The 144,179-nt window shown below is 39.3% G+C and overlaps 1 protein-coding gene and 2 pseudogenes across 2 annotated transcripts; 2 read left to right on the top strand and 1 right to left on the bottom strand.

Annotated features, from left to right (window-relative positions):
* Positions 1 to 53,605: 53,605 nt before the first annotated feature.
* Positions 53,606 to 137,601, bottom strand: LOC138382554 (zinc finger protein 737-like). Of its 2 annotated transcripts, none has more exons than XM_069467015.1 (6): positions 137,569 to 137,601; positions 66,267 to 66,393; positions 65,667 to 65,762; positions 55,369 to 55,674; positions 54,742 to 55,203; positions 53,606 to 54,405 (listed from the first exon to the last, which is right to left on the bottom strand). In XM_069467015.1, the coding sequence occupies exons 1-6, from the start codon at positions 137,596 to 137,598 to the stop codon at positions 53,606 to 53,608; spliced, it is 1,821 nt and encodes a 606-aa protein (XP_069323116.1). In that variant the 5' UTR covers positions 137,599 to 137,601. The 2 variants fall into 2 exon arrangements, with proteins under 2 accessions (XP_069323116.1, XP_069323114.1); XM_069467013.1 differs by lacking the exon at positions 137,569 to 137,601 and adding an exon at positions 55,237 to 55,240 and having other exon boundaries at positions 53,606 to 54,237; positions 54,742 to 55,056; positions 55,397 to 55,674; positions 66,267 to 66,378.
* Positions 68,351 to 69,445, top strand: LOC138382553 (ubiA prenyltransferase domain-containing protein 1 pseudogene; annotated as a pseudogene).
* LOC138382552 (ubiquitin-like protein ATG12 pseudogene) lies at positions 78,761 to 79,483 on the top strand (annotated as a pseudogene).
* Positions 137,602 to 144,179: the final 6,578 nt, after the last annotated feature.

Here is a 144,179-nt window from a genome sequence, read left to right as displayed (position 1 = left end):
TAGGACCATGGTAGGTGGCAAGGATGTGACATGACAGAAGGATGGTTTAAAACTGGAGCAAAACTTTTCTTGACATTTCTCTCTAAAATTACATGGGGGCCTTATTTTTAATAACAAATTGTAGCTAAGCCACAAACAAGTATTTTTTAAAACAGTATTAAGTTTATAAAATCAATTTTTAGCCATTTAAAAAAAATTCTGAGAGATAAAAGAGATTGAAAACCAAGCCATCAAGGCTTTCATGGAACAAGAATGACCTTATGTGGTAAAACCTTGCTGTTTACATAGTAGTAGACCCCAAATATTCTATTCTTTGGTAATAGAGATTTTAGGTGGGCATAGGGCCAACTAGGTTCAGGGGACGTAGGCACACTTTTTGTACGAAGAGCCAGATAGCAAATATTTTAGGCTAGCAGGCCAGATGATCTCTGTTGCAACTACTTAACTCTGCATGAAAGCAGCCACAGAAAATATGTGAATACCTGGGTATGGCTGTGTTCCAGGAAAATTTTGTCCACCAAAACAGGCAATGGGCCAGAGTTTGCTGACGTTTGACCTAGCTGAGGATCTGGGGCTGCCCAAGATTCCACCAAGTCTGTTAGAAATAACATCTCCTGTGAGGCCGGGGGTTTAGTAAAACCTCATAGTAAATATTCCCTTTCAAACCTCATCCATCCTGCTTCTGACCTCGGAGCAGCACGCGTTTCCTTCTGCACACACAGCACGTGGTTTCAGTGAACAGGTAAACGCCAGTCTCCCCTCTGTATCACCAGGGATGCAGGCTGCACGTGCTCAGTACATTTTGAACACTGTCTCCTGGGACTTTTGCTTTGCATTTTGCTGTTCCAATTAAGAAATCTATTCTTGCTATTTAGATATGTCCAGATTTGTTAACATCATTATAAGTCACCCAAAAACAAAAAGCCAATACTACAATATTTCTAGTCAAAATTATGAATTTATGAAAAAAGTAATGCTCCGCAGTAAAAACTTCACTACTTAGACTACATGTCAACATTTTTACTTAGTTTTCAATATAATTTTATCATAAGAACATTTAATACTAAAATACCTTTACTATAAAATGATTCACTCCATGGTGAATTACATTATAAGACAAAAAATTCCATATGAATTCTATAGGGAGGTACGATGCATCAAAATATGTTTTTAAATAAAAAAATATGTTTTTATCTGTGTCCCCAGAATCAAAGGTAATGGGACAGTACAGGATTTTACTAGAGAAGATGTTCAGTAATAAAGGGTAGGTAAATAAATAATGCTCCAACTATTTGGTGGTACAGCAAGGAGTTACTAGAAGGCACGAGGTAGAGCAGTGTGCACTGGCCTGGAAAGACACCCTGGAGCGCTCTCCAGGGGTGAAGTACTGTACCATTATCTCACTGCTTTATGTTACAAACAGCACATATAGAGTGAGCCTCATTTTTGTAAAATACACAAAATGTTATATTTACATGCATACAAAAGGTTTAAGAATAAGCAATACCAAAACATTAATAGAAGTTAGCTCTGGGTATTCTGAGTATAACGAATGATTTTTCTGTGCTTTCTAAATCTTTTACATCAACACGTTGATATTATTATCAGAAAAACCCAAACAATAAAAAGTGTTTAAAATAGCTACTGGAAAGAGGAAAGATCTGTTGCTCAGAGGTTTCTCCACATCACATTGCCAATTCTTTCCCTGTCCTCACCCTCAGCAGGAGGGAGAGGCAGAGATCACTATACAGAGCACCTTTGCCCAGCAAATTAGCAAAGCTGCTAAAGTCAGAACAGAAAACGCTGCATGAAAGGTTGAGTAATAATGAAATTGAAAAATAGATATTAGTATCTTATACCGTGTTATTAATACCACCATCAGCTATCTTAGATACACTGTTACATAAAGGCAAGGTAGTAAAAATACTTTTTAGTCTATCTGGTAGGAATATCCCTTTGAAATGACTTGAAGAAATCATGTTCTTCCAAAATGTTTCAGAGGAGAAGAACAAAGCAGAGCATCAGCTACAAATGATTTTATCTACGTAACCAATGTAAGGCAATTCTTTATGTAGAAAAGCTAACATATTTCATAGCTAAGCAGGAACTTCTCAGTTTCCAGGGAAACTAATATAAAATTATCTGAAATAAAATATCAAACATAAACTTTCAATGTGTCCATACTTTATATTTGGTGTCCTGTGTTTCTATGGAAAGTTAAGAATAATAGGGAAATGCTAAAATTGTGGTTTCTCTTATCATTTTACTGAATGCCACAAAATTAAATTTTAAAACACACATTGAATGAAAATTTAACTGTCATTCTCAGAAACATAAAATGGTAAACTCCGTGCTCACGAACTATTCTTTTCAAGTTTCCTGATTAAACGCTCTTCATCATTCTGTGCTTAACGTCTGGTGTCTTATTTGCCTTCTTGTCAGCTTCTCCTAATATTCTTCTGTCCAGGGCATTCTTCACAGTCAGCAGAACAAACTCTTTAAAACTTATTAGCCCCTTTATTTGACTGATAAATTTAGGCCATTTTGTTACCTCTACTTTTATTCTCATCCACTGAAATGAACATACAGAAACAAGATGAAACCAGACACGGTGGCCCACACCGATAGTCACAGCTGCTCAGGAGTCCGAGATGGGAGCTTGAGCCCAGGCCAGGAGTCTGGGGCCAGCCTGGGAACAGTGAGACCCCATCTCTTTAAAAGAAGAGACAGAGAGGCAAATGATGCCAGTGAGTTGTTTAAAATAAACTTTGAAAAGAACAAACCAAACCAGGAGTAAGTTCTAAGGGACAGGTATACTTTTTGGGTAAAATATAAGATGCATCCCTCCGTTTTTTAAGTTCTTTAAGAACCAGATTTGGCACATGTACCACATCCATGTCAGTCTGAGGACTTAGAACCTCGTTCCCACTCAGCAGCAGACTTACATAGTCATTTCCGATCTCTGAGCCCCTGTTTCTCCTTCAGCAATACAGGGAAAATGTACATAGGCCTTATTTGTATTTGGAAAGGCCAAATGAGATATACATGAAATGTGTTGCAAATTCTGAAGAATAACATAAAGAGACTATTTTGAGCTCCCATCCTATGCTACCCATCCACTAACTGGTTTGTAAAATCACTGGGAGGCTTGTCTTACACCACCAAGCAGAGCGGAAGTTCTCACAAGCATTTGCATGCTTGTGCATAAAGGTACAATTAATTCACATCTTTGTTCATTCTTTCACAATTTTTGAATATTCCCAAAAATGAATACAGTACTTTTCAGTGACAAAGGCACATCCATCATGTCATGAGGCTTAATTATTCCAACTTTTAAATAGATTGAGGCCAATGAAGTTTAAGTACAAGAGCTGTAAGACATTTTCTCTATGGTAATAGAACCACTGGCATTTAAATGAAACAAATGAGCTAACCACATTTAAACGTCTTTATCATACAATGTTTTCTACTTCAAAATACTCATTTTTATTAAAGAACCACCTTGTTAGCATGATTAATTTTTACCTAGATTCATCCCTTTCCAAAATTCTAGAAGTAAAAACTCAAAGGTTTCCGCTCCCCCAGACCCTGCCCTGGTTTGAAGTCTGAAGAGCTTTAACCTCAACATTCTTACCTTCCCAGGGGATTCCGCTGGGGGGTGTTGGAGGGGGAGCCATGGCAACAAGCAGTGTGGCACAGGCAGGGTCTGGCATTTTAACTCCCAAACCTTCCCACCACCTCTCCTTTGCAGGAGGAACATGAAGTCTGTTATATAACAGAGGAAGGCTGAAGACATATCTGTTTCAAAGTGGGAATTATGAAGTAATCAGAACTCCACGGTAAACTACTTTGTTTAAAAATAAACAAAGCAAAACAAAATTTCTGCAGCCCTGGCAGTAATATTCACACCTTTCACAGTTATTTTAAACACCCCCCACAATTTTCTTTCTTCATGTTCAAATTACAGTTGAAAGGAATAAAGCAGCCTGTTAAGAACACCATACAGGCAGTCCTATGGCAACCTCTATTTTGAATTTAAGTAAGAAATTCTCAAACATTTGGGTCTCAACTGTCCCAAGTATCAGATACTTAATGAGTGCGAGGAAGGAAAAACGAGGCCCTTACCCGACTCCTTCACTTTGGTTCCATCTGGACGGGGAAGGACCCAGGATGGGATGGGAACTCCGAAGCCAGCACACGTGAGTTTTCATTCAGAAATGGGAGGGGATACACCAAAAACATCTTTATCAAGTCCCATGGGATGATGAATAGAGCTACAAAAATAAAAGGCCTCAGGGAGGGTCCCATGCGGAGTTGGGGAAATGGGAAGAGGCGGCAAGAACTGGGTATTTGGGCAGGAGGGAGGGGAAGAAACAGGCCGAGTGGCAGGGAAAGAATCAGGGGTGGGGCTGTGCGGCAGAGCCAGGCTTCACCCCGGGTGCCCAGCCTCGGGAGAATGGGTCCGGGCAGGAAGGAGCCCGAGGGTGTGGATGCCTCCTGGGGGACCCTGGGGGTCGCAAAGGCCAGAAGTGTGCCTCTCAGGCATCTCCTGGGCACTGATGTGCTGCAGGTGGTGGCCCTCACCAGCTCCAAAATCCAGCTAGGCAGTCTTCATGGCAGTGGGTGCCAGCGCCACTGCTGCTGGGTCCCCCCCACCGCCTGGTAGAGCTCACAGTCCAGCTGGGCTGGATGGGGGCGCCGGCCCAGCTTGGGGCTGGCACTGGGAGACACACACCAGCTCCGCGTGTTCCCCACGGGGCGCCTCGGCTGCTGTCCGGGGCTGCCCGCGCGCTCGCTCCCTCCCCAGCTCCACCGCGCTCAGCAGCCGCTGCTCGCCCGCTGCTCGCCCGCTGCTCGCCCGCTGCTCGCCCGCTGCTCGCCCGCTGCTCGCCCGCTGCTCGCCTGCTGTCCCTGCACCCTGCCCTGGGCTGGGCTCCAGCCTCGCCACGGCCCGCTCCCGCCGGCCGCTGCCGCCTCTGAGCTGACACGGGTTTGAGGGTGGGGACCAGCTGGGCTTATTTAAAAGGGATGGAGACCCAACAAACTCTGAGGGGCACCGCCAGGGCCAGGAAAAAGCATGGTCAGAGCTCCCCCTCCTTCCGCTGCAGCCTCCATACTGAAGGCTGCTTGCTCTGGCCGCTCCTTGCCAACTAGTGTCCTGTGGTCGCCTGGATACAAGGAAAACCTCACACCCAGAGTTCCCTCTACAAGCCCACTTCAGAGCCCAGGCATGTGACTCACCATGTCCCACCATTCCCTGCCCCGCCCCACCCCAGGGCTGCCCGGACCCTAGGCAGTGAGTACCAGGCTCTGGTTCTCATTCATCACTGGCTGTCAGGACCTCTCTCCTGTGGGAAGTGCAGTGGCCATTTGTTCCTTGCAGCCATCGTCGCCAATGGGCTCTATAGAATACCTCTGTTAGTAAAGAGCCGGTTCAGTTAGCGAATTGGTTTTTTCCCTAGTCTAACACGTTTTCTTTGCTCATCAAACTTAGTTACACCCGGAGCTCAAACCGTGAAAGCCAGTATTTCACAAATGAGACCCAGATCAATGAAGCAATTTGCTCCAGGTTACAAAGCCAGCTATGCAGGTATTACGCTTTTGGCGTTCACAGTGCTGCCTTTAATACGTGACTCCATTTCTGGTACAGTTTCTGGCTTCTCTTCTGGAGAATTTCATCTTTTTAGAGGTTAGAGAAAGGAACTAGGGAGCCACTACCATGAATTAAATTCCTTTATAGAAGAATTGGGACAAAACATCAGTAACCTTGGGAGAAAGCAACTGGAGTTTTGAGCACCAGGGAGGGCCAATCTGCCAGAATCAAAAGTATAACCCAGACGTTAGGAAGATGGGTTCAAACCCAATTTAAAGAAAGGAGGAGCTTGGTTCTGCTACATTCTGAAAGGACAACCTAAGATGGCTGGGATTCTCTTTTTCAATTTTCCAGGCACACAGCGCAGTGGAAACCAATGACAGAGAAAAGGGAAAAATACGTACAGACACCTTTTCACATTGCTTGGCAGATAAAACACAGAGTGGAAATGAGGAAGAATGACTCAATGGTGGCACGGAACCCGAAAAAAGACAAATGTCCAAAATCATGCAAAATACTGCATATAGTTAAAAAGCCTTTTTAAATTATTCTAGGAAAAGGAAGAGAGAGGAACAAGGAAAGGATACGCTTTAGTTCTAGGGTTGAAAAGCAAACAACTGAGGACACCAGCATTTCTCAAACTGTCCGTATTCTACCAAAGCTCCGTGAACCAGCAAGTTCATTAAAAACAGCACCCAATGCTCTTTTCCCTCGTTTTAACTCTGTAATTGAGAGAAGAGTAGTAAGGGTTTGGAAGGCAGAGGTGGGTGTCAGCGGCTGCACAGTTGTCCTTGGGGGAACCTGCCTTTAGACAAAGACAGGCCCCAGCCCGCGCCTGCCCTGCTGCCTCCCCAGATGGCGACTGGGTGTGACTCCCACCCGAGGCCGCTCCCTGAGTTTCTTTTCCACGCCCGGCCAAGGCAGCTGTAATATTAATATAAAACATGAAGTGACGCCGGCTGCGGTGAGGCCCAGGCAGCAGGCATCCCTGGCCCATGCCCCTCCACTGTCCCTCTGGGCAGCTCCACCCAGGACAGGACAGCCCAGCGCAGGGTGGCGCTGGGCGGCTGCTGTCGTCTAGGTCCCACGCCCAGGGGCGCCCACCCGCGCGCCTCCCACGCGGCAGCTGCAGTGAGCACAGGGCCCCTCCTCTGGCAAGTCACCTTCCTCCAGAAGGAGCCACCGGCTTGGCCTGTGCAGCCACCAGCTGCCCCATGCGCCCACACGCGACCCCCGCGCAGTCTTGCCACTCTCGGCCAATGGGATCACCAGACCTGTGCCTGCCTCCCGCCCCTCTCGGCCAAGGGGATACTTGGGCCAATTGGGACCATTAGAAATTTGCAATTTGCCCCTGTTACTGGCTGAGGGAGGAGAAGGGAGGGGAGACGTTGGGTGCAGGCGACATCAAGACTGGCGCTCACAGCCATGCGCTGGTGGCAGGGCATGTTTGCTTGGTGCAGTTTAACGCTGCTTGCACAATAAACGCTCACAGGTATATGTAATGTGTGGCCTATTTATTTACTGGTGGGTCTCAGCAGATCGGCTTGCCCTAGTTCTGAAAAAATGAGGAGATAAAACTGGAAAGCGGCCGATGCAGATGAGGGCCATCTTTTAATGTAGCCATGATTTATGTAACCCCTAGAGGCCAGTCGGGAAGGGGTGCTGGTGAGAGTTCAGTGGCTTTCCTGGGGTGAAGACAGTAAAGGTGCGAGAAAGACACCATCTCAGCAACGGGAAGCACTTAGAGTCGTCTAAGAGCCACTACAAGAACCTCCCTTGTGGGATGTCTTGGAAAATTAAACGTAAAATAAAACTGATTTAAGCACAATAAAGATGGCATTTAGGTTTTGATCTAGTGGAGGCACTGAAGGAGTGGATGGGTCTTTCCTATCCCCCCCCCGCCCCCCGCCACAACTCCCACCCCGCCAAGATGCCAGACCAGAGGCGGGACAAAGAAGCCAGGAAACTGCCCCGGAGTCTGGGTGGCATGGGACACTGGCTGCATAGACAACAGGGACTCAGAACACCCGGGGGCGGGGCGGGGACCAAAGAGTCACCCTTCGGAGGCCAAGGACGCTCCAGTTTCCTTCGCTGGACGTAGGAGGTGATCTGGCCACTTCAACGCCTCCAGCAGGCAAGGGGACACCCAGAACCTGGGAGAGGACACCCAGGTCCCAGGCTGCCAAGAAGCAGAGCTCCTGACCCGTATTCCCATGGCCCCACCTGAAGCCTGACATCAGGGCCAGGGCAGGGGCATCTCGTTGCCGGGCAAGACGAGCAATGGTTGGAGACGGTCCCAGGGTGGGGGCGAGTAGGGCGAGCCAGGCGGTCCTGGGAGATGAGGAGGAAGGGGCGGGGTGTGATCTGCCCAGTCTTTTGTTTGAAAAGGAGTTTTGAATGCCAGGGCGGATCTGTGTGACCAGGACAGCCTAGACGTGGGGACAGAGCGCTGGTCCCCGGCGCGGGGACGTGTTGGCCACAGCGGACCCTCCTGCTCGGAAACCCAGGCCCTCTTGGTCCTGGCCCGCGCCTCCGCCCTTGCTCCAGCTGCATCTCCGCCGCAGCCCGGGACTTGAACCTGGACCGGTGCTCAGGCTGAGCGCCACTGACTGCAGCCTTTTGGTATCGCCTTCCCTGCCCCAGCCCCTGGCACAGGGCAAGTAAACCCCGCACCCGTGTCGCCCCCGCGCACCCATGAATCTAAATGACCCTGGCCGGCCTCAGTGCGGCGCGCCAAGTACCCGCCGCCCCCTCCCTGTGACTGCACAGTGCGCTGCGCTGCGCTGCTCTGCCAGGGTCCGTCTCCCCGGGCAACGGCAGGACGCCAAGCGATGGGGGACTAGGGGTGGGGCGCCCCTAGGCAACGGCCGCTGTCATTAGAACAGCGACTTGCGCATGCGTGGTTGTAAGGCCGGCTTGGGAAACTGAAAAATTCAATGTGTTGGTGTGGAAAGTGCGCTTATGTGCGGGAAGGGCCCCACTCCCGCTGCTCCCGAGCGCCCCTACTGGTCACCTTCCCTCTCGGGAAACTGAAAAATTGAATGTGTTGATGTGAAAAGTCTCTCCTGGTGGCACTATGGAGAGCCCTGCACTTGCCCCTGTCTTTGTAAGTGCCCATGCTTGCCTTTTGTCAGACGTGGCGTTCATTTTCCTTGGTGACTACTACCAGGAATAAAATTGCTGGGTCACACGGTAGGCATATATTTACCACCAGTTTCCTAGTTGGGGATAAGGGAGTTGGTGTTGTCATTGTCATTTGGGGCACTCTGGTGGATGTATGTGGGTATCTCCCTGTGCTTTGAATTTGCATTCCCTGACGACTGATGATGTTGAGCCCCTTTTCACGTGTTACTGGCCATTTGGAGCTCTTGTTTTATGGAATGCCTCTTCCAGATCTATCGGCCATTATTAAATTGGGTTGTGGGTCTTACTTATAGGAATTCTTTGTATATTCTGCATACCAGTTCTTTATCAGATACAGGCATTATACATCTAGCTGGCCTCATCAGGCACTTAATGATTCCTTTTGATAATCAGAACTTCTTAATTTTAGTGAAGTCTAATTGTCAATCTTTTCTTATATGTTTAGTGCATTTTGTGTCCTATTTAAGAAATCTTTGCCTATTTCATTGTCCAAAGACAATATCCTCTTGTCTTTTAGAATTTTTACTATTTCACATTTAGGTGCACACCCTGCTGGGGTTTTGGGTGTTGTGTCTGGAGTGAGGTAGGGGCCAGTGGGTCACTGTACACTCCACTGCTCCCTCCCCCATGAATATCCAGTGGACTCAGCCTCTGCCTGGAAATGTCACCTTTGTGGACAGTCAGGTATAGGTTTATTTTGGGGTTCTCCATTATGTTCTGTTAATATTTCTGCCCATCCATATTCTATTCCATGCTGTCTAAATTCCAGTACCTTTACAGTATGTCTTACTACCTAAAGTCCTCCGATTTTGTTCTTCTTCAAGATTGTTTAGGTTTTCTTGGACTTTTGCTCTGTCATATAAACTTTAGAATCAAATTGTTAATTTACAAACATGTACAGATCCTGCTGGGAATTTAGTTGTGCTTATATGCAATCTCTAGACCATTTTTTTCATTGTTATTGTTAATCTTAACAATATCAAATCCTCTAAACCATAAACATTTAGTTTTCCTTTAATTCTTCTCAGCAATGTTTGGTACATTTCACTGTATAGGTATACAAGACTTCTTCTGTTAGATTTAATCCTAGATATTTGTTTTTTTTTAATGTTGCTGTAGATGATATTTTTGAGTTTCATTTTCTAATTCTTTATTATATATAGAAATACAATTTATTTTAGTGTACTGACTTAGTATTGGGTGACCTTACCAAATGCTTATGCTGATTCAAATAGCTTGTGGATTCATTTAGGTTTCCTACATGCACAGTCATCATCTACAAATCTTTTCAATCTTTATACCTTTGTTTTCTGTTTCATGCACTATTGCCTTGAATAGTACTTTCAGTACAATGTTGAATGAAAATAGTATAATACACATCTTTGTATTGTTCTCAGATTCAAGAGGAAAGTGTTCAATATTTTGCCATGAGGTATGATGTTGCTATAGGTTTCAAAGGAAGTTCTCTTTTACTGCCACCTTCTTTTTTTTTTTTTTTTTTTTTTTTTGAGACAGAGTCTCACTCTGTTGCCCAGGCTAGAGTGAGTGCCGTGGCGTCAGCCTAGCTCACAGCAACCTCAAACTCCTGAGCTCAAGCGATCCTCCTGTCTCAGCCTCCCGAGTAGCTGGGACTACAGGCATGCACCACCATGCCCGGCTAATTTTTTTTTCTATATATATTTTTAGCTGTCCATATAATTTCTTTCTATTTTTAGTAGAGATGGGGTCTCGCTCTTGCTCAGGCTGGTCTCGAACTCCTGAGCTCAAACGATCCGCCCACCTCGGCCTCCCAGAGTGCTAGGATTACAGGCGTGAGCCACCGCGCCCGGCCTACTGCCACCTTCTAACATGCCTAAACCCTCTGTGTCCTTCACATATGACCTGTGTGGCTCACCTTGCTATTTCTCCACTGTCTCCATGAGTCTCTTTCTTGGAGACTGTAGTTAACTCCAGGAGGTGACGCTGACTCTAAGACTCAGACTGTAGACAAGCCGGCGAGCACTTGGTCCAGAAACTGCCCAAGGCACACAATGGAGAAAGGAGTTTCTACACCAACCTACAGGTGAGGAACTGTTGTGTTGTCTGTTTTGTGTTATCTCAAACCATCCCATATCTTGCTGCAATTTCTATTTCCATTTTGTTTCTCTCATTCTATTAAAGTATTTGGGGGTGTATGTTAGAGTGTATGTGATTGATTAGTATCACAAAGTACGTAAAATACGAATAATTATAATGTCTCCTACAAGATGGATGCGCAAATATTTTTTGCTAACAGAAAAGTGTAAACAAAAATGGAGAAAATGGAGAAATCTGGTCATTACTTGGCTGTTTATTTTTGGCACAACACGGGAGAAAAAATTATACTGAATATCCAATATTTCCCATCAAAACAGTGGTGACTGTCCTATTTGGGAGTGACAGGGCAGTGCAGAGAAGGCAGGAGGGAAGGATGGGAGGAAGCTGGACCCTCGCACGCGTACTTTCCACGCTGCTGGGGGTGGGCAGACTGCCCGAGCGGCCCTCAGGGCAGCCCCGCGAGGAAAGGGGGGAAGGTGCGTGGGCGCCGCTGTGGGCGCCGGTGCTGATGGAGCTGGTGCGCAGCGGAGCCTCCGAGCCAGGCGAGGGCGCCAGCCCGTCGGGCGCTCTGCGCCAGAAGCCGCGTGGTCAGCTCTTGCCTGAGCGCTGCTAATCGGAGGGTCCCTGCGCTGACCAGGCTGCTGGCGGGCAGCGACAGGTGCGTGAGCCGCATTGGGGGCCGAGGGACGCCAACGCGGGCGTCGCATGGTGCTACTGCTGCTGCGCCTGGAACCAGAGCGCCTAACGTGAGATGAGAGAGGTGGGTGCCGGCCGTGCAGCGACAGCGACAGCAAGTGCTTGGCCGGGCCCGGGGGGCACCATTGCTCCTGCCGAGGCCCTACAGGCCAGCCATAGGGCGCTGATGGCAATGAGTAGCCATTGCATTTGACTTTCTTATTTTACTATTTTTTTTTTTTTTAGTTTTAATGTATTGTGTAGTTCAGTGAAATGTTATCTTTTAAAACGAGAGAAATCTGAAAAGATTCAGAAGAATTTAGTTGTAATTCTCTGTTTTGAAATTTGGAGATACTTTAGTATGTTTATAATATTTTAAAACCATTTAAAGTTGTCATTGTAAGGCCGGTGGCAGGCACCCCTCCCTTCCCTAATGAAAAAAGAAGAAGCCCTTCCTATTCCTCAATACCCAACCCTAAAGCTGAAACAAATAAATTCCTCACTCCTCCCACCAAAACCTTCCCTCAGGAGAAACTCTCATCCCCCAGCCCTAAAAAACGTATATAAGCCCACCCAGACTTCTGGGCAGGGCAACTTCTCTGGTTTCACTCCGTGGGTCCCGTGAAGCTCCCCCGGGGCCCTCTCTTGGGACTCCTTACCCCCACCTGGGAGCGCGCCAATAAAGCCTCTTTACTTATCCCTTTCAACGCTGCTTGTCTTTCTTTCTCTGGTGCCGGCCACTCCAAAAAACCTTACAGTTATAAATCATGTTTTCAATATTTTAAATTAATTAGCTTTTAGAAGATGCCTTTAAAAAATTTTATTCTCTTATACTTATTACTAATGCAGAATTTTGTTGTTATTGTTACAAAAAATCCCATCTGTACGTATATCTTTCTGCCACTTATGAACTTTCTGTAGTGTCAATGATTACATCACCGGAATGGGAGGTTGAAATATTCTGCATGATTTTAAATACTTCCCTAAAATAAATTGTGTTTTAGTGTCTTATATGTTTAACAAACTAAAAAGTATGAAGTATCTGTATATTTCTTTGGATGACATTAATAATGATGAGAAACTAATACTTTCCAAAGTATTTAGAACATAGCATTTCCTTACTATAAATATACTTGTATATCTTCTAGATTTTGTTTTCATAATGTTTTATTGAAAGTTTCAAATTTCAATTTTCTTCTTAAAACATGTGTTCCCAAATATGACAAGTTCATTTTTATTTTGTTGAAATTTACTAGTAAATGGTGTCCAAATTTAGTAGGGATAGTGCCTCATTGTGCTCATCTTTCTTTAAATGAAGACAAAAAGAATGAAATCAGAATGGGCTGAAAATAAAAAGGAACAATAATGGTGATGACAATTGTTCTTCTGTGGCTCAGGAGGGCATCAGACCCTCAAGAATACTTAACAGTAAGAAACCTCTTTCTCTGGACATTAGAAAAATATTTAAAGCATTCATGTTAAAAGTCTGAACTGTATGCACTTAGGGTGGATAATGTCAGAAAAGAGGGACATCAACTGATTGTAATCAAGTGTCCATGGAGAACAGAAGCTATTCCAATTTACAACTTGGAAATGTCCAACCAAATTCAATATTTTTATATTTTATTATATATGACTTTCATTTTTTGTTCACAGTGATGCACAGGGGCGTGATGGTAAAAGAACTTACAAGTCTTTAGGAAAAAAGAGTATATACTTTGCTTCTTTGTTTTGGACACACACACACACACACACACAGCCAAAAGCATTTTTATTATAGCATTTCCCCAAATTGGTAGCACAGGAATTGAGATCAAGTCATCAAGTCTCTCCATTGTTTCTCTGTCCCACATTTTTACAGTGACAGTTTTCCTGCCTGTGCTTTCCCCCAGGGAAGCTAATTATAAATCTTCCTCTCAGAAACATTGTGTTGTCTCCATTACTTTTCAACATAGTATTGGAAGTTCTTGCGAGAGCTATCAGGCAAGAGAGCAGAATCAAGGGAGTCCAAATAGGGAAGGAAGAGATCAAACTCTCACTTTTTGCTGATGATATGATGTTATATCTGGAAAACCCCCAGGATTCAACCAAGAGACTCCTGGAATTGATTAACGAATACAGCAAAGTCTCAGGCTACAAAATTAATATACACAAATCAGAGGCATTTATATATGCCAATAACAGTCAATCGGAAAACCAAATTAAAGACTCAATACCCTTCAAAATAGCAACAAAGAAAATAAAATATCTAGGTATATACCTAACTAAAGAGGTAAAGGACCTCTATAAGGAAAACTATGAAACACTGAGAAAAGAAATAGCAGAACTTGCAAATAGATGGAAAAATATACCATGCTCGTGGATCGGAAGAATCAACATTGTTAAAATGTCTATACTACCCAAAGTGATCTACAGATTCAATGCAATCCCTATTAAATTACCAACATCATTCTTTACAGACATAGAGAAAATAATTATACACTTTGTATGGAATCAGAGAAGACCCCGTATAGCAAAAGCAATTTTAAGCAACAAAAACAAAATGGGAAGTATTAATTTGCCAGACCTCAAACTATACTACAAGGCCGTGGTTCTTAAAACAGCCTGGTATTGGCACAAGTGCAGGGACACAGACCAGTGGAACACAACAGAAAATCCAAATGTAGAACCATCCTCATATAGTCACCTAATTTTTGACAAATCGGGAAAGAATATACTCTGGGGACAAGAATCCCTATTCAACAAATGGTGCTGGGAGAATTGGTTAGCCACTTGTAGAAGACTGAAACAGGACCCACAGCTTTCACCTCTCACAAAAATCAAATCACGGTGGATAACAGACTTAAACCTTAGGCGTGATACAATCAGAATTCTAGAAGAAAATGTAGGAAAGACTCTTACAGACATTGGCCTAGGCAAAGAATTTATGAAGAAGAACCCCAAGGCAATCACAGCAGCAACAAAAATAAATGAATGGGACATGATTAAATTAAAAAGCTTCTGCACAGCCAAAGAAACAGTCCAGAGAATAAACAGACCACCTACAGAATGGGAAAAACTTTTTGCATACTACACATCAGATAAAGGACTGATAACAAGAATCTATTTAGAACTCAGGAAAATCATCAAGAAAAAATCAAGCAACCCTATCAAAAAGTGGGCAAAGGACATGAATAGAAATTTTTCAAAAGAAGATATAAAAATGGCTAACAAACATATGAAAAAGTGTTCAACATCTCTAATCATCAGGGAAATGCAAATCAAAACCACAATGAGATATCACTTAACCCCAGTGAGAATGGCCTTTATCAAAAAACCCCAAAACAACACATGTTGGCGTGGGTGTGGAGAGACAGGAACACTAATACACTGCTGGTGGGACTGCAAACTAGTGCAACCCCTGTGGAAAGCATTATGGAGGTATCTTAAACAGATTCAAGTAGACCTGCCATTTGACCCAGCAATCCCATTACTGGGCATATACCCAAAGGAAAAAAGGTCATTCTGTAACAAAGGCACGTGTACCCAAATGTTTATAGCAGCACAATTCACAATAGCAAAGATGTGGAAACAACCCAAATGCCCATCAATACATGATTGGATTAGTAAACTGTGGTATATGTATACCATGGAATATTACTCAGCTATAAGGAATGATGAAGATACGACATCTCTATGGTTCTCCTGGAGAGAGTTGGAACCCATTATATTAAGTGAAGTATCCCAAGAATGGAAAAACAAGCATCACATGTACTCACCAGAAAATTGGTTTCCCTGATCATCACCTAAATACAAATCTGGGAACGACACCAATTGCATATCAGACTGAGGTGGGGGGTGGGGGAGGGGATGGGGGTATGCCTACACAATGAGTGCATTGCGCACCGTTTGGGGAGTAGTAACACTTGAAGGTGCTGAGTCGGGAAAGGGGGGGTGGGGAAAAAAATATGAAACTATTGTTTTTAACTTGCACTGTTCATTTAATAATTTATCATGAATATTTCCCATATTATTTCATATCATTGTACAAGAAATAATGTATACATTATGAGGACATACTGTATCTAACAAGATATACTGTTAGACTCTTTGATTCTGTAAAATTAAAAAAAAAAAAAAAAAGAAACATTGTGGCTCCACTTGCAGCTTACACTCTGTTAACTTTCTAAAGAATAGTCGATGTATTGCAGTCATTCAGTGGTATCTGATGTGCAGCATATTTATCCTTATGCCATTTATGTGTTTCATAATGATCTTTCCATGGAACTAATCTGGGTGAGAAATAAGTTTTCCTTCTCTGAAGTTGCCAGCTGTTTTCCAGTTTGCCAGCTATTGCCACTGACTGAAGCAAGTAACCCTCCCTCACCTTGTCACCTGCAATGATCCTAATCACTTTATGCTCTCAATGAGCCCTCATAGGTCTTACAATGCTGCTCAGTACCTGTGGTGAAATTAGTGATGAAAATGACTCTATATTTATTAGCATAGTAAAAAAATTTAAGAATCATATAGATTATATTCAGTCAACACAGGGCAGAGTATAAAGATCACTATTCAAATGATATCACTTATAAAATAGCGCTATTCTAAAAATTAGATATTGTGATGCAGAAGAGTAAATAGATTTACCAAACTTCATTTTTCTTCAAAAGAACATATTCTCTAATGCAAAACAGCTCCTGGGTTTCTGTAAATGGCTTTTTGAGTTCACTCCTATTTTTCCCCTCCCCCGATCTATGCCCAGGTACATTATGATTAGTCCTTTTTTACTGGTTCATGTGACGGTGTTATTTTTCATTACTCATGATTGTGCATGTGCTTTGGGACTTGCAACATTGAAAGGAGCCTAGGGTGAATGCCGGTATGAAAATGAACTTGTTCTGTGTCATATGTTCAATGAGGGTTCTCAGAGGATTCACCTTCAGCTCCAGGAGGCCACGGTTGTCACTTCTTATGAGTGCCGAGATGTGCTTTAGGATTTTAACTTTTCAATGTATCAGATAGTACTCAGTTATTAGCATCCTGGCCAATCTATTGGCCACCTCTGTAAATTTTTGTAAAATTTTGTTTCTCCCTAGTGGGTACCATATTATTGCAAATTGCATGATTTTTCCTGTTGGGTTTCCCAGATTCATTAAATTCATACATAGGACACAAAGTTTAAAATGCTGACCAACAACAAATGACTTTTTTGCACACACATGTATGTTTTTGACAACTATCAATTGTTTGATTCTGTGAGTTGAGATATATTTCCAAAAGATATAAAAATACTTATACTTTAGTTGTCAACATTATTCCATTGAAATAATATATATAGTTAATGAATAACTGTACATTCCTTATACAGTTATTATATTAGTACATATATTAGTAGCTTATGCCCAAATATTTTTTAACTGATAATTCCTTAACATACGAGACTATGATTCCTAAAATGTGGAGACCACTATACCTTTAAGAGAGTATTATTTGGATGCTTCTCATGGGTCCAACTTGACAGCAGAACAAAGAAATGGACAGAGGATGCAGATGTACGTTGGTGGCGACTATCAGTTGTTTGCTTCTGGTAGTTAAGACAATGATGTCCCTTTATTAGATTAAGCTTTTGGAGAAAGATGATCAACTATAAGATGTGTCCTTTACAAACTCTTACATGCCAGCTGGTTTTAGAGCAATTGTCTACATCAGCCATTAATTTCTGAGTATGAGCCAGAAATACTAATTATCAACATATCTACATTGCCTTATATATTTACATGCATGTGATGACATACACAGGAGAGACTTTAGAATATAACTGGACATTCATCTCAGAAAAGAATCTAAGTGAATGTGCTGTTTTTAATTTTTTCTGTCATAAAGCTGAATTGTTCTAAGCACTGAATTAAACTAGTGATGCCTGAATCTAAGACAAATAACATGAGATAGTAACTCCACAATAATTAAGTGAAATTTTACAAAGTGTTCTGGTGTAGGAGATATCCTGAAAAAATCAGTGGGATTATCTTGGTTATTGGAGATGTCAGTAATTTTCAAGATATAGGAGAATATCCTTGTGGCAAGTGAAGTCTCAGGAAAAGAATCGTGACTGTTTTGATGCAACTTCACAGTTGTCATAAAGTCATTAAAAGTCGTGTTTACCCTTTTGTTAATTGGAAAGTTGTATATTGGCTAGTCTGTTTAAGATGAAGAGTTCACTTAGGGTTTTCGGGGACGTAAACGAAACTGGGACTAAACTCAGAGAGAACCATGACCATTTTTAGGTGATACAGGATTTAGATAAGCACATAATGGCCCCCAAAGTTGGCGTGTCCTAATTCCCATATATTGGGAATGTAATAGACTTCATGGCAAAAGGAATATAAAGTTGAAGGTGAGATCAAGGTTGCTAAACAGCTGATTAAAAATAGAAAGATTATTCTGAATTCTCAGAATGTGTCCCGTGTAATCACAAGGGTCCAAAACTGTGAAAACGTGATAAATAGAAAGTGTCAGATTGGTGAGATGTGAGAAAGACCCAAGTGGATGTTATATTTTCATTGGTTTGATCAATTTTATATGCCTATCAATGTTTTGGAAGTTAAATATAAAATGAGGGAATAAAGAACAACAAAGATATGATTTCTAAAAGGGGAGGCCCAGGTACAATAAAAGTATAGATAGTGTGCATCCCACAAGGGCATAATTGTGCATATGTTGGTGTTTTCCATATACACGTTTAGTGTGGCAAATGATGCAGAGGCTAGATTTTCAGAATTTATATGAGATAGTCGATGTAAATCAAGACTAAGTGGATAAAATAAGAAACAATAATTATGGTGATAATTTGACTATTTAAGAAAGAACATTGATGATGTAAGGTTTATTGTTTCTTCCAGATATACAAAAGATGTTTCCTCTGTGCCATTAAGATGAACATTCTTTCTACTCATGTTATTAAAAGTGACTTTTTTTTTCCAAGCTTGGGTTGGAGTCTCAGCCAACACCTTCCTCCTTCTCTTCTATAGCTTCACATTTCTTCTGGATCAAAGGCCTAGCCCACTAACCTGATCATCTCTCACTTGGTCCTCGTACACACAGTGATGCTCCTCACTGCAGGGGATTTTTGTCTACAGACCTCTTGGAGTCTCTGGATTTTTGGAACGACTTCAAGTGTAAGGTGCTTTTCTACATGAGCAGGGTGATGACGGCCTCTCCATCTGCACCACCTGCCTCCTGATCATGCTCCAGGCCATCACCACCAGCCCCAGCACCGCCCAGATGGCAAAGTTCAAACACAAGTTCACAAATTATGTTATCCATATTTTCTTCTTTTTATGGCCCCTCATTTTGCCTTTTAGTAGTAACCTGATATTTTACACTGTGGCTTCTTTCAACATGACCCAGACCAATGTGCTGATTCTTGGTAAATACTTTCACCCATGAACTCCATCATCAGAGATCTGTTTTTCACTCTGACAACATCCAGTGATGTTCCTTTGTAGGATTCATGCTGTTCGCAAGTTCATACACGGTGATTCACTTGTTCAGGCATCAGGCGGGATCCCAGCACCTTCACAGCACCGGATTCTCCCTGAGAGCCTCTCCTGAGAAAAAGCCACCCAGATCATCCTGCTTGTGGTGAGTTTCTTTGTGGTCATGTACTGGACAAACCTTAGCATTACATCCTTTCAACCCTGTTGTGGGTGTTCAGAAGCTTGTGGTCAATGTCTGTGCCACTGTTTGCTCTTTGACACAAATGAGTTCTGATAAAAGAATAATTAATAACCTGCAAAATATGCAACAGAAGTTTCAACAGTGTTTAACTTGTTAGGGATAAAAAGTTGTCTGAAAAATAGATTTTTCTGTCATTAGTTATGTTATCCAAGCAGCATATAATTTGTTACCTAATTTAAGTAAAATATATTGAATCACACTTTTTTAATCAAAATACTTCTGAAGTTGATGCTGCCAAGGACAATGTAGCTCCACTAGTTTAACATCCATTATGATTTAATATTCTCACATCAAACCTCTTAACCCTTTCATCTTTATTTGACCTTCATAAGGGGGAATATTTCTGTCTTCTTAAAGTATACTTTGAGAAGCTCCTATTGGTAATCAAATCTTTCAGTGTTTTTCTTCTATTTCTTCTTAGCTAAGAATTGATTCTAGTTTGAATTTCTCTCAGCACCATTAATAAATATTTCTCTGTTTTCTGGCTCTATACAAGCTGTGGAAACTTCCTTCTCATCTTTGTAGATTACATTTTTTTTACTCTCTCACTTTTTTTTTAAAGTGTTTACCTTCTGTTTGGTGTTAGATGCAGCTTGACTATTGCTTTTAATAATTTTTCTTTGCTTTTCTCTTTTTTATGTATTGTACTTCTGAATTTGATGATTCAGAACCTTTTGTTCTTTTTATATATTTTAGTGAACCAAGTACATGTGCTTCTTTTCTTCTCATTGTAGTCTTCATATACGTATTACTAAATTTGTATTTTCTATTACTTTGTCTCCCTTGGACATGGTGCCCAAAATTACAGTTTCCTAGCCCTCTCCTTACATCAGTCTTATTTAATGTTTTACCCAAATGTTATCTATTAAGTAGATTTATTACATTTTCAATAGTTTTCATTTGATTTGCTGTTTCCAAACACAGCTTGTCAAGCTTATAGTTTCTTGTGCTAGCCACATTGTTTTGGTTTCCCATTTTCCCCATTGTATTGACTTAAACATTTTAAACATAATTCTTATATCTGAAACTTAGGCGATGTGAAATTTCTTCTAACTCTCATCGTAGTATCTTATTCCTTGAGTACAACATAATTTATAATTTGGCTATCACATATAAGAGACAGCATACTTGGGACATCTACAGCCACTTTTAAAAAAAATGTATTCCATTATCCTGTAGCCCGTTGGACAATCCATATGGATTTGATGTCTTTGGGATCAGCTGTGTCTGAATAGAGCACGTGCTTCTTAGTTGATTGCTCTTCTAGATTATGCCTTTGATTTACTTCTACTCCTGGGAAGTTCTCACATTTTCCTTTCACCTCTACTCAGCATTTTATGGATTCTTGTATTTTTCTGAGGATTTTAGCCTTGTGCATTAAAAGTGTTTAGAATGTATAATATTTTCCCCAAAACACAAATATGAACACTGTCCACATGAAGAAAATATTTCACACAATATTTTTTGTAGCATCAACAGCATCTCATAATAAATGCCAAGTTTCTTCATTGGAAACACTCCCCCTCAATATGCCATATGGCAATTATAAGTTGTAAAATGTGATTATTTAAAAATGTACTAGACATTTAATTTTATGTTTTGCCCAAATACCTGAAATGACAATACTAGACTACAGAGAATAGTACTTATATATGGTCAGAATTTCTGTTGTCTTGTAAAATGAAGCTAATATTTCTAGAATTATTTACCTAAATTCACATATTTTAGTTCCAATCACCATGTTGCCTAAATTAGCACTTCCCTGACCCAGTAAGAATGATCTCAGTTTGGATTTTCCATTTAATGCTGAAATCCATTTAAAATATCTTAGAAGACATCTGTATGTGATGTGGTATTACTGGTTGGTTATACTTTAATTGATAGTTTCTGTTGTCATTATACAGTGTTCACAATATATAAGCAGTTGTATTTTTGTTATGAATTTAATAAAAATTTTAGGCTTAAAATGTGTCCATTTAAAATACTTTTGTCTATTATTTGAAAAGAATGCATATTAGCTGTTTTCTGGTCAAAATGGTGCCCATTTATTTCTATGACTAATTAGTCAAACAGTCTAATAAAATTACTTAATACTTTAGGTTAATTTATTTACCGTATAACAAAACATTTGATTTGTATGATGCTTTTAATGTCACCTCATATGACTGAAAATATGTCAATTTGTCATTTCCAATGAATCTCTGAATTATTTGTTTTTGCACTCTAGGTATTTTATCTATAAATGTATCATGGCTTGGTATAGTACCTAATACACTATATGTGCTAAGTAAATACTAACCACCTTGAGTCATCAAATGATCTTTTATAAATACCATTCAATTATAATATTTTGTATTTGTCATGACAAATTATGTTTCTGTCTTATCTAAATACTGATGAAAAGAGGAGGTTATCTCTGTCAGAGCCCTCTTCATAAAACCCAATGTCAAATTATGGTTTTACTAATATCTTTTATATTCAATAACTTATTTGTCACACACAGTAAATATGACTATTAGGTATAGTAATTGTAGTCACAATGTCCAGTCTACAAAAGAGGAAATTTTGGGTCTGTCATTGATTAGGGTAAAACCTCATTGCATATTATTATTCCAGATTTTCTCAGGTCAAATTTCCAGAAAACCTGTTACCATGGAATACTACATATTAGAAATAAATATCTTTATAGGTACAAATTTTGAAAGAAAACTGAAGAAATAGCTTATACAAATAGTCATATATATATAAATAAATATGGTCCTGCCCTGCATAACAAAGTTTTGGTCAACGATGGACTGCATATACTAGAGTGCTTCCATGAGATTGTAATGAAGCTGAAAACTTTCTAGTGCATGTTAAGATTGAAGCACAGGGAACGACACCAATTGGACATCAGACTGAGGTGGGGGTGGGGGAGGGGATGGGGGTATGCCTACACAATGAGTGCATTGCGCACCGTTTGGGGAGTGGTAACACTTGAAGGTGCTGACTCGGGACGGGGGGGTGGGGAAAAAAATATGAAACTGTTGTTTTTAACTTGCACTGTCCATTTAATAATTTATCATGAATATTTCCCATATTATTTCATATCATTGTACAAGAAATAATGTATACATTATGAGGACACACTGTATCTAACAAGATATACTGTTAGACTCTTTGATTCTGTAAAATTAAATTGAAAAAAAAAGAAATTAGAGAAAAAAAAAAGATTGAAGCACAATGCATTATCCATGTATTTATGGTGATGCTGGTGTAAACAAACCTGTGTTGCCAGTGAGATAAAACTATGGTACATACAATTATATATAATACATAATACTTGATAATATCATAAGTGACTATGCTATTGGTTTATATATTTAGTGTACAACTTTTAGTCCTATATGTTGATTCATGGCAAGTGACCTATACAGGTATACCATTTTCTTATCTTGCATACTGTATTTTACTGTAACTTTTCTATGCTTAGATATTTAACCATAGATGCACATTTAGATACACAAATACCATTGTGTTATGATTCCCTACAATATTTTTTTTTCCAGTTTATTTTGGTTTCTCGTATTCTTTTTTTTTTTTTATTTCATCTTATTGTTATGGGGGATACAGAATTGCAGATTACATACGTTGCCCATGTACCGCCTTTCCCCCCAAGTCAGAGCTCCAGGCGTGTCTGTTCCCCAGATAGTGCGCGTTGCACCCGTCATGTAGGTATATATCCCCCTCTTCCCCACCCCCCTTCCAGAGTCAGCACCTTGAAGCGTTACCATTCCCCAAACGGTACGCAATGCACTCATTGTGTAGGCATACACCCATCCTCTCCCCCACCCCCCACCTCAGTCTGATATCCGATTGGTGTCATTGCCAGATGTGTATTTAGGTGATGATCAGGGAAACCAATTTTCTGGTGAGTACACGTGATGCTTGTTTTTCCATTGTTGGGATACTTCACTTAATATAATGGGCTCCAACTCTCTCGAGGAGAACCATAGAGATGTCGTATCTTCATTATTTCTTATAGCTGAGTAATATTCCATGGTATATATATACCACAGCTTACTAATCCAATCATGTATTGATGGGCATTTGGGTTGTTTCCACATCTTTGCTATTGTGAATTGTGCTGCTATAAACATTCGGGTACATGTGTCTTTGTTACAGAATGACCTTTTTTCCTTAGGGTATATGCCCCATAATGGGATTGCTGGATTGAATGCCAGGTCTACTTGAATCTGTTTAAGATACCTCCATAATGCTTTCCACAGGGGTTGCACTAGTTTGCAGTCCCACCAGCAGTGTATGAGTGTTCCTGTCTGTCCACATCCACGCCAACATGTGTTGTTTTGGTTTTTTTTGATAAAGGCCATTCTCACTGGGATTAAGTGATATCTCATTGTGGTTTTGATTTGCATTTCTCTGATAATTAGGGATGTTGAGCATTTTTTCATATGTTTGTTCACCATTCTTATATCATCTTTTGAGAAGTTTCTATTCATGACATTTGCCCACTTTTTGATAGGGTTGTTTGATTTTTTCTTGCTGATTTTCCTGAGTTCTAAATAGATTCTTGTTATCAGTCCTTTATCTGATGTGTAGTATGCAAAAAGTTTTTCCCATTCTGTAGGTGGTCTGTTTATTCTCTGGACTGTTTCTTTGGCTGTGCAGAAGCTTTTTAATTTGATCAGGTCCCATTCATTTATTTTTGTTGCTGCTGTGATTGCCTTGGGGGTCTTCTTCATAAATTCTTTGCCTAGGCCAATGTCTGTAAGAGTCTTTCCTACATTTTCTTCTAGAATTCTGATTGTATCACGCCTAAGGTTTAAGTCTGTTATCCACCGTGATTTGATTTTTGTGAGAGGTGAAAGCTGTGGGTCCTGTTTCAGTCTTCTACAAGTGGCTATCCATTTCTCCCAGCACCATTTATTGAATAGGGATTCTTGTCCCCAGAGTATATTCTTTCCTGCTTTCTCAAAAATTAGGTGACTATATGAGGATGGTTCTACATTTGGATTTTCTGTTGTGTTCCACTGGTCTGTGTCCCTGTACTTGTGCCAGTACCAGGCTGTTTTAAGAACCACGGCCTTGTAGTATAGTTTGAGGTCTGGCAAATTAATACCTCCCATTTTGTTTTTGTTGCTTAAAATTGCTTTTGCTATACGGGGTCTTCTCTGATTCCATACAAAGTGTATAATTATTTTCTCTACGTCTGTGAAGAATGATGTTGGTAATTTAATAGGGATTGCATTGAATCTGTAGATCACTTTGGGTAGTATAGACATTTTAACAATGTTGATTCTTCCGATCCACGAGCATGGTATATTTTTCCATCTATTTGCAAGTTCTGCTATTTCTTTTCTCAGTGTTTCATAGTTTTCCTTATAGAGGTCCTTTACCTCTTTAGTTAGGTATATACCTAGATATTTTATTTTCTTTGTTGCTATTTTGAAGGGTATTGAGTCTTTAATTTGGTTTTCTGATTGACTGTTATTGGCATATATAAATGCCTCTGATTTGTGTATATTAATTTTGTAGCCTGAGACTTTGCTATATTCGTTAATCAATTCCAGGAGTCTCATGGTTGAATCCTGGGGGTTTTCCAGATATAACATCATATCATCAGCAAAAAGTGAGAGTTTGATCTCTTCCTTCCCTATTTGGACTCCCTTGATTCTGCTCTCTTGCCTGATAGCTCTCGCAAGGACTTCCAATACTATGTTGAAAAGTAATGGGGACAGTGGGTAGCCCTGTCTGGTTTCAGTTCTAAGTGGGAGTGCTTTCAATTTTTCCCCGTTCAGAATGATGTTGGCTGTGGTTTGTCATATATGGCTCGTATCATTTTTAGGTAGGTTCCATCTACGCCTGTTTTGTTAAGCGTTTTTATCATAAAAGGGTGTTGAATTTTGTCAAATGCTTTTTCTGCATCTAATGAGAGTATCATATGGTTTTTTGTTTTTGCTTCTATTTATGTGGTGAATTACATTTATAGATTTATGTATGTTGAACCACCCCTGCATCTCTGGGATGAAGCCCACTTGGTTGTGGTGGATTATTTTTTTGATAAGTACTTGGATTCAATTTGCTAGTATTTTATTGACAATTTTTGCATCTATATTCATGAGAGAAATTGGTCTGTAGTTCTCTATTTTTGTTGCGTCCTTTCCAGGTTTTGGTATCAATGTTATATTGGCTTGGTAGAACGTGTTGGGGAGAATTCCATCCTTCTCAATATTGGAGAATAGTTTATGTAGGATGGGCACCAGTTCTTCTTTGTATGTATGGTAAAATTCAGGTGTGAACCCATCTGGACCAGGGCTTTTCTTTTTGGGAAGGTTTTTTATTGCTGTTTCGATTTCAGTTCTTGATATTGGTCTATTCAGGTACTCTATTTCTTCCTGGTTGAGCCTGGGAAGACTATGTGTTTCTAAAAATTTGTCCATTTCCTCCGCATTCTCCAGTTTGTGTGCATAAAGATTTTTATAGAATTCATAGATGATATCTTGTATCTCTATAGCATCGGTTGTGATTTCTCCTTTCATGTTCCTAATGGAGGTTATTAGAGATTTTACTTTTGTGCTCTTGGTTAGTCTAGCCAGAGGTGTGTCTATTTTGTTTATCTTTTCGAGGAACCAACTTTTTGTTTTATTAATTTCCCTTATAGTTTCTTTGTTGTCCTTTTCATTTAATTCTGATTTGATCTTAGTAATTTCTCGCCTTCTGCTGGGTTTGGGATCGTTCTGTTCTTCTTTCTCCAGCTCTTTGAGTCTATTCATTAGGTTGTCTATTTGCAGGTTTTCTGTCTTTTTGATATAGGCATTTATACATATGAATTTTCCTCTCAGGACTGCTTTAGCTGTGTCCCATAGATTTTAATAAGTTGTATCTCCATTGTGATTTAATTCAAAGAAATTTTTGATTTCCATCTTGATTTCTTCTTTTATAGGAAATTAAGATTGCCACACCAGCTTTCTTTTGGTTACCATTTGCTTTAAATATCGATTTCCATCCTTTTATTTTCAGTCTAAATGCATCTTTGCAGGTTAGGTGAGTTTCTTGAAGACAGCAGATACTTGGATTGTGTTTTTCTCATCCATTGGGCCAGTCTATGTCTCTTGAGTGCAGAATTCAAGCCATTCACATTTATTGAGAGAACTGATAAGTGGGACAGATTTCTGTTCATCTTGTTGGGTAGAACTTCATTGCTATGTTTTCTCTCTTGAGCCATTGTGGTATCTGGAATTTGATCTTTAGCTCTTGAGTAGTTTTACATTCATGGGTCTTTCTTGTGCTGATCCGTGTGTAACTCTCTTTTGAGTACTTCTTGGAGGGCTGGTCTTGTCTTGGTGCATTCCCTCAGTCCTTGTTGATCTGAGAATGTCTTAATTTCTCCTTCATATAGAAAACTTAGCTTAGCTGGGTCCAAGATTCTAGGCTGGGCATAATTCTGTTTCAGAAGAGTGAGAATGGGGTCCCAACCTCTTCTTGCTTGTAAGGTTTCAGCTGAGAAATCTGGCATAATTCTGATGGGTTTTCCTTTGTAAGTTACTTGTTTCTTTCTCCTTACAGCTCGGAGAAGGGACTCTTTAGTGGATATTTTGCTCAGCCCGATGACTACGTGGCGTGGTGTTTTCCTATTTGCTATGAATCTCCCAGGGGTCCTTTGAGCTTCTTGAATCTGTATGTCTAGAGTATTGGCAAGGCCTGGAAAATTTTCCTCGATTATGTCTTCAAATAGCTTGTCCAACCCTTGCTTATTATCTTCTTCACCCTCAGGAATGCCAATAACTCTCAAGTTAGGTTTCTTCACATAATCCCACATTTCTTGAAGACTCAGATCATTTCTCTTACTTCTTTGATCTATCTCTGTGACTGACTTATTTAGTTGGAAAGAGTTATCTTCAATTTCTGAGATTCTTTCCTCTGTTTGATCTACCCTGCTCTTGAGACTTTCCAAGTGTTTTTTTAGCTCTCTGAGTGAATTCTTCATTTCTAGGAGTTCAGTTTGGTTTTTGTTCAATATTTCAGTTTCTTTAGTGAATTTTTCCTCCAAATCCTGTATTTTTTTTGTGGTTTCTTTGTGTTGGTTATCCATTGATTCTTGTATATTATTCAGCTTGTTTATGATCCATAATTGGAATTCTTCCTGTGACATGTTGGTGTTTTGAGTCTGGTTTGTGTCAAATGGTTGAGAGCTGGTATTTCTCTTTGGGGGTGAGCTTTCCGTTTGATTCTTTGTGCTCCCTGTGTTTTTTTGCGGGGCCCTTCCCATCTATATTTATCGTTGGATCTTTTCTTATAGATTTAGTCTGGTTAACAGCACTCTTTGTGCTCTATTCTTAGGCTGTGAAGCAGTCTAGGTATGTTGCTTCTTTTGGCAAGAGGGGGAGACTGTTGTGTATTGTTTAGAGATTTTTCTATTTCAGTAGGGGGACTGCTTCTGATGGGTCCAACCCTAGAGGATTGGAGTGATCCAAGACCGCTTTGGTGAGTTAGGACACTGTGTTGTGGTCTTTCAGAAGGCAGGCAGGGTCCACACTAGTGGTAGACCGAAATTCTCTTTGTTTGTTTGTTTGTTTGTTTCCCTTTGGTTCTTCCTCTATAGGGGTAGTTTTTGTCTCTACCCACAGGAAAGATACTAGCTATGGGGAGTGGACTGTGCCCTCGCTCGCTCAGCTCCCCAGTTGCTGCAGCTCCCATGGGCAAAAGTCTGCCTTGGCCTAATGTCCCCAGGGATCAGGCTCCACACTCTCGCTTCTGGAGAAGTATTCAGTGTTTACACATGGGTGGGGCCCCTATATAAGGTCCGTGGACCAGGGGAGGGGGCCGTCCAGGGAGCCTCTTGGCACCCTATTGCTCCGCAGTGACTTGGCTATGGGCCCCAAGATGGTGATTGCGTGCCCGCAGATCGCCGGCACTGGGGGTGACTGCTCAGGTTTTGGTATGTACCAGAGCCAGGGGCCTGGCCCGTTCCAAAGCTCACCATGGCTCCGCAGTTAGAAGGTAAAAAGAGAGAAGAAAGAAAAAAAAAAAGAGAAGAAAAGAAAAGAAGAGGAAAGAAAGAAAAGAAAGAGAAAAGAAAAAAAGAAGGAAAAAATATATATATATAAAAAAAGAAAAAAAATACAAAAAACCAAACCAAAAACACCAAAAACACAAAAAAGAACAAAAACAAAACTACACAACACCACACCACACCGCAAAATGAAAAGATACACAAATCTGAAGTATATAGTTTGGCGACTCATCTTTTTGTTTTTACGCCTAAGCGCAGCTCCGCCCCTTCACGCCCGCTTGGCTGGGTCCCGAACGGTTTCACAGTCGATTTCAAGATGGTGCCTGCGCGCCCGCAGAGCTCTGAGGGTAGTGGGGATCTAGCTTCCATGTTCAAAAGGCGCGGGAGCCAGAGTCCTGGAGGGCAAAGGTGCCCGCTGAGGCTATTTGGCTCATGAGCCGCCACAAGAAAAACCAGAAAAAATACACCAAGAATAAAATATATAGTTCGGCGAGCCTATTTTTTTTTTTTTTTTTTTTACGCCTTAGCACAGCTCCGCCCCTTCACGCCAAGTGCGGCCCAGGCGGAGAGTCCCCCAGGGTCCAAGCTGATCCCCCTTTATTGTCTCCTGCCCAGCGTGCTCATGTATATCCCTCGCTCCTGGCATTGGTTCAGAGACCAGCGGAGGGCGCTGGGCAGAAAGAGCCACTCTGCGCTTTATGGCTCCTGAGCGGTTTTGCCTTCACTTTCAAGATGGTGCCTGCAGAGCTCCGGGGCTGGAGGGGACTGGCTCCCCAGCAGGCAGAGACCGCCACTGGCGGGGGGCTGGCAAGCAAGGATACTCACCGGGAGCCACCGGCTGGAGAACCGCCAAAAAAGGCAGCATGGAGGCACAACGTTATTCGCTGTTCGGGGATCCTTTGTGTTTTTCCACCCTGGTGCAGGTCCATCCCTCCTCGCCAAGAGCTGTCTCAGCTGAGAGCCCCCTGTTCTAAGCTATTTTCCCGAAAAAGCCTCCTGTCTGCAATGCCCCATGTCTCCCTCGGTGATTCTGCACTGGCCTGAGGCAGGTCTCTAATCAATTGGGATTGGAGGTCAGTGAGGAGAGCAAGCCGCTTTCCCAAGAGGCTGCCCCCACCCCACCTGGGGGTGGGGGCAGCCGACCCGCGCTCCGCTGGCTACTGTCTGTCCTGCGTTCTGCAGAATCCCGTGATCCTAATTTTCGTTCACCTCAGACCTCACTCGCTCTGTTTGTCCCACGTTGATTTTCCATGGATTCACACCGCTGTTCCTGTGTGGGAGCGGTCCTCTAGCGTTGTGGCAGGTCTGGATAAATGACTTCCTCACCGGGAGCACGGATCCAGGCAGTCATCACCACTCCGCCATCTTTCTCTCCTCCGATTCCCTACAATATTAAGTACCATAACATGTTGTACAGGTTTGTAGCCTAGGAGCAATAGGTCATACCATATAGCCTAGGTGTAAAGCAGGCTATACCTTCTAGGTTTGTGAAAGTACATTCTGTGATGTTCACACAATGACAAAATCACCTAACAGTGCATTTCCCAGAACAAATCTCCATTGTTAAATGATGTCTAGGGCTTAAATGATAAGTTTTATCAACATCTAATAAAAATTATGCCAATTCTTCACAGTAACTTCTAAAAATAAAAGTAACACATTCCAATGCATTCTATGAGGCCACCATTACCATGATACCAAAAGCAGGAAAGAAATCAAAAGCAAAGAAGAGTATAGACAAAAATCCTTTAAGAATACAGACAAAGAAATCCTTAGAAGATACTAGCAAACTTCACAAGGAGCATATAAATATGGCTATATGACCTAGTGAGATTTTATTTAAAAAAATGCAATGTTGGCTTAATATCCAAAAGTTAATTGAAATAATACACAATATTACTTTATTCAGGTGAAAAAAGATATCATTTCAATAGACACAGGAAAACATTTGACAAATCCGACACCCACTGTGATAAAATTCCCAGCACACTACTCATTTTTGGAAAATTCTGAGTCTTGCCAGAAGTAATCTATGAAAACCTACAGTTAACATTATACGTAATAGTGAAAGACCTGTAAGTCTAGGAACAAGAAAAGAATCTCCATTTTCACTACTCTATTCAGCATTGTACTGGAGAAAATAGCCAGGGAAATTACATTAGAAAGTGAAATAACATCCTCCAGATTGAAAAAAAGAAGTAGAACTACCTTTCATTGCAAACAACATAATCTTCTATATAAAAATTTGGAAGGAACTTACTAAAAACTCACTAGAAGTAATAAATAAATCCACCCATGTCACAAGATACAAGATCAATACATATTATACTAGCAATTAACAATCCGAAAATTGAATTAAAACTACTCTAGTCACAATGGCATCACAAATAAAGAAATATTCAGGAATAAATTGAACAAAAGAAGTGTAAGAACTTTACACTGGTTTTTTAAATGCTAAAAGAAATTTCAAAATAAATGAATAAATGGAAAGACATCTAATGTTATATGTTAACAAAACTTAATATTGTTAAGAACAGAAAACTCCATAAATTGATCTACACAGTCAATGCAGTCCCTGCAAATTTTTTTAAATTGAACTGCCACTTTATCTTTACCATTAAGATGATGGTATTATTTCTTTTCAAGTCACATGGTGTATTTCTGAGTCCATTCTTGAGCTATTCCATCGTAATTTCTCCTATCCTTTCTGCAGATCTTCGAAATCTCAGGAACCAAAGGATCATGGGGGTTGGGGTCGTACAACATGGAAACAGCTGGATGATGACACTTGGGAAAGGGTCAGTGCCGGCGACCACTCAGATCTAAGGAAATGCAGACAGCCACTTCCATTTCTGTTAATGTCGAAGGGTGAACTCGGGTGGTGAATGCGATCTTGGGTGGTTTGAAGGCCTAATCCAGTGGCAACTGGATCGTCAGGAAGAAGACCCCTCTTTGGTAGGGGCTGTGGTTGGGCCCCATAGGGTAGCCTCCCTGTGGAGCATATCGTCCCCCACTGGCCCTACTGATCCCTGGGCCGGGGGTCGCGGGCCGGGTCGAGGAGCTCCTTGTTGACGTGCTTTACCGCTGTCCAGAGCTGGGGACTCCACTGCCCCCAGGCCGCGTTGCCGCTGCTGCTGCAGCGCTAGTTCTGGGCAGCCTGGCCGGGCCGCCTGCATCCAGTTGCCAGCGGCCTGCGGGGTCGGGGGTGCACTTCAAATTGTCAACTGCATTTTTTATGGAAATCAACAAGCTTACCCTAAATCTATATTTGTGTGCAAAGGAAACCAGAAACCACAAAACAATCTTTAAAAGGAGTAACTGTAATTAAAGCACATAGTAGTAGAACGAGGATAAATGCAGGTAGACCAATGAGGAGGTTTAAAAGTTCGTTAACAAACACAAGCATTTTGAGAAAGGGGTCAAGAAATTTGAAAGGAAAGAAAAGTGTTTTGAACAAATGATGCTGGTAAAATTGGATATGGAGATGCAAAAGTGTAACTGTGGACCCCAAATTTAAAACATATTGATAAAAATATTCAAAAAGATCGTATATCTAAATGCCCAAACTAAAATATTCCTAGGAAGAATAGTATTTTATTGTGATCTTGAATTAGGCAAAGATTTTATACATTTTACACCAAAAGAATAATGAAGAGAAAATTTGATGAATTGTCCATCAAATTTAAAATTTTTTGTCTTCAAACATTGTGAAAATATAAGTAAATAAATGGGAAACTACTCCAGCTGCCGCCTTGCTATCAGATTTCTTGCCTCAAGAATAGAGTAAACGCTGCTAAAAACACCCAGCCCTGTAGTAATTTGTCGTGGCAACCCTATCAAACTGATGTGATCTATTAGGACACAGACACAGTGTCCCTTGCAGCATAGCTGAGATGGGAAGAGAATTGAATCATGTCAGGGTCCACCAGCATTGAAAGGCTAAAATGCTGCGAGAAATGGCCTCCCTGGTGGAATACTATGAACACAAGTGAGACCACAGCTTTCAATATGGCAGCACTAAGAGGATGTGTTCTGTGAGACGGCAAGTTGCAGATGAATGTTAGAATAGTTTAAACCCCTCAAATATTTTAAAACATAAACCATCCTAGTAAGAGTGATATTTGTTTGTTTTATAGAATTGGAGGTCTGGAAGGGCAGTGGAGCTGACAGCTTCGTGGGATACCTGTGGCAAGTAGTTAAAACTATAAAACAATAGTCAAATGCAAAGACACTCATGGTCTAGTGTAAAGTGAAAGAAATGCAGACATTTCCTCTGATCTTCCTACAAGTATATGCACGTGAATTTTGTACCTAACCAAGATGCCACTGGGGACTAACGGAGGCCAGGATTCTTTGGGAGGTGACTGTGAGTCACTCAAGTAAAAAAGTCCTAGGACAGAACCCAGGGAGTTCCCGTATTTGGCTCTGGATCCTAGGCCCTCCCTGGTCATGTCGAGTTCCAGGCTGTGAAAACCGTTCTGTGCCCACTCTCACCCCAGCGCAGTACTGGCCATGGTTGGTGGCGTGGTACCCTTATCCGTTACCCAAGGAGATGGAGTAGTTGGACCCACACACCTCCTCGTTGATCTCCTGCATTGAGCCTTGCGAAAAAGGTGCCTGGCAGCTGGGTCAAGAGGTCTCAGTGGTCTTTTTAGAAATTCTGTATCCTGGATCAGGCACAGAGAAGAATCTCCAGAGACCTCCAGCCAGGGAGGAAACCAAATGGTGTATCAAGGTCTCAGAATTAACATGAGTAGACAAGCTTGATCCCCAACACTCAACTTTCCATTCTGCCATCATGACCTAGGGTATGAACATGACACACCCACCAGCGTTCCAACACCTGACAGCCTGATTCTGCACAGGAATCCCTCTCATCCCTGTTCCTCCCACACACATATATTAATAGGGAGGGGTGTGAGGCTCTCCAGGTGGAATCACAAGTGAGGCCTGACCTGGATGGACCTGCCCTGGGGTACCTTGTGTTACCTTTGGGTGTCTCTTGTCAACTGGTCTGAAGCGTGGGGGTGAGAAGCTTGAGGGCTGAGTCAATGTCTGCATCATTCAGAAAGGCTCTCACTGCAGGCCTCAGAGGCAAGAGCCTCAGACAGTTGGGACACAGGAGGAGGACATCTTACTCTCTTAAGAGTATCCTGTCAAGTGAGTTGTATAGAGGGCTGTCTCTAGAATGTGGGTGCCTGGTTATCAGAGCTCTAAGTTCTCTTGGGGTTAATCACCAAGCAGGTGAGGTCACTTCTTCAAAGTTCCATCATGTGGGCCCTTTTCAAAGGGCCCTCTGGGCTGCTGACTGCTCACCCTCCTCCCGCATGTCAGCTGCTGTCTTATACCCGGTTATGCAAACACAGCCTCCCTCAGCACCCCAGGAAGACCTGGCTACAGTCAGGGCCACAGGTTTGAGGAGACAGAACTGGGTCAGAGCCTCCTTGTTCTTACCAGTTCTGCGAGCCCAGATATGTCATTGTGCCTCTAATGGCCTCCTCAGTCTTTCAACCTGCACAGTGGGAATAATGCTTACCATCTAGCTCCAAGGGAATTCATCTGGTGCATATGAGATAATACTTATAATTCTTGTAAGTGTGTGTTACATGTAGCTAAAGCATAAGCTTAGAGATGGAAGAATTATGATCAGTGGGATGTAGCCTAGAATAAAACTCAAACTGACATGGGTTCTGTCAGTTGGATCTTGGGGAAATCACTCCCTCTCTTGGTCTCATTTACCAAGACCCACCATGGGAGAGTTCGAATTAAATAAAATTCAGATATTGTTGTCTTGTGATAATAAACCTTCCAGTGCCTTCCCATTATATTTAGAATCCAGCTCATGTGCCTTACCTTTGTGTCTGTGGTGGGAGCCCCATGATGGCGCACAATGATCCCCACCTCCAAATATCCCCAACCTTGTGTAACCAATAAGGGTTAGTGACTCACTTTTAGTCAATAGCATGCAAACTAAAGATATGGAATGTCACCTCACAGATCGAATTACTAAATGACTGTGATTTGCCACTTGCTTTCTCTCTCAGGTGTCTTCTCTCCCTCTCTCTCTGTCTCTCTCTCCTGTACCTTCCTCTGGGGAAGCAAGCTTGAATGTTTTGAGATTCCCTATTTATGGGCCTGTGTGACAAAGAATGGAGGGAGGGCACAGGCCAAGAGACAGAAAGGAACTCAGGCCCTCATTCCAAACTGAATGATGCCAGCAACTAACCAGATTGAGCTTAGAAGCTGATCCTCCACTGCCCAAGCCTCAGTTGGGGAAACAGCCCCAGCCTTCTGAGAGACCCTGAGGCAGAGGCACCCAGGTAAGCCATGCCAGGATTCTCGGGCCACAGAAATTGCGGCATAATACATGTTTGGAGTTTTAAGAAACTAAATTTGGAGCTAATGTCTTCAGAGAGCAGTAATGACACAGTGCACCAGGCCCCAGAATCTGACCCTGTCTTCCCCCCACCCTCCCATTATCTCCTCTAAGGCTTGCTGAAGCCATAGTTGACACCTGTCTAACCTCCTCTGGCCAAACTCATTTGTGCTCACAAGTTTCCATACCAGGGATACTTTCTCCCTGACACAATGTGCTAGTTAACATTTTCCATAGAGGAAAGGAAACAAATAGAATTTATAGAGATACACAGAAAGGGATTTATTATGAGGATTGGCTTATGCAGTTATAAAGGCCAAAAAGTTCCATATGCCAAATGAAAACTTAAGAACAATTAAGGCAGTGGTCTCTGTCTGAAGGCCTAAGAACATAAAACCAGGAGGGTGAGGGGCAGGGGAAGGTTCAATGGCCAGAGAACCAGGAGCTGTGATGTTCAAAGACAGTAGAAGATTGATACGCCAACTTCAGAAGTGTCGGTGATAATTTACCTTTCCTCTACTTTTTTTTTTTTTTTTGCCAGTCAAATTTAGCAGTGCAGGGGTTGCTGTATACCAACTTTGGTGACATTAATGTTAATAACTTCTGATAACCCATACCTTTCTGTTTTATCTGTGCTCTCAACAGATTTAGTGGAGACTGCTTTCATTAGTGAGAGCAGAGTCCCTTTCCTCAGTCTCCTGATGCAAATACAATCTCTTTATGAAACTCCCTGTAAGACTCACCCAGAAATGATGTTTTGCCAGCTACGAGGCATCCCTTAGCTCAGTATAAATAAAATTAACAGACAATCAACCACCAGAAGTTTTCCCCTTTTTCAACTTGGAACCCATAAGCATCTTCTTAAACCACACTTAATTTTGAAATAAAAATGACAAGGTCATAATTCTACTTAACATGATGCAACTTGTGTACAACTGAAACTTGCATACAACTTAAAACACACTTAACGTTTGCCCAGAACAACAGGTAAAGTCCTTGAGTGATGTTTTCACATCTCTAGATATCCAGTAACTGACATAATGTGATGTAAAATTAGTCACACTAGAAACTGATACAAAGTCTAAATACATCTTATGAAACATAAGGGAATAAGAGGAAAATACAAAGATATTTGCTTAATACATGTATATAAACAAAAAAGTGTTTATAACAAAATGTGGAAATACTCATGAAAATTACAATCCTCCTTGCCGCAGCTGGTCATATGGTCTTAGCTCGTATTCATAAACTACCTTCTTTCCCTGTCCATTCTGTATTTGCTGTAACTCCAGAAAGGTCCTGAGCTTGTCCTGGGTTTTACCTGCAAAGTTGACCCAAACCTTCATTCTTGAATGGACTGGATCAGTTACAGTACTGCTTGCATTGTGCTGTTAAACTTTTCTCTGACCTTAGTTACAGGGCATAGTGATAGTAGCAGATGCCCTGAGGCTGCACTCTGCAACGTTTTTGGCATCAGGGATCAGTTTCATGGAAGACAGTTTTTCCACAGGCTGGGAGCAGGGGGTTTCAGGATGGTTTCAGGATGATTTGAGCACATTAATTTATTGTGCACTTCATTTCTATTATTATTGCATTGTAATAGATAATGAAATAATCATACAACTCACCATAATGCAACCTCTCTGCTAATGATCATCTGTATTTGCAGCCATTCCCCAGAGCTAACTCAGCTCCACCTCAGATCATCAGGTGTTAGACTCTCATAAGGAGTTTAAAATCATGGCTTCTCTAGCTTATAATTGCTTGTTTTTTTCACATTATATATATATATATTTTTGGATTGACATACACATTTTAAACATTATTCCTATACATCAAATTTGTGTGATACTGAATTTCTTCTGACCCTCATCCTAATAATTTATTTCTTAATGTGCAACATAAATTATAATTTGGTTCTTATATATTGAGAGATTTTTCATTTGGGCTGCCTGCAGTCAGGGTTAAAAGAGTAGATTTTTAAATGTTTATACAACAGAAAATTACAAATATGTGAAGTGATGGATTTGTTATTTAGCTTAATATTTTCCCAATGTAAACGTACACCAAAATATCCCATTGCACCCAATATATACCACTATTTTTTAATTAAAAATAAAATTTTTTCTAAGTTGATGATTTTTCCAATGAATCTTTGAGCTATTCATTTTATATTCTTGTATCTTAAGCCTCTATATATTTAATGGCTTAGAATAGTGCCTAACATATTGTGTGTCCTAAATGCTAACCACACTTATGGTCAAATTATCTCTTGTACATATCATTGTTCAAATACAGTATAATTTTGTATTTTTTCTAATTAAAATATTTTTTCTCATCTAAATGTTTCTAAAAAAAAAAAAAAGAAGAAGCCTTGCCTTCCCTGATTTATAGATTTTGAAATACAATGGCAGTTTCACTAATTCTTTATATATCTTACTTAATAAATGTGAATTTTTTGTGTGTGGGTTTTTTTTATTTCAGAATGTTACTACAGTATAAATGATTAGGTTATATATATTGCCTTTGCCCTTCCTGAGCCAGAGCTACAAGCATGTCCATTCCCCAGACAGTGTGCACCTCACCCATTAGGCATGAATATACCCATTCCCTCCTCCCTGCCCCAACACCCAATGAATGTTACTTATGTGCACATAAGTTTTGATCAATAAGTACCGATTTGATGGTGAGTGAGTACCTGTGGTGCTTGTTTTCCCACGCTTGTGATACCTCACTTAGGAGAGTGGGCTCCAGCTCCATCCAGGACAATACAAGAGGTGCTAGTTCACCACCATCTTTTTGTGGCTGAGTAATACACCATGGTATACATATCCCATATTTTATTAATGCACTCATGTATTGATGGGCACTTGGATTGTTTCCACATCTTTGCAATTGTGAATTGTGCTTTATCAACATTCTGCTCCAGATGTCTTTATTACAGAATGCCTTTTATTCCTTTTGGTTTATGCCCAGTAGTGGGATTGCTGGATCAAATGGTAGTTCTACTTTTAGTTCTTTGAGGTATCTCCATATTACTTTGCATAGAGGTTGTACTAGTTTGCAGTCCCACCAGAAGTGTATGAGTGTTCCTATCTCTCTGCATCCATGCCAACATTGATCGTTTTGGGACTTGATAAAAGCCATTCTCACTGAGATTAAGTGATTAGCTCATTGTGGTTTTGATTTACATTTCCTTGATGATTAGAAATGTTGGCCATTTTTTCATATGGTTCTTGACCATTAGTCTATCTTCTTTTGAAAAGTATCTGTTCATGTTCTTTGCCCACTTTTTAATGGGGTTGTTTGATTTTTTTTTTCTTGCTGATTTTCCTGAGTTCTATATAGATTCTAGTTATCAGCCTTGTATTAGATGTATAGCATGCAAAATATTTTCTCCCATAATGTAGGTTGTCTATTTGCTCTAGTGATAGTTTCTTTGGCTTTGCAGAAGCTTTTAAATTTGATCAATGCCATTTATTTATTTTTGTTGATGCCATGATTGCTTTTGGGGTGTTGTTCATAAATTCTTTGCCTAGATGAATGTCTATAAGAGTTTCTTCAAAGTTTTCTTCTAGAATTCCTGTGGTTTAATTCCTTAGGTTTAAGTGTGTTATCCATCATGAATTGATTTTTCTGAGAGGTTAGAGGTGTGGATCCTGTTTCAGTCTTCTACATGTGGCTAGCCAATATTCCCAGCACCATGTACTGAATAAAGATTCTTTTCCCCAATGTATGTTTTACTCTGCTTTGTCAAAGATCAGAAGGCTATATGAGGATGGTTTTATATCTGGGTTCTCAGTCCTGTTCCATTGGTCTATCTCTCTATTCTTGAGCTAGTATCATGGTGTTTTCATTACTGTAGCCTTGTAGTGTGCCTTGAAGTCTAATAAATTGATGCGTCCCAATTTGTTCTTTTTGCTTAAGGTTGCTTTAGCTATATAGGGTCTTCTCTGGGGTCATACAAACTGTACAATTATTTTTTCTAGATCTGCAAAAAAATGATGTTGGTATTTTATTGGTGATCACATTGAATCTGTAGATTACTTTGTGTAGTAGAGACATTTAAACAATGTTGATTCTGCCAACCCATGAGCATGGTATGGTTTTCCTGCTGTTTACGTCCATTGCTATTACCTTCCTTAGCATTTTATAGTTCTTCCTGTAGAGGTCTTTCACCTACTTAGTTAAATATATTCCTAGGTATTTTATTTTCTTTGTTGCTATTGTGAAAGGTACTAAGTCTTTGATTTGGTTCTCAGTTTGTCTGTTGGTGTATATGAATGCTACTGATGTGCAGATGTTGATTTTGCAATGTGAAATTTTGCTGAACTTAGTTATCTATTCAGTTGTCTCTTGGCAGAATCTTTGGGATTTTCTAGACATTAGCTCACATCATCTGTGAAGAGCAATAATTTGACCTCTTCTACCCCCGTTTGGATGCCCTTGATTTCCTTCTATTGTCTGAATGCTCTGGTGAGGAATTTCAGCACTCTGTTAAGAGAAATGGTGATAAAGGGCAACCTTGGCTCATTCCAGTTCTAAGGAGGAATGCTTTCAATTTTTCCCTGTTTATGGCTTTTAGCATTTTGACGTAAGTCCTGTCTATGCCTATTTTGTTAAGTGTTCTTATCTTAAAAAGGGTGCTGAATTTTATCAAATGCTTTTTCTGTATCTATTGAGAGGATCGTATGGTATTTTTTACTTCTGTTTATATGTGAATTAGATTTATATATTTACATATATTAAACCATCCCTGCATCTCTGGAACGAAGCCCACTTGGGCATGATGGATTTTGTTTTTATAGGGAGCTGAATTTGATTTGATAGGATTTTATCAAGAATTCTTGCATCTATATTCCTAAGGGATATTGACCTGCAGTTTTCTTTTTTTGTTGAGTCCTTTCATGGTTTTGCTATCAGGGTGACGCTGGCTTCATGAAATGTGTTGGGGAAGATTCCTTCCTTCTCAATATTGCGGAATAATTTCTGTAGTATAGGCACCAGTTCTTCCTAGTAGGTCTGGTAGAATTCAGGTGTGAAACCCTCTGGTCCAGGTCATGTTATTTTAGGAAGGGTTTTTCATTGCTGCTTTAATTTCAGTACTTGATATTGGTGTGTTCAGGAATTCTATTTCTTCCTCATTGAGCCTAGGGAGATTGTGTGTGTCTAAGAATTTGTCCATTTCCTCCACATTTTCAAGTTTATGTGCATAGAGATTTTTATAGTATTCAGAAATGACATTTTGTATTGCTATGATATCAGTTGTAATTTCTTCTTTTTGATTTCTGATTGAGTTTATTAGAGTCCTTTCATTTCTGCTTCTGGTTAATCTAGTGAGAGGTGTGTCAATTTTGTTTATCTTTTCAAAGAACCAACTTTTTGTTTCATTAATCTTTCCTATAGTTCTTTTTTATGGACTTCATTTAGTTCTGTTCTGCTCTTGGTTATTGCTTTTCTTCTACTGGGTTTGCGATTGGTTTGCACTTCTTTATGCAGTTCTTTGAGTCGATTCATTAGATTGTTGGTTTGTGATCTTTCAATCTTTTGGATGTAGCTATTTAAGGCTATGAAGTCCTCTCAGGACTGCTTTAGCTGTGCCCAAGAGATTTTGATAATTTGTGTCCTCCTCATCATTTAGTTGAAAGAATCTTTTGATTTCTGTCTTAATCTCCTCCTTGATCCAATAATCATTCAGCAGTAGGTTGTATAGTTTCCATAACTTTCTGTAAAGATGAGTGTTTCTGTTGGAGGTGATTTCTAATTTTATTCCACTATTGTCTTAGAGGATAAATAGTATAATTTCTATTTTTTAAATATTTTGAGACATGTTTTATGGCCTACGATGTGGTCAGTCTTAGAGAGTGTCCTATGAGGTGATGAGAAGAATGTATGCTCAGTGGTTTTTGTGTAGAAAGTTCTGTAAATGTCTGTTAGTCCCATTTGTTCTAGAGTTCTGCTTAAGTACAATGTTTCTTTGTTTATTTTCTGTTTGGAAGATCTCTCCTATTCCATCAGTGGGGTATTAAAGTTTCCAGATATTACAGTGCTGTTATTTATTATTTTGTTTAGATCAAGTAGGTTGTGCTTTATGAATCTGGGCACACCTTTGGGTACATAAATATTTAACACTGTTATGTCTTCATGTTGAATTGTTCCCTTTAGCATTATATAATGATCATCTTTGTCTTTCATTTCTTTTATTGATTTGAAGACTACATTATCTGATATGTTAACTGCTATACCAGCTTTCTTCTGGTTTCCATTTGCATGGAATATTCTTTTGCATTCCATCACCTTGAGCCTGAATGAGTCCTTGTGGGTAGATGTATTTCCTGAAGACAGCAGATATTTGGCTTCTATACATTTATCCATGCAGCCAGTCTATATCTCTTCAGTGGGCAGTTCAAGCCGTTCACATCTATTGAAAGAATTGATAAGTGGGGTGGATTTCTGTTCATCCTGTTCAATAGAACTTTGTTGCTTTCTTTTATGTCATGAGGCACTGTTGTTTCCGACCTTTGACCTTTAGCTTTTAGATGATTTTACACTGGTATCCATTGCTCTGATCCATGTGTAACACAGTTCTGAATAGTTCCTGCAGGGCTAATGTTGTTTTGACAAATTCCCTCATCTGTTTGCTTGTATGAGAAAGTATTTATTTCCCCCTCATATATGAAATTTAGTTTTGCAGCATACAAAATTTTAGGCTGGGGATTATTCTGTTTGAGAAGACTGAGAATGGGGTCCCAGTCTCTTCTAGCTTGTAAAGTCTCAGTTGAGAAATCTGCAATTACACTGATGGGCTTTGCTTTGTAAGTCACTTGCTGCTCTCACCTTATGGCTCATAGGAGGGCTTCTTTCATGTTTATTTTGTCCAGTCTGATGACTACATGTTGTGATGTTTTCCTCTTTGTGATGAATCTCCCAGGAGTCCTTTGAGTTTTTTGTACCTGGATATCTAGATTTCTGGCAAGGGTAAGGCAATTTCCTTCAATTATTCCCTTGAATAGATTATTCAACCCATGTGTATTTTCTTCTTCACCCTCATGAATAGATATGATTCTTATGTTTGGCCTCTTTACATAATCATGTATTTCTCGTAGGCTTTCCTCTTTTGTATTATTTCTCTGTTCTGTCTCTGTGACTGATTTGTGGAATTGAAAGATGTTGTCTTCAAGCTCTAAGATTCTTTCTTATGCTTGATGTAACTTATTCTTAAGGCTTTCCACTGTGTTTTGTAATTCCTTAAATGAGTTTTTCATTTCCAGAAGTTCTGTTTGATTTTTAATATTTCAATTTCATTAGTGAATTTTTTTTTTTTTTTTTTGAGACAGAGTCTCACTCTGTTGCCCAGGCTAGAGTGAGTGCCGTGGCGTCAGCCTAACTCCGAGCAACCTCAAACTCCTGAGCTCAAGGGATCCTCCTGTCTCAGTCTCCCAAGTAGCTGGGACTACAGGCATGCACCACCATGCCCGGCTAATTTTTTCTGTATATATTTTTAGCTGTCCATATAATTTCTTTCTATTTTTAGTAGAGATGGGGTCTTGCTCTTGCTCATGCTGGTCTCGAACTCCTGAGCTCAAACGATCCGCCCACCTCGGCCTCCCAGAGTGCTAGGATTACAGGCGTGAGCCACCGCGCCCGGCCTTCATTAGTGAATTTTTAATTCATTTCCTGCATTTTTTTTTTTTTTTTGTGGTTTCTTTGTGTTGGGTTCCCACTTTCTTGTGCATTTCATTGAGCTACTTACAATCCATGTGCAAAGTTCTTGATCTGTCATTTCAATGTTCTGACTTTGGTTTGGTATTCATTGCTAGAGAACTGATGTCCCCATTTGATTCTTCATACTTCCAGAGTTCTTTTGCTGATTCCTTCTCATCTGGAGCAGCTGTTGCTTCTTACCTTTGTATTTTCTTTTGTATAGATAATGATGTGCCCAGTTTAATATCTGAGCCAGTAGGCAGTGCTTGTGGCAAAGAATTGACCACACCCTGTGTGATGAGTCAGTAAATGTAGTAAAGGGGTATGCAAATTGACCTCCCTGTCAGTAGGTGGTCCTTGCTGGGAGGAACAAGCTTCAGTTTTGTTTTTGGGTCCTGTAACCAGGTCTAGTTTCTCAGGAGAAGCACTCTAATGCCCTAGGTGGTGGATGGGACCATGGATCTTCCAGGTGTGTTCTTATTCTACACCTCATAAATATGAGTTTTAAGTAATAAAGTCATATTCATATTCATTATTCTAACAATGGAGAGAATTTTGAGCCATTTACTGGTTGGGCTAAAGACTCATTCTTTATTTTGATTCCAGAAAATTCCATGTCAAGTGCCTAAAATTTTAATTTTTATGAAATACAACAAAATAGAAATAAATGTATTGATAGCCATAAATTATGAAAGTAAACTAAAGAAATTGATATAAATAGACATATATAATGAAATAGAATATATAGTCATATAATAAAAAGAAAATAATTAAAAATATTTCTATATAGAAAAGTTCAGTATGAAAGTGCTTAAATTGTAAAATCCATGAATATTTAATGAAGAATTAATATTAATTCTTTATTAAAACTTTCAGCAGTAGAAGATGTAACAGTTCCCAATTCCTTGATAAGCCAGCATACCATGATGCTAAGACAAGACAAAAGTATCACAACTAAAGAAGAATATGGGCCAATATTCCATAAATATACAGACACAGAAATCCTCCTAAATACTAGTAAATTGAACTCAGCAACATATAATGATTATATAGTATGACTAAGTAGGATTTTTTCACAAATGCAATGTTAGATTATTATTGAAAATTCAACCAATGTATTGCAAAATATTATTTGAATAAAAAGTAATAATTTAAATAGAGAAAATTTTCACAAGTCCAACACCTATTTATGATAAAATTCCCAGCAAATTACTAGAAGAGAATTTCTGAGACTTGCTAAAATGCATCTACGAAAACCTACAGCTAATATCATTCTTAATAATTAGAGACTAGGTGCTTTACCCATAACTTTGGGAGCAAGAATTTCCTCTTTTAGTACTCTTTTCAACATTGTACTGGAAGTATTAGCCAGAAAATTATACTTGAAATGTAAATAAAATTCTTTAATTAAAAAAGAAAAAACAGAAGAAACTTTCATCACACATTTCATAACACTGTATAAAAATGTGTAAGGAATGTAATTTAAAAAACTCATTAAGCTAAGAAACAAGTTCATTGTCAGAAGCTATAAGATCGGCAAACAAAATTTAATGTACTTTTATATAAAAGAATTCAACAAATGGAAATTAAATTAAGAAAATCATTTTATTAATAATAGTATCAAAAAGAAGCATTTAGAAATAAATTTTTAAAAATAAGTGCAAGTACTTTATATGAAAACAATTATTAAAAATACCAAAAGAAATCAAAGAACTGAATGTATTGAGATATATTCAATGTCCAAGGGTAACAATACTTAATAGTAACATCAAAATACCCAAATAATTGATTTTTGAATTCAATGCAAATTTCCAAATAACTTTTAACTGAAACTGAGAAGCTCCCCCTAAAATTCATATGAAAATAAAATCATATACACACAAGAATTTTGAAAAACTTCTGATATGAATTCCTACAACATTACAATAGTGAAATGTATAGTACTAGCATAAGGATAGATTTATGTAGATCAAAAGAATAGAATTGAATGTCCATTAGTAAACATATTAATTTGTGGTAAAATTGATTTTGTCAAAGATGCCAAATAATTGTAATGGGAAAAAATTCTGCTCAACAAATGATAATGGAAAAATTAAATATCCACATGCAAAAAAATGAAGTTGGACCCCTAATCCAAATCACACACATACAGAAATACTCAAAATGGGTTATATACCTAAATGTAAGACATGAAACTGCAAAATTTTGGGGAAAAATATTAGAGCATTTTTTTGTGATGTTGAGTTTGGGAAAGATTTTTTTAGATATTACACCAAAAGCACAATCAAGAAAAGAAAAAAATAATCAATTATACCTTATCAAATTAAAAATATTATTTGAACATAATAATAAATATTAAAGGAAAAATTCCTTATTGAGAGAAAATGTTTTAAATTATATATCTGTTTAAGGTCTAGTAGAGAGAATCTCTTACAAGTTAGTAATAAAAAAGTTTACCAGTTAAAAATGGACACAGTATTTAAATAGACATATTTCCTAAGGTGTAAAAATTTGCATGTAAAATATGCTCAACCTATTATTCATTAGGGAAATGAAAATCAAACCACAATAATAAAATAATCAACACCCACTAGAATGGTTATACACAGTACAGGAGTGCAGATCATCTTACTAGCATGTGTTTCTTAAAGGGTGGGTGTACCTTACTAAATTTTATTCAACTTCTATTGCCGTTGGCACAGTGTGATGTACATGATCTAACATAAGAAATGCTCCCTGGGTAAATGCATGAATATCTGGAATGCTCAAGTTTGACTCTCTCTGAGTTAGGCTGTTTTTTCACCAGCCCAGCCAGAATTCTGCCTGGCCAGAGTTAAAATGCTTGTGGTTGTCACCTAAGCTGGCAGAGGGTTTCGAATATATATGAGATAAGTGTCTTCTTAGAGAATTTCTCCTAAACAGAGATCCTGTTCAGAATGCTAATAAATGCTCCCTGTGCCAACTTGCACCTCCTGATATTATCAATGATCTCCATTATGAGGTGTTCAGAAGAAGAAAAGGGGCTTTGAGACGCCCTCATTTATTCACCCTGCGCCAGGTGCACTGGTGGGCCCAACATATGGTACTGAAAATGACTAAGTGGTCCCGGATCCCCTTCCAGGAGCCCAGAGTCTGAGGACAGCTGGATTAAAGCAAGGACATTTGAAAGAAAAAAGCAAGTGCTGTATTGAAAATCATGTAGGATGTTGGGAAGGAGGGCTGGGGAGTAACTGTATGCAGAGACCCAAATGCCTCACTAAGGTGATACTTATGCTGTGACCAGAATAACAACAGGTAGCCAGCCCTGCACAAGTCTGGAAACAGTGTGTAAAGGAGAAGCCACCCCTGGTACAGAGACTTACAGGTAGAAGTAACTTTGGGAGACGAGATTAGAAAGGGGCCAGAGGGGCTGGAAGGGGCCTGGGGAATAGAGGAGCAAAGGGAGGGAGGATCCTGGGAGACATGAGGGGAGTGACCTGCTTCTCTCTGACAACACTGCCCCAAGACATAGTACTTTAAACAACTATTTAATATCTCCTAATTCATGTCGACAATAATCTGGGCACAGTATAGGGGGGAGCCTCTGCCTCAAGGTCACTCATGATGCTGGGCTGTGGTCTCAGCTGAAGCTGGATTGGGGGAGGATCAGTTTCCAAGCTAACTCATGTGGGTATTGGCAAGATTCAGAGTAGACACAGATCCTGGGCTCCCCCGTCTGCTGGCCTGGACACTTCCTCAGTTGTCTGCCATGTGGGGCTTACCACAGGGCAGCTCCTAGCATCAGAGCTTGCTTCCTTAGTATGAGGAATACAATAGAAATAGAGAAAGACAAGGACAGACAGAGAGATATTGAGGGAGGCAACAAAGGACAGAGTGAGCGGGAGGTAAATGAAAACTTTTTGGTAATAAAATCTTAGAAGTTACGATAGACTAACTGCCTTCCATAACTTGTATGTTGAAATTTTAACCCCCAACATAATGTATCCAGCCTCCCTTGGGTGTTAATATCTTTTTGATTTTTTGCTAATCTGGTGTCTGTGTCGCAAACAAAATCATTGTTCCTTTCATTTCCAGGTTTCCAAATGATACTTGTGAGTCACCTCTGGGTTGTTTAATACCTACTTGAGTTTTCTCTTCCTAGAGTCATCTGTGCAGATCCTTGGCCATGTGATGGGCTTTTTCTCATGCTGGAGTCTCCTGCCATTTTCCCCATTGCCAGCTTAGGATTATTGTAGCTGTTTCTTAAGGCTCCCTTTACTGCAAAATCAAGGGAACCAATCATGTTGTTTTAAATCAAAATGTTTCTTCTAGAGTGTCTTTTGCTGTGCATTGTACTTATAATGTGAAGAAAATGAGGCTTCCCCAGGTCCTTCCCCTCCATGTCAAAAGCAGATAGAGCCTCAGGTAGCATAGAAGGAATTTCATGCAGCCCTCACTGCACAAGAATCTCTATTATGATCTGTAGGCTGGTGAACAGCTGGCTGCAGACGGGGAGTCAGCCACTCACGTTAGACACTATAAGGAGGTCATGTCCCCAGAATGTGAGACGTGATGCCCTCCTAAAGCCTATGTTTTTCCATCCCTGTAATAAAAATTTTTTTGAGGACTCAGTGAAATAATGGTTTTCATACATACAGGCTATTAATGCAGGTGGGTGCTATTGCTCTACAGCTGAAAGAATATCGGCCGGGCGCAGTGGCTCACGCCTGTAATCCTAGCACTCTGGGAGGCTGAGGCGGGTGGATCGCTCAAGGTCAGGAGTTCGAGACCAGCCTGAGCAAGAGCGAGACCCCGTCTCAACTAAAAATAGAAAGAAATTATCTGGCCAACTAAAATATATATAGAAAAAAAGAAATTAGCCGGGCATAGTGGCACATGCCTGTAGTCCCAGCTACTCGGGAGGCTGAGGCAGTAGGATCACTTAAGCCCAGGAGTTTGAGGTTGCTGTGAGCTAGGCTGATGCCACGGTACTCACTCTAGCCTGAGTAACAAAGCAAGACTCTGTCAAAAAAAAAAAAAAAAAAAAAAAGAATATCATGGATATTCCACGAAGGTATTTTACTGGTGCAGGTCCTTGGGCTCACTATGCAATAGAAATTAGCCAGAGGCTGGAAGAGAGTCACAAGCAAGGCTTTATTGGGGCTTATATTGAACATAAGTGAGGCAGCACAGAGGAAAAGTTCTCTTGCTGACTCCCCAAAGGAAGTTCAGGGAGAGTGTTAAAGAGGCTTAGGTGGGAAAAAGATGGTGTGTGAGGGGGCAAAAGTGAAGATTTCCTTGTGCCTCTGTAGCTCTATTACATGCTTCTTCTTCCATTGTGTGTCCCATTAACATGTTAAATCTCCAACCCTGGGTGTGATTTTTAGCATTCAAATAGGAATAAAATGAGTAACAATCAAGGCAAGTTCAGTGTGGGGGTCCTTTTTGGCTTGAGGTACTTAGATCTGCATATATCTGGTTTCTTTGCAGAGAGGTTCTTCATCTAATGTCAGCATCTTGTTTCAGTAGTCTTGAAAAAAGCATTACCCAAGACACAGATTATTCAGCCTCCCTCCTTATATGGGTATGGGCTGAGTTCTAGTGGCCAGGAGGTCATTTGTCTTTTTGTTTGTTCATTTGTTTTTTGTCTTGTACAGCTAATAAGGCTGGGCCATGCTGCCCCTTGTTGCCTCCCTTGGTCAGAAGTGAGACTAAGGCCTTCCCTATCCTGTCTCAGTATTAATAGGTTAATTATTTTCCATGCTCAGATGCAATTTTACTTTGAAAGCCTAGTGCATTTTTTCACCACGAAAATCTATGTTCTTAACATGCACAAGGCCCTAAAGTGGTGTTCCTGGTTTGCGCTCCAGACTCCGAACCTCTGGTAGCTTGTGGTGCTGTCACTGACCACATATATCTTCTTATCCTCCCTAGTATGAAAATGAGTCTTCCCTGAACCTAGAGGAGGCCAGAATGTGGAATTTCCAGCGAGACACAAAGCAGATACTGGTGGACTCCCTAGCATGCCAGGATTAAACTATCTCCTTTTTCACCACCTTCTGGGGCTCCCACTGGGACTTTTTCACCATCCCACATTTCCTGGAGCAGCTGTTTAGCAGGTGAGAATCTCCCCTCCAAGGTACAGTGGTGATTCTGCCACCTACTGGCTATGTCATTAGGATACCACTGCAACTCTCTGAACCTCAGTTTGTCCGTTCAAAAGTGGGGTGATCAAAACATGAACTTCACAGGGATTTTGTAGTGACTAAATGGACTAAGACATGACAAGCAGGTCCCTAGTGCCTAGCTCTGTGGAAAGGCTTCCAGCCATGATGTGGTTGTTCATTTACATTATTTTTTCTCCCCCTCCCTGAAGCTCTCCACCTCATGTCTCAGTGGTCCATGTTTCTCTGTTTACAAAAGCACAAACAGAGTAAATCTGTTTTTTTGTTTTTGCGTTTGTAAAGTACTTTATTTGTGCAGTCACCTTTCTAGATCCTTGGGGTAATTTAGTAAACAAAGGAAATGAAAATCCCTTAGCCTGAATAGTATTTCGGGAGTAAGACACTCACAACAGACATCATAAGGGAGCCATAGCAACAGAATGTGAGATGTGATGCCCTCAATGATTGCTCTAGGTATAGATGCATCTCCCCAGATTCTGACAAGGATGACAGTTCCAAGGACCAACCATGACATTTCAATAGATGCAAAAAAAGGATTTGACTAAATTCAATATCCCTTCATGATATTATCTCTCAACAAATTAGGAATAGAACAAATTCACCCCAATGCAATGAAGGCCACGTATGACAAACGCACAGCTAACATACTAACAAAAGGGCAATAGTTGTTAGGTTTTCCTCTAAGAGCTTGAACAAGTCAAGGATTTTCTCTCTTGCCATTTCTAGTCAACACAGTAATGGATGTCCAAGACAGAACAATTAATGAAAAAATAAAAACCATCCAGATTGGAAAGGAAGGAGGTAACTTGTCCCTGTTTGCACATCACATAATTTTATATGCAGAAAACCTTAAAGATTTCACCAAAAAACTGTTAGAGCTAATAAACAAATTCAGGAAATCTTCAGGACACAAAATCTACATGTAAAACTCACTAGCACTCATATGCACTAAAAATACACTATCTGTAAAAGAAATCAAGGAAACAATCCCACTACAACAGCTATGAAAAAATAACTTAGAAATAATTTTCACAACAAAGATGAAATATCTCTACCCTGAGAGCTAAATAACATTAAGTAAGAAACAGAAGAAAACACAAATGGAAACATATCCCTGGTCATGGATTAGCAGAAATAATATCATCAAAATGTTTGTATTAGACAAAATCATCTACAGATTCAATGCAATCCCAATCAAAATACCAATGACATACTTCAAAGAAATAAAAATCCTAAAAATGTGTATGATTCCAACAAAGATCCTGAATAATATAAGCAATGGAGTGGGGGAAAAAAGCTAGAGACATCATAGTACTTGGTTTTGAAATATACTACAAACCCATAGTAACCCAAAGAGTATGGTACTGACATAAAATCAGACACATAGGATAATGGAGCAGAATAGGGAACTCAGAGATAAATTTATGCATTTACAGTTAACTGATTTTAGACAAAGGTGAAAAGAAAACACAATGGGGAAGGAACAGTCTCTTCAATAAATTTTGTAGGGAAGTCTTGATTTCCAGACACAGAAAAATGAAATGAGTCTCTCACATCATACCATATACAAAAACTAACTCAAAATTCATTAAAGATTTAAATGTAAGGCCTGAAGCTCTGAAACTACTACAAGAAAATATAGCATGACAGCTTTATGACATTGATCTAGAGAATGGATTTTTGGATTTAACCTCAAAATTCCAGGTACCAAGTAAAAGCAGGCAAATGGGATTACTAACTAAAACATTTCTACACAACACCAGGTAGAAACAACAGAATGATTACACAACTTATAAATGGGAAAAAAGTATGTATAAATTATATACGTGACAAGGGGTAATATAAAAAATATATGAGGAACTCAACTATACAACAAAAATTGAGTAATTATTTCAACATAGGCAATATACCTAAATAGACATTACTCCAAATAAGACATACAAATAGCCAACAGATGTAAGAAAAATTGTTCACCATCAGTAATCATCAGGGAAAAGCAAATCTAAACCACCATATCAACCAGTCAATCTTACAATGACTACCATTAAAGTAGAAAAGATAATAAGTGTTGGTAAAGATGTCAAGAAAGGGGAACACTTGCAAGCTGTTCGTGTGATTGTAAATCAATTCAACCTTATGGAAAAAAGTTGGGAGAATTCTCAAAAGTTAAAAAAAAAAAAACTAAACTACCATGTGATATAGCAATTGCATAATTAAGTATACATCCAAAAATATAAGATTACTATTCTGAAGGAACACCTATAGTCTCACATTAATTGTCGACTTATTTATAATAGCCAAGATACGGAATGGACCTAAGTGTTCATAATGAAATGAATGGATAAACTGTGTGTGTAATATTTATACATATATAATGGCATATTAGACATAAAAATCCTGTCATTTTCCATCAAATGGATGAACCTGGAGAACATGTTAATTGAAATAAGCCAGGCATAGAAATACAAGTATCTGATGATCTCATTCAAATGTGTAATCTAAACAACTTGATCTCATTAAAGTAGAGAGTAGAATGGCATTACCAGAACCTGGAGTTTTTAGGAAGGATGGGAGTTTGGGGAGATAACTGTCAAAAGATACATAATTACACTTAGGAGGAATAACTTCAAGAAAGCTGCTGTACAGCATGGTGATTATAGTTAATGATGACATAATGTATATTTAAAAAAATGCTAAAACACTAGATGTTAAGTGTTCTCACCACAAAAATAACTATGTGAGGCACAATACTAGTTAATTGGCTAGAATTAAGCATTTAATAAATCCTCCTTACCTCATTTAAAGCATCAGAATGCTGCGTTTATAAGCTATAAATTGTCTCAAACTCTCCAAATAAAAAAAATGGACCACATGAAAAAAAATCCTAAGGTCTCATAAGAACTTATAAAGTACTGTGTGAAATGACATGGGGTGTGGAGAACAGTGAGAAAGCTGTGACCATAGAACAGGCAAAGAAGAAGGACTGAGGCGCATGTGTAGCTGGGGGTGAACATAAACACACAGCAACAAACCAGACACAGTTAGAAAATGAAAAGAAGCAGAATACCCCTTTCTAAATTCAGACAGTAACTTTTGTAGCCTCTAAAAAAGTGATCTCTCTGCACATGAAGAATCAATGTCACTTCTTCACCTGGCTGTTTTCAGTCTCTTACCTGGAGCCACAAAATCACTTTAACAGAAATACTCACTGCTAAATATGTAACATCTATTATACACCTAGTGCTGTCATGTTTTTTCTTTCCAGTAAATGTGAAAACAAGCTGATGACTTATGAAGCCTCTTCAGTGTTTATCTAGATTGGCCCAATAGTCTTCAACTCAATTATGTCAATTACAAAAAGTGAAAAAGATAACAACTATAGAGAAGTTAGCTTAAACAAATTTTGCCATTTGAAAAGAAAAAAAATGAAATTTACTCATTAATACAATTTAACTTAGTATACTCACCATGGCATTCATTACATGTTCAAATTATTTTGGGAACCAAATTAAAGTTCATAAAAATTATTTGTATAATCCCTGAGTCATATGAAGAATATTACTTAACTTTTGGAACAATAATTTATTTGATGTAGCATGAGCAACAGGCATTTGAAAACAGAGGATTTACATGGGGAGATTCAGAACAAGGAGCCATAAAATTTTAGAGAAATAAATTCAATTCAAAGCAGAGAATATATATTTCCTTTCAGAAACTATGAGATTTCTAGTTTGGTAGTAGATTATCAACAATTTTTTAAATTACCTGTTTTATTCCAATATTTTTCTTTTCTTCTCAAAATAGGTACACACACAAAAAAAATTACTTCCTCCATCATTCTGCACTTAATGTTTGTCTAGAGAGTCTATATGGAGTTTTCAGGCCGGGGAGGTTGCACATTCAAAGAAAAATGTACAATGAAAATTTGTAAATAGTCATTCATTATTCAGCAATGTATGGCCTTTGATTATACTCCTATATAATCTCATTATAACCATTTTAATGGCCCTTAATAGTTGCAAAAAGAAGAAAAAGAATGAAAATATTACCTAACGAAGCAATATTTTTCAAATTAACTGAAGCTTAAATCCTTTGCAAAAAAGCTCCTTAGTAATGTTATGTTCCACTATGTTACCCAATATTATATTGTTTACATTTGTTATCTGGACTTTGAATAAAGTGGATAAGGTAAATCTCAGTGGAAGTTTAAGACTTCATTCAATACACAACATGTAACACATTAAAAACAAATTTCTTTTATTAAAACAAATTAAGATCACACATAGTCTTAGTAACAGCATTTCAAAATCTACTTTGTTCTATTACTTAACATGCAATTGGTAAAACAATTTACTTCTAAAGTTGAAAATGTCCTCAGAAGATTATATTAAAAACCTACCACACAAATTACTTAAAACAGTGTCATGGCTGGATCACAAAGAGCCTCTCCACTTAGATTTTCTTACTGAATATTACATCTTGGTGTCCTTAATTTTCCTTGCAAGAGGACAAAAATGATGCCTACATAATTTAGAAAGTTCTTTCATAGCTCTGATGAAGCAAAAGTTGGCCGCATCCTTTCACAGAAAGAATAGGAATGAAAGCATATCAGCAAGTGATTTGAGTGTTCAACTACATCAATATTTAATTTTTCAAACATCTAAAATCATTTTAATGCAAAATAGCATAATTTGAGTGTAATTATAACCCTCCAAAATTCAATCTTCTGCTTTTTTTAATTATATATACAAATAAGTTATGTTTTAACTTTGGATTATTCTTCATAAACAACCCTGTGCTTTGATGTATGAAAGTGTTAGTGCCTTGGTGCTTTCTACTGTAAATCCTCTGGTGCTTATTTAGACTTCAGTTATGATTAAACTTTTTCATATTTTTTTGTATCTCTAAAATATCTTTTCATATTAATACTGATGTTTCCTAAGTCATATTTTTTGAACAAATATTTTCCCGCATTTATTTAATTTGTAGGGCTTCTCTCCAGTCCAAATTCTGTGAAGTTCAGTGCAGTTTAAGCAATTGTTAGGGGTTATCTTCCAGTATGAATTCGGTGTACAATAAATTCAGGTATGAATACAGTCATGTATAGTAAGGTAACACCACTGGGTAAAGGCTTTGGCACATCATTCACATTTGTAGGGTTTCTCTCCAGTATGAATTGTCTTATGTGTGGTCAGGGTTGAAGACCGGTTAAAAGCTTTGCCACATTCTTCACATTTGTAGGGTTTCTCTCCAGTATGAATTCTCTTATGTGTGGTAAGGGATGACCACTGGTTAAAAGCTTTCCCACATTCTTCACATCTGTAGGGTTTCTCTCCAGTATGAATTCTCTTATGTTTTATAACTGCTGAACACCACTTAAAGACTTTGCCACATTCTTCACATTTGTAGGGTTTCTCTCCAGTATGAATTCTTTTATGTGTGGTCAGGGTCGAACACTGGTTAAAAGCTTTGCCACATTGTTCACATTTGTAGGGTTTCTCTCCAGTATGAATTCTTTTATGTTTGGTAAGTGTTGAACACCACTTAAAGGCTTTGGCACATTCTTCACATTTGTAGGGTTTCTCTCCAGTATGAATTCTCTTATGTTTGCTAATTGTTGAATACCACTTAAAGGCTTTGCCACATTCTTCACATTTGTAGGGTTTCTCTCCAGTATGAATTCTCTTATGTGTGGTAAGGGATGACCACCGGTTAAAAGCTTTCCCACATTCTTCACATTTGTAGGGTTTCTCTCCAGTATGAATTCTCTTATGTTTGATAACTGTTGAACACCACTTAAAGACTTTGCCACATTCTTCACATTTGTAGGGTTTCTCTCCAGTATGAATTCTCTTATGTGTGGTAAGGGATGACCACCGGTTAAAAGCTTTCCCACATTCTTCACATTTGTAGGGTTTCTCTCCAGTATGAATTCTCTTATGTTTGATAACTGTTGAACACCACTTAAAGACTTTGCCACATTCTTCACATTTGTAGGGTTTCTCTCCAGTATGAATTCTCTTATGTTTGATAAGTGTTGAACACCACTTAAAGGCTTTGGCACATTCTTCACATTTGTAGGGTTTCTCTCCAGTATGAATTGTCCTACGTGTGGTCAGGTTTGAACGGTGGATAGAAGCTTTGCCACATCCTTCATGTTTGTAGAGTTTCTCTTCAGTATGAATTCTCTTATGTTTGGTAAGTATTGAACACCGGTTAAAGGCTTTGCCACATTCTTCACATTTGTAGGGTTTCTTTCCGGTATGAATTCTCTTATGTGTGGTCAGGTTTGAACGCTGGTTAAAAGCTTTGCCACATTCTTCACATTTGTAGGGTTTCTCTCCAGTATGAATTGTCCTATGTGTGGTGAGTTTTGAATGCTGGGTAAAAGCTTTGCCACATTCTTCACATTTGTAGGGTTTCTCTCCAGTATGAATTCTCTTATGTTTGGTCAGGTTTGAACAGTAGGTAAAAGCTTTGCCACATTCTTCACATTTGTAAGGTTTCTCTCCAGTATGAATTCTCTTATGTGTGGTAAGTACTGAACACCGGTTAAAGGCTTTGCCACATTCTTCACATTTGTAGGGTTTCTCTCCAGTATGAATTGTCTCATGTGTCGTCAGAGTTGAACGCTGGATAAAAGCTTTGCCACATTTTTCACATTTGTAAGGTTTCTCTCCAGTATGAATTCTCTTATGTATATTAAGGTATGAAGACCACTTAAAAGCTTTGCCACATTCTTCACATTTGTAGGGGTTCCCTCCACCATGACTTGACTTATGATTAGAATGGCTTGGGCAAGATTTGAAGACTTTGCCACATTCTATATATTTGTAATGTTTTTCTCTAGTATGAATTCTTTTATATTCAGTAAAGTGTGAACATTTATTAATGGCTTTTCCACGTTCTTTACATTTGAAAGTTTTCTCTACAGTATGTCTTATCTTATGTCTATTTCGTTTTGATAATTTTCTCAAGACTTTCAAACATTTATTACATTTGATGACTTTGCAATGGCTAGCTGTTGAAAATTGGTTACATCCATTATGACATTCTTCCTGCTTCTTACACTCACCCGCACTTTCCCAGTCTTTCCTTAAGCTCAAATTATGAAGTCCAGAGCCTTCATAATTTCTCAGTAGCACTTTTTGGAATGAATCTTTCAGGCTTTTCTCTAGCAAATGGTCTTGAGGGTAATGAGAAGACACAGCTGAAAGAAATAAAAATAACAACTTATCCCACTTGTTTTTTTTCCAGCCTTAGGTGAACATCTATTACAAATCTAACATATAAAATTATACCAAGCACATTATCAAGATAGCATAGTAAAGTACCACATGCCCTAATACAGTTACAGCTACATAACATTAATAAAAAATATACTGACCAAATTGCTTCTGTGTGAATTTTAAAACCAATTAAATCTTTGCAGCATCCTGGGAGAGCACAGTGCCAAAAGCCACATAGAAGAGGAAGAGAAGTTTGTTATATTTACCTACCATTGCCCTTCCTAATATTAATATAGCATTGTTTATATGGGTTTAAAAAATCAACTCCTGGATTCTCCCCAAAAAGAGTAAGAGAATTGTGGCATACATACATATGTATATATATATATAAATATATGTACACACACACACACACACATATATATATATATATATGTATTGACTTTTAAGGGCCTTTCCAGAGACTGGTGAGTGCCTCCCATAGCACAGAATGCTGAACATAATTGTGTTGTGCTTTGGAAGGTAGACTGGGTTTGCTGAAAACAAAGGTAAATGACTGTTACGGCAGCAGAGAGACTTCAGTACAAGTGACATACAATAGGTGTAGCAAATGATTACAGGGCCTTAAGAAAAAACATGGAAAAATCACTTTACCTGGAAAATAGACATACAATTCCACAGAATAAAGATCCTGAGAATAGATTTGGGAGGCTCCAAGAATCTGTAGTCCAAGCAATTCATATCAGAATCTCCCAGGACAGAGCCATTTTTTAAAGATTATGACAGATGAATTTTTATTTGATCCCCAAATAACAACTAAAGATCAAAACAAACACAAAGTATCAAGATATCCTAGCCCAATAACACAGACAAAATAAATAATCAGAAATTAACTATAAAGAAATAATGATATATAAATAACCAGAGAAAATTAAAAGGCCCCATCAGAATAGTGCACAATGAGTGAAATGAAATCACAGACAACTAAACGAATAGAGGAAAATTAGAAGAGCAACAAAAAGCATAAAAGAAAACAAACTGTGGAGCTGAAGAACACAAATAGAAATGACTGAGCAATTCTAAAATGTAAGAAAAAAAAAACGAAGAAATCAAGAAGCTCAATACACTTTAACTAGGATAAACAAAAAGACCCAAAACAAGACATTATATGCAAAGCTTTGAAAGTCACAGAAAAGACAATCTGAAAAGGTGCAAGACAAGAGTGATGTGTCATCTATAAGCTTGCTTCTATGAGAGAACCAGTGGATTAATCATCAGAAACTTTGCCCTGCGCCGGGCACGGTGGCTCACGCCTGTAATCCTAGCACTCTGGGAGGCCGAGGCGGGTGGATTGCTCAAGGTCAGGAGTTCGAGACCAGCCTGAGCGAGACCCCGTCTCTACTAAAAACAGAAAGACATTATATGGACACCTAAAAATCTATATAGAAAAAATTAGCCGGGCATAGTGGCGCATGCCTGTAGTCCCAGCTACTCGGGAGGCTGAGGCAGTAGGATCGCTTGAGCCCAGGAGTTTGAGGTTGCTGTGAGCTAAGCTGATGCCACGGCACTCACTCTAGCCTGGGCAACAAAGTGAGACTCTGTCTCAACAAAAAAAAAAAAAAAAAAAAAAAAAAAAAAAAGAAACTTTGCCCTGCAGAAAAAATTGGGTTATATTTTCAGTGCCTAAAAAACAAAAACTGCACAGCAGAAATACTGTATCTAGCAAAACTATCCTCCTAAAAGAAGAAAAAATAAAGATTTATCAACATAACTAGATGCTGAAATAGTCTGTCAGCACTAGGTCTGCCCTACAAGAAGTGCCAAAGGAAGCCCTTTTCACTGAAAATAAAATGATGCTAGAAAACAACACAAAATTATATAACAATAATTAACTGAAGAGGGGAGAGAGCCAGAGGGCCTACAAGAGGCATCACTTGCTGGAGCACCCCAGAGGGAAGAAAGTGTTTTAGATAAAGAAAAAGGAAGAATGGGCACAGCTCATGTGTAGTTTGGAAGAGGTGCTGGAGCCTTCTGGGTACTTCACAGGGGGAAATTGTGAAGCAGAACACGAAAAAGGAAAAGGAAAAAGAAAAAGACGAGAAGAAACCGGTGAGAATCAAACCCAAAGAGGCTCAGATCCCAGTGAAGGAATAAGGGAGCACTGCGTTTCTCCTTCCTACACACCTTTGGGAATCAGTGGGCTACTGAGTTGTATGTGAGCTTTCGCACATTTATGCGCATGGGCACTGCTGCACCCACTGAATCGTGTGGAGAACAGGAGTGGCTCTGGAGCTCCGACGTTTCATGCAGGCTGCCTTCCAAGGAGGGCGACTGGAGGAGCCAGGGTCCTGGCTCTATTCCTGGCTCTCTTCCTCCCTCCCCCACCCACTGCAGCTGGGAGTGCAGCCAACTCTCATCACCTACAGTGTTCTCCACACCTTTACCTCTGGGGACATGTGGTGGCCCCAGGGGTGCCCAGCCTGGGAGTTCCCTGCCTGTGGTACTCTGTGCAGACACAAGCCAGTGAACAAGACACACAGGCTGGATCCTGTGCCCCCACGACTTGAGTGAATTCCTAGGGGGCACAATGAAGAGATTTGAGAGTAACTTGGTAGGCAAGGGAGCCCACATGGGAAGAAATGATGCGAGTGTTCAGTGGGGGTTTGAGCCACAGAAATCTGGTGAAATGCCCGTACCCCCACCGGAAAGTCACGCTGTGAGACTTGAGTGGATCCTCAGGCATAAAGTTCCCAGCCTGTGGTCCCACTGTGGCTGAGTGCAACATGTTTCTGTGGCCGTTTGCAAACAGACACTGGAGGGAGACCAGCGGAGCTCACTCCAAGAGCCAGTTGGTGAACTACAGACAGCCCCTTCCCCATAAGCAGTCTTTTTAGTTTTGATAGATCTTTTTGGCCCCTCTCCCAGTGGCTTTTCCCAGGGCCCTGGGATAGGACTTTGAGCCCTGCCAAGACTTTGAAGAGTCTTCCAGGCTTGCTCAACCTAACCCCACCCAGCCTCACTCTCCCACTCTCCTCTGTTGTGCTGGAGAGGAAGCAATCCCCTGGGGACTGCAGGCCCCTCCCACTGTCTGGGATAGTCAAATGCTTCTCCTAAGGGGCTGAAACCTATTCCAGGCACAAAAGAACCTCTCTATACTTGGCTCTTTCCTGCAAGCCTCAACCACTGACAGGGAGAATGACCATATAGTCCATTACAGCACCTACTGATTCAATCCAACAAGATGTAGCAGACTCTTATAAGCACCACACACCTCAGAGCTTAAGCCAGGGGTCCCAATACAATGCATACTACTGGGAAGAGGAGAAGACAGCAGAATTGAAGTAGCACTGCTTTTTAGGAGAGGAATAAAGGTTGCAGGCAGCTTGAACTGTGAGGAGTCTCCCCCATCCACTGCAGACCTCTGGGCTCATTGGGGAGCTGCTCAGAATCCATGCAGAGACATTGCACACGAGAGCAGAGGATGATGGCATGGAGGCAGAGATAAAGAAATCCTTATACACTGTTGGTGGGACTGCAAATTAGTACAACCTCTATGGCAAACAGTATGGAGATTTCTCAAAGAACTAAAAGCAGACCTATCATTTGATCCTGCAATCCCACTACTAGGTATCAACCCACAGGAAAAGAAGTCTTTCTATCAAAAAGACACCTGCTCTCAAATACTTCTTTCAGCACAATTCACAATAGCAAAGATGTGGAATCAACCCAAGTGTCCATCAATTTATGATTGGATTAATAAAATGTGGTTTATTTATACCATGGAGTACTACTCAGCCATAAAAAAGATCAATTAATGCCTTTGCAATAATTTACATGTAACTTGGGACAATTATCCTAGGGAGGTATCTCAAGATTGGAAAAACAACACATGTACTCATTATTAAATTGGAACTAACTAAGAAGCACACATGTGCACAGAGGAAAGTAAAACTTGGTGGGAATCAAGCAGGGGGTAGGGGGAAGAAGGAGAGAAACAAAAACCTGCCTGAGGGGTACAATGAACAATATTTGGGTGATGGGCACACCTGTAGTGACTCAAGCATTTCAAAAGTGATTCATGTAACCAAAAATATTTGTATCCCCTTAATATTCTGAAATAAAAGAAACCCTGTATGGGAAAGAGATGCAAGCACATCTAAATAAAGTTCTGCAGTATTAGAATAATGGTACAGAAAATGCTTTTAATCATGCTTTAAAGTTTATAAGATAAAAGCACAAAAATGATCAGAAACATCTGTTAGGCTGGGCGCAGTGGCTCACGCCTGTAATCCTAGCACTCTGGGAGGCTGAGGCAGGAGGATCGCTCAAGGTCAGGAGTTCGAGAACAGCTTGAGCGAGAGCGAGACCCTGTCTCTACTAAAAATAGAAAGAAATGATCTGGACAGCTAAAAATATATAGAGAACAAAATTAGCCAGGCAGGGTGGCACATGCCTGTATTCCCAGATGCTTGGGAGGCTGAGGCAGAAGGATTCCTTAAACCCAGGAGTTTGAGGTTGCTGTGAGCTAGGTTGACACCAAAGCACTCTAGTGCAGGCAACAGAGTGAGACTCTGTCTAAAAAAAGAAAAAAGAAAGAGAAAAGAAACATCTGTTAATGGATAAACAGTATAAGAATATACAATTAGAGACATCAATAACATAAATTTTAAGGCAGATGTAATGAAGAAGAATTTTTGTATACAAGTTAAAAAAGAGTTGTTACTTACAAATTTAAAGTATATTGTTGTAACTATAAGAGCTCTTATGTAATCCACATGGTAACCACAATAGAATATCTATAGAGATACATTTTTAAAAAAGAAAGGATCAAAGCAAGTCACTACAAAAATCAATGAGACACAAAGGACAGAAAATGAGGAAAACAAGGACAAAATACCTGCAAGAATCAAAGAAAACAGTTAATAACATGGCAATAGTAAGCCCTTCCCATTCAAACAATTATTTAGATATTTATAGACCAAAATTCCCAATCAAAAGAAAAAAATTGAGTAAAGGGGTTTAAGGAAATTCAAAAAGCAAGATCCAACTATATTCTCTTTATAACAGACTCACATTAGATCTAATGAAAAAAAAATGGACTCAAAGTGGCAGGATGGAAAAACACACTCCATGCAATGGTTAAGCAAATGAGAGCAGGAGAGTCACAATCATATTAGGCAAAATACATTTTGAGTCAAAAGCTGTCCTATTTCATAAAACACTCTACTTTAAGCCAAAAATGTCACGAGACAAAGAAGGACACTAAATAGTAATACAAAGGTTCATTCACTGGAAACCTATAATTTTTATATATATATAATGTTTTTATATTTGGGATCCTAGATCCCAAAGCTCTTATAAAGGCACTTAGAGTGTGAGATATATTTTGTATATAAAACTATTATACACACACATACACATATTATAAATCAGGGTTCCCAAATATATAAATGTATAGGTAAAAAATGTATATAATTTTTTATAGACATATGGCTGATTTGTATTTTAATTAAACCAGACATTGATAAAATGTGTATAGGAAGTTGCAATTTCAACCAAAATTATAACGTGTAGGTAAAACAAAACACACAATAAACTTGTGTCAAAGGACGTAACTTAAAAAAGAAATGCAGTAATATGTTGTTGCAAAACAAGAAATGTTTAGACGTAAAATTTGATATAGAACAAAATAGAAAGTGAGACTGTATAGAGAGAGTGACATTAACAACATGGTGGAATAGGAAGTCTCCTACTTTTCTGTCTCCCCACAGCAACTAAAATTTGGCAGCCATCCATGGACAAAAGTGACTTTATGAAAGCCAGGCACAGTAGCGTCAACATGTAATTCCAGTAGTCAGAGGCTGAGGAAATAGGATCACTTTAGTCCAGCAGTTACAGACCAGCCTGGGTGATATTATGAGACCCCCATCTCAAAATCTAAGTGCTTTTATAAAAGCTTTGAGATCTAGGAAGGAGGTTATAAAATAATAGTAAAGCCCAAGATCAAAGAGGGTCATTTTGAGAAGGCAGGCCCTCATTCAGGTGGTAAACTTGAGAACCCCTGGTCTTGGATGCAGACCAAGAAATGGCTCACTCCACTTGGTACCACTGAGAATTCTGAAGTGACTCTATAAGCAACTTCAGCTCCTCCCAGCCATGGTCTAGGGATGATCCTCCCTCTCCAGAGGCCTGCCGGGAATGTCCATTTGTGTCCATGGAGGCAGGCCTACACACCTTGGCACTCACTTGGTCTCTGAAGCAGCTGTAACTCAGTTCCAGTTCTCTCAGCCACAGTCCATGGCCAGTGCTGCACACCGAGGGACCAACACCATGCCCTGGGGAAAACCTCTCACATATTCAGTGGGAGTCACACCCATACATATACTTGACACCCTCCCCACCATATGCAGACCCAACTGCAACTTCCTGCCCTACAGATCAAAGTCCCGAGGGCAATCCAGTCTGCCCAGGAACTAGAAAGAATTGACAAGTCCAAGTCCCTAGTAACAGACCCACTAAAGGGAAGCATCAAAGCTGACCCAGAAGCAGCCTTGTAAGCCAGCTAGAACCCCTATCCTTTGCAAGTGCAGAGGATAACCCATCAGGCTGTGGACCCAAAAAGGAAAGATCTTTACCTGCTGAAATTGGTTTATGAAACGTGGATAACATATTTGCTCCTTCAAATGCACAGACACAAATGCATGGCTGTACTGTACACACTTTAAATCCTTCTGTTTTATCATAACATTGGAAGTCTTAGGCAAAAATATTGGGAAAAAATTTTTTAAAGCCATCAAATAGAAAAAAAGTCACTATTTATACATGACATGATCTTATTATATAGACAACCCTAAAGAGTACCAAAAAAACCTGTTTAAAGTAAAAAATGCACTGAGTAAATGAGAATATTAAATTAACATGCAAATGTCACTTGTGTTTTCATACAGTAACAAACTAGCCAATAAAAAAGAAAATAATCTCATTTATAGTAGCATCAAAATAATAAACATTTTAGCAATAAATTTAACTAAAAAGGTGAAAGAGATTTACACTGAAAAATATAACTTGGTGATGAAAGACATTGAAGACACAGATAAATGTGAAAATTTCACAGGTTTATATACTAGCAGAATAAATACTGTTAAAGTGCCATATTATGCAATGTCATCTAAAGATTCAATGGACTCCCTATCAAAATTTCAATGGCATTTTTTCACAGTAATAAAAAACACAATCTGAACATTTTTAAAGAACTACAATATATTTTCAGTAGCCAACATAATACTGAGGAAGAAGAACAAAGCTGGAGGCCTCATACTTCTGATTTCAAAATAATTTCAAAACTACAGTAATAAAAACAGACTAGAACATGCATTAAAAAAATGACAAAAAAACCAATGGAACAAAACAGAGAGCCAAGAAAAAAATCCATGCATGCAAAGTCAACTCATCTTTGACAGGGGCACCCAGAGCACACAGTGCAGAAACTATAGTCTCACCAATACTTTAATACTTGATGCTAGAAAACCTGGATATTCACAAGAAAAAAATACAATTACACCATTTCTTGTATACCATACCCCAAATTTAATTCAAAATATAGATTTATATAAAGCACAAATCCTTAAAAATCATAAAAGAAACATATGGAAAACCTCCTTGATAATGACCTTGGCAATGAATTTTTTGGATACAACATCAAACATATGACAACAAAAGTAAATATAAATAAGGTGGACTGCACTAAACTAAAAAAGCTTTTGTACAGCAAAGAAGACAATGAAACAAGAAAACATAAAGGATGGGAGAAAATGGTTGCAAACCATATGTCTGATAAGAGACAAAAACAGTAATAATGATAATAACCCAACTGAAAAATAGGAGAAAGACTGAAAAGATCTTTTCCCAACAAAGACATATAAATGGCCATACGTATATGAAAAGATGCTCAACATGACTAATCATTAGGCACTTAATACCACATCATACATGTTAGCATCGCTAATATCAAAGAGTAGATAACAAATTTTGACAAGCATGTGAAGAAAAAGAAATCGTTTATACTGTTGGTGAGTTGTAAATTGGTGGAGTCATTATGAAAACCTGTATGGAGGTGCCACTCAAAATGAAAAATTAGAATTGCCATACAATCCAGCAATCCCACTTCTGTGTATATAACCAAAGGAAATAAAATCAGTATCTTCCACTGGGTGTGGTTGCTCATGTCTGTATCCTAGCACTCTGAGAGGCTAAAGCGGGACAGGACGATCGTTTGAGCTCAGGAGTTTGAGATCAGCCTGAGCAGGACTAAGACCCCATCTCTACTACAAATAGAAAAAATTAGCTGGCCAACTAAAAATAGAAAAAATTAGCCAGACGTGGTTGTATGTACCTATAGTCCCAGCTACTCGGGAGGCTGAGGCAGGAGGATGGCTTGAGCCAGCAGTTTGAGGTTGCTGTGAGCTAGGCTGAAGCCACAGCACTCTAGCCTGGGCAACAGAGCGAGACTCTAAAAAAAAAAAATAAAAAATAAATCAGTATCTTTAAGAAATATCTGTACTCCTATGTTCTTTGCAATATTATTCACAATTGACAAGATATGAAAACAAGCTGTTCGTAAAATTCTGAATGGATAAAGAAAATATGGTATATACACACACTATATATATGGTCTACTGAATATTATTTAGCCACAAAAAATATTATTCAGCCATTTCATCAACACAGATGGTCCTGAAGGACATTATGCTAATTGAAATAAGCCAGGGACAGAAAGACAAATACTGTGTGATCTCACTTATGTAGGGAAGCTAAAAAGATTGAGGTAGAGAATACAAATGTGGTTTCCAGGGCCTGTGGTGGGGAAAATATACGTTCAAAGGGAACAAACTCTTAGTTATCTGATGAATACACTTTGGAGACTTAATGTATAGCACCATAGCTACAGTTAATAATAACTTGTATCCTGAAATTTGCCAAGACAGTAGACCTTAAGTGTTCTCAATACAAAAAAAAAAAAAGGTGATTGTGAGGTGTTAGGTATATTCATTAACTTGACTTTATCAATCATTTCACAATGTATACAAACATCAAATAATTATATATAACCTTTATTTGTAAAAAAATGTTACACATCCACACACGTGTGTGTGTGTGTCTCTGTGTGTATAAATGAGACAGTTCCAGTGAACTTCAAACTAAGTAAGAGAAAACTATAAAATGACAGTGATTAAAATATAAAGTAAATAGTGGGAGCTTAATATATGCTCAGCAACGTTCTAAGCTTCCCAAAGACATACTATATTTAAGAAATGTAGAAAAAAAATACCTTAAGCTATATTAAAGTTGAGGAATTTGGGCATATAGAGTTTAAATTATTTATCATAGTTGATACAAAAACAGAATTTTCAAGTAAAATAACATTCAATTTCCTATACTTAGAGAGTTCTGATAAATTACCAAGTATGAATTTCCTGTAAAATTACATTGAAAACCTCCATAGGGTAGGAAACCATAAAGCAGAAAACATTCCACAGCTGTTTGTGGTGTCCCTGGGATACCTGAACCAAGTACTAATACCACAACTTCACTCACACGTTTCAGATATGATGCAAAAGGAAAATGAAAAAATTGTTTCACAGAGATTTCCTCAAAAATACACAGATATTACACAGATGTCCTGAAAGGCAATAGCACAGGACTCAGATCCTCCTGTCCCTTGTAAAACACGAACAGAACTTTGGTTCTCACTGTAACCTTCAAGGAAGATCACTGATGGGGAATTAGTGCTTAGGGAACTAAAAAACAAAGACAAGACATGCCCTTATGTGAGACCAACGGAAAGAAACCCAGGCTTCTTAGAAATCATTTTCATTGAAGCACAGCTTCCCAAACCCCATTTTAAGGTCTTGGTCCCTTCTTAAATTCTGGACCTCTCTCACTTGTGCCATCTGCCTCATTCATTCCCACCTACCTGGGTATTTGGCTACTGCAATGTATTTCTTCACCTTCCAAGGTTCCTTTCTTTGCTCCAGACAGGTGATCAGGTCTGGTTTAGAGACAGCAAGACCTATTTTATTAGAAAAAATTCACATGATTCTTACTGAGATTCTCCAATTACCAATCTACTACTGCGCTCACTAGAGAAATGAAAACATATAGAAAATTCTAGAAAAATAATCCCCAAATACTCTTTCCTGACAGAAACTTTGAATACTTAGAAAGCACTTAAAATTTGTGGGTTCTTAGCTCCACTACCCAGTACTATGGAATCAAAAATTGGTGGTGGAAATTGCATTTCAAGGTATGGGTAACAATATTTTATGCCACTACATTTCTGCAATTACTACTAATGTATGTACAATGAAAGATACAGATTTGCAGCTCAAAAAGAGGTGAGATTAACGTCAAAACACTTTGAATATTTCTTTTCTATATCAAAAATCCCCAAGTTTTTCTTGGAAAAAAGGATCAGAAACTCATTCATGCAAAGCAGAAACTCCCAGAAAATAATTTACAAAAAATATGAAATTATTAGTGTGGAATGGGAATGGTGTATTGAAGTTCTGCTCACCTACAGAGACAAAGTTTGTGTAGTTCTCTAACATCACATCCCTATACAAATTCTGCTGAGCAGGGTCCAGGCATTTCCACTCCTCCAGAGAGAATTCTATGGCCACATCCATGAATGTCAACAGTGCCTGGAAGAAAAAATACACATACTCACCAAGGAGCCATGGGCAGAGACAATTTCAGTCCTGGAGAAATAAGAGAGTAAAGAGAACTGGTTCTGACTTATACGAGTGACTGGAATTATCCCATAAGATAATGTTAACAAAAAAGTATTTCCTAATGTATTCTGTAAGTCTGGGGAAAAAGGACAGTATAACATCCACAAAAACAGTGCAGATACTATATTTTTTAGATAATGCAGCATAAAAGTAAGGCCACCCAAACAGCCATGGGCATTTTTGAGTGCTTTATTTACATCATACATGATTAACTTGTATATATTTCTCTGATAGAAAAGTCATAGTGGGTTAGAAGTTACCTCTCAAATTTTAATGTGTACAACAATGAATGGAAGATCTGGTTAAAATGCAGATTTTGATTCAGAAGATATGGGATGAAGCCTGAATCTCTAGCAAGCTCATGAGTGATGCCAACGCTTCCGGCCCAGGAGGATGTTTTCACAAACATCCACCAAGTGGTAGAGCCTCAGTTTATCCCAGTTCATCAGACCAGTAAATAAAGATGAGAGCCTTCCTTTTCCAAAGCAAGCTGTATGAAAGAGAATCTAAGAACAAAGGGGAACTTCCAGATTCAATGTGATGGTTTACACACATCTCTCCAAGGTGTGTATTAATGGAGAAAAATAATTTATAGTGGAAAAATCTGTTAAAGAGCACCTTAACTAAGTGTATAAAATTAACAACTGTAACAGAGCAAATTGGTATCAGGTGCTGATTCACATAGGTGGACACAAGATCATTGCTGTGATGATAGTGGCCAAAAAAAATAAATCATAATTTGAATTTAATCATGAGGAAACATCAATTTTATGCAAACTTCAAGCTACATTTATCTCCCATGTTTTATAATCTCTAATAGTGTATGTAAAGTCTTTTCTTAGCATCCTAGAAAGCAAGTCTTCTCTAATTATTCTTTTTTAAAACTCCGAGTTATTCTAGGCAATCAATGTCAGCACTTTAAGAGTGCATTTACTTCAGCCTGTTATGCACAGAGTTGATGGAGCATCCACATGGAACCTAAACAGTTTCATGTTCCCCTTCCTCACAGATACCCAAGGACCTGACCTTATCCCAAATAAGAATCTTAGGCAGCCACATGATCCCATGTTTGACAGCCACAAAGGGAACACTTTCAATATTGCAGCTCACTAACTTTTTGAGAAGTGTTCATGGCACATAAGAGGCCTGGATGGAGAGAATGAATAGAAAGCTCTGCTATACAGGGAAGATTTTTCAGAGCACCTTGACCATTATAAGAAAAAAGGACAAAAGAATCATTGAAACAAACTCATTAGGCAAGAACATCACAAGAGAAAGAAAGGTTTTCATTCTAAACACATGACACTTCAGGATGACAAGTGAACATGGTTCTGGACCTGGGACCTGTACATAAGAACCAGCCATTTCTTCCTCTTCCTTCTCTGGAATAGTTTCTCAGGTGAGAGGATCTGGACAAATCACATCTGCATTTTGATAAGGTGCCATCAAAGATATCAGCACAGCCCCTTCATCTGCTACGACTACACCCACAGGCAGAGGGACCTTGAAGTGCAAAAATATCCACCCTTCCCTGTCCTTCATCACAGAGTCATGAACATGGAGCTTCTACATGGAGACCAATGAGTGATTTCTCTCCCTTCCTGCCCACAGGTGCCCTTCTCTACCACAGACACCAGCAGTATCTGCTACAGCAGTGGGCACGTGGGCTGGGCTGTGCTGCCCTGCACCCCACAAACCCATGCAGAGAAGACTCTGTGAGGTCCCCGTGCAACAAACGCTGGACTCAACTTTCATAAATATATCTGGGAGCCCTTGTGCTTGACCCTGGACTTATTTTAGCATCACATGGGCACTTAATTAAAACCACATAGGACTTAAGAGTTGACTTCAGCCACGTGCAGAATCCATGGTGGCCTCGCAGGCCCTGGGGGAGAAGATTAACATCCTGGCGGAAGAGACTGTCAAGGTCGGGGAGAGGGATCCGCCGGACAACGACTGTCCTGAGCAGGACAGGCTACCCCAGCGCTCCTGGAGGCAGAAGTGCGCCTCCTACGTGCTGACCTTGAGGCCTTGGAGCTTCAGTGCCTCACTCACCCCCGTGGCCCTGGGCAGTGCCCTTGCATACAGATCTCAGGGCGTCCTGGATCCCAGGCTATTGGTGGGTTGTGCCGTGGCTGTCCTGGCTGTGCACGGGGCCGGCAATTTGGTCAACACTTACTATGACTTTTCCAAGGGCATTGACCACAAAAAGAGTGATGACAGAACCCTGGTAGACCGAATCTTGGAACCCCAGGATGTTGTCCGGTTTGGAGTCTTCCTCTACACCTTAGGCTGTGTCTGTGCCACGTGCCTCTACTCCGTGTCCCCTCTGAAGCTAGAGCACTTGGCTCTCATCTACTTTGGAGGCCTGTCTGGCTCCTTTCTCTACACAGGAGGAATTGGATTCAAGTATGTGGCTCTGGGAGACCTCATCATCCTCATCACTTTTGGCCCGCTGGCTGTGTTGTTCGCCTATGCCGTCCAGGTGGGGTCCCTGGCCATCTTTCCACTGGTCTATGCCATCCCCCTGGCCCTTAGCACCGAGGCCATTCTCCATTCCAACAACACCAGGGACATGCAGTCCGACCGGGAGGCCGGCATCGTCACACTTGCCATCCTCATCGGCCCCACCTTCTCCTACATTCTCTACAACACGCTGCTCTTCCTGCCCTACCTGGTCTTCAGCATCCTGGCCGTGCACTGCACCATCAGCCTGGCCCTGCCCCTGCTCACCATCCCCATGGCTTTTTCCCTCGAGAGACAGTTCCGAAGCCAGGCTTTCAACAAACTGCCCCAGAGGACTGCCAAGCTCAACCTCCTGCTGGGACTCTTCTACGTCTTTGGCATCATTCTGGCACCAGTGGGCAGTCTGCCCAAACTTTAAGGGGACCAGTAGCTCCCCCCACAACATGCCTCCCTTTCTTAGAATATAATAAAGTCAGAGCCTTTGAGAAGGGAAGGGTACTTGGCCGTGAGGGTATTAAGCATGGGTGTGAACTCCTACCTTTTAATAGCTATTATTATGTTCTTAAAGGTAATCTGTTGTTTTTGTTTTTCCATTTTTATGGGGAACTTTGAAACCACTGTGGTATCAGAAGGTGAATTGCACACATGGTCCTGTTTTATTTATAATTTCCACTAGAGGGTGTTGTCAAGTCACTTTACAATGGAGTGGACTGTGCTCCTCCTTGTTGCACACAAAATGTCTTAAGACTGTGTGCAGGAGCTGCCAGGTCTGGCCTTCTATCCTGAAAGAGCCAGAGTAACTAGGTGGAGTCTCGTAGGATGTGGTGATGATTGATGCCGGCCCATGAACACGGGCGGCACCTGTCTCTTTCTCTCAGCGCTGGTGTCCCGAGACATGCTGCCTGAGAGAGAAAGTCCCTCATTAACAGCCTTGTGGCTTCTGGCTTTTGCCTAAATTGTGATTCAGACTTTTTTGTCTTTCATCTCTCCCTTGACTTCATGCAGCAGTTGAGGGAAAGTGTCCAATCATCCTGCAGCAAGACAGTCAAGCCAGGGACTGGGAGGAAGAAAAACCATCCTGGAGGCAGCTGAGAGAATCACTCTCTTTTTGGATAAAAATTAATAGGGTGGCTGTTTTCCCTTTGTGGAATCCACTAGAATGACAGGAAGGACTCCCAGCCCTTTCAGTAACTACCAGGAGCCTGAAATTGTAGAGGCACTGCTGTCCTTGCGGAATACTCCAAGCCACAAGGCTACCTCCCCACCATTGCTTCTCCTAATGCTCCCCCACGCCCACCCTCCATCTCTGTTGTGTTCCCATTTGTGGAACCAGACTATCGGGGCAACAGCTTAGCAACCGAGTTTGGGACAGTTGCCCCTCCTCACAGAGCCACAGGATGGGCTGAGCAGGGACCCGATGAATGTACAAGCCAATGGACAAACAGTCCTGAGCCCTGTTCAGCGAGTGACAGGTCCTGCCAGTGAAGGAACCGTGTCTTCATCCTTGAAGGCAGACATGAATTATGGACCCTGCCTCTCCCGAGGCTTCCGTTGCCTTGTGGACGGATAGTCGAGGGCTTCAGTGAAGTCACACTCGAAGGGAGGGAATCGCAGTGTTGATCACAGCTGCTTTTCATTGCATTGCCTCTGAGTGTATTTTCTGGGCTAGAATTGCTCAGCTGCATTTGGTCCAAGACTGAAAGAGATTAAAACTGTCATCATTGTATTTTATTATAGCCGTTCTGGTAGATATTTCAAGGTCTTGACCTGCAGAAAACAATGCGATAACTGGTTCTTAGTCCTTCAGATCAGGCGAATTATGATTTGGCTCCTTGAGTTAGAATTGGGCAGCTTATTTGGAAATTGCAAAAGTTCCTCTAAAATTCCAGGTGGTTTGTCTACCAGAGAGCCAGAATTCTCAGTGGTCAGAGCCCAAGAAGAAGGGAATGAAGGATGACCCTTCTCTCCTGCCCTTCTTCCCAGCACCATTTTTGTTTCACGCCAGGCTCGTGGCATTTTGGTGCTCACAAGGTTTTGCCTTCAGAAAAGCTCTTCTGACCTCTCCTTGGAGCAGGCCATTGTCACTTAGGGCTCACCCCTGAAGCTGGAGGACCAAGGGCTCCCTGTGTCCATGGACCAGACCCGTCTTTGTGGCTGCTCCCATGGGGGTTGTTAGCCGCTGCACTGTGCCCTGGTGCAGATTTTAATGCATATTTTTATATATAAATATTCCCAAAGGCCAAATTTGGTGCCAGGTTTTATATGCAGGTCATTATAATTTGTATTGTGTCCCTATTATGTTTCTATGAAGGTTTTCTTTAGACTTAATTAAAAAAAGAAAGAAAATGTTAAAAAAAAAAAAAAAAAAAACCACATAGATGCTCCAACCCCAACAAATAGAATCTGCAGGGAGGGCACAGGTGAGGGTGTTTCTTTAAACTGGACACGTGATCCTAATTGGAAACTGGGGCTGAAAACACTTAGCTAAGCACTGCCTCTCAGGCTTTACTGTGCACATAAACCATTTGTTATTCCAGGCCACACTAACTCATAGGATTCTGGGATTACAGGTGTGAGTCACCACCCTAGGCTTCTTCTTACATTTTATAACATACAATAAGCAGTTTAATCAAAACACTTAAGTTTTTCTGCAATTATATTAGAAATAGCTAAATATTTATTCTTAACAAGATAAAAGCAATAAAGACAAATAAAAACAACTCTTCTGTTCATAAATGGCCTTCATGTGCTGACATCAGAACTCACAACATAAGGAAAATGGCCCAAATGAAGCAAAAGTCTGAGCAACTTCCTCGTCTTGACTACATGATGCTGAATTCAACCATTTAACCATTTGCTCTAGACTGGACAGGAGGAACCATGCCTGCTTTATTGTTCCTCTAATGCTCATATGAGATGGGAAGAATTGATTGATCTATCAGTTTGTGTCTCAAGACCTCCTCCTTGTTTATCACTGAAGTACCAGGAAACTGCAGCAACTCCAATCTGGACACCAACACTCTTTCTATGCGAGGAGGAACAAATCCTGGATGACTTATTCCTCTTCCTCTGAAATGGAGGAGAATTATATCCTGTCATCCTGACCCCAGCATGGAAGGACATCCCCAAATGTCCACAAGCCTCCCACATGCTGGTGAGAGGGTCCCCAGTGAGCTTGGGCTGATGTCCCCATGCTGATCCAGGCAGGAGAGAATCAGGCTGACTCTGTGAGGTCAGCAGAGAAAATGGAAATGTCCTGGTAGAGCAGCTGATCCTGGATCCAGGTGTGACACAACCTGTCCTGTATCGGCTAACTTTTAGGTATGAGGAAGGAGAAGAACTCCCTACTCCAGTAACTGTACAGGAAGCTGTAGTTGTAATCGTCACTGTGAATATTTTGTGGCCCTGGCCTCCCACGGCTGAGGTGCTTGTTTACACTTACAGATTTTGCCATTAGATTCTATTTACAACAGGAACCCTTCATACAACTCTGACAGCTCACTGGGCAATATATGAAAACCTTGAAAGACCTCATTTAGCAAAGACTGGCTTCACAAAGTCTATATTGACTTCTCACAATGCAGAAAATGTTTCCTCAGGTTTTCTGTACAAACTCAGTCCCAAGACTGGCCCTGCCTTCTGAATCCCAGGTAGAAGCCAGCCTTATGTGTGGATTACAGGTGGAATCAACCTGGCTCTGTATTCTTGGGTGATACAGAATGATGGGGAACTAGAAGCTGCTCATGGAAGCTGCTCTATCACATCCTTGTGATCATGAGGACCTGGATTCAGAATTTGCAGCTGCAGATTGAGGTCTTGGAGGAATAGGGAAGCAGCTGGTGCCCTCTACATATTCATGAGTATTTGGGAAAGAGGAGGGGAGGGATTTATGATTCTCAGGCCTACTCAATGCACATGTGTCTACCTGGCTGGGTTTGCAAGCCCAACAGACTCTGGATAAATTTCAGGTCTGAAAATGCCAGGGTCATTGACAAACAGCTGGAAGGGATGATTGCTGTCTTGTAACATTATTTTTGTAGAAATCTGGCCAAACTGCTCTAGACAGCAGATTGCAAATAGGCAGAGAGACCATTCTACATCTAGATATTGGAGGCACCATGCACTTTGTTGCACAATTGTGAGTTATTACTGGAAGGCCAAGAAGGAAAGAGCTCTTTAGAGTGAAGCCAGGTGAGCACCTTATATTTTTTTTTTTACCGTGCCTGGTAATTCTGAAAAGTGTTTGGAAAATATAAATAAAAACAAAATTGTTTTGAAGCCCAGAATAACTCTCCACAATGGCAAAACAGAAGGAAAACTTTTGTTATACAATTAAACCAGAATGTCCTGTACATCTCAGGCAATCTGATAAAAGATTCCAAAGACATAAAGAAAAGTCAACATAATTAGTCCTCAAGTAGATTTGTCAGCACCAATTTTCAAAAGTAGTTCACCCAAAATTCACCTAGTAATTGGAAAGACCATGTGTGTTTACTAATGGGCTATATTCAAAGGAAAAAAAAATAAAAACCCTTTCATATCTTCATGACAGAAGACAACTTTGCAACTTGGAGCTAGGTGCCTACTAATGGGAGGTTCCTACTCTAAAAGAAACTGGGATACATGCAGATTTTTTTGACTATTTACATTTCAAAGCAGTGGTTCCTAGATTTTAAAGAAAGACAATCCCCAAGCTAAAAAAAAAAAAAAAATTACAAAAGACCTGTTAGCTCATAAAATAATTTACATATATTTCAAAGTGGCAGAGAAAAAAGTACATACAAAATTAAAAACTTTAAGAAAGAGAAGAGAGTATAATCTCATGTTTTTAAGTTGAAGGATCCAGTTGGTATTTTTCATTTGCATCTGCTCTTACAAAAATCATGTCAAGGGCCACGGCCTTCAATTCATGACTATAATTCCAGAGGGTGCTGAATTCTGGCACCAGAGGAGTAGCCTTAGTCATACTATGTGCACAAGAAAGAAGGTTTGTGGGGAAGAAAAAAATTAGAAGAAAGATGAGTACTATCAGGGACCCATGGGTGGAAGACAGTGCAGAGCTGGTGTAAGGACTGGTTGGTGCTGTAGAAGAAACTAAAAATCTCAGGACAATCCCTCAAGCTCCCTATGCAGAAGCAAAGGTCAGGCTTGGAGGCCGAGTCATGCAACACCTTACAAATGAATGGTTATTGCTAGCATTATGCATCAGCCAGATCATGGAGAGGTAAAAGGTTTCAGGGATATACATGGACTGCCCACACAGATCATTCAAAAAATATTCCTCGTTGGCCTTCCATAAGTAAGGACTCATAAGTTGTAACTTTTCATCTGCACTTTCAGTCTAGCTCCTAAAACTAGAGTCTGTTCAACTCCACACTAATAATGTTGATTACAAGTTTATCTTCCCAAGTGCGTAACAGAAACAAGATCAACCTTTCTTCTACCTATCCAGGGACATCTACATAATTGATTCTTCCTTCACTTCCTTTTTCTCTTCAAACATTCATTTTAGCTTATGTAATATGTAAATTTTCTGGGCCTCACAAGAATGTAACAATTTTGCCTCACTGCCCACACCCCTCCTGCTTTTACTTTCTCTATCCATGTCACCTTTAAATATTGAAGTTCCCAAATCCCCCCTTGGAAAAAGTCAGATTTGTCTGTGGTTTGGTTTTTCCCAAGCACATCCTTATATGTTGGCCCAATAAACCTCTATCAATTAGTATGTTTGCCCCAGTCACTTATGTTGGGCTCTCAGTGCTAAAGATACTAGCTCAGGCTGGGATATGCCCTGGCATTCCTGTGTCCATGCAGGCATGGGATTATAATCAGGCGATCCAGCTGTAAGCCTGGATTGGTGGAGGGCCAGATTTCTGCTGCAGATTTGGAGTCTAGGGGTGGAGCTAAACCAGGACTCCAGTGTGGATATTTGGTGGGAAACTCTAAGAGCAATGGAGCTGTGGTCTCCATTCCGGAGGGAGGAGACTTGCCTGGGAGGGGCGTGGCTCCATCAGTGCCTGCTGCACCACTGCATGAATGGGTGCGAATCACATGGTGGCAGCAAGTTGCAGAGAGGGATCTGACCTCAGGGCTGCTCCTGTGTCCTCAGTCTCTTCTGACCCCAGGAGGAGATGCAGAGTCACGGCACAATACGTGGTGTGACAGCCTATGCGCAGGAGAACAGACTCTCCCTTCCCTGAGAAACCTGACACTTCTCACACCAAATGTGTGGAGTCTGATGAACACCGACCACATTTTCGGCACCAAATGTTTCTCCAAAAGTCAATTCCGACACCACAGATTTCATACAGACTTCATGAGTTCAGGGTTCAGTCCTACCACACTGCACTCACTGCAGATGCCAGTGGCAGCCCCAGAGGCCCATGCACAATTTTGAGCAACTGCCTATCAATAAGATGCTCCTGGAACCCCCTCTGAAGTTTAATAATTTGATAAAACCAGTCAATGAACTCAGCAAACCACATTACTTACATTCATCAATTTGGTAGACTATAAAGTACACCACTCAGAAAAAGCCCAATGGAAGAGATGTATAGGGCAAGGGAAAGTGGCGGGGGAAGATTTGGGGAGGTAATCCTGGTAAATAGTTGTGATGAAAGAAACCACCCACCCTTTGTGTTCTATAATAGCGGCTTACTGCCAAGAAACATCCTTCCCATTACGATAGAGGTTAATCCTCCTTTTTCACCTATCACAAAGCCTGACACAGATTCTTTAAATTTCCATTTATTGCCTCATAAAAAATGAGAACAGTTTTCTTTTCAGTGGTCAGGACAAAATATTTCTTGACCAAACTTTGCTTAAGTTTTTCCCCTTCCCCCCAGGCCCCTAAACATTGACTGATCCTCAGCCTGAGGCAACATGCAAACCCCCTTTGTGCTCCTCCTAAGAACAGGCCGACTTCAGGGTAAAATAGCCTCTAAGCTAGGATGTTACTCTTCCACCATCCATCCTGCCCTTCCCCTCCCACTTTCTTTCTAAATTCATTTGTTCCTCTCGATGAAAAAAAGCCCTTGTCTGTGTAACCTTCATGATGCTTGCAAATTTATACTTGGTGCTTTCCCCTATCGCAATACTTCTTTAAATAATTAAGACTGTATTTTATTGAACAACAAACTGTAATTTCAAATATGTTGTAGTGGACAATGTCTAGACAGAGCCCTAGGACAATAGCAATTACACCCTCAGAAAGCGCATCTCATCACTCACCCCTACCTCCATACCAAACTCCACTCCATCTGCCTGGGGATCAACCCCTAGCTTCCCAGGGCTCTGAAGCTTCTCTCAGTATAAAGGGCTCCTTTCCTGGCTGATGGGAGCAAGCTGGGATATCTGCAGGGGAGGCTCCCTGGGCCCTCAATGACCACCTTCTGGAAGTTCAAGACTGACATTAGCTTAGTCATTGGGCTCAAAACTCTGGTTCCAAGTCAAGGTTATTCACTTAGTTTGGATGAGAAAACATCCAGTGTTTGGATAACTCAAGCCAGGCACGATGGCTCATGCTTGTAATCCTAGCATGACGCCGAGGCAGGAGGATCACTTGAGGCCAGGAGTTTGGGTCCAGCCTTAGTAAGAGTGAGACTGCATCGCTACTAAAAATAGAAAAAATTAGTCAGGCATGGTAGTGTACACCTGTAATCTCAGCTATTCAGGAGGCTGAGGTAGGAGGATCACTGGATCCCAGGAGTTTGAAGTTGTAATCAGCTATGATGACATCACTACACTGTAGCCAGGGTGACAAAGTAAGACTCTGTCTCAAAAAAAAAAAAAATATATACATATATATATATTAATAATCATTCAGCAAAATCCCACAAACTCAGTGTTGATGTTTATAGGAGGTAGGGGAATTGTAAGGCATTTACATTTCATACTTCAACATGAAAAACAAAATTATCTATCCTTGTCAGAAAATAAACATTTCATTTAACTGTTACTTCTATGAAAACAAATCATTTAGTACATAATCATACATGAACATTTCTCAAGAGTTTTCAAGTCCCATTTCACAGGATTTAGCATTAAAGTACAACTTCCATTAGTCAGAACCGAGTTAACTACTCTCCATATTCTCTACCCTCCATAAAAGGAGATCTTTTTGGTGAATCCCTGTAATTAATCAATTTACCTACCACATTTTCTTGTCAAAACGTATTCATTTTTAGACAGTCATAAAGTAAAAGAGACTTTGTCTATTTCTTTTCCATGGTAGCATTCCAAAGCTAAGCCCTGGGACTCCATTTGAAATCACCCATGAAAAAGAACAGATCTAAGAAACTCACTACACTCATACTGGGGGAAAATGGTAAATAAGATTCTTTTATGAAATGGAATATATTTAATTCACTTTTCTGAATTTCACTTTTCTCTTGTCTTTTTAGAAATACTTAATCATTTTCAAGCTCTACAGGTACATTGCATTTTACAATTAATGAAAAACTGAAGCTGAAATAAAGCAACAAAGCTTTTCAAGGCAACAAATTCAAAAAGTGGCACTGGTGACTGGAATACAGAAATGTCTGACTTCAGTGTCAAGAAAGGTCATCACATCCCTGGGAACATCCTCCCACCACCATCTTGCTCACGGAAGTGCTCGATGACCGCCCTTCCAAAAGAAAATGCACTCTGCCTTCTAGCACACATCAAGGGTGTACAGCTTTGCAGGTTTTTTGCACCACCTTGTTGGGGTGGGTTAACCTTGTCCTTTGAAATAGTTTTTCTCCCTTCACAAACTTGAGAGAATTCAGAGGGCAGGAATGATTTGTGAAACTTCCTCTGAATACCAGCATCTGATGGGCTGACCAGTAATGTGTCTCAAAGGCATGAAAACAGAGGCTGGCACAAAAAATTCTTAAAGTCCCAACAGGTTAGCTTTTTAGGTGAAGGGGAACTCCTCTCAACCTCAAGGAAATTCAGCTGCTCCCCTGAGAGGCTCCACCTGTAAGGCTGCTGCTGGTGGGCACCCTTCCCCTCCCTAATGGAAAAAGAAGAAGCCCCTCCTATTCCTCAATCCCTGCTCTAAAGCTGAAACAAAGAAATTCTTCACTCTTTCCAACGAAACCTTCCCTCCAGAGAAACTTCCATCCCCCAGCCCTAAAAAACATATATAAACCCACCCAGACTTCCGGGCGGGGTGGCTTCTCTGGTTCCACTCATGGGACCATGAGGCTCACCTGGGCCCCTCTCTTGGGACCCATAACCCCCACCCAGGAGCACCCCAGTAAAGCCTCTTTACTTATCCCTTTTAACTCTGCTCTTCCTTCTTTCTCTGGCGCCAGCCACTCCGGTCTTAAAACCTTACACCACCCACATACCTCAGGCTGTCCTCTGGGCAGAGATGTCCCAGAGACTGATATTCATGGGACACTCCAGAAAACATGGCTGCTTTGGGCATCTTGGGTCAAGCCCAGACAAGTAAAGCATAAGCGTCCGATGTGCTGAGGACACATCATCCCATACAGTTTCTAGAGAGGAACTTAACCCGAAGACACTCTGGGAAAGTGTGTGTGCCTAAGGAAGATTAAATAAGGGGAGACACAAAGATTTTTTACAGCAGAGTGCCATGAAATTATTGTCTGTTTTCTTCCCATGTGAAATGTTCAGAAATAAAAAACCAATATTTTAAAAGCAACCACCCACTGTCATGTAAAGAAATGACAAGAAAACTAAAATACTCCATCTGTTTGCATTGGGCAATAAAGGAAAAACGGTTGATATTGTAAATTGAATGCGAAGTTGGCATCTGGAAATGTAGCAAAGAGACTTCCGTTCCGGCTTCCCACCAAGCAAGATGGCGGAAGAGCAAGCGTGTGTGGTGCAGCTACCTCCCCCAACTGCCGCTGGCGGCAAAGAACCTACGGAGGTCTCCCCAGAAACAACCACTCCAGAACCCCCTTCTTCTGCTGCAGTCTCCCCGGGGACAGAGGAACCTGCTGGCGACACCAAGAAAAAAATTGACATCCTGTTAAAGGCTGTTGGAGACACCCCTATTATGAAAACAAAGAAATGGGCTGTGGAGCGAACCCGAACCATCCAAGGACTCATTGACTTCATCAAAAAATTCCTTAAACTTGTGGCCTCAGAACAGTTGTTTATTTATGTGAATCAGTCCTTTGCTCCTTCCCCAGACCAGGAAGTTGAAACCCTCTATGAGTGTTTTGGCAGTGATGGTAAACTGGTCCTACATTACTGCAAGTCTCAGGCATGGGGATGAACCACAGAGAACAACTTGCTACTTAAAATGAATTTTCACAGAGGAGACAGCTCTTAAAAGTCGATGCTTGTGGCAAGAGACTTAACAGATATTATCTATTCAGCGTGTGTCTACTGTGACCCATATTTATGCATAAGAAAACATCCATAGTGTGAATGGACTCACAAAAATGTGATTTGTATCAATACACAAATCATCATAAAAGATTGACATTAGAATATACCCATTGCTCCTACCCTTTATTATTATTGCTGCAGATCTGCCTCCAAGGTTAAATAGGAGACTAAGACTGTAAACTTCTTCATTATCAGTTCTCAAAATTACTGAAATTGTTATATAACAAGCACTCCAGTGATTTTTTTTCCCAATGGTAAAATTTAATTTGCCAAAGGGTTCTTATTTCTCTCTCTCTCTCTCTTTTTTTTTTTTTTAAACGTATTCAGGGAACTTCAGTTTGTTTAGGATATGGGAAATTTACATTTATATCCACTGTGTTATCTTGTAAAATCGCATTGACCTGCTGGCTGAATACCTTAAATAGTCCAGTAGAGGGCGACCCAGCTGGCAGAAAGGGTTCAGCAGTTTGGTTTTACATCTTTGCCAGGGGAAAAAGCTTTCCTTGCTAATTTATAGCCAATGTGTAGCCAGGAGAGCAAGCATTTTGGACAAACTGAAAGACTGTTTTAGAGAGTATGCATAGTTTAAATTTAACTATTTTATTGGGAAACAGTTTTATAAATTTTGGACAAAGGAGTCATACAGTTGTATCATTTAATGATTCTTGAGTCCCAGTCATATAACTGTGCTGTTACTGTCACTTATTTATATAGTGTCAAAGCACTCATTGAGTAAACCTGGCAACACTTTGTTTCATAATGCATTTTCCAACTTGAAAGCACTAGATAATTGAAAAACAGCCTTAGATTTTACGCATATTTCATACCATGACCAAAAGAATACCATTTTTAGTGATGCTATTAGACTGGTAAGTGCTTAAAGTGAGATTTAACTTTTTTTTTCTTCATTCTCTATTTTATTTGTAATGCCATATCTTTTAAAAAGTATTCCAATAAGTTGAATGGAATGTCCAAACAGGATCTAAGAAAAAAAAAAAAAAAAAGAAAAGAAATGTAGCAAAGAAACTGAACATTTAGGATTTTACTGTAAGGCGTACAAGAGTTAGGCTGAGGAAACAGGGTGGTGAATTTATGCCCCACTTGCCATACATCTAGAAAATACAGGTAGGCCAGGTGCTGTGGCTCACAATTGTAATCTTAGCACTGTGGGAGGCTTAGGTGGGAGGATAGTTTGAGGTCAGAAGTTCAAGACCAGCTCAAGCAACAAAAAGATCCCACCTCTACCGAAAGTAGAAAAAAAATTTCCCTGGGCATGGTGGGTTTTGCCCATAGTCCCAGCTACTTGGCAGGCTGAGGCAGGAGGATCCCTTTGGCCTGGGAGTTTTTTTTTTGTTTTTTTTTTTTTTGAGACAGAGTCTCACTCTGTTGCCCAGGCTAGAGTGAGTGCCGTGGCGTCAGCCTAGCTCACAGCAACCTCAAACTCCTGGGCTCAAGCGATCCTCCTATCTCAGCCTCCCGAGTAGCTGGGACTACAGGCATGCGTCACCATGCCCGGCTAATTTTTTCTATATATATTTTTAGCTGTTCATATAATTTCTTTCTATTTTTAGTAGAGATGGGATCTCGCTCTTGCTCAGGCTGGTCTCGAACTCCTGAGCTCAAACGATCCGCCCACCTCGGCCTCCCAGAGTGCTAGGATTACAGGCGTGAGCCACCGTGCCCGGCCTGGCCTGGGAGTTTGAGATTGCTGTGAGCTATGATGATGACACTGCACTGCGGCCCCAGCAACAGAGCAAGACTCTGTCTCAAAAAAAAAAAAAAAAAAAAAGAGAGAGAGAAAGGAAAAGAAAATGGAGGGAATACAAGTCCCCCTATGGAGTCCTAAAATAAATAGAAGGCAATTAGACTGCAATAGCTCTAGTGCCCTGCATTCCTACCTCAGCAAACCAAAATGTAACTCAAATTTATTTCCTATAAATTACTAATATAGAGGCCAAAGGAAAACTTTTCTCTTTATTCTCGGAAGGTTCACTGAATATCAAATGACAAAAGGCAAATAGGAGAAAAGGCATATGAATGTATTAATGTGCATTTGGGGACATCACAGAGGGATTACCCCAACCTCCTACTGGGGTTCAGATGCTCAAGTACTATTTTGCATAGGATATGCAGATGGCGAATGCATACCATTCTTTTGAGAAGCAAAAAATGGTTATTAGCAAGAATGAATGGACCAGGGAGAAAGAAATTAACTTGTAAATTGTTCTTTTTTGCATCTGAATGAATCTGAGAGGCAGGCATTGTGTTGAGGGAAACACCATTCAGGAGTGCTAACATTATATATCTGCATTAGCTAATGAGGCAACAGGATGGCAATAGAAGGCAACTGTATTGACTTTCATAAAAAGCTTTCTTTCTTAGATAAGGAAACTTCAGAGAGTCCTTCACTGCTCTTGGGGTGAGGGCACAAAGCATCAAGGCAAGGTTAGAAGGATGGTGATTTTCCAGCGAATCTCTGAGGCTTTCCAATTTTCAAAAGCACTCAGCATGATTAAACTACATTTTTTCTGAAGAATCATTTCTTGTACTCCAGTATTAGCTTGGAGGAAAACTGTTAGGCTTGTTCCGGGTGGGAACCCGAAATGTATGTATAGGACACAATGTGGTTAATGCAAAACTTAGGCTTGTAAAACAATAGCCACAGGAGTCTGGGAAGTCCCCGGACTCTGTAGATCTAACAGACAGCTGCAGCCAGCATTCCTTCCTCTCCCTCCCTGATAGAGACAAAATTCATCCCTCCCTAGCTCTCCTGGTAAGAGACACACCAGAGCTGAAGGATGGAAGTGCCTTGGGGAGGGGTCCCCGAAATTGATTGTTAAAAAGAAAAATAATGCAGCAGCTGTTCTGGCCCAGGTACTCACTCCCCCCCCCCCCCCCCCGAGAAACCCTCTATAAAACCCAAGACTTTCCTCTCCTTCGGTGGGGACGCTTTTTTGCCTCCACGAGTCTGCACCCAGATGCTCAAAATAAACGGCATTTTGCTATGCCTGAGGCTTCATGTGTCTCTCTTGGCTCCGGACCTAACGTTTGGTGCGGAAACCTGGGAGGGCACATTGGGTGGACACGACTCTGGATCTCTAGCAAGTAAGCCTTGCAACTCAGGAAGCAGTAGGCAGTGGCAGCTCATCCTGGCCTAACTCCTGAATCCTGCCTAGCCCCGAGGCCCTGCGTCATTGGCAAGGTTTCCATGGGTCTTTCCTGAGCCCTGCAGGGGTCCCTCTCTAACTTGTCTCTGATCAGCCAAGGTAAGGTAACTGCCCACCCGGACCCTCTCGAACCAAGCTGAGAGGCAGACACAGGACGGGGACTTGGATCATCCCTTTGCTGATCTTCACACTTCACATTTCATCCTCAGGGAGTAAAAGCTCGCAAACTCGCCCAGGGTTCCTCCTATCTCTGGTGCTGTCGTCCCCAAGAAGTCCCACAGGTCTTCTTCCTTCACCAACATTCAAGTCCACATCCTGGAGACATCCTGCTCCTAGTGAGTAGGACCTCACAAGCTTGTTATTGTCTACTTGTGTTGACTCAAAAGTCCTGTCCATGAGCCGGAGGACTCTCAGCACCTGGGGCCTTCATTGGACACAGGGATGCCTGTCGTGACTCTTTGCTCGAGTTCACGAACTCTGCTCGCTCCCGTGCTATTCCCTCATTCTAGGAGGCCTAGAATTGAGTAGAATCGGCCCGTGTGATCCCTACTCTTTCCAGGAACATGGGCAACTCTCAGTCTACTCCTCTTCTCAGAACACCAGGTCTCACTACAATGTTTGTCACTGCAATAACAAATGGTCCGAGATTCCGTATGTCTACACCTTTTTTACCCTCTACTCTCACTCTGCATGAACTGTAATCTGGCTAAAATCTTCCTGCTACACTCTAGGCCTTGCCCTTCTCCCTCCCCCTCTGCTCTGGACAAACTTGAAACCTCAGATCATGACTCTTGCGATGTCAGCCCTCGCCCATAAAGATATCCCCAACCAGAACTCCCTGAGCCTAACCCTCAACCTGCTGCCTGCCCTCATCTCAGTCCCCCTACTACTTGCTGTCATTCTGTTCAAGTCCTGGGGGCTGGGGCAGAAGGCATCATGCAGGTACGTGTCCCTTTTATTTAACACAATCTTATGATCTGACCTGGCATGACCTCTACACTATTCTTTCCTCTAATCTATCCCCCAAGGAGGAGGAGAGAGTTTGACTTAATGCCCAGGCACAGGGTGATGAAATTCATAGACGTACCCCTGCCCAGTCAGTGGGGACAGTCACCGTCCCTAATACAGGCCCATTACTGAATTATCAAGTAGGAACTCCTGAAGGAACTTTACTCCTCAAAGTAAAGCTCAAAGTAAAGCTCCAAAAAATTAGACAAAGGCCCTCAAATCCCACACAAAACATCTCCTAAATCTGGCCTTCAAAATCTTTAATGACCAAGATGGGGAGAGGCCAAGGAAAAAGAGAGTGGGACTGACAACAGCCCCCAAAACAGAAAAAAGCTTTATAAATCGTGGCTGCCCTGTAAAGGAGCTTTTCCGGAGAGTCACTCAAAAGGCCCCAGGCAAGTAGATGATAGGGCCACACCCTTACATGGGAACTGAGCCCAGCATCTACCAAGACTCTGGGTCCCTAAAGAACAATGTCCCAGGAGATGGGCTCCGCCAGGACTGTGCTCCCTTTGACAAATGAAGGGCACTGGAAAAGCAAGTGCCTGCTACTTAAATTGGGAAGATCACACCTGCATTCTGGACCTGGCTGCCCCTCCCTGAACAGACATCCTGCATAGCCACAGACCCTCTGAAACTGCTTCAATCTGATGGACACATCAGGCTTCTGAACACACTCGACTTTGACACACCTTGGGTAACTCTCTGGCACTGGTAAAAACACTGGAGCCATGTTCTCTGGTCTTCCTGAATTGTCAGGGCCTCTATTTCCCTCTCCTACCCCCACCATGAGAGTAAAACATAAAATACAGCCCCCCTGTGTATTCCACAGCTTCTCCCTCCACTGGGAGATAAAGTATCTGCCCACCCCTTCTGTGCTTCCCAGTTACCGCCACTGGGGAAAGATCTATGGCCTCCTCCGTCTGATTTATGGAAAAGCTTAACTGAAACTTTACATGCAACTTTTGCCTGGGGTGCTCTGAGCTTTGAAACTATAAAACTTTCTGCCTTACTTCACCTAAAATTGTAGGTGAAGTACATTGTGAAATCTTTACCATCCACAGATGGTTGTCGTTTTGCTCTGATTCTTACAACAGTTCATAATCAACTGCAGTCCAAGATTTGCTTCCTTGGAAAATGTCATAGAAGGAACTAAAGTTTTCATGACTTTTTATTTAAAACATTATTAATTCTCATGCTTTGCTTTCCAAAGCCACTGAAGTAGTATTAAGTAAATAGCCAAGTTATCTCCAGGATTGAAACTATTAAATTCCACCCGGCCCAACCTTATTTTTCCTCTCTAGGCCTAAGGGCTATTGCAAAAGAGACAGACATATAAAATTGTAAAAATTGATTTCAAGAGATAAAAATTAGTTGAGTTCGGTTCAGTTCCCTTATCTTCCTCCACCACCTCCACCTGGTGCCTATCTGCCAGCAAGGAAACACACTAGTGACTTCTTAAAGGGACTGGAACACTTACAGCCTAAAGGCTAGGTTTTACTCAAGGATTTCCCAGAACAAATTGGGTCTCCTGCAACTTTTAAATAATTCTCTCACTGTTTCCACCACTATAGCTAAGCTTCTGAAAATCCTGTCCGAGAGTCATCTCTCAGGACTCAAACCTACAGGCCCTCCAGAACCTGCTTCCACCCAGGGTGGGCTCCCCAAAAGTCCAACCCATCGTGGATACCAGGCTCTGATAACATGCTGTGGTATACATAACTCCTTACCATGCTTTGCCTCCCCTTTATACTTCTCATGTCACTCTGTGAATGCCGCCACAGGCCAACTTACATACCAGGCCGGTCAGTCCTTTGCCTGCACTGGAAACTCTAATAATAATAACATACTTTCCATCCCCCACTATGGGGCTCTATGACATCTCTATCTGCCTACAATCCAAAAAACCCCTCTACCTTCTCAAAACTATCAGTTCTTCTCACCATGCGTGATCTTACACTCTTAACTAAGGCCCCTAGTGGCTCCACTTTCAACTCTCACTTTCAAATCATACATTCTCCACTATCTAGGAACATTCAGGCCCTGACCTTTTCTCTCCAGTAAAACCCCATCCTGCCTCTATTCTAAATTCAAGACCACCCACTTTCAACCCCCTCCCTTTTAATAAATGAATTCCATAAAAAGATCTCTATGTCCCTCCTCAGCTCGAAGAAGCTACAGAAGATCTCCGGCCATTTTCCCAACTTCTGAGTTCATTTTACATAAAAATTTAATCTTCACAACAAAAAGGGGGAATGTTAGGATGGCCTTGAAACTCCCAATTTTCTAATGACAGCTGAAAATCAATTCTGAGCTCTCCCTGCTCTTTGCTATCTCTCTCCCAAACAAGCAGGCAACCTGCTGGGACTCCGTTTTCACAAACACCTAAAAGAGCCCAGAAAAGAAATGTAAATCTTTCTCTTTAGATTTCCCCAGCTCACAGCTTTTACAATTTGTTTTACAGCCTCAAGGTGTTCCTGAGAAAAGCTCCAGGACAGACTGCAGGGGGGTGAACTCCAGGCCTTTGTTTCCTGCCCAAAACCTAATCTCAGGGGCAAAGAACACATTCCATGCAATGGGCCTGAGTGCATTTCAAAGATGACCAAATCTCCAGGGACAGAAAAAACAAAAAGTCAGAAAGAAAACAACGCCCACTTTCCAATCTCTCTAATTTTTAGTTTTTACCCTTTTCCCATACCTTACCCTTCCTTTTCTTATATGTATATAACAAAAAGTGTGGAATGTTAGGTTTGTTCCAGGTGGAAACCCCAGAAGTACAGACAGGACAGAATATGGTTAATGTAAAACTGAGGCTTGTAAAACAATAGCCTCAGGAGTCTGGAGAGTTCCAGGAATTTGTAAATATAACACACAGCTGCAGCCAGCATTCCTTCCCCGCCCTCCCTGATAACAGAAGAAGTTCATCCTCCCTAGCTCTCCTGATAAGAGCCACGCCAGAGCTGTAGGATGGATGTGACTGGGGCAGGGGTCCCTGAAAATGTTTGTTAAAAAAAAAAAAAAAAAATTTAATGCAGCAGCTGTTCTTGCCCAGGTACTCACTCCCCACTGAGAAACCCTCTATAAAACTCAAGGCTTTCCTCTCCCTCGGTGTGGATGCTTTTTTGCCTCCACCCATCTGTACCCAGATGCTCAAAATAAACAGCGTTTTGCTACACATGAGGCTTCATGTGTCTCTCTCTCTCCCTCCGCAACCCCCGGACCTAACAGAAACAGAATTTAGTCTTAAACAACAACAAACTGCCAATTATCCTCTGATTACAAAACCACGTGATTTTTGCCTGGATAGTCCAAATAAGTTAAGCACATGAATGTAATCCGTTATTGAACTTGGTGTGCTTCCTCACCACTCCTGATAAAAGGCTTTCCTTCAGGGCACACCCCCGTGGGCTCCTAAACCACAACCCATCCCTAGAGGCCTCATGATTCCTGAACTGCTCTTAGTTCCAATGAAATAAACTACCATTTTATTCCTGCCTCAGTTTACTTTTAACAAGAGTTAGAAGGGGCTGGGAACCCCACAGATGCCGGCTCCTCCCACGCACGACCCCGCACACCAAGGCAGCGGGACCCTCCCCTGATGATTCTCCGGTAGTCACCACACAGTCTGGGGGAGACGAGCAGGTGCAATAGAAGAGCTGCCCAGACAGGGTTCAGGGCCAGTGTGAAGTCACCAAACAGGATGGGACAGGACACCCTGGACCCTGGCTGCCAGGCAGCAACAGCCTGAACAGGGAAATGGGGGTTGAACTGCGTCAGGGGGCCTAGACCGGCCGACTCCAGAACTGCGGCGGGGAGGCCCGGGTCCCACCACAACCGCTTCCACCCCGCCAGGACACGCAGACCTGCGTACTCACCACTTCCCGCCTTCCGGCGTGTCCCCACATCCTCCCTATGGATCTTCAGGTACCTGGAGGTCACAGGGCAACACAGGCTTCAGCAGAGTCACCTGGGCCTCTGGAAGCGGAGAACAAGGAGTCCCAGAGACCAGACCAGGATTGGGAAGCGCTCGCAAAAGCCCCGTAGTAAAGGGCCCATCGCCAGGGCACTGAGACTGTAGAGTCCGCCCCCTCCATTCTCCTGTGCACTCGATTGGACAGTTCTCACTCACTTCAGCGGCCTGATTGGATAGGGCTCCAGGCCCTGTCCTCTGGTTGAGTGACAGGAGATGCAATGACTGGTGGGACTAAAGAAAGTCACAATTCATTTGTTTTGCTTTTTGGGTTTTTTTTTTGTTTTTGTTTTTGTTTTTTTTTTTTTGAGACAGAGCCTTACTCTATACCCCGGGCTAGAGTGCCATGGTGTCAGCCTAGCTCACAGCAACCTCAAACTCTTGGGCTCAAGCGATCCTTCTGCCTCAGCCTCCTAAGTAGCTGGGACTGCAGGCATGTGCCACCATGCCTGGTTAATTTTTCTATATATTTTCAGTTGTCCAGCTAATTTCTTTCTATTTTTAGTAGAGATGGGTCTCACTCTTGCTCAGCCTGGTCTCAAACTCCTGAGCCCAAAAGATCCACCCAACTCAGCCTCCGAGAGTGCAAGGATCATAGGCTGGAGCCACCACTCCTGGCCCCACAATTACTGATTCTTTTTTTTTTTTTTAAACAATAAGTATTTGTTTTATTGACAAACAGTTTAAGTTTTTAACAAGCAAGTCTAATTACAACACCAAGGTTAGATGTTAGCCTGGTTTTCCAATCCATCATTTTACAATTTATTAAGCAAACAAGAAATCACATGGCGCTCGTCCATTCACCTGATGTGATCTTTCATACAGGTACTATTAAGTCACATCTGGAACAGCTGAAAATCTTTTAGTAAAAGCTTTAAAGCTGAGCTCTTAACGGCTGCCATTTTCGTGCAGGTATTTCTTCCAGAACTGGGACTTGACCTCGCCCAGGAGTCATTTACATTTAATCTTATACATAAGATTATGCTCGTTTATTTCAAATACATGTTATTCACAAATGGAAAAAAATGTAATAAAAATTATTTTTAAATTTCACATTTCCTAACCTTGCTGACCTGTGGGGTTTTTTTGAGGAGGCAGTCTGAGCTTTGAAAAGAGTGACAATCTACAGCAGCAAATCAATAGAAATAAAATATGAGCCACACGTGTCCTTTTAAAGTTTCCATTAGATGCATAAATTAAAAGGAAAAAAGGCGACATTGATTGTAACAATTTACTTAACTCAATATATCTAAAGTATTGCCATTTTAGTATGTGATCAATATAAAATTAATAAATATTTGTATAATAAGTCTTCAAAGATCATCTTATTGTAAGCTTCCAGCACATCTCAGTTCAGACCAGCCTATTTTGGGTTCTCAGCAAAACCACATGGCCAATGTTGGCCACATTGAAGTGCAGCTCTGACTTCAATGAGCTCGGGAAGGTGAAGGGCCTGAACCTCCTTTTCTGTCAGAGGTGAGGAAATCGTCCCTTTCTAGCAACATCTCTCCTTAGGCTCAAGAGTGGGAGAGAAGGTAACCCTAGATAGAGCATGGGGCAGCAGGCAGGAAATGTCCACAGCTAGACCACTGCTGACCACTGCTTGCTGGGGACACATTCCCCATCCAGAGATCAAACAGAGATGATAGGACCCCAGAAGGAAGGAACCCCAGGTCTTCAGATACATCTACAATCTTGACCTCCACAGTTAAATGTGGAGGAAATAGATTAAAAGGAAACCTGTTATTTTGCAATTTGGCCTTGACACTAATGGTAAGGCTGTGTGTGTCTATTTCTTCCTGTTGTGTGGAGAACTGTGTCAGTTTAAGCACCAATTGCATGTACACATGTCTACATGCATTTCTATTAACATATAACTCAACACTATCTATTAATAACAAGAAATCCAACTTTAAATAAGAGTAAAAGGAAACCTACTATTTTTCAGGTAACTTGTAATCAACCTGTCATGGAATTCTGGCATCCTGTCTGCACCAGGTGTATATATTAGTTAGGAATTGCTGCATAAAAAACCACCTTAAAACTTATTGGCTCGTGGTTGAGCTGATCAGCAATTTAGGCTGGGCTCAGTTGGGTCATTCTTCAGGCCTTAGCTGGGCTCCTTTAAGCATGTGTGGTCAGCTACTGGTTGATTCATTGGCTCCTGAGGCTGAGCTGGCTGTCACAGTATCTTACCGTCCAGGAGGCTTCCTTAAGCTTGTTCTCATGCAGAGGGTAGGGTTCTAAAAGAAAATCTGAAGCATTCAAGACCTTTTGAACCTAGACTCAAAACTAGCACACTGTCATATTGACAGCTTTCAATTGTCCAGAGCTAATGACATAAGGCCAGATCCAAAGTTTGAGAAACAAATTTCATATTTCAATGGGAGAAGCTGTAAAAGCTCATTGCAAAGGGCATGGATTCAGGGATGGATGAATTGCTGCCATTTCTGCAGTGAGTATCATTATGCATTTTCTTGCCAACAAGATTTATATAACTCTTAAAATTCAAGGAACTACTAAGCAGCTGGGCTGGGACTCAGGCTCAACTCTGCCTGACTGCAAAGCTCATGTACATCTATCTATATAGGCCACACTATTCACGCAGATCCCTAGGCCTTTGAGGTTCTGGAGAGTGACTCTTTTGCAGTAGAAGCAGGATTCCTTTGAGAATGTCCTTCTAGTAGTCTTCACCACTGGAATAATCCCCTCCATAGAATGCTTCTGAAGTGTGCTGGAAGGACCAGGAATAATTTGGGAAAATGGCTGAGCAATGAGATTAGAAAATTAAGGCCCAACAACATAGTAATCATTTCTCATCTTAGGAGAAATTTGAAAACACGTATAATTCACTTGATATGAGTGTAATTTTTTTTTCATCTATTTCTGGTGTTTGTAGGCTACTCATGGTTTTCATCAAAGACTAAACCAAACTGCTGTGCCTGAAACAACCTCTTGCTCTGAAACCAAGTGCTATAAAGATAGATCTGCTGAGAAGATATTTCCTCCTGCTGTAATAGAGCCAAACAGCTGAGCACATTTTGAAGGCATCCTTTGATTTTTAAGGGGCAAATCTGTTTGTCAGGACCCCAAACTCAGGACTGGCCATGGGGAAAATTCGCACAGTCCATAAGGCAATCAAGCACAGCTAATGCATCCTTTGCTCTGAACCAGTGGTTGTCGCTCCTGGCTGCACATTAGAATCACCTGGGTGGGGAGACCTTTTAACCTCTCTCAAATGTAAGTTGAAACAGACCAAATAAATCAGAATTCCTTGACTGGGACCCAGGCAATGGTGTCATTTAAACCTCTCCAGGTGATTACTGTGTGTGGTCAAGCCAAAAAATATACTGATTTGAACTAACATGTTTTGATGAGCAAATTGCAAATGTTTTCTCAAATGAATGTAAAAATGGTTGCCGATGAGTTGTGGCCTTTCATGCGTACCTGCATTACCTACTTACTACATTTTGCAGAATTGACCTCTGCTCCTGGTTTTATCTCTCACTCAACTTAATTCCATGTGTACTGACTGCACACTAGGTTCAGGGCACTGTGCTATGTGCCTCCGCTTCAATGAGCATCATTGTGGGGGGAGGGCTGTGCTGAAAATACATGGCCAAAAAATTAATACTATGCTACTTGCCAAATTGAGGCAAAAATGGAAAGACCTAGAGAGTCATCAAGCATCAGGGCATTAATAGATACTTTGGAATATTAAAATCTATCTGATGATGCCCTGAGTGAACATATTCCACTTTAAAACATAGACCAAAATAGTGCCATTATTCTGAGATACTGTTAGGATTTTTGTACAAATATATAATATTTACATCTCTTATTTATGGAAAACAGAAATAAATGCACAAAGCATCCATTTAAGGCTTGATACATTAATATAAAACAAACACACTCCTGTAACCAAGAAATAGAACCAGTCTCATTCAGGTACCCCAACAATCACTTTCTCCCTCCCACCTAACCAAAGGTAACCAAGATCTTAAGAGCTAATATTGTAGGTCAATTTTGTCTTTTCATACAAGTGTTTTATTACAGAACATTTACACATATACAAAATAAACAAAATAGAATAATTGGTCACCCAGCTTCAACAACTACTGATCCTGTGCCATTTGTTCTTTCTTCTGTACTTCGATTTTTCCACCCTCTTCACTATTTTTTTCTCACTAGTGAGGTAAGATATACATACATTGAAAGGCACAATCTTAACTGTACGTTTTTGGCAAACACACCCATATAATCTTTCACCCATTTTAAGAATATAATATTTTTATCATCCTAGAAAAATCCCTTGTGTTCCTTCCCAGGAAATTTTCTCTTATCCCAGAGGCTGTCTCTGTGCTGATATTTTCGCTGTAGGTTCATTTTAACTGAAATCATACAATATGTATTTTATGTCCAGCTCGTCTCATATGGCAGGTTTATGAGATTCGTCCTGGGTCTGTGCTTCCATAGTTTATTCCTTTCTATTGCTGAGTACTACTCTGTTGTAGGAATGCTCTACAATTTGTTCCTCCATTTTCCTATTGATGGGTGTTTGGATTGTTTCCTGATTTGTGCTATTATGACTAAAATGTCTATAAACATTCTTTTACAAATACTTTTTTATATTCAATGTGATTTCTTTATTAGCACGTAAGTGATGCCTCTGAATTTTCTTAGTGATTGATGTAGGGATTAAAATATTCATCTTTAACATATCACAATATACTTAGATTTAATACTATAAAACTTTAGTAAATAAAAAAATACAAAATCCTTGCTACAGAACAATTTCTTTTACCTCCTATAACAGGTCTGTGACTTTTATCTTTTTAAGCACCTTTTGGCTTTCTGGCTTTGCAAGCTAATCTATGTTTCATCTCCAGCTCTAGAATTATCTACTTTTATAAGAAGCCCTGGTTCATGTTGTTGAAGAATGGTATTTATTTTACTTATTTATTAATTATTTAGATACAGTCTCACGCTGTCACCCAGGCTAGAGTGCAGTGGCATCATTAGAGCTCATTGCAACCTCAAACAGCTGGGCTCAAGAAATCTTGTCTCAGTCTCCCAAGTAGTTGGCATTATAGGCATATTTCATCACACATGTCTAATTTGTCTTTTGTTTATTTACACAGAGATAGGGTCTTGCTATGTTTCTAAGCCTGGTCTCAAACTTCTGGCCTCAGGTGATCCTCCCACCTTGGCCTACAGAATTGCTGGGATTACACATATGAGCCACTGTGGCAGACCTGAAAAATGGTATTTAGAAACAAAGATCTGAGAATGAGGTGTTTTCATTGGTTCTGGGGTGTCAAAACTTCTGAGTCTTCTCAGCAGAGTTTGAAAATATATGTATAAATATAAGCTCATGTATGCCTACATTCTACCTATCTCTCTATCTACTTATGTATGTACCTATCATCTATCTACCTACCTACCTCTCTCTCTCCTTGTCTCTCTCTCTCTCTCTCACTGTAACTATCTATCTCAATATTACAATAGATACAGGTTCATTCTGATATTCCTTACTCCAGTCTAGCACCACAGAATTTATTCTAGCATTCTTCCTTCATTGATTTATAATTTTTTCCCACTAGAGTGAGAAATGAGAAGTAATTATCTGCAGTATATATGCTAACATGTAAAGTGGTTATAGAATTGCTAATACACTTGTAGAAAACAAATTTACCAACTGAAAAAGAGTGTTTTCTGGATATAATGGCTCATGCCTCTAATTCCAGAAACTTAGGAGGCTGCAGGAGGATCCCTTGAGGCCAGGAGTTCAAGAGCAGCCTGGGCAATATAGGGATATCCTGTCTCTAAAAACAATTTTAAAGTAGCTGGGTATGGCGGCACATGCCTGTAGTCCAAGCCACTTGGGAGGCTGAGACAGGAAGATTGCTTGAGTCCAGGAGTTTAAGGCTACAGTGAGGTATAATCACACCACTGCATTCTAGCCTGGGCAATAAAGTGAGACCCTCTCTCTAAACAAATAAATTCACATATACATAAATAAACAGTGTTTATGTACAGTTCTTGAATCTTAAATTATTCAATCAAAACACTGTTTCCCAAAGTTACTTGGGTCAGGACCTTTCATTCCCACCCTTTTCAATGGGGTTAGGTCATACATTTGTAGAACAGTGAGACTCATTTCTCTTATGCTTTCCACCTGAATTCCCCAATATTCTGGGTTTTTTAATTTTACATAGATAAGAGGTACTCTTTGCAGTGTACAGTTTAATGGGTTTTGACAACTGTATAGACCCACATATTCTTCTCCACGGTACCACAAGGAACTGTTTCCTCACCCCCAAAATTCATTTTTGTTCTTTGTAAAAAGCTGCTTCCCTCAACCCATTATTTGGCAACTCTGATTATTTTTCATCCTTATATTTTTGCTGTGTTTTTTTTTTTTTTTTTTTTTTTTTTTTTTTTACAATGCCATATCAGTAGAATTATATAATATTTGGCCTTTTGGATCTGACTTCCTTCACTTACACAGATGCACTTAAGATTCATTCATGTTGGGGTGTGGACTGGTAGTTTGTTCATTTTTGTTGAAAACTAGAATTCTATTGTATGGATGCACCACTTTTTGTTCATTTACTTCCCTGTTGAAAAGCATCTGGTTTAATTCCAGTTTTTTTGCAATTATAAATAAAGTGAATATAAACATCCACAAAAAAGGTTTTTGTATAAACTTTAGTGTTCAATTGCTTCAGTCAATACTAAGGACTGAGATATTTTGGTCAGATGGTAAGTTTAACTTTATAAGAAACTGCAAAACTGTTTTCCTAAGTTACTATATCATTTTGCAGTAGTAGTTCTAGGTATTTGCATTCTCCTTCTCCTTCTTCTTTCTTCTTCTTTTTTTCATTTCTTCTGGGAGGCCAATATTATATAATCAATGTAGAGAAAATGTATAAAATGCCTGGGAATTAACCTGGGATTCTGGACTCCCACTTCTAGGAATCTACTATGAAATTAGAGCATGACAAATATAAAACAACTATTTTCAAGTTTATCCCAAGTGGATTTGTCCATAAATGGACCTGACGTCCATTAATAGGACACAGGTTTAATAATCCTAAGGCACACTTTAATTAGAACACTGAGGTAGGTGTGAAAATGAAGAAGAGAGATCTCTGTGTGCCTGTGGGATGGTCATGGCACGTTGTGTAGTACCACAAATGTGGAGAAAAATGAATACTGATAATGCTTTTTGTGTAAGATATAAACATTTGAATGTTGTGCATATTAAAAATGTAAACTAAAAGGCAAACCCTAAAATTGTAAACAAATTAAAATGAATGAAAATAACTATTTATCATTGGTAATATGACCACACAGAGTAAAGTTTTGTTTTCCTGACTTTAAAGTGTGGTATACTAATGGGATGTGCTTAGTGGAATGTATTCTATTTCCACTAACATTCAAAATGAAATTATGCATAGGTTTTAGAAGCTGATGCAAAATATAAAAATATAGAAAGCTTTGAATGTGCTTTGATCATGTATTGTTACCTAAAATAGAAACTAGTCAAAGTCAACAAAAGACAACTTGAAGTTAATCTCATGTGTCAAAATAGATACACAAATTCTAATCAAATAATATTAAATTAAATCCATAATTTTATGTGTATATGTATTGCACTATTGAAATGCAAATATAATTAAAGATATAAAATTTGTTTTTATATTTAATTACTTTAAGAGATAAAAAGTGATTATTTATTATTGTGAAAACAGCATTGTCTAAGCAGGTTTCTATTTATATAGATACCTTGATGTATTTATATACTGTCTCTATGTATTTCTTATCTATACACCCACAGGATGTGTGAGAAAGGTTGCATTTGAAATAAGTGGGAGTGCCTGAAAAAAGATGCCTTTGAAATGTTTAATAAAAGGTGGGGTATTACATAAATAATGTCCAGAGACTACAGTATCCATTCAGAAAATATCCAACAGGATAAATATTATTGACTCAAATATTTCAGATGATCAAAAAGAACATGTAAGAAAAACTCTACTTAGGATTATTAGCCGACAATAAGAGAGTACATTCATTTGCATGGAGAATGAAAGCTCTTTTTCGAATGGACACAAAAATTTAAAAATATCATTGAAAAAGACTGATAAAACAGATTATCTCAAAAATAAACATCTCTATGCTAGAAAAGTTATGAAACAAGACAGTGGAATTGGAAACTTTTGAATAAAGCATGATTGTAACCCAGGTAGCTGAGGGTGGTGGTGGACCCTCTGTAATTGACATTTCTGTACATAACAACTTTGTTTTTCCTAAGTTGCCCACCGTCATTCCAAACAGGCACTTCTAACTATTACACTAAAACACAAATCTTAATCCAGTTAGGACTATTCTTCAAGAAATAATGTAAATATATATTTAGAGAGGAATAATTTATATTTTGACAGAATTTACAACTACTAGTTGTATGCTTTCAATTTCTCAATGGAGAATTCATGCTACTCAATATTAACACAAGTTATGAAATATAAGTTAAAGTAACTTCTGGGTTTAAAGAAAACATTACTCTATAGTTATCAAGAAATTATTACTTTTTGATACATGAAAATGACTTCAGATAGTTTTTACTGCCTACAATATAAACCCCAAATGTATGTATATATTGTTTTGAAAAAAATGGTTAGAAGAATAAAATCACTAGAATGAGATGAAATTGTGCAAACTGTAACTTAATATGCTTCACAAAATTTCTATATATATTAGGATAAAATTGAGCACTGGTGGCAAAAATTTTGATAACCTATAAAAGTTAGGTTCTAAGTTCCCATGCACTGTGACTCAGTTAAAATGCAGCCTAGAATTCCTAATTGAGAATATTCATGCAAATTATATACTATATACATCTGTTATATTCTTCCACAAACATTTTAATGCCTAAGCCTATGCAATTTAGCATTTTTTCAAAACTTCAAAGATTTTTATCTTTAAAGCCATAATAATTAGATAACATTTGTTATTTCTAGCATTCTCTCCCCTTTTAAAATCTCTAAATAAAAAACCTTTTGTTAAACTATTCAAATTCACATAATAAAAGGGAATTAGCACTATATTTTAAAAATGCCCAGCTACTTCAAAAATTCAAAAGTCCCACACATCCTGTTGGTCATTTTCTACAGTGTGTGAAGTATGGCCATTTCTTTCTCTGTGTAGTAACAAGAGGAGGTATTGTAGAAGTCTTAATACCCAATGTTCCATAAATCTGTAGTTTACCATAGCATATCAGAAATCTAATTTTTACCGAGGTTTTTTTTCTGTGAATTACTTAAGGCATCTGTTTATTCATATTCAGATAATAAAAACTATTTTAGAAGTTAATATTTTATTTGTAAAAGTTTATTTTAAAAGAGAAAACTGAAATATCATATTTTTGGGAATTTTAATATTAGTATCTGACACACAGCTTATCATGTACTGTAATTATCTCAATAGAATTACAGTTATGCCAAATTAAAAAAAAAAAGGATATAATACATTTTATTCCTTTGAAACAACGATGTAAAGTGATTTATATAAAAAGCTTGATTAAATAATTACATTGGAAGGCTGGAGAAGGCAGCAATGTCTGAGTCAGCCTACATTTGTAAAACAACGCGCACACGTGCATTAATGCAACCTTTACTAAGCAGGTACCATGTGCTCACCAGTCCGTTACAGAGCACTGCGCTGGGAAGGCTGGGAAAGTCACATTGTGTGAGTTAATCTTCATAATAGGATCATGGGAGTCAGATACTAGTTTTTCCAAATTCCAAGCAGGATTCAAAAGAAAGACCCAGTCTTTCTATTTTTCTTTTGTTTCCCTATTACTGATTTTAAGAAGAAAATATATAAAATAAAACCTAAATACAGATAGTGTTACCAAAAAGGTTGGAATGTAGTTCAGAGAAATTTTTCACTGTTGTATTAATGTTTAACTCTTTATAACTTGTGGAGCAAGTACTGGATAAGCAGGAATGAAAAACAGATTGCTAGATGGGATATATCTAGAAACATGTCTTAATAAGAAAAAAAGTCCCCAAAATATATATTCCTTTATTCCCAATGACCTGATTTTGTGTTTTAAAAACTTGTGACCACTAGCTTTGGAAAGACAGCAGGGGCAGCCACCCAAAATTCTAATCTCTTCTAGCTAGTTCTGTGAGATGGGATTCCAGGGTACAGCCAAACCTGATAAGGCTCAAAAGAGGGTGGATCTGGGCAGGGCTAAGGCAGGCAGTAGGCCTAAGGCTTCTAATCTCTCTGCTGCTGGTTTGTTTTCCATTCTCTTTCTTGAGCGTGCCCAAGAGCTGTTTAAACTCTATCCTCATGTATTTCATAACATACAATAACAAGACATTTAACCCAAACACAAAAGATTTCCTAGGAAAATTATATTAGAAGCTAAATATTTATTCTTAACAAGGTAAAACCAATAGAAATAATCATAACAACTCTTCTGTCCATGAATTGCCCTTCAGATGGTGACATCAGCACATACAACATAAGTGGCACACATAATGACCAAGTCCCCTGAACACCTCCCTTCTTGGGATTGATCACACAATGCTAAATTCTGCCAATTATACATTTGTTCTAGACTGACAGTTTCTGCACATTAATGACCATGACTGCTTCATCTTGTTCTCTCATGGTCAGATAAAATGAAGGCAATTGATTTATCTATCAGTTTTCATCTCCAGATGTCCTTCTTCTTTTTTGCCCAAGTAACAGGACACTGGAACAACTCTCTTCTGGGCACAAACCAAGGAGATTTCTTCTATGAGGAAACATTCCCTGCATCACTCATTCCTCTTTCTCTGAGGTAAAATCAGGATTAAACTCTGTTCTCAGCCTGAGCCCAGTGTGCACAGGACATCCCCAATGTCTCAAGGACACCCAGGTCCTGATGAGCGGGTCCCTAGTGACACTAGGCTGATACCCCCATAGAGAATAATGACTAAACCTTTCCTGGTGAAGCAGCTGAACCTGGATCAGCTGTGTGCTATTACCTATCCAAGATCCGCTATCTCTGGGGTAAGAGCAAGGACAAGAATACCCTAATACCCAGTACACAGTGTACAGGCAGGTATAGTTGTGGTCATGGATGTTTACATTTTGTGCCCCTGCCTTCCCACTGCTGAGGTGCTAACATGCACCTTACACTTACAGATTCTGCCACCAGATTCTCCTTACACCAGCTGCCCCTCACACAACTGCAACAGAACACTGGAGAAGGTCTGGAGAATTCAGAGAACCCCACTCCAAAAATGAGACTTTAAGATATGTATGTTGATCTCTCTCAATGCAGAAAATGTCTCCCCTGAGTTTTCTGTACATCCTCAGTTCAAAGTCTGGCCCTGTCTGTGAATCCCAGGTGGAGGCCAGATCTTATATGCAGATTCTAGGTGGGATCAACCAGGCTCTGTGTTCTTGGGTGTTACAGTGAGTGGAGGGAAGCTAGAGACAACCCCTCGTGGAAAGGCTCTAACACATCCTGAAGAACCCCAGAACCTGGATGTAAATTTCAAGCTATAAATTTAGGTCCTGAAGAGTGGGGCATTGGCAGGTCCCTTCTGCAAATCCATGAACATTGTGGAAGAAGAGGATGGAGAAGTTGAGATTCTAAGGCTTACTCAATGCACATGTGAAAGCCTGGTTGGTTTTGAGGCCCCATGTACTCTGACTCCACTTTGAATTCTGGAGCTGACAAGAGCATTGAAGGAAGAGCTGAAATGACTAATTGCTGCCCTGTGAAGTTACTTTTAGTAGAAAGCTTTTGTAACTATTCTAAAAGAGATCGTAGATACCAAACAGGCAGAGAGACCATTCTGCCTACAGATTTTGAGGCAGTGTACACTTTGCTGCACAATTATGTGTTATGAGTGGAGGCCCCAGAGGGAAAGACGCCTCTAGAGTGAAGCCTGGTGGGTACCTGATATGTTTCCATCATGTCTGGAAAGTCTGGACAGCTTTTCAGAAATATAATAAATAAGAAAATCATCACCAGCCCCTGAAAACCTGTAAAACCATCCACCATGGTAGAACATGAAAACTGTTTTATTACATCATTAATCCAGAATGTGATGTGCATCACAAGCACTCTGAGAGATTCCAAAAATAAAGAATAGTCACTATAATTAGTCCACACAGAAAACTTGACAGCATCACTTGTCATATATAGTGCATCCTGGATTCACCTGGTAATTGGGTAGGCTATCTCTTTTGGCTATATTGAAGGAAAATTTGAATTGGCTACGTTGAAGGGAAAAATTCACTTCTCTTGTCTTCATGACAAGATGTAGATTTGCAACTTGGATCCAGGGGCCTGCTGAAGATAGGCTCCTACTTTCCTACAAAAACTATTAGATAGAATTCCATCTTCCTCGCTATTTAAATTTGAAAGCAATGACTTCCAGATCCTAGAAAGAGACATCCTTGAGTCAAAAAGAATGGCAAAAGCCCTCCCTGTTTAGCTGTTGCATTTGCTGTTGCCCTAGCCAACTCTAGGAGCATGGTCTTGAAAATATGGACATTTTAACTCCAGGAGGTCCTCGGTGCAAGCACCACAGGGGTGGCCTTGAACACACTGAAAAGTCAAAAAAGAAGGTTTGTGGGGAAAAATATTCAGAACAGAGGTGCTATCAAGGATCTGTGGGTGAGGGATAGTGCAGGGGTAGCGGAAGGACTGGTTTTGGCTACAAATAACAAGCCTTGGTGGAGCTATGTCTTACTCCTCTGTCCATGTAGATGAGATTATGATCATGATCACTTTTTCCAAGCCTAGGCTGGTGGAGGGACCAGATTTATGCTACAGACTCAGTTACTTTAAGGGGGAATTATCCAGGAGTCAGGCATTTGTATTGGTCTTTGGTGAAAATCTCCAGAAGCAAATATGCTGTGGGTGCAATTTCTGAGCTTGAATACTTGTCCTGAAAAGGACATGGCCATGTCGTTACCTAGAGCACAAGTGTATGAGTGAACAGAAATCACATGGTGGCAGTACACAGTGATAGATTTGCCTTCAGAACACATTCCCTCTGTGCCCTGAGAAAACAAAAACATCTCAGAGTTTTCTGAGCTATGTGAGATGTATAAAATTGATCAGGCCCAGAGATGAGTATGTGACTCGAGACAACCCTCTTCCCATGCCTGGGGGCAATTGTTTAGACTAGCTGCCTTACATTATCTTCATGTTCCTGGAATTCGTAATACAAAAAACAAAGTATAGCCAATCAATACCTTGATGAAATTTTAATGTAAATTCTTAATGAGTAACTTAGAAACTTCTTTCCCTTACAATCCCATTTGTAGCTGCTGCTAATAGGAGCTTATTATATTCAGGGCAGCTTGAATTCATGCTCCACACATGAATGCTTTCTTGAAATTATTAAGAGATTCTGACATTTTGATTATTTTAGGTTTACAGGCATCAGTTCTAGATGGAAACAGAAAGACATGCAATCACAGAACAATTTGTGATATGACAGCCCATGTGCAGGAGGACGGAGCCTCCCTTTCCTGAGACGCTCAGAGTCTCCCTTCAGCCCAGGCCCTGCCTGACCCACACTGGTGAGATCTGCAGGCACCCCTGTGTCCCAGGTTCCCCAAGTGCCCCTCACTGGACACACTTAATGGTGGAAACCTGAGCACAATAAACGAGTCTGTTTGTTTCGGGAATCTCTCATGGTATATTATCAGGAATTATTACAGCATGAGCAGGAAGGTGTTTTCATCCCAGCTTTGTTTGAAAATGAACAAATGTGTAACAGTGGAGCCTGGATCAATAATGTGTGGTGGAAATAGATGGAAACCCTTAACAATGATGCCATGATGCATATGTGATGATACACAAAGGATGTCATAATTCATGTAATGTGATAAACAAATTAGAGCAAGATTAAAAATCTGATTCTATTGTTTTTGCTTAGTTTGTGTATGTATGTTTTCTATGAATTGTGGTAAAATATATCCCCTTTAAAGAACATTTTTTCACTTTTGAAAAGTCTATTCCTTAAGGTAAATTTTAAACTACCCATTTTGCTAATATGAGAATATTGAATATTTTAAAGTAACATCTAAAGTGTTTCTTACTCAACACATAATTGTAATTTAATATTTATGTTATAAAGAATGTTTACTTGACTGTTTCAAATTTTGTTATCTAAGATATTTTTAGAAATGATCAGTCCAATAGCATACCCACAATATAATAAACATTTTGGATATTTCAAATAAAATAATGACAGAATTTATATGTTTTGAGCATAATCTTATTATAATACTGGTGAGAATTCACATGGACACAGGTGTCTTAATGACAACACATACAAAGAAACAGACAAGTAGAGCACAACTATGGTTTGCACCAGGCAAGTTAAAGCAAAGATGGAAGTGTGATTAGGGTGATTGGGAGTGTGGTTAAGGACTGTAAGTTTAAGTGAACCCAAGAAGACGTCACGAATGAGGAGGTTTCAGTAATTAATGGAGAGTAACTGAATATTATGGAAAGGGTAATCAGAAAGATGTAAATTTAATATGTTGTAGGATTAAAATGTTGGTGCTCCTACTAAATGAACTATTAATTCCTCCAGTCCAGCAATTGATGTATTCTTATCATTATTGTTATATCATTTAGCTAATTTAGGTGAATTATCTTCACTTCCAAGTCAGGACATTACATTTGTCATATTCTCTACCCCTACGGACAGCTTTTGTTTCTCTGTTTTACCAACTGTTTCTTTTAATCTTTGTAGGTTGATGGTCACTTGAAAACCTGAGAGTCTAGAAAATATGGTCTGCAGATGTGGGGTTGCACCACACATACACCTATCCAAACTTTCTTTCAGCTGCCATTGGAAGGTCTGCAACTTTTTGCTGCCTCTTTGGAGACCTTTCTTAAAGCCATAATGGACTTATTGGTTTTGTTTTCATGCATGTTCATCTGTGTTGGTTTTATTTAGGCATGTCTTTTGTTTAAAATGTTGGTTTACACTTACAATGTGGTGAGACGTTTGGTTTTTAGTTTTTGATTAAAGAAACCATATCTGCAGAAAAAAACAAAAAAGTTCATTAAAAAAATCTCCAAGACAAATAGCTTTAAACAGTGTATTAGAGTCTAGTGATCATACTAGATCTCTGATCAGCACGGGAGCTTTGACCTGCTCCGTTTCTGCCCTGGGCCGGTTCACCGCTCTTTAGGCAACCTGGTGGTCCCCCGCTCCCGGGAGGCCACCATACTGATGCCGAACTTAGTGCGGACACCAGATCGGCATAGCGCACTACAGCCCAGAACTCCTGGACTCAAGCGATCCTCCTGCCTTAGGCTCCCAAGTAGCTGGGACTACAGGCGCACGCCACCGCGTCGGGCCATAGTAGACCTCTAATGCACAAACATACTCCATCTCTCTCATTCCTTCATGGTATAAGTTTCAGAAAGAAAAAGCAAAGAACCATGAATGTTTGGTAATTATTCAGACCTGACTTTTTTTTTTGTGTGTGTGTGACAGAGTCTTATGCTGTCACCCAGGCTAGAGTGAAGTGCAGTGGTGTCATCATAGCTCACTGTAACCTCCAATACCTGGGCTCAAGTGATCCTCCTTCTTCAGCCTCCCAAGTAGCTGAGACTACACGCATATGCCACCACGCCCAGCTAATTTTTCTTTTTTTCGTAGAGACAAGGTCTCACTCATGCTCAGGCTGGTCTTGAACTCCTGGTCTCAAGTGATCCTCCCACCTTTGCCTCCCAAAATGCTAGGATAAGAGGCATGAGCTATCATGCCTGGTCCTGATAAAGTTTTTAAGAGTTCTATAATCAAAAGTTTACTTAATTACAACTGATATTTAGGCTATCTATGTAAACATATATTTATTTGAGGTCTGTTTTCTCTATAAAATTTTCTCAGTCAACTGAATTCTTCTTTTCTTAAACCTCTGCTAACTATATTTGCTCCTTCTGTTTCTCCTCTTCTTGACATGATTTTTGCTGAGAATAATGTAAAACTTTTTTTGTTTTTTTTGAAAAACAAACTCTTCTAAAATGGGGTCCTCCAGGACTTATTCTATTTACTGCCATCTGTCTCTTCTTTCTCTTGCCACCTTTGGCATCACATAAGGGGATATAATAGAAACTTGTAGCAGCATGGGGACCCCTTGAAGAACACAGAATAAAATAGCACATGCTCCTCTTTTGGCAGGGTACACCTGTTTTTCCTCATGGAGCCCAAGAATTGTGGATGAAATGATCATTGCCAGGTCTAAAGCTCTACTTGCTTTTACACTGAACCCTTCATTCTCTTTGGCACTTAGATGCAGACATGCATACCTGTGTAAGTTACATGTGTGTCTACATGCATGTATGTCTATACATGTGTTTGTATATTGTCTGTATGGGCCCAAATTAACTTAAGAATAAATGAATGCTCATAAATTAAATAAATAAGACCAAATATTTTTGAACTTTATATGACTTGAGTAAACTTTTTGATTTATATGATGAGTTTAATATTATTAGTATAATAAAAACAATATCTTCAGAGTAATCACCAAAAAATGCATATGTTCAACAGAAAGGTTATTATTTTTATGATATGTGTCTAACATACAGTAATATAAAAATGATTAATAGAAAGTTTAAGAAAGTTAAGAGATGATAGCTAGATTTGTCTAATATTTCATGAGATTTTTGCTAACATAGTTGTTAAGAATGAATACATAAGATAGATGTAAATGGAATATTATAAGTGAATTTATAACAATAAATTTTTTAAGTTTCTCAAATATGTTTGATAACTATATACTTAGGTCTTTGCTAAGCTAAATGATGGGGAACCATTAAATATCTGAATCATATCTGTATAATGTCTAATACTAGGACATTAATAACTGAGTATGAGTTTATGCTTATATACTTTTGGCTTCTTATTTCTGAAAAACAAAATATATTTAGATATTTCAGTAAATGTGTTCTATCTCACACTGAAAATTTTTCCATTATAATGACTGTTTCTAAAAATTATAAAATGTATACTCATAAATTGTTAGTATGTGATTGATAGTTAAAACTTCTTAGTTCTTAGATATTCACCATTAATTCAGGTTATTCAGACTTAAAATTCTGACTCACATATAGGCAACTAAACCTAAGATAAAGAGATAAAGAGAGAAACAATTTTATATACAATGTATAAAGAAAATAATTTTTTTTGGTGAAAAATGTTATGGGACATGAGGATATGCTTTTTCTTAAAACAAAAGAAATTTTGCCTAGTTTAGAGGTTATTCAAAAGTTGCATTAAAGGATTAAAAGAAAAAAGGTAGATAAACTAAATGATGTAGGAAATTCGAGAAAGAAAGAGAATGAGAAAAATTGTAAGAGGTTACTAAGGTTTTATAAAAATCTTATCTAGTGTGGTCAAACCTGATTGAGATTGGATAGATCTAATTATAAGGTTTTATTAACTTTAGATTTTGTATTAATAATAAACAAGTACAATTGATTTTTTTCTTTTAAATAAAATTTTCATGAAGTATTGATGAGATAAAAGACGACTTTGGTTCACCTGTCCAATAAAGATTGAAAAAAAACACCAAATTTCTCTGTCAATTGCATCTTTAAGTATGACCATTTTAAGTCTTGTCCTATTTCACCTTAGAAAGTTTCTTCTGAGCTTCACTGGAATCAAGAAACCCCTTTTACTTGTCAAATAATTCAATCTATTTGTAATATATGGCCAATTTTTTAGCATTGCCATTGTGTGTACCACCGTAAGTCTTCTGAACTGGTGGAATGCACAAATGAAATAATAAAAAATCAGTTGGCAAAGTTTGCAGAAACATTCCACTTTCCTGGAATAAGGATCTTCTTTTGATATTGCTTAACTTTCCTTCTATCACATTTGGAAACCATCAGCTTTCTCCCTTAAAATAATAAGAGGAAGGCCATGGACCTGGATAAAGTAGTCTACTAACCAGATCTTAAATGTAGTATTCTGTATTATTGCCAAGGCCTTAAAAAGCTTTTCAGTAAAAAAAGAAAAGAAAAAAATCTAAATTAATTAAAGACGATTAACAGTGACCTTCCAGGAGATGCAAAAGTCAATGTTCATGAGGGCCAACTTAAAAATTTTATTAGAGATGGCATTAAATAAAATATTCCCTCCTACCACACTGGAAGAAATTATATCAGGTATTGTTGGCCAGGCCCTGTGCTGCTCAGTTGAAGGACAATGTTCCTTAGGATATTTGGTCACACCACTATCTATAGATAGCTCTGAAGAAAGCCCAACACTGGACTAGTTTCCTCAAACTTTTCTCTAGGCAAGATGGACATTCTTTTGGGTGAAAAATGCTAATTATCTGCCTGGACATGAAGAAACATAGGTCCATGAATTTTATTGCGAGCATGCTTTTACCTTTGTGGTTGAAAATTCACATAAACCCATGATTAGAAATCAACCTTAGCAAAATTTGCTAATGAAACTCCTGCCTCGATCACACCTCAACAAAAAACAACTGATAACAGGCTGAGGTTATACTAGGTAGTCACAACCTTTAGATCATACATTAGCTGAGCAAGGAAGCGTATGCACGGTGGCAAACACCTCTTGTATATACATAAATACTTCCTGTGATGTAGAAACTAATCTAGGAAAAATTAAATAAGATGCCACTTGGTTACAAGTCTCTAAAGAAGAACATGGATTTAGTTTTCTTCATCATGTTTTTTAGTTGGCTCTCTAATGGAATAAGATTGTTGTTGTTCTGGCATACAGATTCTCTTTTTATAATTCTGAATATATTTCTGCTATTCCAATTATTAATGTTATGTGTCTCTCACTGTTTCACTTCTAAGAAAATTAAAATCATGGTATTCAAGGCTAGAGATGATAAAACAAGTGATGACAGGTAGCTAAATCAATGAGTTGGCTGAAGTCTCATGTTTTGCCACTCTGTGATGCCATTCCAATATGGTTTTTAGGCAATCATAAAATTTATCATTGAGAAATCTCTCTCCCTATCACCTAACATAGGACAGGACTATCTTGGAGTAAGCCCTCTTATTGGTGAGGGACACTTTGACACTCAGGCATAAATCATTAGTTCTTTCAAAAGAATTTTGATCTAAATGGGGAAATTAGAAAGAAAATGAACTTTTTCATTTGAAGAATGCAAGCCTCCCACTCCACCCCTTGTCCCTTGAGCTAAGTAATCATCCCTTGAAGCTGCTTGTTATGTCAACTCTAGACTTACTGATACCACAAGTAGTTATAAATTAACAACGCCACATTCTGGACACCAAAACTTATAACCTATATTTCAAAAATAGCCTATCACTAATCAATGTTTGGGTAACCAAATGGGAATTTCTGACAACTTTTCATCAGCCCAATCCTTTTCTCCTGTTTACCTTTAAAAACATGCTTGTAAAAAATGGAGCTCATATCCAAGGTTACTTGGTTCTGAGTCTTCCAAGCAGCTGTATCAAACTTAGCTCAAATAAACTCTTTAAAATCATACTTTGCACCTTAGTATCTTTCTTTTTCTTTTCTTTTTTTTTTTTTCTTTTTGTTGACACAGTCTTGCTCTGTCACCTGGGCTAGAGTGCTGTGGCATCAGCCTAGCTCACAGCAACCTCAAACTCCTGGGCCCAAGTCATCCTCCTGCCTCAGCCTCCCAGAGTGCTAGGATTACAGGCTTGAGCCACCACACCTAGTCTCTTAGTTTCTTTGTTTCAGTGAACGAATGTATAAAGTGATTGCACTTGAGAACAAAACCAAGAATGACATTGTCAAAAATATAAAATAAACTTGAAACCACTCAAGTTCCACATGTAGTACACAAGGTGAGTAAACTGAGTGACCCATAGGCTCACCATCATGTGTACCACACAATGAGGCCAGAAACCATGAAAAAACCTTTTCAGCACAATTTTAATGGCATATTAATGGGAACATTAAGTTAATGAAAAGTCAAAAAGGAAAAACTAAGGAAAAGTCTGCTTCATGATACATAGATGGTTAAGCTACAAAAAACAACAAAATAGTCAGAAGTTTGCTCCCCTCTAGGGAGACACACCAGAACTGCCCGCAGCTTATTTATTCACCTAGATGGTGAGTCCATGGGTGATTATATTACTTTTTAAACTCAGGATGAAACAAACAGCATACTTCAAAACTTATCTCTGCTTCTTCAGACCATACCACTCAATCTACTCATATTTTCAACCAAGAAAATAAAAAGCTTAAGCTGAAATCATGGAATAAAATTCTTAAATACTTAGGCAAACAAAAAATACATGGCAGAAAAATTTTATAAAATGATCCTTATATGGCTGGTGTGAGCAGGCTGGGAAACCTGCAGCGGAGGCTTCTCAGGAAGAACTAAATGGGCCTTTAGTGACCTCCTTTCGCAGATTCAAGACTGGCCATAGGGCTGGCACAGTGACTCATGCCTGTAATCCTAGCATTCTGGGAGGCCGAGGTGGAAGGATTGCTTGAGGTCAGGATTTAGAGGCCAGCCTGAGCAAGATTGAGACCCCATCTCTACCAAAAATAGAAAAAGTTAGCCAGGCAACAAAAAATAGAAAAAATTAGCCAGCTGTGGTTGTGGGCACCTATGGTCCTAGCTAGCTACGGAAGGCTGAGGCAGGAGGATTTCATTAGCCCAGGAGTTAGAGGTTGCTGTGAGCAAGGCTGATGACACAGCATCTAGCCTGGTAACAGAGGGAGACTCCTGTCTTAAAAAAAAAAAAAAAAAAAGGTTGGCCTTAGCTTGGAGTCCCTGGGCTCAGGCCTCAGCTTTTTGGTCAGGGTTATTTAAATAATTTTAAATGAGAAAATACAGTGTTTCAGTAAGCCAGCATAATCACTTAAACTCAGTGTTTATGTTTATAAGATGAAAGGAAATTCTAAGGGGAAAAAAAAAATCTCATATCATAAATGTTTTTCCTCTCCTCTCTCGCACCACAACAATCAACACAGAAGAGTTCTGTGACCAAAGGTGAGAGCACTCTTCCGCATCAACAACTAAGCAATCAATTTTGCAAGAAACAACCCTGGGTCTCAAACTCACTTCAATTCCAGCACTATCTACCTGGAGATGGGGTACAACTTCATGCTCTTGCCAGAATCACCACCTTCTAGGAAACTCTAGATGTTCAGGTATCTGGAAACTTCTCAACCCCCCAACCCTTTTGGGTTTTTATGGAAACTTCATTTCATAGGTATAAATAAGTAAACCACAGGTGATTGGTAATTAACCTAAGACCCTCTCTTCTCCCCAGAGTTTGGGGATGGAAATAAAAATTCCATTCCTCTAGGTATGTGGCTGTGTCCCCTGGCAACCAGCTTCCCAAAGAGTTATTTCTAGGGACTTTCTAGAAATCCCTTATTATAATGACATAAGCTCATTTATGTTACACTTGAGGGCTGTATAAACAAAATAAGTAAAAAATAAAACAAAAACCAACCCCATAATCGCAAGTGTTTCAAAGGGCTTCTTGTAAATAACAAAAGACTGTCTTTCACCTCTACTGATTAGCAGCCACTTCAAAAACCAAGGACACAAGACCAAATAATGTAACAAATGTATTCTTATTGCTCTAGTCACTTAGGAAATAGGAAGGCTTAAAGGAGCTGAGGGCCAGGAATCATGGGAGAAAAAAAATATATATATATCATAATATAACAGAAATTGTAAGGCACTTAAGTGTCCTATCCCAACAGTCCTATCCATTTTAGAAAATAAACAGATCACTTAATTTTTATTTCCATGATAACAAACCATTTAGTAAACAAATTTGAGAGTTGCCAAATGCCACCACACAAGATTTAGCATTAAACTCCAACATCCAGATAGGAGTAAGCAAAACACAGTTATCCACTGTCACAAATTCCCCAGCTTGCAAAAAAGACAGAAATGGATGCTTTGGTCAATGTTTGTCATTCACCAATTTTTCTACCAGACTTGTGGACATGTATTCACTTATTTTCAAACAAAATGGAAGAGAAATTTTTCCTTCATTTTTTTCTTCTCCCAGGTAGCATTCCCAAAACTAAGCCCTAGAATCCCATTCAAAATCACCTCTAAGTAAAGAACAGAAAAACTTACTACACTCAGTTTGGGGAAGAAAAAAATTTATAAAACTTTTTCACAAATGGAATATTATATGTCCAGATTTTTTGTTCCAAAAGTTACATTTTTCTTGCCTGTATGAAAATATTTTCATATCTTTCAAACTCTACTGTTAAAATTCATTTTAAAGTTGGTGAAAAACTCATTTGAAATAAGTGAACAAATCTCAATGTGACAAGCCTCGGGGGGAGCAGTGGTGGTAAGAACATAGATATGTCTGACTCAAGTGCCAAGTCAGGCCTCCTATCCCTCAGGACAGCCTCCCACCCCTATCCTGCTCCCTGAAGTACTGGATGACCACCCTCCCAGGAGACACCACACTGTGCCTCGCTGTGTGCCTGAAATGTGTTCTGCTTTGCACATTCTCGCACTACCTCACTGGGGTATGTTTTCCCTGTCCTTCGGGATGATTTCCCTCCCTTCATAAGTGTGAGAAACTCCAGAGGGCAGGAATCATTTCTTTTTTCCTTAGTACCAGCATCCATTTGGCTGGCCACCAATATGCCTCCAAGAAATGAAAACTGGGGCTGGGGAAGAAAATTGTAAATGTCCCCAAAAGGTAGCTTTTTAAGTGAAGGCACATCAGGATATTCCTCTCAGCCCCAGAACATACAGCTGCTCCCATGAGAGGCTCCACCCTCATATTTCAGGTTTTCAGGGAGATGAACTAGGAGCTGATATTCTCTAAATACTCTAAAAGGCATGGCCACTGTGGGCATCTTTGGTCATTCCTAGACAGTTATATACTCCAACGCCATCAAAACACACAGAGTGGCTGAGGATTCATCACCCTTAAAGTTACCGAAGGGGAAGCTTAGCCTAAATACATTGGGGTAAGGTGTGTGTGCCTAGGGAATATAAAAGGAGGGGCACAAAGATATTTTACAATGAATGTTAACTGAATATTCTGAATTCCCCTCATGTGTAATTTTCATAAAAAGAAAATATTTAAGAAGAGCCACCCACTGCTCTGTGAAAGAAATAATTAACAATTAAGACACTCTGTCTCTCTGAAAACTACAATCAAGAAAAAATAGTGGACAATGAGAATTGGAAAGAGGAAGCTGGCATTTGGGAATGTCAAAAGGAACTGGAAATTTAAGATTTTACTGCAAGCCCTAGAAGAGTTAGGCTGTAGAAACAGGGCGGTGGATTTGAGACCCTACTTGCCATACATTTGGAAAACGCAGTGGAAAACAAGTCCCTCTGTGGAGTGTTAAAATAACTAAATAGGAGCCAGTTAGACAGAAATGACCCATGTGTCCTGGGTTCCTACCTAATAATACCAATGTCTAACTCAAATGTATTTTTTTTTGTAAATTACTAACTTAGAGAAAAACAATATTTTGCCTTAACCAACCAAAAACCACCAATTAACTTCTGATTACAAAACTAGAAGATACCCACCTGGATAGCCCAAATAAGGTGACTACATAATGGTACCCAAGCAATTACTGAATTGGGTTTGCTTCTACATACACCTTATAAAAACCTTTCCTTCTAGCCCTTCCAGAGGACCCCCAAACACAAAGCAAGGCTGGGTGCTCCCCAATTCATAAATCGCTGTTTAATAAATTGTAATGTTTTAACAGCACCTTACATTAAATTGTTGTGGCCCAATTACAGAACGGGGGATGAACACATAAACAGACAGACACACAGAAAAAACACATGGACACACAGGAAGACGGTAAAGACTTCAGTCTGGAAAACTCCAATCGCTTTATTTTTGTACTCCTATTGTGCAGCAGCTACTTCCTGGTATGTGACTATCTTTAGGGTCCTGAGGCGACATGTTCCATTTCTTATGGAAATTGCTCAAGGGAAGGCAAACGTTTGCATCTTAACCTTTGGACCTCATTACCCGCTGCAGGACAATGAGACACACCTTGGCTATTTGCCATAGGAAACAGTTTGTCTATTTCAATAGACCATTGACCTTTAGCTCCAAGAAGCATTCAGCAGTCAATGGGCTGTGTCCCGACCCATTGACTTCTAGCCTCAAGAGGCATTCTGGACCCATTGACCTTTGGACCCAAGAAGCACGTCCAGCTTTGCAGACTCTGAGCTCAAGCCAATTCTTGCTCAGGGAGATCCCTAAAGGTCTGGGTGACAGAGGAAGACCATGTCTCTAAAAAAATAATTCAGATATAACCTTCATGGTCTCTGATCTTTTGAGGAGTGCCTGAGTTTTGAAATGGGAAACAATCTTCTCAGGCAGTAATGCCTACTATTTCTAAAGTAGGAGCCACATGTGTCATTTTAAATTCTCTAGTACCAACATAAAGGAAAAAGAAATACATGGGATTTACTACAAAAACTGAGTTAACTCAATATATCTAAAATATTATTGTTTCAATGTGATCAATATCATATTATTAATGAAGTTTTTGTGGGGGGTACTAAATCTTTCACAGCCACTCTGTATTTTAAGCTTCTGAACAACCCAATTAAGACATCACATTTGGATGCACATGTCTGATTTTTCCACATTGATTTATATTAAGGTTGATCAATGGGTCCAGGGAATGTCTGCCTCTTTTTTCATATAATTGCTTATCGTTACTGATTAGTGTTTTCCTAATTTCACTTATTTCACTGACTCTTGCAAAATAGCAGTTTTCTAATTCTATTATATCCTCTGCATGTAGTAGTTCTCATTCTTCTATTAAGAACTGCATTTTGTCATGAGCTCTTCATTACATTCAAAACTAACTGATCAGGAAAGGAAGGATAAAAGTTTGATTATTTCTTTTACCCATTGTCATAATTATGATAACGTGGCCTAGCAAACAAACCATATAAATGATAATTTTCCTAATACTATTTTTAGAATATTTGATAGGATGTGATACACTGTAGTCTATATTTATTTTTGAGTTCAAATGCTCCCATAGGTGACTGAGGGACCCTACACATTGCTACCTGTGTTTTTGTGCCATGAGACCATATGTTCTGACAGCTTTCTTATTTTCTGGAATGAACACACATGTGCTTCCCTTTAACTGTTATATAATTTGCAAATAGGTATCCCATTTGGCATTTTCCTTTTTACTTGACTTATGTTGCTTCCAACCATACACAATATTCTGGTTTCATACTACACATTTTATCAATCTTTTTGTTGTTGTTGTTCTTTTTGTTAACATTTCTTGGTCTGAGTCACAGGTGAGACTTCTTCTCATAGCTGGAAGAAATATTTACCAATGTTTTCTTCTACTATTTGTGTTTTCAATTTTTTGCCATTTAGATTTCTCGTGTCATTTATCTTACTATTATGTGTAAAGAATAAATCCATTTCCACCTTTTTTTTTTTTAAAGAATATCCATTTCCAATCACCAAGTATCAAGAAAAGTGCCTCCTCTGTAGTTTTTATTGCATAACTTCTTTTATGCACCTTGGTAGATTTTAGAATTTTCTACTGTCGTGGTCTGTTTGCCTATTTTTGTATCAACAACACACTGCTTTAGTTACAGACTATTTTAATGTGTTTTTACTTATGATAAGACCACTCCCATTGTGTTTCTTTTCAGGGATTTTGGCTATTCTTGTATGTTTGTTCTTCCATGTCCACTTTGCAAAATAATTGCTACCTTAAAAAAAATACTGAGCCATGTCAATAAAGTATAATCACATCAAATACAATCTTGAAATTATCTTAACAAATGACTTCTTTATATTACTGAGTTTTTCTATCCAAGAATAAGACATGACATTCCATTTGGTTAAGTCTTCATTCATATATTTCAATAACTTTATTACTTTGCTCATATAGACTCTGTACATTTTTAATTAGATTTGTTCCTAGGTAATTTTATTTTACTTCTTAAAATTTATATTATACTTTTTCATTGTATTCTTCTCACACTGTATTCATAAATGATTAAGAATTAGTCTTAGAAAACATGCAAATAGACAACCTAACGAATAGACTCAAAGAGCTGGAGAAAGAAGAACAGAACGATCCCAAACCCAGCAGAAGGCGAGAAATTACTAAGATCAAATCAGAACTAAATGAAAAGGACAACAAAGAAACTATAAGGGAAATTAATAAAACAAAAAGTTGGTTCTTTGAAAAGATAAACAAAATAGACACACCTCTGGCTAGACTAACCAAGAGCACAAAAGTAAAATCTCTAATAACCTCCATTAGGAACATGAAAGGAGAAATCACAACCGATGCTACAGAGATACAAGATATCATCTATGAATTCTACAAAAATCTTTATGCACACAAACTGGAGAACGCGGAGGAAATGGACAAATTTTTAGAGACACATAGTCTTCCCAGGCTCAACCAGGAAGAAATAGAGTACCTGAACAGACCAATATCAAGAACTGAAATCGAAACAGCAATAAAAAACCTTCCCAAAAAGAAAAGCCCTGGTCCAGATGGGTTCACACCTGAATTTTACCATACATACAAAAAAGAACTGGTGCCCATCCTACATAAACTATTCTCCAATATTGAGAAGGATGGAGTTCTCCCCAACACGTTCTACCAAGCCAATATAACATTAATACCAAAGCCTGGAAAGGACTCAACAAAAATAGAGAACTACAGACCAATTTCCCTCATGAATATAGATGCAAAAATTTTCAATAAAATACTAGCAAATCGAATCCAAGTACTTATCAAAAAAGTAATCCACCACGACCAAGTGGGCTTCATCCCCGAGATGCAGGGGTGGTTCAACATACGTAAATCTATAAATGTAATTCACCACATAAATAGAAGCAAAAACAAAAATCATATGATACTCTCATTAGATGCAGAAAAAGCATTTGACAAAATTCAACACCCTTTTATGATAAAAACGCTTAACAAAATAGGCATTGATGGAACCTACCTAAAATTGATACAAGCCATATATGACAAACCCACAGCCAACATCATAGTGAATGGGGAAAAACTGAAAGCACTCCCACTTAGAACTGGAACCAGACAGGGCTGCCCATTGTCTCCATTACTTTTCAACATAGTATTGGAAGTCCTTGCGAGAGCTATCAGGCAAGAGAGCAGAATCAAGGGAGTCCAAATAGGGAAGGAAGAGATCAAACTCTCACTTTTTGCTGATGATATGATGTTATATCTGGAAAACCCCCAGGATTCAACCAAGAGACTCCTGGAATTGATTAACGAATACAGCAAAGTCTCAGGCTACAAAATTAATATACACAAATCAGAGGCATTTATATATGCCAATAACAGTCAATCGGAAAACCAAATTAAAGACTCAATACCCTTCAAAATAGCAACAAAGAAAATAAAATATCTAGGTATATATCTAACTAAAGAGGTAAAGGACCTCTATAAGGAAAACTATGAAACACTGAGAAAAGAAATAGCAGAACTTGCAAATAGATGGAAAAATATACCATGCTCGTGGATCGGAAGAATCAACATTGTTAAAATGTCTATACTACCCAAAGTGATCTACAGATTCAATGCAATCCCTATTAAATTACCAACATCATTCTTTACAGACATAGAGAAAATAATTATACAATTTGTATGGAATCAAAGAAGACCCCGTATAGCAAAAGCAATTTTAAGCAATAAAAACAAAATGGGAGGTATTAATTTGCCAGACCTCAAACTATACTACAAGGCCGTGGTTCTTAAAACAGCCTGGTATTGGCACAAGTGCAGGGACACAGACCAGTGGAACACAACAGAAAATCCAAATATAGAACCATCCTCATATAGTCACCTAATTTTTGACAAAGCGGGAAAGAATATACTCCGGGGACAAGAATCCCTATTCAACAAATGGTGCTGGGAGAATTGGTTAGCCACTTGCAGAAGACTGAAACAGGACCCACAGCTTTCACCTCTCACAAAAATCAAATCACGGTGGATAACAGACTTAAACCTTAGGCGTGATACAATCAGAATTCTAGAAGAAAATGTAGGAAAGACTCTTACAGACATTGGCCTAGGCAGAGAATTTATGAAGAAGACCCCCAAGGCAATCACAGCAGCAACAAAAATAAATGAATGGGACATGATTAAACTAAAAAGCTTCTGCACAGCCAAAGAAACAGTCCAGAGAATAAACAGATCACCTACAGAATGGGAAAAAATTTTTGCATACTACACATCAGATAAAGGACTGATGACAAGAATCTATTTAGAACTCAGGAAAATCAGCAAGAAAAAATCAAGCAACCCTATCAAAAAGTGGGCAAAGGACATGAATAGAAATTTTTCAAAAGAAGATATAAAAATGGCTAACAAACATATGAAAAAGTGTTCAACATCTCTAATCATCAGGGAAATGCAAATCAAAACCACAATGAGATATCACTTAACCCCAGTGAGAATGGCCTTTATCAAAAAAACCTAAAACAACACATGTTGGCGTGGGTGTGGAGAGACAGGAACACTAATACACTGCTGGTGGGACTGCAAACTAGTGCAATCCCTGTGGAAAGCATTATGGAGGTATCTTAAACAGATTCAAGTAGACCTGCCATTTGACCCAGCAATCCCATTACTGGGCATATACCCAAAGGAAAAAAGGTCATTCTGTAACAAAGGCACGTGTACCCAAATGTTTATAGCAGCACAATTCACAATAGCAAAGATGTGGAAACAACCCAAATGCCCGTCAATACATGATTGGATTAGTAAACTGTGGTATATGTATACCATGGAATATTACTCAGCTATAAGGAATGATGAAGATACGACATCTCTATGGTTCTCCTGGAGAGAGTTGGAACCCATTATATTAAGTGAAGTATCCCAAGAATGGAAAAACAAGCATCACATGTACTCACCAGAAAATTGGTTTCCCTGATCATCACCTAAATACAAATCTGGAAACGGCACCAATTGGACATCAGACTGAGGTGGGGGGTGGGGGAGGGGATGGGGGTATGCCTACACAATGAGTGCATTGCACACCGTTTGGGGAGTGGTAACACTTGAAGGTGCTGACTCGGGAAAGGGGGGGTGGGGAAAAAAATATGAAACTATTGTTTTTAACTTGCACTGTTCACTTAATAATTTATCATGAATATTTCCCATATTATTTCATATCATTGTACAAGAAATAATGTATACATTATGAGGACATACTGTATCTAACAAGATATACTGTTAGACTCTTTGATTCTGTAAAACTAAATTGAAAAAAAAAAAAATGATTAATTTATCATGAAAGATCTCACCACATCCCTCAAACATATTCTGAAATCCTATACTACAGTAAACAATAGCAGAAGCTTGACAAAAAAAAAAAAAAAAAAAAAAAAAGAATTAGTCTTGCTACAGTTTTGTGCATCAATATTACATTGTATTAGTTTACCAAAGTATTTTTTGTATTAGATTTTTCTACAATTCCTTTGTATTTCCAGGTATGTAATCATTTCATCTGCAAATTGAGTCCTACATATTTGTTTCCATTTCTTCTTACACCTTCAATTGCCTTGGATAAAACTCACTGCAAATTTAATAAATACTATAGACAATATTGTACTTTTTAGTATTGTTTCTGAAAATAGTAGTAATCTCCTTCATATTTTCCATGAATATGAAGACTGTTTTGTTAAGTTTGAAATACCTAATTTTAATGGTTTTAAGTAGTACTGTACATTAAAGTCTGCTAAACAGATATTTTTGCATCTATGAATATGATTATGTAACCATTCTGTTTATCTTTATGAAAATGATGAACATTATCAGTGGATTTCCTAATATTGAATTACTCTCAAACTTCATATATAAACTAAATTGTCATTATGTATTGCTTTTAACAATCAATTAGGATTTGTCTGCTAGTATTTTTATTTTACGTATTTCTATGTGTATAGAGATGAGATTTTTCTGTAATAGTGTACTTTGTACAGCATTTGGAAGTTTTGTTTATGAAGGATCCATTTGATTTTCATAATTTATTTAGAAGTTATATTTCCATTGTAATGTCTTCAGTTTGAGTTAGAAGCATTGACTTATATGATATTTAAATATGACTGTAAAATGCTCCTATTAAACCACTTGATCCTGAAACTTTGTGAGAGCCTCTTTTATAAACTTTTCTACTCCTACTCCTTATTCTGTTTACATCTTGAATCTAAACAGGGGTCCATATAGGTAAACAGTATTTTTGTAGAAAATTTCCATATCATCTTTCTCTCAAATCAATGTACATTGATTGGGTTGAGCTAATGATTCTTTAGTGATTTTAGTATAAATTTATGATATCATATTCCATGTTCTATATCCAACCCATTGTAGCATTCTTATTTTTTTTAATATCATCTCATATTTCTTCCTATAACTTAAATAAAGGGACATCTCAGGAACCCAGGAGTTAACAAAGTGTTCAATTTTGGGTAAAATACCTTCTCATGGAAGCACACAATCGAGTGTACAGAACAGGCCTCACTGCCAATACCTCCAGAGTCAGACCTCAGCATTTCCTTCTCTCTTCTACATGAGACCCTGTCTGCCTCCAGGGATCATGGAAAAAGAAAGAACCTCTCACAAATGCTTTAATTGTCTCATTGAAGATGCTCATTGGAAACTGGCAATTATATGGGGGGATTCATTACAAAGATAATTTTTTTTCTCAGAAACAATCTCAGTTCCATTAGTGTGTACTGTCAATTCCACTATAGATAAAATGACAACAGCAGTTCTGTAGAGAGGTGAGGTCACAGAATGGCATGAGTCTAGCTCAGGGTTTTCCTGCCTCCCTTCTACATATACCGTGACTGCGAAAACTGTCACATTACTACCACCACGCTGAAATCAGGAAGGAGTCAGCTGAGAATGTTTCTTTTTTTCTTTTTTTCTTTCTTTTTTTTTTTTTTTTTTTTTGAGACAGAGTCTCACTCTGTCACTCAGCTAGAGTGCAGTGGCATCAGCCTTGCTCCCAGCAACCTCAAATTGCTGGGCTCAAGCGATCCTCCTGCCTTAGTCTCCCAAGTAGCTGGAAGTACAGACACATAATACTATACCTGGCTAGTTTTTTCTGTTTTTAGCAGAGACAGAGTCTCACACTCCTGAGCTCAAGAGATCCTCCCTCCTTGGCCTCCCAGAGTGCTAGGATTATAGGTGTAAGCCACTGAACCTGGCCAGGTGAGTATTTTAGATTTCAGATTGAGAAGCAGAGTTTGTAAGGGAAGGAAACTTATTAGAATTATGGGTAAGTGCACCTGTCTGCAAAACGGATTCTTCTGGATTTCAAACTGGTCCAGTGCCTAATACACTCTGGATGGAAAAATAATTCCTAGGGAAGGGCTGATCTCTTGAAAATAGACTAAGGTCCTACATCTTAGACCCTATACTGATGTCTTATCTTCTCCTAATATCATTCAATACATAGTAACGGAAGTTAATGTTTTATCTTAGTAAATGTAAGCTGATACTTAAATTCTATGATTGTCATTCTGAAATTAATCTTCTCTACTTAAATCATAGACACCATTTTCAGAAAAATTAAAATAAAAATATAAAATCTCCATGCATGTGATTATAATTTAGTGGACCTATGACACAATAATCAATTGCTGTACAGAAACCATGTGTCTTAGTGGCAATGAGTAGAATGTTTCTTTTCCAAAATGCTGGGTGTGTGATGTGCTTAATGGTGACAGTACCTGTTTTTACAGAAAACCTCTGTGCTTTGTTAATTATGATGAAATTATTTTCCATGTAGAAATAATGGAATGCAGAAGTTACATTGTGATACTGGGATTCATAGAGCAGAAAAAACCCAAAGCCTTCAAAACTTTCTGCTTAAAAAAATTTGCAATATCACCTCAAGTCTCACTATGAATCTCTCCAATAATAGTCAAAGCACTTATCCCCATGCCTTATAGATGTCCTTAGTATTTATCTTACATTGATGTATGATTTCATAATACTTACATTATCATTAGCTCTTATAATTCCATTTATTACTAAAAAATCATAATACGACCACAATCAATAATAATTTAGTAGTACCCTACAATGTTTAATCTTTTATTCACAGGTTCAATCCCATTGCATAGCTCACAGCAGTATTCTGCAAAGATATTGGTTGTTGGCACCACTGTAATCTCATTTCTGGATCAAGAAGGCATACATAGGCTGGGCACAGTGGGTCACACCTATAATCCCAGCACTTTGGAAGGCTGAGGTGGGAGCATTGCTTGAGGTCAGGAGTTCAACACAAGTGTGAGAAATAGCAAGATGCTGTCTCAAAAAAAAAAAAAAAAAAAATAGAAAAATTAGCCAGGCATATGCCTCTAGTCTCAGCTACTCAAGAGGCTGAGGCAAGACAATCAATTGAGCCCGGGAGTTTGAGGGTGCAGTGACCTATGGTGATACCACAGCACTCTAGCCTGGGCAATGAAGCAAGACCTGTCTAAAAAAAAAAACCTTGCTGGTGTAGTACTATGAGTATGTATCATTTTTTAACAAACAATCTAGATTTAAATCATGATTCAGGCCACTTACTGGGATGGGAGTTAAAAAAGTAATTTCCAGCTCTTTGCCTAAGGTTCTTTATCAGTCATGAGAACATCAACAGTTTTGCAGAGCTGAATATTCAGTCAGTAACTACATGCAAATGTATAATAATAACTGTTACTCTAAGTGCTGCATGGAGGATAATAAATATGCAAACAAAACCAATAGCTTCTTAAAGCAAATAATAAGTGTTTCTAAGTGTGAACAAATTCCATGTTGAGAATATTGGGCTGCAGTAGCCTTGAAGTAACACCATGGTCATGTTTGCAATGAAGACATAAAAGTGATGAAAAATATACAAAAACGTGCTCAACAACACTAATCAGAAAAAGGCAAATCAAAATTACAATGAGATATCAACTTACATCTCCTAGGATTGCCATTACTAAAAAGTCAAGCAATAATAAGTATTGGCAAGGATGTGGAGAAAAGGGAAGGCTTGCATACTGTTGGTGGGAATGTAAATTCATACAGCTATTTTGGAAAACAGTATAGAGTTCCTTAAAAATTATAATTTAATTTTCCTCAAAATATTATAAAAAATAAAAATATTGTAAAAATATTATAAAAAATAAAATTTTTAAAGATTAAAACTACCATGTGATCCAGCAATCCCATTTCTGGGCATATATCATCAAAAGAAAATAAAATCAGTACCTTGAAAAGACATCTGTATTCCCACGTATCAACTGCAGCATTATTCACAATGGCCAAGGTATGGAAACAAGGGAAGTGTTTTTAATGGATTGGTGAATAAAGAAAATGTGACATAGAAACGAATATTTTTCACCCACAAAAGGGAAAGAAATTCTGGCATTTGCTACAACATGGATGTTAAGTGAAAAAAAATAGGCACAAAAAGACAAATACCACTAACTGAAGCACTAACTCTGTACTTGCCCTACCATGGTTCTTAAGCATATTATAATGTACTGGAAAGTGTTTAACAATCGCCACACCCAGGCTTCGGACAAGACCCAATAAATTAATAAGTCTGAGTCATGGATTCAAACTTCAGTATTTAAGGTGATTTCTGTTTGTAGTGAACCTGAGAACCAATCTACCCCACTTAATAATCATTAATGTGCATAGGATTCATCTGGAAATATTAAAAATCCACACATTTTGATACAATTGGTCTAGGTTTTGCCTGAGAATCTGTATTTCTAAGAAATTACAGATTTGTGGAGCACATTCTCGTACCTATGAGAATAAAATTTGACTGCAGACATAGCAGCCACAGTGGCAGCTGTTGTACTTTCCATGTGACCTGCCTTAGAGGCCATGGGCCATGATCTGGGACTCCCCTAGCCCATGGGCCAGAGCTGCGTCAACCTCGAGAGCGCTGCTAACAACGGATTCCTCCTGGAGAAGGCACCGCTGCTCAAGCCTGCACTTGGCTGCTTCTCAGAGGGTGCTCCCGGCCCAGCCCTCCCAGGACTTCCTCCCGCAAGGGCAGCAGCAAGGCGACAACAGCCCCACGCAGTGTCACAGGTCTCAGAGCGCTGGCGGCAGCTGCAGGTATGCACACGGGCCTGGCCCTGGCCCATGACCAGCCTTCTGGTGCCCTGCAGCTGCTCCCAGCTGGAGGAGACGCCCGAGCAGAACCACCAGAGCCCACCTGATTAATGAAAAGCCTGATAGGTCAGGGGAGCTAAAAATTGAGAAATAGACCAAAGTGCATAAGAATGTCTTAGTCCATTCAGGCTGCCAAAAAAAAAAAAAAAAAACAAAAAAACAAAACCAAAACAAACAAACAAACAAACCACCTTAGCCTGGGAACTGTATAAACAACAGAAATTTGTTGCTCAGAGTTCAGGAGTCTGGTAAGTCCAAGATCAAGGCACCAACACTTGTGGTGTCTGTTGAAGACCCTGTTGCTCTTGCTATGTCCTCACATGGCACAAGGGACAAGGATGCTCCCTTCAATCTCCTTCACAAAGGCACTAATTCTATTATGAGGACAGTCTTGACTTAATCACTTCCTCCAAAGGCCCCCACACTTAATACTACTATCACACTGGGGATTAAGTTTCCACATATGAATTGAGAGGTGGAGGGACACAAATATTCAGCCCATAGCAGAAAGTTCATAAGCAATAAAAACTACAGTAAGGATGGCATTAAAATTTGGGGTGTGGGCATTTGGTTTTCCTATCACAAAGGCAAAAAAAAAAATTGCTTTATTCTTCACAACCGATAACAAAATAAAGGTCCAATGAAAAATGAATCTATACGGAGAAAAAAAAAATCAAGTTTTGACAAGGTTAATTCTAACAGGTTGCACCACGGTTTTTGATGTTTCTGGGGTGCAGGGCCCCAGAATTCCTTCCTATGACATTTTCACTGAAGTTACTCATGCTCATACTTGATTTGGAAGTGAATAAAATGTTTTCTCTGTTTCATTATTTAAGAAATTGAAAATGTAGAAGGCTGATTTATGCATGATCCTCAATTATTCAGTCAGTGCTGCTCTGCTGAGGAAGGGCACAGAATCTCAAACCCACAGAAGCATAATGTTCCCTCAGAAAGGAGACTTCACCCTGAGCCAGACCTTCATCTCTCACTCATGCTCATAAGCTTCACAGGCGTGTACTGCTCTGTGGCCCCACCACACAGGCTCAACTCTGAGAATCTGACTTCAGAATGTGAGTGATGAGCACATGTCCTCTGATCTATAGGGATCCTGCCCTATCTTAATAATCCCTTCCAGGGCTCTGAGATGTTTCCTGGATCCATCTACCAGTACGGATAAACTGGAAAATGTGAGCAGAAGCTTTGATTCCCACTAGGACCTTTGCCCTGCACAACTAGCTTCTCTGGAAGTACAACATTTTAATCTCTCCTGAAAGACCCATCTCTGTGCCAACATAATTGATTTAGTAAAGTGGGAAGAGAAATAAGCAAGAGTCAGTTTAGGCTGGGGACTGGGTCTCGGGTTCCTTTACCTGATTTATGTCTCTAACTTATGCAAATACTGACAAATACAGATTCATCTCTTGGTGGTAGAAAAGCAGAGGAGGAGCCCCAGCTACAGAGGAAGGAGAAAGTGGAATCAGTGCTGCATGGATCCAGCTTAAGCTCTGCCATGGGGTACTAAGTGTCTTTGGAAAAAAGAAATAGCTCTCCATCATCTCAAACAACTGTGGCTTCAGACAGCTGGATACTGGAAGCACGTGTTCTTCACTAGAATTCCATGCCTACATCACAAAGAATTGGAACGGTCTCAAAGGATTCTCTCCCCACAGAGCCAGCAGCTTTGATTCAGCCAGTGGAGCGGGGAATAAAATAACCACCAAAGATAAATCCTAATTTTCCCTTTACAACTGAGATATTTCTCAGTCCAATTTCCTTCCAGAAGATATTGTTTCCATTTAACACGTGGATTTCTGAAGTCTTTGACATAGTTCAAATTGGCCCACCTCAAAATTGGAATACAAAGCTGAGGAGCCCCCAGCCCTTGATGGGTTAGGATTCAGTTTGCCAGGAGCCCTGTAGCAAGCTCACAGCTGGCTTTCAAATCAGTGTAACTAGTAGTGCTAGGGTGCCTATGATTCTAAACCCCAAGGGATTTCTTTAGTGGAAGCTGAATCCCTTTGCCAGAGCCTCCAAATGGCAACATGATTAAGTTTTCCTTGACCACTGAATAAAATTCTCAATGCTAAACTGCCTACATAGTTCCACTAGGCCTTAATCGGAAAGCGGGACTTTGGATTTTCTTGAGTCTTATCAGCTACCCCTGCTGGCAGAGAGATACCATCCCAGACAGAGGCTTATGACTTTGCAGTCAACAGAATGTCATCCACAGAGTGGAAATATTGGCCATCATAGCACAGAGTCACTCATGACAGATCCTGATCTTTCCTCTCTGGCAAATGGCAAGGAAGTTTGTCTTATACTTCTCTACCTGTCCCTCACCTGAATGGAATAATCCACTCTGGGTCTTATGGGATAGGGAAGCAATTTAACAATTTAACAATTCCTACTACAAATTCTGATGAAGAAACAACATAGGACATTGAATTAGCCCAAAGGGCCCTACCTCCATTGTTAGGTGACTTTCCTCCTCTCACTGTGAAACCTGCTCAAAACCTGTCAGTCGAGTTTTGGTGGGTTTTCTTGTTTGTTTCTTTTATTTTGTTTACTTCTCCTCTATGCACACCTGGTCTAAAAAGTTTACACTAACACCAGGACAGGAGAATGCAAGGGACCAGGAGGCTAGCTAGAGTGTATCCAGGAGGTAGGGCTAGGGCAATGGGGAGGGATTATTCTCTTTGAACTTTTCAAAGTTCAAAGCACAGATCCTAAAGTCTGTGCTGTCCTCTTGGCTTCTTTGTACCTTCCAGTATTTGGGGAACATTCAGAATCAGAGGCTTCTATCTGCATCTTTTCAGCCAGGGTTCACCCCACTGTCCTTGGCATTTTCGCCCACCTCTACACCTGCTGCCCCTGCCCAGAGGACCATATAGGATGGTAACTTGGACATTTGTATGCAACAGAATTATATAAGTTTGAGTTGTTTTCTCCCCAAATTTTTCAAATATATCTGATATTTTCCATAAAGTTGTTAAAGTGGGGAATATGTGCAGGGAGGCTCAGTGGGTATAGGGATTGACACCCGGTTAGTAGGCAAAGCCCCCAAAGCCACACTTCCTTTTAGTTTCTAGCAGTCTTTCGAATGGTCTCAGAAAAACCACAGGAACTTAAATATTGTCAATTTATACAAAGTACTATATTAGCTTTGGGTACTTCTTGTTCTTTTTTCTTCCTTACAGGGCAAGAATAAACAACAAATGAAGGACATTCAGACAGGGAATTTCAATTCTCCCTCTCACACACAGCCTCATTAGCACATCAGAGATTGGAGGGATCTTACTCTCACTTCATTCCCACATGGTGAGAGAATTTCCTACTTGATCCCAGGAGCCTTCTCATATCCCCTAACTAAGCCTGTGAAGAATCTTTCTACTTTCCTCATACACAAAGTCACATATCTATCAGGATGGCGTCCACATCATGAAAACTATCAAAAATGTGAAAAGTCTTAGATTTCTACCCTTTTTGCAAGCCAACAAGATGGACTGTCAATTTCATGTATCTCATGCCAAAAGAAGGCATGAGATCTCTGGGTCTGATAAAAAATAATTATTCATCATACAAATGGAATAAAGTCTCACATTTGCATTTGTTCCTTATATTCACCCCAAGTGACATAAAGATGATGCAATAGACCCAACTGGATATTTTATGCACAATAGACTTGTATCACGGCTGAGGAACCTCAAGGTTAAGAAACTCCAATACTTCAATGTGTTTCAAAGGAAATCTTTCCAACCATTGCCTCACACAGAGACCTAATCTCTATTAAATTCTTTCAGGTATTTATTTGCCCTTTATGCAGGAGAGAGATACTACTGGCATCTCCCAAGGGTATTTGTTATTTTAAAAAATCCTTGAAAAGATAGTTTAAAAAAGAAGCTTACACAAGATGTGAAAAACTGAACTGAGAGATCCAGGAAGAATTGTCTTGAGTAGGGTATAACAGTCTCTTAAAAATATGAGAATATTGGTGCAGACATAATGAAAAACAGTACAGGGTTAAAAAAATAAATGAATAAATATATAAGATGGAACTATCATATTATCCAACAATTCCACTTCTAGGTACATATGCAAAAAAAAAAAAAAAATCAGTATCTCAGTGAGACATCTTCACTATCAAGTTTATTGCAGCATTATACACAATAACCAAGATATAGAAACAAGCTAAATGTCCATCAATGGATGAATAGATAAAAAAAATTGTGTTACATATATACAGTGGAATAGTATTCTCCCACAAAAAAGGAAGTCTTGTCATTTGTGACAACATGGATGAACCTGAAGGACAGTATGCTAAGTGAAATAAGCCAGACATAGAAAGACAAATACTGTTTGATCTTATAAGTGGAGCCTTAAATCTTTGAACTCATAGAAAAAGAAAGTACACAGTGGTTTCCAGGAGCTGGTGGGTGAGAGAAATAGGAAGATGTTGGCCAAAAGGTATAATCATTCAGTTATATATTTTATAACAAGTTTTGGCAATTTAATGGACAGCAGGGGTAGTGATGGATGTAGTTTTAATCCATTTCTACTGCTATAACAAAATACCTTAGAATAGATAATTTAGAAACAGCATGAACTTATTTCTCATGGTTATGGAGTCTGGGACGTCTACAATCAAGGCACTGGCAGGTTAAGTGTCTGATCTCAGCCCAGTTTCTGCTACACCAAGATGGCACACTGAATGCTGTGTTCTCATGTGGCAGAAGGGCAAAAAGGGTAGAACTCACTCCCTCAATCTCTTTTATGAAGTCACTAATCCCACTGATGAGGGCAGAGCCCTCATGACTTAGTCATGTCCTATAGGCCCCATGTTTTAATACTAGAACTTTCGAGATTAAGTTTCAACATGAATTTAGGAGAGACACAAACATTCAAACAATAGCAAGTATGTTCATTAAATTCATTTTGATAATCACTATACAACGTATACATATATCAAATCATCACATTGTATACCTTAAATATATTCAATTCTTATTTGTCAATTAGCATTTCAAAATGAAAAATAAAAAATAGAATGAAATGTAAAAATAATTTATCTGCTGAGCAAAAAGTCCCACTGAAGATTTTTGACCAAAACTAACATTAGCTATTTTGTACTGTGGGGTTGCCATAAACTGAAAGAGGAAGAAAGAAATAGAAATAATTACATATAATCTTCACAGAAACATCAGCTGTGCAAGTGTTTTTTATTACAAAATTTTTACAGGGGTACAAATGTTTGGGTTACATCTATTGCATTTGCACCCCTGAAGTCAGAGCTACAAGCTTGCCCATCCCACATGGTGCTTACCGCACCCATTAGGTGTGAATTTACTCATCCCCTCCTCCCCCACCTGCCTGATCCCCAATGAATGTTTCTTCCATATGTGCACATAAGTGCTGATCAATCAATACCAATTCGATGGTGACTACATGTGGTACTTGTTTTTCCATTCTTGTGATACTTCACTTAGTAAAATGGGCTCCAGCTCCAGCCAGGGTAAGAGAATGAGGTGATGTTAACTTGAGTGAGGCAATGACAGGTGACAGCAAATAAAAAAAGACATTTTTAGAATAAATGGAATTTTATTAGCTTACTGGAAAAATACTTAAATCACTAGCTATACAACAAATCAATTCTGAAGGGAATGTAAAATCAACATTTAAACATAAATCCTGATTTTTAAAAGAAGATGAATATCTGTGATGTTAAAATAGAAAAAGATTCATTAAAACAAAAGAAGTTTACTACACTGGAAAAAAACAACAAATGAGATTATATTGAAATTAAGAATTTCTCATCAGAAGACAGGAAGATAGAGACAGAAAGCAAGAGTGAGAGCAAGAAAGAAAGAAAAAGAGAGAGTGCTAAGAAAGAAACAGTGGGGTGATGGACAAAATAAAATAACAATCTTCAAAACAGAGGTCATTCAACGAATGAAAACATGAAAAATATTCCACTTTCTTAGTAATCAGAGAAATACAAATAAAGCCTGATATAATCAAACAGCCATCAGCAGACTAAAATGAAAATGACAGAAAACACCAAATGTTGGCATGGATGTCGGGACACCAGAAAACTAATACACTGTTGGTGGGTGTGAAATTTGAAAAAAACATTTTGGAAAACTGTTTGACAGTATCACCTAAAACTGAAGACATATAAACAAAAAAAACACAAAAAATCTACTACTACTTATGTTTCCAGCAGAAATTTGTTCATTCATCACCAAAAAATTTTCCAGAATTTACATACCACCACTTTTCCTAATAGCCCCAACTGAAACACACATGTGCATCACAGTGGAATAATTAAGTTAATTGATATTTACACTATGGAATTCAATGCTAAGAAATAATCCACAACAATAAGCAAATAAATTCAAAACAACCTATGGAATTTAAAAAGCCATGTATAGGCTGGGCACGGTGGCTCATGCCTGTAATCCTAGCACTCTGGGAGGCCGAGGTGGGCAGATCATTTGAGCTCCCGAGTTCGAGACCAGCCTGAGCAAGAGCGAGATCCCATCTCTAAAAAAAAAAAATAGAAAGAAATTAGCTGGACAACTAAAAATATATAGAAAAAATTAGCTGGGCAGGTTGGCGCATGCCTGTAGTCCGAGCTACTCGGGAGGCTGAGGCAGAAAGATTGCTTGAGCCCAGGAGTTTGAGGTTGCTGTGAGCTAGGCTGACACCACGGCATTCTAGCCTGGGCAATAGAGTGAGACTCTGTCTCAAAAAAAAAAAAAAAAAAAAAAAAAGCCATGTACAAAAATTTCCTGCTGCATAATATTAACACAAAATATAAAAGGAATAAAAGTGGCCTCTGCTCTTAGATGTTAGTATAGTGCTCATCCTTGAGGATAGTGACTGGCTGGGATCACAGGAAACATCTGTGCGCTAAAAATGTCCTTTTTTAATCTAAAAAGTCTCATACAGAATCATATCCAACGTTTTAAATTTCCATTTATTCACTACCCAGTTATAACCTCTGCATGTATCTTTAAATATTTTAAATAAATGGGAATATATTTTAAGTTGAAGAAAGGCAAACACATTATCCACAGGACACGGGTATTAAATCACTTGACCCTGTTATTAGTGTTTAATGGCAAGGTGTAATTTCTAAATTAAAATCTAAGAGAAAACAAATATACAACTTTCAATTACAAAGAGGAAAATGGTTGAATTATGTTAAAAATTAATACAAAAGAATATCAAAAAATAAGAGACTAAAACAGGTTATCATGAAAAGCACACAGTAAGTGAAAAATCCAGTCCCAAATATATTCATTATTATATCATCAAAATAGACCAATTGTTCCTATTAAAGACAAAAAGTATTTGACCATATTCAGTTGGATAATTTATTTTTTATTTTATTTTATTTTTTTTTTGAGACAGAGTCTCACTCTGTTGCCCAGGCTAGAGTGAGTGCCGTGGCGTCAGCCTAGCTCACAGCAACCTCAAACTCCTGAGCTCAAGCGATCCTCCTGTCTCAGCCTCCCGAGTAGCTGGGACTACAGGCATGCGCCACCATGCCCGGCTAATTTTTTCTATATATATTTTTAGCTGTCCATATAATTTCTTTCTATTTTTAGTAGAGATGGGGTCTCGCTCTTGCTCAGGCTGGTCTCGAACTCGGGAGCTCAAACGATCCGCCCACCTCGGCCTCCCAGAGTGCTAGGATTACAGGCTTGAGCCACCGCGCCCGGCCTCAGTTGGATAATTTAAAGACAAATTAACCATTAATCACTTACCATGGCAATATAAATATCAAATATAACAGACTTTATGATAAAGCATTTTCTCATTGTCACAACTAGTACTACTTTTACATTCTTAATGTAAAATTTTCCAATGTTATTGCTTGAAATAGTAGGCATGATCTGACTGTCCAATACAAATACGTACACCCACATTTATGCTTATGCAAATGTACGTATGTATATACTGTCAGTTTCTTGTACTGTGATTACTTCACAATTGTGTTTAAAATCCTATGGAGATGACTGAACAAACAACATTGAACAAATTCATATAACTCACGTATTTCTGAGAAGATTGGGGAATTTTGGGTTACTTATCCATGAATAGCAAACTTGGATACACTGGAATCTCTGCTCATAAGAATAAAGGACTGACAGTGGGAAAACTGCATTGGTTATCACAGAGATGCGCACCTTCAGCTGACTGGGATTATGAAAAAGGGCCAAACAAACTTGAAAGATGAGACTTTAAAAAGATCCAAAGGTGCTCACCAGAAGAAGGATGGCTTTAGTAGCTCTGGACTCAGGGAAGGATCTCGGGGAGACAATAGTCAAATGTATGTATTTGACCTGTACACATGAAAACCATGCAGCCACTGGCCCAGGGTGTAGTCCCCAGACATAAAACACCAGGGCATGATTACAGTGCTGCATGGAGTGCCTGGTTTTGTCAGGATGAACAGCAGAATGCAGAATAGTATCTCAAATCTTTTGTCTTTGTGCTATTTTTGTTACTTCATTTGCCAGTCACATACATAGGAAAAATGATGTTTCAGAATTTGGAGGATCCACCGCAGGAATATGAAAGAGTCATCCTATTTGGGAGATTTTCCTTCAAGCTCTGCCCCACCTGAGGTTACTAGGACTGACCATAATTGCCTGGAAGACATTCGAGAGGCAGGTGGTGGCAGTGGACACACCCCTGCCCTCACTCTATGAATATAAATATTAAGTTTTCATTTGAAATCACTGAGGGAATGTTCCCACCAAAAAGCTGCCATTGGCAGATGTCAGTATAGTGCTCACCCTTGAGGATAGCAACTGCAAGATGAGGTAGGATTGCTTCAATCAAGCATTAAAATTCTCCTCTCATAATTTCAGTTATATCTTAATGAACATAACTAAATACAGTTGATTTTGTCCAGGTTAAAAAATCATTTTTGTGGGTCTAATGAAGGCATAAATTTATAGATTTTTTTAAAGGACTTTTATAATTTGTAACATATTTTAACTTAAGAGCTACAATGATGCCAAATATACTCTACCCAGGGTGACAGAGGGTGACTGTCTCAAAGAAAAGTACTTGTAAGTGCACTAATGCTCCCAAAGATGATAAGTCTTAATTCCCTAATCCCCAGATTTTAGGAATACGTTAAGTTTCACGGCAAAGGAAAAATAAAATTGCAGATGGAACCAAGTTTGCTAATCTGCTGATCTAAACATAGAAAGATTATCCAGATTATCAGGGAGGAGAGTATAAATATAGATTTTTATAAACATAAAAGAAAGATGAAGAATAGAAAGTGTAAAATGAAGTGATGTGTAAGACAAGTGAATTTATTCCAGTTATTTGTTTTGTTGAGTCTTTTTTTAACACAAAATTTGTTCATTTCAGATTTATAAATACAATAGAATAATTTTATATACTTATCATTCTTCTGAGTACTAAATATTAAATGAGAGAAGGCAGAAAATAAATTTTTCTAAAGTGAGAAAGGCATTGGTCAAATTGGAGTGTCCTAAATATTGTGTATAGGCAAGATTATTAATTGTGGTGTTTGATACAGGCGTACATGTGTGTGTCATATTAGGTAGAAAATAGTAAGTAGGCTGTATTTTCAATAATTATAGTGAGCTAGTCAGGGTTATTAAGAATAACTGGGTGAAGTAAAAATGATGGCAGTGGGTAACAATTTTGACTATTGAAAAAAAGAACATTGATGATGTGAACTCTATTTTTCTTCCACATAAGTGATATATGAAGGTTCTCCAGAAAGTATGCAGCCATGTATTGTAATATGAAAAATAGTATTAATAATGGCTGGATACTTTCCAACAGCCCTTGTATGTTTCCTCCCTGCCATTAGTTGAACACACTTAACATACGTTACCACTGAAAACTACCTTTCTTTTCCAAGCTGGTATTGGACACTCAGCCAGCACCTTCCTTCTTTTTGTCCATATTTTCACACTCCTCCATTGCAGGCAGAAGCCTGACCTGATCAACTGTCACTTGACCCGCATCCACATAGTGATGCTCCTCACTGTATTGTTTTGGTTTTTTCCCAGGTCTGTGTGGGTCACTGATTTTTCAGAATGACTTCAAATTTAATTCACTTTTTTCTGTATTAACAGGGTGATGAGGAGCCTCTCCATCTGCACCACATGCCTCCTGAGTATGTTCCTGGATCACCATCAGACCCAGCACCACCCGGTTGGCAAGGTTTAAAAAAAAATTTGTGTGTGTATATATATATATATATATATACACACATATACATATATATATAACATTTTACATGTTTTTGTCTTTTTATAGTTCTTTAGTTTGCCCTGCAGTAGACACTTGATCTTCAACACTGTAGCTTCTTCCAATGTGACCCAGACCAATCTTTTGAATTGGAACAAATGCTGTTCACTTTCCCCCATGAGCTATAATACACCATCAGGATTGTGATGTTCACACTGACAACATCCAGGGATACCTTCCTTGTAGGAGTTACGCTACTCTCAGGTGCATACATGGTGGTGATTCTTTTGTCTAGGCATCAGAGGTATCCCCAGCACCTTCACAGCACCATCCTCTCCCTGAGAGTTTCCTCAGAGTAAAGGGCCCCCACCCATGCCATCGGCTGCTGGTGATTTTCTTTGTAGTCATGTACTAGGTAAATTCAATCATCACATAATCCTGCACCCTGCTTTGCATGTACAACCCAGTCATCCTGCCTGTCCAGAGTCTTACTGTCAATGTCTATGCCACTGTCAGTCCTTTGGTGCTAATCAGTTCTAATAAAAGAATAAGCAATATTCTGCAAAATACTCACTAGAAATGCCATCAATTTTTAATAACTTAGTTATGAAAACTTTTTTCTGAAAAAAAGATTATTCTTCCATCAGTTAAATTATTCAAGTATCAGAGGATGTGCTATTTCATTCAATAAAAACATACAAAATTTTACTTTTAATAGTCTAAATACTTTCGTACCTCTCTCAATCTTTCTTTCTGTGCTCTGGCTTCTAAAGATTTGGAGATTTTGCTTTCAACTTTGTGGCTTATCTATCTCACTGCTTTTAATTTTCTCACTTCTCTTGGTGGTATGCAATTTTACTGTAATTTCTGTTAAGTAGGTTTTTAAATCTCTTTTGACACAAATTCTGAATTCATGGATTTATTTATGATTGTTTTTAGAAATTTATAAATTATCATTTTTTGGTTATCGTCTTTCATTCTTTTTATATATTCTAGTGTGAAACTTAGAGTGTTTTGTTCTTCATCCTATTTTCATACCTAGTCCTCTCATCAGCTCAGTCTAATTAAATGTTTAGCTTATACTTTGTATATTAAGTTTCCTTCTTATATTTAATTGTTTACTCTTTGGTTTATTCCTAAATATTGCTGTTTAAACTTAAGAGTTTCTTGTTTTTCTGACATTATTTTGATTTTTTATTTTCCCTGATGTATTTATTTAATATTTACAAAATAATTCCAATATCTGAATTTTATATGACATCTGTTTCTTCTGACCCTTCATCCTGGTAGCTTATTTTATTATTATTTTTTTTTTTTTGTGATTCAAAATTTACAATTTACTTCTCACATTTGGGAGGTAACGTATTTGGGATGTATTTTGGTCAGTTGATTTTTGTTTCTTCCAGTTGCCCTGCTGGAAGCTGGATAGAACCCACACGAATTTGTCATCATTGTGATTTGTTAGTAAGTGAAGGGAGTACTTGATTTTTAGTTTGATTACTCCTCTGGATTGTTTCCTTTATTTAATTTTGCTCCTGAGGAGTATTCATATTTTTCTTTCAACTTTATTTAGAATTGTGAGACTCTTGTTACTTTTAGTTGTCTGTTATTAAAAGTTTTTGCTATAGGCCGGGCGTGGTGGCTCACGCCTGTAATCCTAGCACTCTGGGAGGCCGAGGCGGGTGGATCGCTCGAGGTCAGGAGTTCGAGACCAGCCTGAGCAAAAGCGAGACCCCGTCTCTACTAAAAATAGAAATTATATGGACAACTAAAATATATATACACAAAAAATTAGCCGGGCATGGTGGCGCATGCCTGTAGTCCCAGCTACTCGGGAGGCTGAGGCAGTAGGATCGCTTAAGCCCAGGAGTTTGAGGTTGCTGTGAGCTAGGCTGAAGCCACGGCACTCACTCTAGCCCGGGCAACAGAGTGAGACTCTGTCTCAAAAAAAAAAAAAAAAAAAAAAAGTTTTTGCTATATATAATTTTTTATATAACCACAAATATCCATAGTGTACACATGAGTAGAATGTTTCATATAGACATTTTCTGGCAGACAACAGCACCTCATGAAACACGGCAATTTTTTTTCATTTGGAACATTTCTCTTCTGATATACCATACAGTAAAAATAATTTGTAATGGGTGATTATTTTTTAACATGCAAAGTTCTAATTTATATTGCATGCAAATTTTGAAAAGATATACTCCATTTCAGTGAACAGTACCAGCATATGGCCAGAATTACTGTGTTTATATCATCATGAGATAACAGTGTACAATCATTTACCTGAACTCAGGTCTCTTGGCTCCAATCCCCATGTCTCCTCTTTAGCATGTACCTGACTCTAAAAATAATCTCAGGTAGGATTTCCATTTAATCAAGAAGTTAATTAAAAAAGAAAAACGAAATTTATATTTGGAAAGCTATACTGGATGATTACATTAATTTATATAGTCATTTCACAATACCTAAAAAAAGTGACTTGTTTAATATTGCTGTAATAAAGTTAATGCCATTTTAGGCCTAAAACATTACTGTTTTAAATAATTTTCTATTCTGCTGAAAAATAATATGTATCTCGTTTTCTGGTGAATAGTGTCCATTTGTCACTATGATTAATGAATCAAACTTTCTAATAAAATTATTTAATATTTTATGTTCTGTTATGTATTATATACCAAAACATATTTTATTTCTATGATGGCTTTAGTGTTAAGTAATATTATAAATGTGTTAATTTATCATTGTCTATAAACCATTGTATTATGCATTTTAAACTCTCTGTAAATCTATACGTGTAAATGACTTAGAATAGTAGCTAACACAGTATATGGACAAAATAATTATTTACCACTCTGATCCATCAAATTTCCATTTTTAATACCATTCATTATTTTGTACTTATTTAGCATTTGCTCTTATTAAAATTTGTTTTATTGCCCTATCTAAATATTGATGAAAAAGATGAGGGAGGCTCAGTATGCTGTCTTAATAAAAGCTAAAGTCAAATGGCATGCTTCACTAGTTTTCTTTAGCTTAAATAACACATTTTGCTTATACAATGAATTATATATTAGGTATAGCAAGTACAGTCATGTTTCATCCTATAATGGAGATAATTTTATATCAATCATTGATTACACTAAAGTCTCATTATCCTACATTGTACTCCCTGAATTTTCAGTGTTAACTATTTAGAAAAATCTACAAACATAGAATATTATAAATTTGAAATGAATACTTTGGTAGGCACAAATTATCAAAGTAAATTCAAAAAGAAGTAGACTATATATTAATAAATTGTCATATATGTAAAATTATTAAATTAATTTAAAATTTTTCCACAAAGAGAAGCCTAGAGCCACATTTCATGACTGGTAAATTCTACTAAACATTTAATGAAGAATTAATGCCAACTCGTCACAAACGCCTCCAAAAAACAAAGGAACATTATTGGGAATACTATCCAACTCATTCTATGAGGGCTGTATTAACCTGATACTAAAGCCAGAGAAAAGCTTTCAAGTAAAGACGACTATGGAATAATATCCCTGATGAATATGCACAGAGAAGCCACAAAAATAACCTAGCAAGCAAGTTCAATCTAACCACACAAATGACTGTACATCATTACCACATTGAATTAACTCACAAATGCAATGTTCACTTAACATCCAAAAATCAATCAGTTAAATACACAAACAGAATAAAGAAAAGACACTTTTCATAGACACAGAAGAGTATTTGTCAAATCCAACACCTATTGATGATTAAACTCCTAGCAAACTAGTAATACGAGGAAACATTTCTAGACCTGCTAAATGGAAACTATGAAAAATCTACAGCTAACATCCTAATTATAAAAGACTTCAAAGTTTTGGAACAAGAATGTTCACTCTACCACCCTATTCATGATAGGACTAAAAATATTCTCCATAGAAATTACATAAGAAAAACAAATAAAATTCTCCACAGAAGAAAAGAGGAGAATTGGGTTTTTATTGCACATAACATAAACTTGCATACATAAGTTTGTAAGAAATTCACTACAACTCACCAGAATAAATGAGTTCAGCAGTCACAAGGTTCAAGATCAACACAAAAAATTCAACTGTATTTTTACACAGTAGCAATGAGCAATATGAAGATGAAATTAAGAAAACAATTCCACTCATTATGGCATAAAAAAAGGAAAGATAAACACTTAGAAAAACTTAACAAAAGAAGTGTCAGGCTTTTACACTGATTTTTTAAAAAACTTTTTGACAAAAGAAATCAAAGAACTGAATAAATAGAAAGACATCTAATGTTCAAGGATAACAATATGTTATATAGTGAAGATGTCAATACTTCACAAATTGATCTAAAGTCCTTCTATGGAGTATTAAAATAACAAAATAAGAGGCAATCAGACTGAACTGACTCTAGTGTCCTGGGTTTCTACCTAATAATACCAATAGCTGACTCAAATGCATTTTTTGTACATTATTAACTTAGAAACAAAATTTAAGCTTAACCAACCATAAGTCATCCATTAACTTCTGACTATATAACCAGAAAATAGCCACCTGGATAGTCCAAATAAGGCAAATACATAACAGTAACCAGTCAATTACTGATTTTGGTTTGCTTCCTCATGTACCTTCTAAAAGCCTTTCCTGTATGCCCCTCTGGGGGACCCCCAATTAATAAAACACGGTTGGATGCTCCCCAATTCACAAATTGCTGTTTGCTCAAATAAATTCTTTAATGTTTTAATGGTGCCTCAATTTAACTTTTAACAGGAGAAAGGAATTCTGTAGATAGTGAGGGATTCTGGCTCTAGTGGGGACAAAGGTGGGCACCTTCCGAGTGCCCAAATCTACAATCTACCTAACACAGGGACTACAGACCCTGAGACCACAGCTCCTCCCGTGCACGAACTTGCACACCAAGTCGGGGTCCTCCCCTGGTGGCCCTCCCGTCGTTATCTCACAATCTCGGGGAGATACCGGGATGCGGGCGCAGAGCTGCACAGGGAGGGCTCCCGGTTAGGGCCAAATGCACCCTGCAGGGACGGGACAGGACGCCCAGGGTCCCAACTGCCAGCCTAGCTACCCACTGCGGGTAGAAGTGACTGAAGGCCCAGTAGCGACTGAGGCCCACTAACCTCACAGTGTAGAACAGGAGTGACTCCATGACAGACTGGACCTCCTGGAATAGCCCTAAGTTTCGGTTTCCCCAACGCGGTCCTCCCCTTCCCCGAATGCCGCTGATAACAACTAAAAGGTCCCGGGACTTGGAACCAACCAATCAGGAGCCAAAACGATCAGCCACTTTTGAAGGAGCAAATGAACTAAGGGAGGGAAGGGGATGGTGTGCCCAGTGCACGTAACCTACTGAAAAGTATAAAAGCTTAGTTTTTACCCTAGGGCGGGGTCCTGGTTCGTGGAGAGGCCACTGCGTTGGCACTCTGGGACTTGGACCCTAGCTCAAACTAGCCAATAAACTCCTTTGCCTTTCTGCAGCCTCGGTGACTCTGCCTCTCTGTTTCTGGGACCGAGGGGAACCGGTTCTAACAACAGCTGACTCGGGGAGGCCCAAGTCCCACCACAGCCAGTTCTGGGGGGTTTCATCCAGACCCTCACCCCATCTCCGGACACGTGGCCTCTAAACTCACCATTTCCTGATTTCCAGGGTGCCCTGGCATCCTCCCTATGAAACTCCCAGTACCTGCCGGTCACAGGGTGACAGAGGCTGCGACAGACCCACGTGGAACTCCCTGTGAGAAGGAGGAGCGGGGAAAACGGACCTCATCAGTGTACACTCCGGCAAAGAAGACAAACGCCCAGCCAGAACCCGGAAACCGCCCCCTCGTTTCCGGCTTCGCGCCAAATTAGACAAGCCCCACCCCATGGCCTTGATTGGATAGGGCTCTAGGCCCCGCCCCCTTATGCCCAGAGTGACAGTAGATGCGATCCCAGGCGTGGCTGAAGGAGGCCAGAATATCAGGGTCTTAGTTTTCAAGCTCTATTTTCTATCCAGTCCCTTTTTAGTCAGGACTTCCTCCCTGTGCTGGAACCTGGCGCCACCTGAGGGACATTCCCATTTAACCTTGCATATAAAGTTATATTCCTTCATGAATAATATATACAATATTTAAAATTGGAAAAAATATAAGGACAATTATTTTAAATTTATGATTACATAACCTTCATGGCGAGTCTGGTCTTTTGTGGAGGCAGCCTGATTTTTGAAAAGTGAGGCAACCACTTAGGCAGCAATGGCCAGTGGAAATAAAATTGGAGCCACATGTCATTTTAGGTTTTCTAGTAACTACATAAAAGAAAACAAAACAAAACATATAAAATTAATTGCTATATATTATTTAATCTAATACATTCAAAATATTATCATTTAAATGTGATCAATGTAATATTATTAAGAAAGTTTTTTGTGGTAATAAATCTTTCAAAGTCACTCTCTATTTTAAGCTTCCAGCTTGTACCAATTCAGACCAACTACATTCCAGATGCTCAGCAGCCAGTGGCTGCCACATTGAAGTGCAGCTCTGAGGTCTCTGACTCCTCTGACCTCAGAGAAATGAAGGATCTCACCCCCTTCTTCCAGATGTGAGGGGACACCCATTTCCTGCCAACATCTCTCCTCAGGCCCAAGTGTGGGAGAGACAGTGCCCAGAAAAAGAGCAATGCCTGCAAGCAGGTATTTGTCCACAGGTAGACCACTGCTGCCCACCTGCTGCTTGCCAGGGGCAAAGGCCATTTCCAAAGATCACAGAGTGAACAAAGTACATGAGGGGCCAGGAGGAGGGAATCCATGTTTTCAGGTATGTTTACATCCTTGACCTGCAGGGTACAGATGTGGAGGGAATAGATTAAAGGCAAACTTCTTATTTTACACTTTGGCCTTGGCCCTAGTGATCAGGCTGTGGCTGTCTGTTTCCTCCTATGGTGTGGGGCACTGTGTGAGTTTAAGTGCTAATCACATGGACACACGTCTACATGCATTTCTGTATAACTCAACACCATATAACAAGAGATCCAACTTTAAGGAGAAAAAAATCAAAACCTATAGAGTGCCTTCTGCTTCTCAGGTAACTAGTAATCAACCTGTCATTTAATTCTAGCATTCTATCTGCACTGGGTATATGTGTCAGTTAGCTAGTGCTACATAACAAACCACTCCAAACCTTAGTTTATTATTGAACTGTAAGCCATGTAGGCTGGGCACAGCTAGGCCATTCTTCAGGTCTCAGTTGGGCTCCTTCAGCCATGTGTGGTCAATGACTGGTTGACTGGGTAGCTCTGCTTCTTGGGGTAAGCTGGCTGTCGACTGAGGCACTTTAGTTCTTTTCCCTATGGTATCTCATGATCCATCAGGCTAACGTGGGCTTGTTCTCATGGAGATGACAGTGTAAGAACATTTGTCGCTAGGCCAAAAACAGGCACGCTGTCATATTCACAGCTTATCTGGCCTGAGCAAATAAACTCAACCAGATGAAAGGTTCCAGGAACATTCTGTGCTGGGAGCAGCTGTAAAGAGGGCATTGCAAAGGGAATGAATACAAAGAGGGATGAATAATTACTGCTATTTTTGGCAATAGACATTATTATGCATTTTCTTGCAGAAAATATAAGCAGGATTCCTGGGAGATTCTCATCCATCTAATATTCTTTACCATTGGGAATAACCCCCTGTAGAGAATGCTTCTGAAGCATCTTGGAAGGTCATGGAATAATTTGAGAAAATGGCTGAGGGCTGAGTTTAGGAAATCCCAGCCTAATGTTACATTTTTCATTTCTCATCGTAGGAGAAATTTGAAAGCACCTATAATGCACGCCACATGTCTGCAAATTCTTTTCATCTCTTTTAGGTATTTGTAGGCTATTTATGATTTTCAACACAGATGAATCAAACTGCCATGCCTGAACCACCTCTTCCTCTGAAAGCAAGTGGCATAAAGATAAATCTGCTGAAAAGACATTTTCTTCTGCTGCAATTTAGCCAAGCAGCTGAGCATGTCTTGAAGGCATCCTTAGATTTTACCAGGGCAGAGCTATTTTACAAGACCCCAATAGATCATTTGACTTTTAAGGTAACTCTGTCATCTCAAAACATTGACCAAAGAGATTGTAGGTCTAGGGATGGGATGGTGAGGGGACCTGCACCAGTAAGTGAGTGGCAATAGGAACATAGGTGATACCCATTTATCAGATGTGGTGTTTCAGGTTCTGATGTTTATAACAAAAGTAACATGTATATTACTAAAATAAATTCTATAATATAACATTAAAAATAATGCAATTATATATAAAGTAAGCATGTCAATAATTACAATCACTATTTTTATTATTATTATTATTGCCACTATTAGAAGTAGTAGTTGTTGTTGTTGCTGCTGCTGTTGTTTTAGAAATGGTGATAAAAACATCCCATAAAGCCTCCTCCTCCTTCCACCCTGGTGCTGCTGACTTGCTAGTGTGGTGCAGACTCCAGATGTCTTTTGTGAAGATGCAGCTGAAGAGACTTCAGGCTCTGCTATGGACAAAGCAGAGCCTGAGTCAAGACTGAGACCTATGATCCTATGAACTTGAAGGTGGAGGGTAGGATGGTTCTGGGTGCAGTTGAAGGGAAGGGACACACACCACTTAGCGAGTGAGGGGAAGCCTGTGGTGAATCACAGGTTTTGTCCATGGGGCAGATCAGATTCTAGCCAATCAGTGAAACAGACTCACCTGCATATCTGGAAAGTAGGACAGAGATACAATTGCTGTGTTCCAGCAGCAAAGTGCCTACTAGGAATGAACCTGCTACTTTGCCCCAGATCTCTGTTTCCACAGACCGAGCAGACAGTCTCATGAGGAAAGCCACAACATGGTTCCACCACATCCTGATGGTACAGTATCATTTTCTCTATTCCTTTACTTTCTCCTTCCCCATTCCTTTATTGTACATGAAGAATCTGTTGTAAGTGCACAAATGTGTTACTGCTTTTGTTTGTTGTATTTAATGACCAATGGTAAGTGTTGATGGACAGACAATGGAGATCGGCTGGGGGAAATACTGATTCTGTGAAAAGAATCTCTTTCTCCAGTGGCTGCTCATTCATCTCTTATCTCTATATTCCAGACTTTATTTTAACAAAAAACAACAAAACACAATAATCTTTGCATTTATTGTTTAATTGGAGAAATTCAATGTTTTTATATATCATTATAAAGCCAAGAACAATTTCATAATTTTTTCTATGTAGCTGCTATACGCAGAGCAAGTTTGTCTTTACATAGGGCTAAATGATACTTAACAGGATGAATCTCATATATGTTCCCTTTGAAACTGAGTATCTGGTTGTTTAAATACACACCCTGTGTAAAAAGAAAAAATGAAAAAATATATAAATATAAGAATAAAAACATGGAGCAAAATTTCTCTTGGCACCAAGTGTGTCAGTTGGACTGAAAATGAGGACAGAGGGGTTTCTGTCTACAGGAAGTTCTGTCTACCTAGGAGCCCAGAAACCATCAGCACCTTCTGAGTTCTTTTTCCCTCCTCCAAATTCTGCCCCAGCAGTGTGCCCTAGTAAGATTTCCAAGTCTTTGCCCAGGAGGCACATGGAGGGGAAGATGTTGTCTTTCTCATATGCAGGCCAACCCTGGCTCAAGATCCTCTGGAAGAATATTTCTCAGGTCCCCATCAACTTTCAGAGTCAAGCCCTTCCAGAAAAACTATAGGCATAAATTGTTCTTGGGGATCAACCCATGGGTGATACTAAATGACTTTGCATCCTGGACAGAGGGCGACCCATCGAATGCAACTGCAAAGTACAGTGAAGCTCTATCAGCAGACAAAACCCAACAGACAGAGACTGGAACATCCTCCTTTTTGCTCTGAAGGAAAGAACAGACTGGAAGTGCAGAGGGCCACCTGCTCTTGACTGCTGTTGTCAGAGTCAGCTGAGAAGTGCAGGAGCTCAGAAAAGGACAGTGCTGCATAACAAGCTGGAGGGGGTGACAGGGGAGACTAAAGATGGAGCCTGTGAAGTTAGATGGAAGTTCCACTTCATGGACACATAGAACTTTTCTTCCTCAACAGTGAAGAAAAAAGAAAGAAGAAATAAAAAAGGAAACCTGCAGGCCCCCTATTTCTATATAAAAAGCATAAAGAAACTTCTATAACAAAGTCCTCGTTAGGGTGTGGATGTCACATCTGTGCTTTCAAGCAATGATTGGCTGAAAACTGCTACCAGGAAATTATTCCAGTTGAGTACAGGGTTCCAAAAAATTAAGAAAAAAATAATATGGTGTATACTCTTGTGACAGACATGTGAGAGACTCAATTTTGATGTTTTACAAAAGAGGAAAACAAATACTACCCAGCTTGAACTGGGGATGGGACTTATCACCCCCAGAGCAAAGCGCACTCAAATAGATTAAAGTGTTACTCATGGTGTGTGTGTGTGTGTGTGTGTGTGTGTGTAGTGTGTAGCGTTTGCCATCGAATATCAAAAAGCTGCCTTCTTGAACTAAAGGAAATTCTATGATTCTAAATAAAAGTAATGTGCTATGGAGCCCCAGAATCCTCCACAGCTGGTAGTTTCTTCTCCACCTTCAGTTGTGAGCCTCAGCTCCTTTGAGCATGGCCAGCAGAGCCAGTGCAGTGGGTGGGGGGCTCCAACGAGGATTCAAGGTCCTTGTTGGGGCCAGACAATAACCAGGGAGAATTCTGTGAAAGAACACATCCCCATCCACAATCCGGGGCTCACATCTGGGTGTCAGCAGGTGGTGGCCAAAGATTGAAGATCAGTATCACTGGAACTGGAACCAGCTGCAGGTCATGTGACTTTTTTTTGGACAAATAATAATTTTGTATGTTTATGGGGTACAATAGGGTATCATCCCCAGTTCAATCTGGGTAGTATTTTTTTTTCTCTTTTGTAATACATGGAAATTGAGTTTCTCACATGTCTGTGACAAGAGTACACACCATATTATTTTTTTCTTAATTTTCTGGAATGGGGTACAATGTGATGTTTTGATATATGTATAAATTATGAAAAATTTCAATCAAGCTAATTAACATATCCATCACCTCACCAATTTATCATTTTTTGTGGTGAGAACATTAAACTTCCATTTTTGCAATTTTGAAAGATGAAATACATTATTATTAACTGTGATCACCATGTAGTGCAATAGATCACTTTTTCCTCCAGTCTAATTGAAACTTTGTATTCCTGCATAAACACTTCTCTTTCTCCATCCTTCCCTTCCCCCTGCCCCAGTCCCTGGTAACCACCTTGCTTGTCTGTAGTCTCTGTTTCTCTGAGATTGACTTTTTGATTTCACCTATAAGTGATGAAACCATCGTACTGAAAAGCAAACATTAACATCTAAAGAAAATATAGACTTTCAGTAGAAACATAGCTAAGCACAAGCAGCTGCCCCTTTAGCCCATTTCCTTGTAGTTACTTACAGCTTGCCCATTAGCTCTCCTATAGTTGCTTTTTGTCTTAAGGTCAAGTAGATTCTGTCACAGTGCGCTAACTTCCCTTAATTTTTTCTATAACATCTTGAATGTTAAGAAATCTAAAGATTTCCATTTGAGACATTTTTTAGGACCTGGATTCCTGTGGGTCTGCTGTTGCCAGCCAGTCTGAGGAACTGATTCCATTTTCACATCCTAATGATTTCACCTCCCGTGCCCCAATCAATCAGTGACCCCAGCCCCTTAGCCTCTTAACCACCAAAATGACCTATAAAACCCCAGTCCAAGACCCCTTGAGGAGGCAGATTTGAGGTTCCCTCCCACCTGATTTGGTGTCCATCCAATTATTAAACTCTTTCTCTGCAACAACTGCTGTTTTAGTGTATGGGTTTGTTACTGCACAAAGTGCAAGAAGCTGTTGGGCCTATAACAGTGAGGTCACACTTTGTCTTTCTGTGACTGGCTTATTTAACTTACATAATATATTCCAGTTCCAGCCATATTGTCACAAATGACAGAATTTCCTTCATTTTTAAGTCATAATAGTATTCTATCATGCATATGAATCATATTTTCTGTATCTATTTACCTGTTGGTGGACACTTAGGTCGCTTCCATATCTTGACCATTGTGAATAATGCTGAAATGAACTTGGGAGAGCAGATATCTCTTCAACATAATGATTTACATTCCTTTGGATATTTACCCCATGGTGGAATTGTTATCAGAAGATACTTTTACTTTTTAGTTTTTTAAAGAACCTCCCCACCATTTCCAGAATGGTTG

This window comes from Eulemur rufifrons, chromosome 4 (genome assembly GCF_041146395.1).
Source record: "Eulemur rufifrons isolate Redbay chromosome 4, OSU_ERuf_1, whole genome shotgun sequence".
Classification (NCBI taxonomy): domain Eukaryota; kingdom Metazoa; phylum Chordata; class Mammalia; order Primates; family Lemuridae; genus Eulemur; species Eulemur rufifrons.
The sequence above is the reverse complement of the archived record's forward strand: the minus strand, read 5'-3'. Positions and strand labels throughout refer to the sequence as shown.

Coding starts and splice junctions, on each gene's coding strand:
- LOC138382554 (XM_069467015.1), bottom strand. CDS start 137,598: ATGCCAGGGCACCCTGGAAATCAGGAAATG. Junction 55,204..55,368: donor AACTTTCAAATGTAAAGAAC/GTGGAAAAGCCA, acceptor ACAAATGTGAAG/AATGTGGCAAAGCTTTTAAG. Junction 54,406..54,741: donor GCGTTCAAACCTGACCACAC/ATAAGAGAATTC, acceptor CAGTTATCAAAC/ATAAGAGAATTCATACTGGA.